Source organism: Nipponia nippon, unplaced genomic scaffold (assembly GCF_047370975.1).
Source record: "Nipponia nippon isolate SJK-2023a ecotype South Korea unplaced genomic scaffold, ASM4737097v1 scaffold_74, whole genome shotgun sequence".
NCBI classification, from domain to species: Eukaryota; Metazoa; Chordata; class Aves; order Pelecaniformes; family Threskiornithidae; genus Nipponia; species Nipponia nippon.
In genome coordinates, this window is record NW_028262396.1 from 161475 (window position 1) to 297061 (window position 135587).

Sequence of the window (135587 nt, forward strand, 5' to 3'; positions counted from 1 at the left end):
AGAAGATGGTGCAAATGACCAAGTCAAGTGGACCCCTGCTGAGGGGCGTATGCAGTATCTGAGGGAATTAGCTGGGAAGACAAACATCATAGCCCCAAACATACCACCTCCCCTGCCTTACTCCTTCTTTCCCCAGCTTTATTGCTGAGCACGATGTCATCTGGTACGGAATATCCCTTTGGTCTGTTGGGGTCAGCTGTCCTGGCTATGGCCCCTCGCAGCTTCTTGCCCACGCCCAGCCTACTCACCGGTGGGTCAGAGCGAGGAAGAGAGAAGCCCTTGATGCTGTGCAAGCACTGTTCAGCAACAGCTGAAACATCCGTGTTTTATCAGGACTGTTTTGGTCACAGAACCAAAACACAGCCCCATCTGGGCTGCCATGAAGAAGATGAACTCCATCCCAGCCCAAACGAGTGCAGTGAAGCATGTGCTACTCCTACCATGAGAGCGACACAAAGCAGAGAGTGTTCAGTAACACGGGAGGGGCTGTTTTATGCCACAGGCCTTCAATCCCATCTCTTGGAAACAGCCCGACTGCAGCCAACCCCAAACCCCGCCTGCCCGGACGGGCTCCCAGTAGCAGAGACATGTTGGTGCAGGGGGGCAGATGCAATTTTTGGCAGAGGACTTGGGAGAAAGGGGGTGCCTGTTTCTCAGGACAAGAGGGAAGATCTCTCGCCTCTCTCCCCTGTTGTGCCATCTCCCTGCTCATGTCATAATGGCCCTTCAGATGATGTGGGCTGATGTCACAGGGGGATGCACTGCATGACAGGGAGGTCTCCCCGGTGCCACGGCAGTGCCGGCACTTGCCAGCGAGGCCTGGGTGCTGCTGGGCACTGCTCAGGGTCTCCCCACCGCTGCCCTTGAGAGCTGCTCCACGGCTGGGAGCAGGGTCGGGAGGCAGCAGGGATGGGCTGGGGGACCCTCGCTGACAGACAGGAGAAGGAGCAGGTCAGAGAGGAGTTTTGGGTGAGGAGGCGGGAAGAGCGTCCCTTTTCCTGAGCCGAGGGCAAGCAGCAAGCGCGATGGAGGGCTGCTGCACCATGGCCGTCAGCTTGAAGCTGAGCTGCTTGTTCTGCAGCAGCTCTGCAGCAAGGGTGAGGGTTTGGGGAGCTCCTTCCTGAGGGGTCGCATCAGGGCTGTCAGCTGCCAAAAGCTGGAATTGCTGGGCTGTGGGGGTGGCTGGAGAGGGCTGGGGGCTGCCACGAGAGCCCTGCCTGAGGATCCCACCGGGCTCGGGGCACAATGTGGCTGCCAGGAGTGCAGGTCCTGGCAGTGGGGCTGCCCTGGGTATCAAAGCTCCTTTGGGCATGGCTCGGTCCCCTCAAAAGTGGGACCACTGAGGGCCAGCTTTCTCTGTGAGCTGGCATTCTGAAATAGGGGCACAGCCCAGCTCCACAGCCATGGCAGTGTTTTTCTGGGCTCTTTGTGTACACCAGCGTCTGTCATCGCCTGGGCAAGGAGCTTGCTGAGAGTCTATGAGCTGGCCAGCCCAGGACCTGAGACCTCTTTCCCTTGCTTTCCAGAGATCATGGCTATCTGGGGAGCTGTGTCTGATGGCATCCTGGGACAGCTGAAGCTGGACAAGGCAGGCTGGTGTCCTGGTCCCTCTCGCGCTGCAGGGGTTCAGTCCTGCTGAGAGCCTGGGCCCTGAGGAACGAACCCTTCCCGAGCATCATAGCAGCTCAACCAAGACCACCCCATGAGCCCAGAGCAGCTTCTTGACAAACCGGGAGAGAAATCAAGTCCAGATCCAGCCTGAGAAAGCAAGCAGCCCACCCTAGGGCTTCACTCTTCCCTGTGGTCAGAGTAGAGAGACGGAGCAGAAAGACAGGGGATGATGCTGAGTCTGTGCCACGGATAATCCCTGGGAATAAGTCCCAGTCCTGCTCCTTCTTGCCTCCTCCTCCTCTGCCTCCTGTGGCCTCCTCTTGCCTTCTCCTCCTCCTCTTCCTCTTTCTTCTCCTCCTCTGCCACCTCAGCCTCTTCCTCTTGATTCCTCTTGCCTCTTTTGGCCTCTGCCTCTGCCTCCTCCTTTCGCCTCCTTTTGGTGCATCATCCTCTTGCCTCCTCTTCCCTCCTCTTGCCTCTTCATCTTACTCCTCTTTACTCTCGTCGCCTCCTACTCATCAATCCTGCTCATATTCCCTCCTCTTGCCTAACTCTCACGCTTCCTCCTCCTCCTCCTCCTCTCTGTCCTCCTCTTGCTTCCTCCTGCTTCTTCTGGAATGCTCTTGCCTCCTCCTCCACCTCCTGCTCTTGCTTCCTCTCCCTCCTCCACTTCCCCCTGCTCTTGCCTCCTCCTCTTCTTCCTCCTCATGTTACCTCCTCTTGCCTCTGCGTGCAATCTCCTCTTCATACATTTGCTTGCTTTTCCTTGCCTGCTCTTGCGTCCTTCTCCTCTTCCCTCCGCTTTCCTCCTGGAGGAGAAGGGAAGAGGAGGAGGAGGAGGCAAGGGTCTAAAGGACGGAGTTAGAGGAGGTAAGAGGAGGCAAGAGGAAGAGGGGGAGGATGAGGAGTAGAGAGGAAGAGTGAGGAGAAAGCAGGCAAAGGAGGATGAGGAGGAGGAGGAGGAAGGCAGAGGAAAGAAGAGGAGGCTGAGGAAGTGGAGGCCAGAGGAGGCAAGAGGCGGGAAGAGTTGAGGAGAGGAGGCGTGTGAGGTGGAGAAGAAGAGCGTGAGAAGAGGAGGGAAGAGGAAGGCAGAGGGGTCTTAGGAGGCAGAGGTAGCAGGAGGCCAAGGGTGGCAAGAGGAGGAGGAGGAGGAGGCGCGAGGAGGGAAGAGGGCAGGGCAAAAGTAGAGGCGCGAGGAGGGCAGAGGAGGAGAGAGGAGGTAAAGGAGGAGGAGGCAAGAGGGAGCCAAAGAGGTAGAGGCAGGAAGGCGCCCTAGGAGGGAAGAGGAGGAGGAGTATGGAAGAGGAGGCAATGGGAGAAAGCAGGAGGAGGAAAAGGCAAGAGGAGCAAAGAGGAAGGAATAGGAGGCAGAGGAAGAGAAGGAGGCAAAGGAGAAGGCAAAAGGATGGGAGGTGAAGAAAAGAGGAGGAGGAGGAGAATGAGGCAAGAGGAGGCAAGGTGAGGCTGCAGGAGGAGGAAGAGGAGGAGGCAGCAGGATGGCCCAAGAGGCGCGAGGAGGCGCGAGGAGGAGGAGGCGCGAGGAGGAGGGCAAAAGGAGAGGCAAGAGGAGGCGAGAGCAGGAGGCAGAAGGTAAAGGAGGAGGAGGGAAGGAAAAGCGCAAAAGGAGGAGAGGCGAGGATGCGAGCTGAGGTAGCAGGAGGCAATAGGAGAAGGAGGAGGAGGCAATGGTGGAGAGCAGGAGGAGGGCAAAAGAGGAGGCAAGAGGAGGTCAGAGCAGGGCAGAAGGCAGAAGAAGGAGGAGGCAAGCAAAAGCGCCAAAGGAGGAGGCAAGAGGAGGGCAGAAGAGGTGCGAGGAGGAGGAGGCAAGAGGAGGCAATAGGAGGCAATGGGAGGCGCGAGGAGGAGGAGGAGGCGGGGGAGGAGGAGGAGAAGAGAGCAGGCTAAAAGAGGAGCAAAGAGGAGGAAGAGGAAAGGGAGGCTGAGTAGGAAAAGGCAAGAGGAAGAGGAGAAGTAGGCCGTAGGATGGAAGAGGAGGGAAGAGGAGGCTGCAGGAGGCTGTGGAGGAAGAGAAGGCAAAAGGCCGTTGAGGCAAGGAGAGGCAAGAGGAGGAGGAGGCGAGAGAGAGCAAGGCGGCGGTAGAAGAGGAGTAGGAGCTGAAGCAGAAGGAGACAAGAGGAGGCATCGGGAGGCAAGAGGCAGACGAAGAAGAGGAGGTGCGAGGAGGCGAGAGGCGGAGAGAGGAGGTGAAGGAGGAGGAGACAAGAAGAGGCAAGAAGAAAAGCAGGAGGAGGAGGCAAGCAGATGGCAGAGGAGGCAAGAGGAGGCGCGAGGAGTAGGCGCAAGAGGAGGCGCGAGGAGGAGAGAGCAGGATGGCGGAGGGAAAGGAGGCTGAGGCAAAAGGCAGAAGAAGAGAAGGAGGCTAGAGGACGCCGTAAGGCGCAAGAGGAGGCAAGAAGATGTAAGAGGAAGAGGAGCGGTAGGAGAAGGAGGGAGGAGGTGGTGGAGTCAACGGGAGCCCCGGGAAAGAAGCTGAGGAGGGAGGAGGCGAGTGCAGGCAAGAGCAGGCACCAGGAGGCAAAAGGCAACGGCGTCTTGCTCCTGGCGCCTCCTCTTGCCTTCGCTTGCTTTTCCTTGCCTGCTCTTGCCTCCTTCTCCTCTTCCCTCCGCTTTCCTCCTGGAGGAGAAGTGAAGAGGAGGAGGAGGAGGCAAGAGTCTAAAGGACGGAGTTAGAGGAGGTAAGAGGAGGCAAGAGGAAGAGGGGGAGGATGAGGAGTAGAGAGGAAGAGTGAGGAGAAAGCAGGCAAAGGAGGATGAGGATCAGGAAGAGGAAGGCAGAGGAAAGAAGAGGAGGCTGAGGAAGTGGAGGCCAGAGGAGGCAAGAGGCGGGAAGAGTTGAGGAGAGGAGGCGTGTGAGGTGGAGAAGAAGAGCGTGAGAAGAGGAGGGAAGAGGAAGGCAGAGGGGTCTTAGGAGGCAGAGGTAGCAGGAGGCCAAGGGTGGCAAGAGGAGGAGGAGGAGGAGGCGCGAGGAGGGAAGAGGGCAGGGCAAAAGTAGAGGCGCGAGGAGGGCAGAGGAGGAGAGAGGAGGTAAAGGAGGAGGAGGCAAGAGGGAGCCAAAGAGGTAGAGGCAGGAAGGCGCCCTAGGAGGGAAGAGGAGGAGGAGTATGGACGAGGAGGCAATGGGAGAAAGCAGGAGGAGGAAAAGGCAAGAGGAGCAAAGAGGAAGGAATAGGAGGCAGAGGAAGAGAAGGAGGCAAAGGAGCAGGCAAAAGGATGGGAGGTGAAGAAAAGAGGAGGAGGAGGAGAATGAGGCAAGAGGAGGCAAGGTGAGGCTGCAGGAGGAGGAAGAGGAGGAGGCAGCAGGATGGCCCAAGAGGCGCGAGGAGGCGCGAGGAGGAGGAGGCGCGAGGAGGAGGGCAAAAGGAGAGGCAAGAGGAGGCGAGAGCAGGAGGCAGAAGGTAAAGGAGGAGGAGGGAAGGAAAAGCGCAAAAGGAGGAGAGGCGAGGATGCGAGCTGAGGTAGCAGGAGGCAATAGGAGAAGGAGGAGGAGGCAATGGTGGAGAGCAGGAGGAGGGCAAAAGAGGAGGCAAGAGGAGGTCAGAGCAGGCCAGAAGGCAGAAGAAGGAGGAGGCAAGCAAAAGCGCCAAAGGAGGAGGCAAGAGGAGGGCAGAAGAGGCGCGAGGAGGAGGAGGCAAGAGGAGGCAATAGGAGGCAATGGGAGGCGCGAGGAGGAGGAGGAGGAGGTGGAGAAGAGAGCAGGCTAAAAGAGGAGCAAAGAGGAGGAAGAGGAAAGGGAGGCTGAGTAGGAAAAGGCAAGAGGAAGAGGAGAAGTAGGCCGTAGGAGGGAAGAGGAGGGAAGAGGAGGCTGCAGGAGGCTGTGGAGGAAGAGAAGGCAAAAGGCCGGTGAGGCAAGGAGAGGCAAGAGGAGGAGGAGGAGGCGAGAGAGAGCAAGGCGGCGGTAGAAGAGGAGTAGGAGCTGAAGCAGGAGAAGGAGACAAGAGGAGGCATCGGGAGGCAAGAGGCAGAGGAAGAAGAGGAGGTGCGAGGAGGCGAGAGGCGGCGAGAGGAGGTGAAGGAGGAGGAGACAAGGAGAGGCAAGAAGAAAAGCAGGAGGAGGAGGCAAGCAGATGGCAGAGGAGGCAAGAGGAGGCGCGAGGAGTAGGCGCAAGAGGAGGCGCGAGGAGGAGAGAGCAGGATCACAGCGGGAAAGGAGGCTGAGGCAAAAGGCAGAAGAAGAGAAGGAGGCTAGAGGACGCCGTAAGGCGCAAGAGGAGGCAAGAAGATGTAAGAGGAAGAGGAGCGGTAGGAGAAGGAGGGAGGAGGTGGTGGAGTCAACGGGAGCCCCGGGAAAGAAGGTGAGGAGGGAGGAGGCGAGTGCAGGCAAGAGCAGGCACCAGGAGGCAAAAGGCAACGGCGTCTTGCTCCTCGCGCCTTCGCTTGCTTTTCCTTGCCTGCTCTTGCCTCCTTCTCCTCTTCCCTCCGCTTTCCTCCTGGAGGAGAAGTGAAGAGGAGGAGGAGGAGGCAAGAGTCTAAAGGACGGAGTTAGAGGAGGTAAGAGGAGGCAAGAGGAAGAGGGGGAGGATGAGGAGTAGAGAGGAAGAGTGAGGAGAAAGCAGGCAAAGGAGGATGAGGATCAGGAAGAGGAAGGCAGAGGTAAGAAGAGGAGGCTGAGGAAGTGGAGGCCAGAGGAGGCAAGAGGCGGGAAGAGTTGAGGAGAGGAGGCGTGTGAGGTGGAGAAGAAGAGCGTGAGAAGAGGAGGGAAGAGGAAGGCAGAGGGGTCTTAGGAGGCAGAGGTAGCAGGAGGCCAAGGGTGGCAAGAGGAGGAGGAGGAGGAGGCGCGAGGAGGGAAGAGGGCAGGGCAAAAGTAGAGGCGCGAGGAGGGCAGAGGAGGAGAGAGGAGGTAAAGGAGGAGGAGGCAAGAGGGAGCCAAAGAGGTAGAGGCAGGAAGGCGCCCTAGGAGGGAAGAGGAGGAGGAGTATGGACGAGGAGGCAATGGGAGAAAGCAGGAGGAGGAAAAGGCAAGAGGAGCAACGAGGAAGGAATAGGAGGAAGAGGAAGAGAAGGAGGCAAAGGAGAAGGCAAAAGGATGGGAGGTGAAGAAAAGAGGAGGAGGAGGAGAATGAGGCAAGAGGAGGCAAGGTGAGGCTGCAGGAGGAGGAAGAGGAGGAGGCAGCAGGATGGCCCAAGAGGCGCGAGGAGGCGCGAGGAGGAGGGCAAAAGGAGAGGCAAGAGGAGGCGAGAGCAGGAGGCAGAAGGTAAAGGAGGAGGAGGGAAGGAAAAGCGCAAAAGGAAGAGAGGCGAGGATGCGAGCTGAGGTAGCAGGAGGCAATAGGAGAAGGAGGAGGAGGCAATGGTGGAGAGCAGGAGGAGGGCAAGAGGAGGCAAGAGGAGGTCAGAGCAGGGCAGAAGGCAAAAAAAAGGAGGAGGCAAGCAAAAGCGCAAAAGGAGGAGGGAAGAGGAGGGCAGAAGAGGCGCGAGGAGGAGGAGGCAAGAGGAGGCAATAGGAGGCAATGGGAGGCGCGAGGAGGAGGAGGAGGAGGAGGAGAAGAGAGCAGGCTAAAAGAGGAGCAAAGAGGAGGAAGAGGAAAGGGAGGCTGAGTAGGAAAAGGCAAGAGGAAGAGGAGAAGTAGGCCGTAGGAGGGAAGAGGAGGGAAGAGGAGGCTGCAGGAGGCTGTGGAGGAAGAGAAGGCAAAAGGCCGGTGAGGCAAGGAGAGGCAAGAGGAGGAGGAGGAGGCGAGAGAGAGCAAGGCGGCGGTAGAAGAGGAGTAGGAGCTGAAGCAGGAGAAGGAGACAAGAGGAGGCATCGGGAGGCAAGAGGCAGAGGAAGAAGAGGAGGTGCGAGGAGGCGAGAGGCGGCGAGAGGAGGTGAAGGAGGAGGAGACAAGAAGAGGCAAGAAGAAAAGCTGGAGGAGGAGGCAAGAGGATGCCCGAGGAGGCAAGAGGAGGCGCGAGGAGTAGGCGCAAGAGGAGGCGCGAGGAGGAGAGAGCAGGATCACAGCGGGAAAGGAGGCTGAGGCAAAAGGCAGAAGAAGAGAAGGAGGCTAGAGGACGCCGTAAGGCGCAAGAGGAGGCAAGAAGATGTAAGAGGAAGAGGAGCGGTAGGAGAAGGAGGGAGGAGGTGGTGGAGTCAACGGGAGCCCCGGGAAAGAAGGTGAGGAGGGAGGAGGCGAGTGCAGGCAAGAGCAGGCACCAGGAGGCAAAAGGCAACGGCGTCTTGCTCCTCGTGCCTCCTCTTGCCTTCGCTTGCTTTTCCTTGCCTGCTCTTGCCTCCTTCTCCTCTTCCCTCCGCTTTCCTCCTGGAGGAGAAGTGAAGAGGAGGAGGAGGAGGCAAGAGTCTAAAGGACGGAGTTAGAGGAGGTAAGAGGAGGCAAGAGGAAGAGGGGGAGGATGAGGAGTAGAGAGGAAGAGTGAGGAGAAAGCAGGCAAAGGAGGATGAGGAGGAGGAGGAGGAGGAAGGCAGAGGAAAGAAGAGGAGGCTGAGGAAGTGGAGGCCAGAGGAGGCAAGAGGCAGGAAGAGTTGAGGAGAGGAGGCGTGTGAGGTGGAGAAGAAGAGCGTGAGAAGAGGAGGGAAGAGGAAGGCAGAGGGGTCTTAGGAGGCAGAGGTAGCAGGAGGCCAAGGGTGGCAAGAGGAGGAGGAGGAGGAGGCGCGAGGAGGGAAGAGGGCAGGGCAAAAGTAGAGGCGCGAGGAGGGCAGAGGAGGAGAGAGGAGGTAAAGGAGGAGGAGGCAAGAGGGAGCCAAAGAGGTAGAGGCAGGAAGGCGCCCTAGGAGGGAAGAGGAGGAGGAGTATGGACGAGGAGGCAATGGGAGAAAGCAGGAGGAGGAAAAGGCAAGAGGAGCAACGAGGAAGGAATAGGAGGCAGAGGAAGAGAAGGAGGCAAAGGAGAAGGCAAAAGGATGGGAGGTGAAGAAAAGAGGAGGAGGAGGAGAATGAGGCAAGAGGAGGCAAGGTGAGGCTGCAGGAGGAGGAAGAGGAGGAGGCAGCAGGATGGCCCAAGAGGCGCGAGGAGGCGCGAGGAGGAGGGCAAAAGGAGAGGCAAGAGGAGGCGAGAGCAGGAGGCAGAAGGTAAAGGAGGAGGAGGGAAGGAAAAGCGCAAAAGGAAGAGAGGCGAGGATGCGAGCTGAGGAAGCAGGAGGCAATAGGAGAAGGAGGAGGAGGCAATGGTGGAGAGCAGGAGGAGGGCAAGAGGAGGCAAGAGGAGGTCAGAGCAGGGCAGAAGGCAAAAAAAAGGAGGAGGCAAGCAAAAGCGCAAAAGGAGGAGGGAAGAGGAGGCAAGAGGAGGCAATGGGAGGCGCGAGGAGGAGGAGGAGGCGGGGGAGGAGAAGAGAGCAGGCTAAAAGAGGAGCAAAGAGGAGGAAGAGGAAAGGGAGGCTGCGTAGGAAAAGGCAAGAGGAAGAGGAGAAGTAGGCCGTAGGAGGGAAGAGGAGGGAAGAGGAGGCTGCAGGAGGCTGTGGAGGAAGAGAAGGCAAAAGGCCGGTGAGGCAAGGAGAGGCAAGAGGAGGAGGAGGCGAGAGAGAGCAAGGCGGCGGTAGAAGAGGAGTAGGAGCTGAAGCAGAAGGAGACAAGAGGAGGCATCGGGAGGCAAGAGGCAGAGGAAGAAGAGGAGGTGCGAGGAGGCGAGAGGCGGCGAGAGGAGGTGAAGGAGGAGGAGACAAGGAGAGGCAAGAAGAAAAGCAGGAGGAGGAGGCAAGCAGATGGCAGAGGAGGCAAGAGGAGGCGCGAGGAGTAGGCGCAAGAGGAGGCGCGAGGAGGAGAGAGCAGGATCACAGCGGGAAAGGAGGCTGAGGCAAAAGGCAGAAGAAGAGAAGGAGGCTAGAGGACGCCGTAAGGCGCAAGAGGAGGCAAGAAGATGTAAGAGGAAGAGGAGCGGTAGGAGAAGGAGGGAGGAGGTGGTGGAGTCAACGGGAGCCCCGGGAAAGAAGGTGAGGAGGGAGGAGGCGAGTGCAGGCAAGAGCAGGCACCAGGAGGCAAAAGGCAACGGCGTCTTGCTCCTCGCGCCTTCGCTTGCTTTTCCTTGCCTGCTCTTGCCTCCTTCTCCTCTTCCCTCCGCTTTCCTCCTGGAGGAGAAGTGAAGAGGAGGAGGAGGAGGCAAGAGTCTAAAGGACGGAGTTAGAGGAGGTAAGAGGAGGCAAGAGGAAGAGGGGGAGGATGAGGAGTAGAGAGGAAGAGTGAGGAGAAAGCAGGCAAAGGAGGATGAGGATCAGGAAGAGGAAGGCAGAGGAAAGAAGAGGAGGCTGAGGAAGTGGAGGCCAGAGGAGGCAAGAGGCAGGAAGAGTTGAGGAGAGGAGGCGTGTGAGGTGGAGAAGAAGAGCGTGACAAGAGGAGGGAAGAGGAAGGCAGAGGGGTCTTAGGAGGCAGAGGTAGCAGGAGGCCAAGGGTGGCAAGAGGAGGAGGAGGAGGAGGCGCGAGGAGGGAAGAGGGCAGGGCAAAAGTAGAGGCGCGAGGAGGGCAGAGCAGGAGAGAGGAGGTAAAGGAGGAGGAGGCAAGAGGGAGGCAAAGAGGTAGAGGCAGGAAGGCGCCCTAGGAGGGAAGAGGAGGAGGAGTATGGACGAGGAGGCAATGGGAGAAAGCAGGAGGAGGAAAAGGCAAGAGGAGCAACGAGGAAGGAATAGGAGGAAGAGGAAGAGAAGGAGGCAAAGGAGAAGGCAAAAGGATGGGAGGTGAAGAAAAGAGGAGGAGGAGGAGAATGAGGCAAGAGGAGGCAAGGTGAGGCTGCAGGAGGAGGAAGAGGAGGAGGCAGCAGGATGGCCCAAGAGGCGCGAGGAGGCGCGAGGAGGAGGAGGCGCGAGGAGGAGGGCAAAAGGAGAGGCAAGAGGAGGCGAGAGCAGGAGGCAGAAGGTAAAGGAGGAGGAGGGAAGGAAAAGCGCAAAAGGAGGAGAGGCGAGGATGCGAGCTGAGGTAGCAGGAGGCAATAGGAGAAGGAGGAGGAGGCAACGGTCGAGAGCAGGAGGAGGGCAAAAGAGGAGGCAAGAGGAGGTCAGAGCAGGCCAGAAGGCAGAAGAAGGAGGAGGCAAGCAAAAGCGCCAAAGGAGGAGGCAAGAGGAGGGCAGAAGAGGCGCGAGGAGGAGGAGGCAAGAGGAGGCAATAGGAGGCCATGGGAGGCGTGAGGAGGAGGAGGAGGCAGCGGAGGAGGAGGAGAAGAGAGCAGGCTAAAAGAGGAGCAAAGAGGAGGAAGAGGAAAGGGAGGCTGAGTAGGAAAAGGCAAGAGGAAGAGGAGAAGTAGGCCGTAGGATGGAAGAGGAGGGAAGAGGAGGCTGCAGGAGGCTGTGGAGGAAGAGAAGGCAAAAGGCCGGTGAGGCAAGGAGAGGCAAGAGGAGGAGGAGGCGAGAGAGAGCAAGGCGGCGGTAGAAGAGGAGTAGGAGCTGAAGCAGGAGAAGGAGACAAGAGGAGGCATCGGGAGGCAAGAGGCAGAGGAAGAAGAGGAGGTGCGAGGAGGCGAGAGGCGGCGAGAGGAGGTGAAGGAGGAGGAGACAAGGAGAGGCAAGAAGAAAAGCAGGAGGAGGAGGCAAGCAGATGGCAGAGGAGGCAAGAGGAGGCGCGAGGAGTAGGCGCAAGAGGAGGCGCGAGGAGGAGAGAGCAGGATGGCGGAGGGAAAGGAGGCTGAGGCAAAAGGCAGAAGAAGAGAAGGAGGCTAGAGGACGCCGTAAGGCGCAAGAGGAGGCAAGAAGATGTAAGAGGAAGAGGAGCGGTAGGAGAAGGAGGGAGGAGGTGGTGGAGTCAACGGGAGCCCCGGGAAAGAAGGTGAGGAGGGAGGAGGCGAGTGCAGGCAAGAGCAGGCACCAGGAGGCAAAAGGCAACGGCGTCTTGCTCCTCGCGCCTCCTCTTGCCTTCGCTTGCTTTTCCTTGCCTGCTCTTGCCTCCTTCTCCTCTTCCCTCCGCTTTCCTCCTGGAGGAGAAGTGAAGAGGAGGAGGAGGAGGCAAGAGTCTAAAGGACGGAGTTAGAGGAGGTAAGAGGAGGCAAGAGGAAGAGGGGGAGGATGAGGAGTAGAGAGGAAGAGTGAGGAGAAAGCAGGCAAAGGAGGATGAGGATCAGGAAGAGGAAGGCAGAGGAAAGAAGAGGAGGCTGAGGAAGTGGAGGCCAGAGGAGGCAAGAGGCGGGAAGAGTTGAGGAGAGGAGGCGTGTGAGGTGGAGAAGAAGAGCGTGAGAAGAGGAGGGAAGAGGAAGGCAGAGGGGTCTTAGGAGGCAGAGGTAGCAGGAGGCCAAGGGTGGCAAGAGGAGGAGGAGGAGGAGGCGCGAGGAGGGAAGAGGGCAGGGCAAAAGTAGAGGCGCGAGGAGGGCAGAGGAGGAGAGAGGAGGTAAAGGAGGAGGAGGCAAGAGGGAGCCAAAGAGGTAGAGGCAGGAAGGCGCCCTAGGAGGGAAGAGGAGGAGGAGTATGGAAGAGGAGGCAATGGGAGAAAGCAGGAGGAGGAAAAGGCAAGAGGAGCAAAGAGGAAGGAATAGGAGGAAGAGGAAGAGAAGGAGGCAAAGGAGAAGGCAAAAGGATGGGAGGTGAAGAAAAGAGGAGGAGGAGGAGAATGAGGCAAGAGGAGGCAAGGTGAGGCTGCAGGAGGAGGAAGAGGAGGAGGCAGCAGGATGGCCCAAGAGGCGCGAGGAGGCGCGAGGAGGAGGAGGCGCGAGGAGGAGGGCAAAAGGAGAGGCAAGAGGAGGCGAGAGCAGGAGGCAGAAGGTAAAGGAGGAGGAGGGAAGGAAAAGCGCAAAAGGAGGAGAGGCGAGGATGCGAGCTGAGGTAGCAGGAGGCAATAGGAGAAGGAGGAGGAGGCAATGGTGGAGAGCAGGAGGAGGGCAAAAGAGGAGGCAAGAGGAGGTCAGAGCAGGCCAGAAGGCAGAAGAAGGAGGAGGCAAGCAAAAGCGCCAAAGGAGGAGGCAAGAGGAGGGCAGAAGAGGCGCGAGGAGGAGGAGGCAAGAGGAGGCAATAGGAGGCCATGGGAGGCGTGAGGAGGAGGAGGAGGCAGCGGAGGAGGAGGAGAAGAGAGCAGGCTAAAAGAGGAGCAAAGAGGAGGAAGAGGAAAGGGAGGCTGAGTAGGAAAAGGCAAGAGGAAGAGGAGAAGTAGGCCGTAGGATGGAAGAGGAGGGAAGAGGAGGCTGCAGGAGGCTGTGGAGGAAGAGAAGGCAAAAGGCCGGTGAGGCAAGGAGAGGCAAGAGGAGGAGGAGGCGAGAGAGAGCAAGGCGGCGGTAGAAGAGGAGTAGGAGCTGAAGCAGGAGAAGGAGACAAGAGGAGGCATCGGGAGGCAAGAGGCAGAGGAAGAAGAGGAGGTGCGAGGAGGCGAGAGGCGGCGAGAGGAGGTGAAGGAGGAGGAGACAAGAAGAGGCAAGAAGAAAAGCTGGAGGAGGAGGCAAGAGGATGCCCGAGGAGGCAAGAGCGAGGAGGCAAGAGGAGGCGCGAGGAGGAGAGAGCAGGATGGCGGAGGGAAAGGAGGCTGAGGCAAAAGGCAGAAGAAGAGAAGGAGGCTAGAGGACGCCGTAAGGCGCAAGAGGAGGCAAGAAGATGTAAGAGGAAGAGGAGCGGTAGGAGAAGGAGGGAGGAGGTGGTGGAGTCAACGGGAGCCCCGGGAAAGAAGGTGAGGAGGGAGGAGGCGAGTGCAGGCAAGAGCAGGCACCAGGAGGCAAAAGGCAACGGCGTCTTGCTCCTGGCGCCTCCTCTTGCCTTCGCTTGCTTTTCCTTGCCTGCTCTTGCCTCCTTCTCCTCTTCCCTCCGCTTTCCTCCTGGAGGAGAAGTGAAGAGGAGGAGGAGGAGGCAAGAGTCTAAAGGACGGAGTTAGAGGAGGTAAGAGGAGGCAAGAGGAAGAGGGGGAGGATGAGGAGTAGAGAGGAAGAGTGAGGAGAAAGCAGGCAAAGGAGGATGAGGATCAGGAAGAGGAAGGCAGAGGTAAGAAGAGGAGGCTGAGGAAGTGGAGGCCAGAGGAGGCAAGAGGCGGGAAGAGTTGAGGAGAGGAGGCGTGTGAGGTGGAGAAGAAGAGCGTGAGAAGAGGAGGGAAGAGGAAGGCAGAGGGGTCTTAGGAGGCAGAGGTAGCAGGAGGCCAAGGGTGGCAAGAGGAGGAGGAGGAGGAGGCGCGAGGAGGGAAGAGGGCAGGGCAAAAGTAGAGGCGCGAGGAGGGCAGAGGAGGAGAGAGGAGGTAAAGGAGGAGGAGGCAAGAGGGAGCCAAAGAGGTAGAGGCAGGAAGGCGCCCTAGGAGGGAAGAGGAGGAGGAGTATGGACGAGGAGGCAATGGGAGAAAGCAGGAGGAGGAAAAGGCAAGAGGAGCAACGAGGAAGGAATAGGAGGAAGAGGAAGAGAAGGAGGCAAAGGAGAAGGCAAAAGGATGGGAGGTGAAGAAAAGAGGAGGAGGAGGAGAATGAGGCAAGAGGAGGCAAGGTGAGGCTGCAGGAGGAGGAAGAGGAGGAGGCAGCAGGATGGCCCAAGAGGCGCGAGGAGGCGCGAGGAGGAGGAGGCGCGAGGAGGAGGGCAAAAGGAGAGGCAAGAGGAGGCGAGAGCAGGAGGCAGAAGGTAAAGGAGGAGGAGGGAAGGAAAAGCGCAAAAGGAAGAGAGGCGAGGATGCGAGCTGAGGAAGCAGGAGGCAATAGGAGAAGGAGGAGGAGGCAATGGTGGAGAGCAGGAGGAGGGCAAGAGGAGGCAAGAGGAGGTCAGAGCAGGGCAGAAGGCAAAAAAAAGGAGGAGGCAAGCAAAAGCGCAAAAGGAGGAGGAGGAGGGAAGAGGAGGCAAGAGGAGGCAATGGGAGGCGCGAGGAGGAGGAGGAGGCGGGGGAGGAGGAGGAGAAGAGAGCAGGCTAAAAGAGGAGCAAAGAGGAGGAAGAGGAAAGGGAGGCTGCGTAGGAAAAGGCAAGAGGAAGAGGAGAAGTAGGCCGTAGGAGGGAAGAGGAGGGAAGAGGAGGCTGCAGGAGGCTGTGGAGGAAGAGAAGGCAAAAGGCCGGTGAGGCAAGGAGAGGCAAGAGGAGGAGGAGGCGAGAGAGAGCAAGGCGGCGGTAGAAGAGGAGTAGGAGCTGAAGCAGGAGAAGGAGACAAGAGGAGGCATCGGGAGGCAAGAGGCAGACGAAGAAGAGGAGGTGCGAGGAGGCGAGAGGCGGCGAGAGGAGGTGAAGGAGGAGGAGACAAGGAGAGGCAAGAAGAAAAGCAGGAGGAGGAGGCAAGCAGATGGCAGAGGAGGCAAGAGGAGGCGCGAGGAGTAGGCGCAAGAGGAGGCGCGAGGAGGAGAGAGCAGGATCACAGCGGGAAAGGAGGCTGAGGCAAAAGGCAGAAGAAGAGAAGGAGGCTAGAGGACGCCGTAAGGCGCAAGAGGAGGCAAGAAGATGTAAGAGGAAGAGGAGCGGTAGGAGAAGGAGGGAGGAGGTGGTGGAGTCAACGGGAGCCCCGGGAAAGAAGGTGAGGAGGGAGGAGGCGAGTGCAGGCAAGAGCAGGCACCAGGAGGCAAAAGGCAACGGCGTCTTGCTCCTGGCGCCTCCTCTTGCCTTCGCTTGCTTTTCCTTGCCTGCTCTTGCCTCCTTCTCCTCTTCCCTCCGCTTTCCTCCTGGAGGAGAAGTGAAGAGGAGGAGGAGGAGGCAAGAGTCTAAAGGACGGAGTTAGAGGAGGTAAGAGGAGGCAAGAGGAAGAGGGGGAGGATGAGGAGTAGAGAGGAAGAGTGAGGAGAAAGCAGGCAAAGGAGGATGAGGAGGAGGAGGAGGAGAAGGCAGAGGAAAGAAGAGGAGGCTGAGGAAGTGGAGGCCAGAGGAGGCAAGAGGCGGGAAGAGTTGAGGAGAGGAGGCGTGTGAGGTGGAGAAGAAGAGCGTGAGAAGAGGAGGGAAGAGGAAGGCAGAGGGGTCTTAGGAGGCAGAGGTAGCAGGAGGCCAAGGGTGGCAAGAGGAGGAGGAGGAGGAGGCGCGAGGAGGGAAGAGGGCAGGGCAAAAGTAGAGGCGCGAGGAGGGCAGAGGAGGAGAGAGGAGGTAAAGGAGGAGGAGGCAAGAGGGAGCCAAAGAGGTAGAGGCAGGAAGGCGCCCTAGGAGGGAAGAGGAGGAGGAGTATGGACGAGGAGGCAATGGGAGAAAGCAGGAGGAGGAAAAGGCAAGAGGAGCAACGAGGAAGGAATAGGAGGAAGAGGAAGAGAAGGAGGCAAAGGAGAAGGCAAAAGGATGGGAGGTGAAGAAAAGAGGAGGAGGAGGAGAATGAGGCAAGAGGAGGCAAGGTGAGGCTGCAGGAGGAGGAAGAGGAGGAGGCAGCAGGATGGCCCAAGAGGCGCGAGGAGGCGCGAGGAGGAGGAGGCGCGAGGAGGAGGGCAAAAGGAGAGGCAAGAGGAGGCGAGAGCAGGAGGCAGAAGGTAAAGGAGGAGGAGGGAAGGAAAAGCGCAAAAGGAGGAGAGGCGAGGATGCGAGCTGAGGAAGCAGGAGGCAATAGGAGAAGGAGGAGGAGGCAATGGTGGAGAGCAGGAGGAGGGCAAAAGAGGAGGCAAGAGGAGGTCAGAGCAGGGCAGAAGGCAAAAAAAAGGAGGAGGCAAGCAAAAGCGCAAAAGGAGGAGGGAAGAGGAGGGCAGAAGAGGCGCGAGGAGGAGGAGGCAAGAGGAGGCAATAGGAGGCCATGGGAGGCGCGAGGAGAAGGAGGAGGAGGAGGAGAAGAGAGCAGGCTAAAAGAGGAGCAAAGAGGAGGAAGAGGAAAGGGAGGCTGCGTAGGAAAAGGCAAGAGGAAGAGGAGAAGTAGGCCGTAGGAGGGAAGAGGAGGGAAGAGGAGGCTGCAGGAGGCTGTGGAGGAAGAGAAGGCAAAAGGCCGGTGAGGCAAGGAGAGGCAAGAGGAGGAGGAGGCGAGAGAGAGCAAGGCGGCGGTAGAAGAGGAGTAGGAGCTGAAGCAGAAGGAGACAAGAGGAGGCATCGGGAGGCAAGAGGCAGACGAAGAAGAGGAGGTGCGAGGAGGCGAGAGGCGGCGAGAGGAGGTGAAGGAGGAGGAGACAAGGAGAGGCAAGAAGAAAGCAGGAGGAGGAGGCAAGCAGATGGCAGAGGAGGCAAGAGGAGGCGCGAGGAGTAGGCAAAAGAGGAGGCGCGAGGAGGAGAGAGCAGGATCGCGGCGGGAAAGGAGGCTGAGGCAAAAGGCAGAAGAAGAGAAGGAGGCTAGAGGACGCCGTAAGGCGCAAGAGGAGGCAAGAAGATGTAAGAGGAAGAGGAGCGGTAGGAGAAGGAGGGAGGAGGTGGTGGAGTCAACGGGAGCCCCGGGAAAGAAGGTGAGGAGGGAGGAGGCGAGTGCAGGCAAGAGCAGGCACCAGGAGGCAAAAGGCAACGGCGTCTTGCTCCTCGTGCCTCCTCTTGCCTTCGCTTGCTTTTCCTTGCCTGCTCTTGCCTCCTTCTCCTCTTCCCTCCGCTTTCCTCCTGGAGGAGAAGTGAAGAGGAGGAGGAGGAGGCAAGAGTCTAAAGGACGGAGTTAGAGGAGGTAAGAGGAGGCAAGAGGAAGAGGGGGAGGATGAGGAGTAGAGAGGAAGAGTGAGGAGAAAGCAGGCAAAGGAGGATCAGGAGGAGGAGGAGGGAGGCAGAGGAAAGAAGAGGAGGCTGAGGAAGTGGAGGCCAGAGGAGGCAAGAGGCGGGAAGAGTTGAGGAGAGGAGGCGTGTGAGGTGGAGAAGAAGAGCGTGACAAGAGGAGGGAAGAGGAAGGCAGAGGGGTCTTAGGAGGCAGAGGTAGCAGGAGGCCAAGGGTGGCAAGAGGAGGAGGAGGAGGAGGCGCGAGGAGGGAAGAGGGCAGGGCAAAAGTAGAGGCGCGAGGAGGGCAGAGGAGGAGAGAGGAGGTAAAGGAGGAGGAGGCAAGAGGGAGCCAAAGAGGTAGAGGCAGGAAGGCGCCCTAGGAGGGAAGAGGAGGAGGAGTATGGAAGAGGAGGCAATGGGAGAAAGCAGGAGGAGGAAAAGGCAAGAGGAGCAAAGAGGAAGGAATAGGAGGAAGAGGAAGAGAAGGAGGCAAAGGAGAAGGCAAAAGGATGGGAGGTGAAGAAAAGAGGAGGAGGAGGAGAATGAGGCAAGAGGAGGCAAGGTGAGGCTGCAGGAGGAGGAAGAGGAGGAGGCAGCAGGATGGCCCAAGAGGCGCGAGGAGGCGCGAGGAGGAGGAGGCAGGAGGAGGAGCAGGCGCGAGGAGGAGGGCAAAAGGAGAGGCAAGAGGAGGCGAGAGCAGGAGGCAGAAGGTAAAGGAGGAGGAGGGAAGGAAAAGCGCAAAAGGAGGAGAGGTGAGGATGCGAGCTGAGGTAGCAGGAGGCAATAGGAGAAGGAGGAGGAGGCAACGGTCGAGAGCAGGAGGAGGGCAAAAGAGGAGGCAAGAGGAGGTCAGAGCAGGCCAGAAGGCAGAAGAAGGAGGAGGCAAGCAAAAGCGCCAAAGGAGGAGGCAAGAGGAGGGCAGAAGAGGCGCGAGGAGGAGGAGGCAAGAGGAGGCAATAGGAGGCCATGGGAGGCGCGAGGAGGAGGAGGCGGAGGAGGAGGAGGAGAAGAGAGCAGGCTAAAAGAGGAGCAAAGAGGAGGAAGAGGAAAGGGAGGCTGAGTAGGAAAAGGCAAGAGGAAGAGGAGAAGTAGGCCGTAGGATGGAAGAGGAGGGAAGAGGAGGCTGCAGGAGGCTGTGGAGGAAGAGAAGGCAAAAGGCCGGTGAGGCAAGGAGAGGCAAGAGGAGGAGGAGGCGAGAGAGAGCAAGGCGGCTGCAGAAGAGGAGTAGGAGCTGAAGCAGGAGAAGGAGACAAGAGGAGGCATCGGGAAGCAAGAGGAAGAGGAAGAAGAGGAGGTGCGAGGAGGCGAGAGGCGGCGAGAGGAGGTGAAGGAGGAGGAGACAAGAAGAGGCAAGAAGAAAAGCTGGAGGAGGAGGCAAGAGGATGCCCGAGGAGGCGAGGAGGCAAGAGGAGGCGCGAGGAGGAGAGAGCAGGATGGCGGAGGGAAAGGAGGCTGAGGCAAAAGGCAGAAGAAGAGAAGGAGGCTAGAGGACGCCGTAAGGCGCAAGAGGAGGCAAGAAGATGTAAGAGGAAGAGGAGCGGTAGGAGAAGGAGGGAGGAGGTGGTGGAGTCAACGGGAGCCCCGGGAAAGAAGGTGAGGAGGGAGGAGGCGAGTGCAGGCAAGAGCAGGCACCAGGAGGCAAAAGGCAACGGCGTCTTGCTCCTGGCGCCTCCTCTTGCCTTCGCTTGCTTTTCCTTGCCTGCTCTTGCCTCCTTCTCCTCTTCCCTCCGCTTTCCTCCTGGAGGAGAAGTGAAGAGGAGGAGGAGGAGGCAAGAGTCTAAAGGACGGAGTTAGAGGAGGTAAGAGGAGGCAAGAGGAAGAGGGGGAGGATGAGGAGTAGAGAGGAAGAGTGAGGAGAAAGCAGGCAAAGGAGGATGAGGATCAGGAAGAGGAAGGCAGAGGAAAGAAGAGGAGGCTGAGGAAGTGGAGGCCAGAGGAGGCAAGAGGCAGGAAGAGTTGAGGAGAGGAGGCGTGTGAGGTGGAGAAGAAGAGCGTGACAAGAGGAGGGAAGAGGAAGGCAGAGGGGTCTTAGGAGGCAGAGGTAGCAGGAGGCCAAGGGTGGCAAGAGGAGGAGGAGGCGCGAGGAGGGAAGAGGGCAGGGCAAAAGTAGAGGCGCGAGGAGGGCAGAGCAGGAGAGAGGAGGTAAAGGAGGAGGAGGCAAGAGGGAGCCAAAGAGGTAGAGGCAGGAAGGCGCCCTAGGAGGGAAGAGGAGGAGGAGTATGGACGAGGAGGCAATGGGAGAAAGCAGGAGGAGGAAAAGGCAAGAGGAGCAACGAGGAAGGAATAGGAGGAAGAGGAAGAGAAGGAGGCAAAGGAGAAGGCAAAAGGATGGGAGGTGAAGAAAAGAGGAGGAGGAGGAGAATGAGGCAAGAGGAGGCAAGGTGAGGCTGCAGGAGGAGGAAGAGGAGGAGGCAGCAGGATGGCCCAAGAGGCGCGAGGAGGCGCGAGGAGGAGGAGGCGCGAGGAGGAGGGCAAAAGGAGAGGCAAGAGGAGGCGAGAGCAGGAGGCAGAAGGTAAAGGAGGAGGAGGGAAGGAAAAGCGCAAAAGGAGGAGAGGCGAGGATGCGAGCTGAGGTAGCAGGAGGCAATAGGAGAAGGAGGAGGAGGCAATGGTGGAGAGCAGGAGGAGGGCAAAACAGGAGGCAAGAGGAGGTCAGAGCAGGGCAGAAGGCAGAAGAAGGAGGAGGCAAGCAAAAGCGCCAAAGGAGGAGGCAAGAGGAGGGCAGAAGAGGCGCGAGGAGGAGGAGGCAAGAGGAGGCAATAGGAGGCAATGGGAGGCGCGAGGAGGCGGAGGAGGAGGAGGAGAAGAGAGCAGGCTAAAAGAGGAGCAAAGAGGAGGAAGAGGAAAGGGAGGCTGAGTAGGAAAAGGCAAGAGGAAGAGGAGAAGTAGGCCGTAGGATGGAAGAGGAGGGAAGAGGAGGCTGCAGGAGGCTGTGGAGGAAGAGAAGGCAAAAGGCCGGTGAGGCAAGGAGAGGCAAGAGGAGGAGAAGGAGGCGAGAGAGAGCATGGCAGCTGCAGAAGAGGAGTAGGAGCTGAAGCAGGAGAAGGAGACAAGAGGAGGCATCGGGAAGCAAGAGGAAGAGGAAGAAGAGGAGGTGCGAGGAGGCGAGAGGCGGCGAGAGGAGGTGAAGGAGGAGGAGACAAGAAGAGGCAAGAAGAAAAGCAGGAGGAGGAGGCAAGAGGATGCCCGAGGAGGCAAGAGGAGGCGCGAGGAGTATGCGCAAGAGGAGGCGCGAGGAGGAGAGAGCAGGATGGCGGAGGGAAAGGAGGCTGAGGCAAAAGGCAGAAGAAGAGAAGGAGGCTAGAGGACGCCGTAAGGCGCAAGAGGAGGCAAGAAGATGTAAGAGGAAGAGGAGCGGTAGGAGAAGGAGGGAGGAGGTGGTGGAGTCAACGGGAGCCCCGGGAAAGAAGGTGAGGAGGGAGGAGGCGAGTGCAGGCAAGAGCAGGCACCAGGAGGCAAAAGGCAACGGCGTCTTGCTCCTCGCGCCTTCGCTTGCTTTTCCTTGCCTGCTCTTGCCTCCTTCTCCTCTTCCCTCCGCTTTCCTCCTGGAGGAGAAGTGAAGAGGAGGAGGAGGAGGCAAGAGTCTAAAGGACGGAGATAGAGGAGGTAAGAGGAGGCAAGAGGAAGAGGGGGAGGATGAGGAGTAGAGAGGAAGAGTGAGGAGAAAGCAGGCAAAGGAGGAGGAGGAGGAGGAGGAGGAGGAAGGCAGAGGAAAGAAGAGGAGGCTGAGGAAGTGGAGGCCAGAGGAGGCAAGAGGCGGGAAGAGTTGAGGAGAGGAGGCGTGTGAGGTGGAGAAGAAGAGCGTGAGAAGAGGAGGGAAGAGGAAGGCAGAGGGGTCTTAGGAGGCAGAGGTAGCAGGAGGCCAAGGGTGGCAAGAGGAGGAGGAGGAGGAGGCGCGAGGAGGGAAGAGGGCAGGGCAAAAGTAGAGGCGCGAGGAGGGCAGAGGAGGAGAGAGGAGGTAAAGGAGGAGGAGGCAAGAGGGAGCCAAAGAGGTAGAGGCAGGAAGGCGCCCTAGGAGGGAAGAGGAGGAGGAGTATGGAAGAGGAGGCAATGGGAGAAAGCAGGAGGAGGAAAAGGCAAGAGGAGCAAAGAGGAAGGAATAGGAGGCAGAGGAAGAGAAGGAGGCAAAGGAGAAGGCAAAAGGATGGGAGGTGAAGAAAAGAGGAGGAGGAGGAGAATGAGGCAAGAGGAGGCAAGGTGAGGCTGCAGGAGGAGGAAGAGGAGGAGGCAGCAGGATGGCCCAAGAGGCGCGAGGAGGCGCGAGGAGGAGGAGGCGCGAGGAGGAGGGCAAAAGGAGAGGCAAGAGGAGGCGAGAGCAGGAGGCAGAAGGTAAAGGAGGAGGAGGGAAGGAAAAGCGCAAAAGGAGGAGAGGCGAGGATGCGAGCTGAGGTAGCAGGAGGCAATAGGAGAAGGAGGAGGAGGCAACGGTCGAGAGCAGGAGGAGGGCAAAAGAGGAGGCAAGAGGAGGTCAGAGCAGGCCAGAAGGCAGAAGAAGGAGGAGGCAAGCAAAAGCGCCAAAGGAGGAGGCAAGAGGAGGGCAGAAGAGGCGCGAGGAGGAGGAGGCAAGAGGAGGCAATAGGAGGCAATGGGAGGCGCGAGGAGGCGGAGGAGGAGGAGGAGAAGAGAGCAGGCTAAAAGAGGAGCAAAGAGGAGGAAGAGGAAAGGGAGGCTGAGTAGGAAAAGGCAAGAGGAAGAGGAGAAGTAGGCCGTAGGATGGAAGAGGAGGGAAGAGGAGGCTGCAGGAGGCTGTGGAGGAAGAGAAGGCAAAAGGCCAGTGAGGCAAGGAGAGGCAAGAGGAGGAGGAGGCGAGAGAGAGAGCAAGGCGGCTGCAGAAGAGGAGTAGGAGCTGAAGCAGGAGAAGGAGACAAGAGGAGGCATCGGGAGGCAAGAGGCAGAGGAAGAAGAGGAGGTGCGAGGAGGCGAGAGGTGGAGAGAGGAGGTGAAGGAGGAGGAGACAAGAAGAGGCAAGAAGAAAAGCAGGAGGAGGAGGCAAGAGGATGCCCGAGGAGGCAAGAGGAGGCGCGAGGAGTAGGCGCAAGAGGAGGCGCGAGGAGGAGAGAGCAGGATGGCGGAGGGAAAGGAGGCTGAGGCAAAAGGCAGAAGAAGAGAAGGAGGCTAGAGGACGCCGTAAGGCGCAAGAGGAGGGAAGAAGATGTAAGAGGAAGAGGAGCGGTAGGAGAAGGAGGGAGGAGGTGGTGGAGTCAACGGGAGCCCCGGGAAAGAAGCTGAGGAGGGAGGAGGGGAGTGCAGGCAAGAGCAGGCACCAGGAGGCAAAAGGCAACGGCGTCTTGCTCCTGGCGCCTCCTCTTGCCTTCGCTTGCTTTTCCTTGCCTGCTCTTGCCTCCTTCTCCTCTTCCCTCCGCTTTCCTCCTGGAGGAGAAGTGAAGAGGAGGAGGAGGAGGCAAGAGTCTAAAGGACGGAGTTAGAGGAGGCAAGAGGAGGCAAGAGGAAGAGGGGGAGGATGAGGAGTAGAGAGGAAGAGTGAGGAGAAAGCAGGCAAAGGAGGATCAGGAGGAGGAGGAGGAAGGCAGAGGAAAGAAGAGGAGGCTGAGGAAGTGGAGGCCAGAGGAGGCAAGAGGCGGGAAGAGTTGAGGAGAGGAGGCGTGTGAGGTGGAGAAGAAGAGCGTGAGAAGAGGAGGGAAGAGGAAGGCAGAGGGGTCTTAGGAGGCAGAGGTAGCAGGAGGCCAAGGGTGGCAAGAGGAGGAGGAGGAGGAGGCGCGAGGAGGGAAGAGGGCAGGGCAAAAGTAGAGGCGCGAGGAGGGCAGAGGAGGAGAGAGGAGGTAAAGGAGGAGGAGGCAAGAGGGAGCCAAAGAGGTAGAGGCAGGAAGGCGCCCTAGGAGGGAAGAGGAGGAGGAGTATGGAAGAGGAGGCAATGGGAGAAAGCAGGAGGAGGAAAAGGCAAGAGGAGCAAAGAGGAAGGAATAGGAGGCAGAGGAAGAGAAGGAGGCAAAGGAGAAGGCAAAAGGATGGGAGGTGAAGAAAAGAGGAGGAGGAGGAGAATGAGGCAAGAGGAGGCAAGGTGAGGCTGCAGGAGGAGGAAGAGGAGGAGGCAGCAGGATGGCCCAAGAGGCGCGAGGAGGCGCGAGGAGGAGGAGGCGCGAGGAGGAGGGCAAAAGGAGAGGCAAGAGGAGGCGAGAGCAGGAGGCAGAAGGTAAAGGAGGAGGAGGGAAGGAAAAGCGCAAAAGGAGGAGAGGCGAGGATGCGAGCTGAGGTAGCAGGAGGCAATAGGAGAAGGAGGAGGAGGCAACGGTCGAGAGCAGGAGGAGGGCAAAAGAGGAGGCAAGAGGAGGTCAGAGCAGGCCAGAAGGCAGAAGAAGGAGGAGGCAAGCAAAAGCGCCAAAGGAGGAGGCAAGAGGAGGGCAGAAGAGGCGCGAGGAGGAGGAGGCAAGAGGAGGCAATAGGAGGCAATGGGAGGCGCGAGGAGGCGGAGGAGGAGGAGGAGAAGAGAGCAGGCTAAAAGAGGAGCAAAGAGGAGGAAGAGGAAAGGGAGGCTGAGTAGGAAAAGGCAAGAGGAAGAGGAGAAGTAGGCCGTAGGATGGAAGAGGAGGGAAGAGGAGGCTGCAGGAGGCTGTGGAGGAAGAGAAGGCAAAAGGCCAGTGAGGCAAGGAGAGGCAAGAGGAGGAGGAGGCGAGAGAGAGAGCAAGGCGGCTGCAGAAGAGGAGTAGGAGCTGAAGCAGGAGAAGGAGACAAGAGGAGGCATCGGGAGGCAAGAGGCAGAGGAAGAAGAGGAGGTGCGAGGAGGCGAGAGGCGGCGAGAGGAGGTGAAGGAGGAGGAGACAAGAAGAGGCAAGAAGAAAAGCTGGAGGAGGAGGCAAGAGGATGCCCGAGGAGGCAAGAGGAGGCGCGAGGAGTAGGCGCAAGAGGAGGCGCGAGGAGGAGAGAGCAGGATGGCGGAGGGAAAGGAGGCTGAGGCAAAAGGCAGAAGAAGAGAAGGAGGCTAGAGGACGCCGTAAGGCGCAAGAGGAGGCAAGAAGATGTAAGAGGAAGAGGAGCGGTAGGAGAAGGAGGGAGGAGGTGGTGGAGTCAACGGGAGCCCCGGGAAAGAAGCTGAGGAGGGAGGAGGCGAGTGCAGGCAAGAGCAGGCACCAGGAGGCAAAAGGCAAGGGCGTCTTGCTCCTGGCGCCTCCTCTTGCCTTCGCTTGCTTTTCCTTGCCTGCTCTTGCCTCCTTCTCCTCTTCCCTCCGCTTTCCTCCTGGAGGAGAAGTGAAGAGGAGGAGGAGGAGGCAAGGGTCTAAAGGACGGAGTTAGAGGAGGCAAGAGGAGGCAAGAGGAAGAGGGGGAGGATGAGGAGTAGAGAGGAAGAGTGAGGAGAAAGCAGGCAAAGGAGGATGAGGAGGAGGAGGAGGAGGAGGAAAGCAGAGGAAAGAAGAGGAGGCTGAGGAAGTGGAGGCCAGAGGAGGCAAGAGGCGGGAAGAGTTGAGGAGAGGAGGCGTGTGAGGTGGAGAAGAAGAGCGTGAGAAGAGGAGGGAAGAGGAAGGCAGAGGGGTCTTAGGAGGCAGAGGTAGCAGGAGGCCAAGGGTGGCAAGAGGAGGAGGAGGAGGAGGCGCGAGGAGGGAAGAGGGCAGGGCAAAAGTAGAGGCGCGAGGAGGGCAGAGGAGGAGAGAGGAGGTAAAGGAGGAGGAGGCAAGAGGGAGCCAAAGAGGTAGAGGCAGGAAGGCGCCCTAGGAGGGAAGAGGAGGAGGAGTATGGAAGAGGAGGCAATGGGAGAAAGCAGGAGGAGGAAAAGGCAAGAGGAGCAAAGAGGAAGGAATAGGAGGCAGAGGAAGAGAAGGAGGCAAAGGAGAAGGCAAAAGGATGGGAGGTGAAGAAAAGAGGAGGAGGAGGAGAATGAGGCAAGAGGAGGCAAGGTGAGGCTGCAGGAGGAGGAAGAGGAGGAGGCAGCAGGATGGCCCAAGAGGCGCGAGGAGGCGCGAGGAGGAGGGCAAAAGGAGAGGCAAGAGGAGGCGAGAGCAGGAGGCAGAAGGTAAAGGAGGAGGAGGGAAGGAAAAGCGCAAAAGGAGGAGAGGCGAGGATGCGAGCTGAGGTAGCAGGAGGCAATAGGAGAAGGAGGAGGAGGCAACGGTCGAGAGCAGGAGGAGGGCAAAAGAGGAGGCAAGAGGAGGTCAGAGCAGGCCAGAAGGCAGAAGAAGGAGGAGGCAAGCAAAAGCGCCAAAGGAGGAGGCAAGAGGAGGGCAGAAGAGGCGCGAGGAGGAGGAGGCAAGAGGAGGCAATAGGAGGCAATGGGAGGCGCGAGGAGGCGGAGGAGGAGGAGGAGAAGAGAGCAGGCTAAAAGAGGAGCAAAGAGGAGGAAGAGGAAAGGGAGGCTGAGTAGGAAAAGGCAAGAGGAAGAGGAGAAGTAGGCCGTAGGATGGAAGAGGAGGGAAGAGGAGGCTGCAGGAGGCTGTGGAGGAAGAGAAGGCAAAAGGCCAGTGAGGCAAGGAGAGGCAAGAGGAGGAGGAGGCGAGAGAGAGAGCAAGGCGGCTGCAGAAGAGGAGTAGGAGCTGAAGCAGGAGAAGGAGACAAGAGGAGGCATCGGGAGGCAAGAGGAAGAGGAAGAAGAGGAGGTGCGAGGAGGCGAGAGGTGGAGAGAGGAGGTGAAGGAGGAGGAGACAAGAAGAGGCAAGAAGAAAAGCAGGAGGAGGAGGCAAGAGGATGCCCGAGGAGGCAAGAGGAGGCGCGAGGAGTAGGCGCAAGAGGAGGCGCGAGGAGGAGAGAGCAGGATGGCGGAGGGAAAGGAGGCTGAGGCAAAAGGCAGGAGAAGGAGGCTAGAGGACGCCGTAAGGCGCAAGAGGAGGCAAGAAGATGTAAGAGGAAGAGGAGCGGTAGGAGAAGGAGGGAGGAGGTGGTGGAGTCAACGGGAGCCCCGGGAAAGAAGCTGAGGAGGGAGGAGGCGAGTGCAGGCAAGAGCAGGCACCAGGAGGCAAAAGGCAAGGGCGTCTTGCTCCTGGCGCCTCCTCTTGCCTTCGCTTGCTTTTCCTTGCCTGCTCTTGCCTCCTTCTCCTCTTCCCTCCGCTTTCCTCCTGGAGGAGAAGTGAAGAGGAGGAGGAGGAGGCAAGGGTCTAAAGGACGGAGTTAGAGGAGGCAAGAGGAGGCAAGAGGAAGAGGGGGAGGATGAGGAGTAGAGAGGAAGAGTGAGGAGAAAGCAGGCAAAGGAGGATCAGGAGGAGGAGGAGGGAGGCAGAGGAAAGAAGAGGAGGCTGAGGAAGTGGAGGCCAGAGGAGGCAAGAGGCGGGAAGAGTTGAGGAGAGGAGGCGTGTGAGGTGGAGAAGAAGAGCGTGAGAAGAGGAGGGAAGAGGAAGGCAGAGGGGTCTTAGGAGGCAGAGGTAGCAGGAGGCCAAGGGTGGCAAGAGGAGGAGGAGGAGGAGGCGCGAGGAGGGAAGAGGGCAGGGCAAAAGTAGAGGCGCGAGGAGGGCAGAGGAGGAGAGAGGAGGTAAAGGAGGAGGAGGCAAGAGGGAGCCAAAGAGGTAGAGGCAGGAAGGCGCCCTAGGAGGGAAGAGGAGGAGGAGTATGGAAGAGGAGGCAATGGGAGAAAGCAGGAGGAGGAAAAGGCAAGAGGAGCAAAGAGGAAGGAATAGGAGGCAGAGGAAGAGAAGGAGGCAAAGGAGAAGGCAAAAGGATGGGAGGTGAAGAAAAGAGGAGGAGGAGGAGAATGAGGCAAGAGGAGGCAAGGTGAGGCTGCAGGAGGAGGAAGAGGAGGAGGCAGCAGGATGGCCCAAGAGGCGCGAGGAGGCGCGAGGAGGAGGAGGCGCGAGGAGGAGGGCAAAAGGAGAGGCAAGAGGAGGCGAGAGCAGGAGGCAGAAGGTAAAGGAGGGAAGGAAAAGCGCAAAAGGAGGAGAGGCGAGGATGCGAGCTGAGGTAGCAGGAGGCAATAGGAGAAGGAGGAGGAGGCAACGGTCGAGAGCAGGAGGAGGGCAAAAGAGGAGGCAAGAGGAGGTCAGAGCAGGCCAGAAGGCAGAAGAAGGAGGAGGCAAGCAAAAGCGCCAAAGGAGGAGGCAAGAGGAGGGCAGAAGAGGCGCGAGGAGGAGGAGGCAAGAGGAGGCAATAGGAGGCAATGGGAGGCGCGAGGAGGCGGAGGAGGAGGAGGAGAAGAGAGCAGGCTAAAAGAGGAGCAAAGAGGAGGAAGAGGAAAGGGAGGCTGAGTAGGAAAAGGCAAGAGGAAGAGGAGAAGTAGGCCGTAGGATGGAAGAGGAGGGAAGAGGAGGCTGCAGGAGGCTGTGGAGGAAGAGAAGGCAAAAGGCCAGTGAGGCAAGGAGAGGCAAGAGGAGGAGGAGGCGAGAGAGAGAGCAAGGCGGCTGCAGAAGAGGAGTAGGAGCTGAAGCAGGAGAAGGAGACAAGAGGAGGCATCGGGAGGCAAGAGGAAGAGGAAGAAGAGGAGGTGCGAGGAGGCGAGAGGTGGAGAGAGGAGGTGAAGGAGGAGGAGACAAGAAGAGGCAAGAAGAAAAGCAGGAGGAGGAGGCAAGAGGATGCCCGAGGAGGCAAGAGGAGGCGCGAGGAGTAGGCGCAAGAGGAGGCGCGAGGAGGAGAGAGCAGGATGGCGGAGGGAAAGGAGGCTGAGGCAAAAGGCAGGAGAAGGAGGCTAGAGGACGCCGTAAGGCGCAAGAGGAGGCAAGAAGATGTAAGAGGAAGAGGAGCGGTAGGAGAAGGAGGGAGGAGGTGGTGGAGTCAACGGGAGCCCCGGGAAAGAAGCTGAGGAGGGAGGAGGGGAGTGCAGGCAAGAGCAGGCACCAGGAGGCAAAAGGCAACGGCGTCTTGCTCCTGGCGCCTCCTCTTGCCTTCGCTTGCTTTTCCTTGCCTGCTCTTGCCTCCTTCTCCTCTTCCCTCCGCTTTCCTCCTGGAGGAGAAGTGAAGAGGAGGAGGAGGAGGCAAGGGTCTAAAGGACGGAGTTAGAGGAGGCAAGAGGAGGCAAGAGGAAGAGGGGGAGGATGAGGAGTAGAGAGGAAGAGTGAGGAGAAAGCAGGCAAAGGAGGATCAGGAGGAGGAGGAGGGAGGCAGAGGAAAGAAGAGGAGGCTGAGGAAGTGGAGGCCAGAGGAGGCAAGAGGCGGGAAGAGTTGAGGAGAGGAGGCGTGTGAGGTGGAGCAGAAGAGCGTGAGAAGAGGAGGGAAGAGGAAGGCAGAGGGGTCTTAGGAGGCAGAGGTAGCAGGAGGCCAAGGGTGGCAAGAGGAGGAGGAGGAGGAGGCGCGAGGAGGGAAGAGGGCAGGGCAAAAGTAGAGGCGCGAGGAGGGCAGAGGAGGAGAGAGGAGGTAAAGGAGGAGGAGGCAAGAGGGAGCCAAAGAGGTAGAGGCAGGAAGGCGCCCTAGGAGGGAAGAGGAGGAGGAGTATGGAAGAGGAGGCAATGGGAGAAAGCAGGAGGAGGAAAAGGCAAGAGGAGCAAAGAGGAAGGAATAGGAGGCAGAGGAAGAGAAGGAGGCAAAGGAGAAGGCAAAAGGATGGGAGGTGAAGAAAAGAGGAGGAGGAGGAGAATGAGGCAAGAGGAGGCAAGGTGAGGCTGCAGGAGGAGGAAGAGGAGGAGGCAGCAGGATGGCCCAAGAGGCGCGAGGAGGCGCGAGGAGGAGGAGGCGCGAGGAGGAGGGCAAAAGGAGAGGCAAGAGGAGGCGAGAGCAGGAGGCAGAAGGTAAAGGAGGGAAGGAAAAGCGCAAAAGGAGGAGAGGCGAGGATGCGAGCTGAGGTAGCAGGAGGCAATAGGAGAAGGAGGAGGAGGCAACGGTCGAGAGCAGGAGGAGGGCAAAAGAGGAGGCAAGAGGAGGTCAGAGCAGGCCAGAAGGCAGAAGAAGGAGGAGGCAAGCAAAAGCGCCAAAGGAGGAGGCAAGAGGAGGGCAGAAGAGGCGCGAGGAGGAGGAGGCAAGAGGAGGCAATAGGAGGCAATGGGAGGCGCGAGGAGGCGGAGGAGGAGGAGGAGAAGAGAGCAGGCTAAAAGAGGAGCAAAGAGGAGGAAGAGGAAAGGGAGGCTGAGTAGGAAAAGGCAAGAGGAAGAGGAGAAGTAGGCCGTAGGATGGAAGAGGAGGGAAGAGGAGGCTGCAGGAGGCTGTGGAGGAAGAGAAGGCAAAAGGCCAGTGAGGCAAGGAGAGGCAAGAGGAGGAGGAGGCGAGAGAGAGAGCAAGGCGGCTGCAGAAGAGGAGTAGGAGCTGAAGCAGGAGAAGGAGACAAGAGGAGGCATCGGGAGGCAAGAGGAAGAGGAAGAAGAGGAGGTGCGAGGAGGCGAGAGGTGGAGAGAGGAGGTGAAGGAGGAGGAGACAAGAAGAGGCAAGAAGAAAAGCAGGAGGAGGAGGCAAGAGGATGCCCGAGGAGGCAAGAGGAGGCGCGAGGAGTAGGCGCAAGAGGAGGCGCGAGGAGGAGAGAGCAGGATGGCGGAGGGAAAGGAGGCTGAGGCAAAAGGCAGGAGAAGGAGGCTAGAGGACGCCGTAAGGCGCAAGAGGAGGCAAGAAGATGTAAGAGGAAGAGGAGCGGTAGGAGAAGGAGGGAGGAGGTGGTGGAGTCAACGGGAGCCCCGGGAAAGAAGCTGAGGAGGGAGGAGGCGAGTGCAGGCAAGAGCAGGCACCAGGAGGCAAAAGGCAAGGGCGTCTTGCTCCTGGCGCCTCCTCTTGCCTTCGCTTGCTTTTCCTTGCCTGCTCTTGCCTCCTTCTCCTCTTCCCTCCGCTTTCCTCCTGGAGGAGAAGTGAAGAGGAGGAGGAGGAGGCAAGGGTCTAAAGGACGGAGTTAGAGGAGGCAAGAGGAGGCAAGAGGAAGAGGGGGAGGATGAGGAGTAGAGAGGAAGAGTGAGGAGAAAGCAGGCAAAGGAGGATCAGGAGGAGGAGGAGGGAGGCAGAGGAAAGAAGAGGAGGCTGAGGAAGTGGAGGCCAGAGGAGGCAAGAGGCGGGAAGAGTTGAGGAGAGGAGGCGTGTGAGGTGGAGAAGAAGAGCGTGAGAAGAGGAGGGAAGAGGAAGGCAGAGGGGTCTTAGGAGGCAGAGGTAGCAGGAGGCCAAGGGTGGCAAGAGGAGGAGGAGGAGGAGGCGCGAGGAGGGAAGAGGGCAGGGCAAAAGTAGAGGCGCGAGGAGGGCAGAGGAGGAGAGAGGAGGTAAAGGAGGAGGAGGCAAGAGGGAGCCAAAGAGGTAGAGGCAGGAAGGCGCCCTAGGAGGGAAGAGGAGGAGGAGTATGGAAGAGGAGGCAATGGGAGAAAGCAGGAGGAGGAAAAGGCAAGAGGAGCAAAGAGGAAGGAATAGGAGGCAGAGGAAGAGAAGGAGGCAAAGGAGAAGGCAAAAGGATGGGAGGTGAAGAAAAGAGGAGGAGGAGGAGAATGAGGCAAGAGGAGGCAAGGTGAGGCTGCAGGAGGAGGAAGAGGAGGAGGCAGCAGGATGGCCCAAGAGGCGCGAGGAGGCGCGAGGAGGAGGAGGCGCGAGGAGGAGGGCAAAAGGAGAGGCAAGAGGAGGCGAGAGCAGGAGGCAGAAGGTAAAGGAGGAGGAGGGAAGGAAAAGCGCAAAAGGAGGAGAGGCGAGGATGCGAGCTGAGGTAGCAGGAGGCAATAGGAGAAGGAGGAGGAGGCAACGGTCGAGAGCAGGAGGAGGGCAAAAGAGGAGGCAAGAGGAGGTCAGAGCAGGCCAGAAGGCAGAAGAAGGAGGAGGCAAGCAAAAGCGCCAAAGGAGGAGGCAAGAGGAGGGCAGAAGAGGCGCGAGGAGGAGGAGGCAAGAGGAGGCAATAGGAGGCAATGGGAGGCGCGAGGAGGCGGAGGAGGAGGAGGAGAAGAGAGCAGGCTAAAAGAGGAGCAAAGAGGAGGAAGAGGAAAGGGAGGCTGAGTAGGAAAAGGCAAGAGGAAGAGGAGAAGTAGGCCGTAGGATGGAAGAGGAGGGAAGAGGAGGCTGCAGGAGGCTGTGGAGGAAGAGAAGGCAAAAGGCCAGTGAGGCAAGGAGAGGCAAGAGGAGGAGGAGGCGAGAGAGAGAGCAAGGCGGCTGCAGAAGAGGAGTAGGAGCTGAAGCAGGAGAAGGAGACAAGAGGAGGCATCGGGAGGCAAGAGGAAGAGGAAGAAGAGGAGGTGCGAGGAGGCGAGAGGTGGAGAGAGGAGGTGAAGGAGGAGGAGACAAGAAGAGGCAAGAAGAAAAGCAGGAGGAGGAGGCAAGAGGATGCCCGAGGAGGCAAGAGGAGGCGCGAGGAGTAGGCGCAAGAGGAGGCGCGAGGAGGAGAGAGCAGGATGGCGGAGGGAAAGGAGGCTGAGGCAAAAGGCAGGAGAAGGAGGCTAGAGGACGCCGTAAGGCGCAAGAGGAGGCAAGAAGATGTAAGAGGAAGAGGAGCGGTAGGAGAAGGAGGGAGGAGGTGGTGGAGTCAACGGGAGCCCCGGGAAAGAAGCTGAGGAGGGAGGAGGCGAGTGCAGGCAAGAGCAGGCACCAGGAGGCAAAAGGCAAGGGCGTCTTGCTCCTGGCGCCTCCTCTTGCCTTCGCTTGCTTTTCCTTGCCTGCTCTTGCCTCCTTCTCCTCTTCCTCCGCTTTCCTCCTGGAGGAGAAGTGAAGAGGAGGAGGAGGAGGCAAGGGTCTAAAGGACGGAGTTAGAGGAGGCAAGAGGAGGCAAGAGGAAGAGGGGGAGGATGAGGAGTAGAGAGGAAGAGTGAGGAGAAAGCAGGCAAAGGAGGATCAGGAGGAGGAGGAGGGAGGCAGAGGAAAGAAGAGGAGGCTGAGGAAGTGGAGGCCAGAGGAGGCAAGAGGCGGGAAGAGTTGAGGAGAGGAGGCGTGTGAGGTGGAGAAGAAGAGCGTGAGAAGAGGAGGGAAGAGGAAGGCAGAGGGGTCTTAGGAGGCAGAGGTAGCAGGAGGCCAAGGGTGGCAAGAGGAGGAGGAGGAGGAGGCGCGAGGAGGGAAGAGGGCAGGGCAAAAGTAGAGGCGCGAGGAGGGCAGAGGAGGAGAGAGGAGGTAAAGGAGGAGGAGGCAAGAGGGAGCCAAAGAGGTAGAGGCAGGAAGGCGCCCTAGGAGGGAAGAGGAGGAGGAGTATGGAAGAGGAGGCAATGGGAGAAAGCAGGAGGAGGAAAAGGCAAGAGGAGCAAAGAGGAAGGAATAGGAGGCAGAGGAAGAGAAGGAGGCAAAGGAGAAGGCAAAAGGATGGGAGGTGAAGAAAAGAGGAGGAGGAGGAGAATGAGGCAAGAGGAGGCAAGGTGAGGCTGCAGGAGGAGGAAGAGGAGGAGGCAGCAGGATGGCCCAAGAGGCGCGAGGAGGCGCGAGGAGGAGGAGGCGCGAGGAGGAGGGCAAAAGGAGAGGCAAGAGGAGGCGAGAGCAGGAGGCAGAAGGTAAAGGAGGGAAGGAAAAGCGCAAAAGGAGGAGAGGCGAGGATGCGAGCTGAGGTAGCAGGAGGCAATAGGAGAAGGAGGAGGAGGCAACGGTCGAGAGCAGGAGGAGGGCAAAAGAGGAGGCAAGAGGAGGTCAGAGCAGGCCAGAAGGCAGAAGAAGGAGGAGGCAAGCAAAAGCGCCAAAGGAGGAGGCAAGAGGAGGGCAGAAGAGGCGCGAGGAGGAGGAGGCAAGAGGAGGCAATAGGAGGCAATGGGAGGCGCGAGGAGGCGGAGGAGGAGGAGGAGAAGAGAGCAGGCTAAAAGAGGAGCAAAGAGGAGGAAGAGGAAAGGGAGGCTGAGTAGGAAAAGGCAAGAGGAAGAGGAGAAGTAGGCCGTAGGATGGAAGAGGAGGGAAGAGGAGGCTGCAGGAGGCTGTGGAGGAAGAGAAGGCAAAAGGCCAGTGAGGCAAGGAGAGGCAAGAGGAGGAGGAGGCGAGAGAGAGAGCAAGGCGGCTGCAGAAGAGGAGTAGGAGCTGAAGCAGGAGAAGGAGACAAGAGGAGGCATCGGGAGGCAAGAGGAAGAGGAAGAAGAGGAGGTGCGAGGAGGCGAGAGGTGGAGAGAGGAGGTGAAGGAGGAGGAGACAAGAAGAGGCAAGAAGAAAAGCAGGAGGAGGAGGCAAGAGGATGCCCGAGGAGGCAAGAGGAGGCGCGAGGAGTAGGCGCAAGAGGAGGCGCGAGGAGGAGAGAGCAGGATGGCGGAGGGAAAGGAGGCTGAGGCAAAAGGCAGGAGAAGGAGGCTAGAGGACGCCGTAAGGCGCAAGAGGAGGCAAGAAGATGTAAGAGGAAGAGGAGCGGTAGGAGAAGGAGGGAGGAGGTGGTGGAGTCAACGGGAGCCCCGGGAAAGAAGCTGAGGAGGGAGGAGGGGAGTGCAGGCAAGAGCAGGCACCAGGAGGCAAAAGGCAACGGCGTCTTGCTCCTGGCGCCTCCTCTTGCCTTCGCTTGCTTTTCCTTGCCTGCTCTTGCCTCCTTCTCCTCTTCCCTCCGCTTTCCTCCTGGAGGAGAAGTGAAGAGGAGGAGGAGGAGGCAAGGGTCTAAAGGACGGAGTTAGAGGAGGCAAGAGGAGGCAAGAGGAAGAGGGGGAGGATGAGGAGTAGAGAGGAAGAGTGAGGAGAAAGCAGGCAAAGGAGGATCAGGAGGAGGAGGAGGGAGGCAGAGGAAAGAAGAGGAGGCTGAGGAAGTGGAGGCCAGAGGAGGCAAGAGGCGGGAAGAGTTGAGGAGAGGAGGCGTGTGAGGTGGAGAAGAAGAGCGTGAGAAGAGGAGGGAAGAGGAAGGCAGAGGGGTCTTAGGAGGCAGAGGTAGCAGGAGGCCAAGGGTGGCAAGAGGAGGAGGAGGAGGAGGCGCGAGGAGGGAAGAGGGCAGGGCAAAAGTAGAGGCGCGAGGAGGGCAGAGGAGGAGAGAGGAGGTAAAGGAGGAGGAGGCAAGAGGGAGCCAAAGAGGTAGAGGCAGGAAGGCGCCCTAGGAGGGAAGAGGAGGAGGAGTATGGAAGAGGAGGCAATGGGAGAAAGCAGGAGGAGGAAAAGGCAAGAGGAGCAAAGAGGAAGGAATAGGAGGCAGAGGAAGAGAAGGAGGCAAAGGAGAAGGCAAAAGGATGGGAGGTGAAGAAAAGAGGAGGAGGAGGAGAATGAGGCAAGAGGAGGCAAGGTGAGGCTGCAGGAGGAGGAAGAGGAGGAGGCAGCAGGATGGCCCAAGAGGCGCGAGGAGGCGCGAGGAGGAGGAGGCGCGAGGAGGAGGGCAAAAGGAGAGGCAAGAGGAGGCGAGAGCAGGAGGCAGAAGGTAAAGGAGGGAAGGAAAAGCGCAAAAGGAGGAGAGGCGAGGATGCGAGCTGAGGTAGCAGGAGGCAATAGGAGAAGGAGGAGGAGGCAACGGTCGAGAGCAGGAGGAGGGCAAAAGAGGAGGCAAGAGGAGGTCAGAGCAGGCCAGAAGGCAGAAGAAGGAGGAGGCAAGCAAAAGCGCCAAAGGAGGAGGCAAGAGGAGGGCAGAAGAGGCGCGAGGAGGAGGAGGCAAGAGGAGGCAATAGGAGGCAATGGGAGGCGCGAGGAGGAGGAGGCGGAGGAGGAGGAGGAGAAGAGAGCAGGCTAAAAGAGGAGCAAAGAGGAGGAAGAGGAAAGGGAGGCTGAGTAGGAAAAGGCAAGAGGAAGAGGAGAAGTAGGCCGTAGGATGGAAGAGGAGGGAAGAGGAGGCTGCAGGAGGCTGTGGAGGAAGAGAAGGCAAAAGGCCAGTGAGGCAAGGAGAGGCAAGAGGAGGAGGAGGCGAGAGAGAGAGCAAGGCGGCTGCAGAAGAGGAGTAGGAGCTGAAGCAGGAGAAGGAGACAAGAGGAGGCATCGGGAGGCAAGAGGAAGAGGAAGAAGAGGAGGTGCGAGGAGGCGAGAGGTGGAGAGAGGAGGTGAAGGAGGAGGAGACAAGAAGAGGCAAGAAGAAAAGCAGGAGGAGGAGGCAAGAGGATGCCCGAGGAGGCAAGAGGAGGCGCGAGGAGTAGGCGCAAGAGGAGGCGCGAGGAGGAGAGAGCAGGATGGCGGAGGGAAAGGAGGCTGAGGCAAAAGGCAGGAGAAGGAGGCTAGAGGACGCCGTAAGGCGCAAGAGGAGGCAAGAAGATGTAAGAGGAAGAGGAGCGGTAGGAGAAGGAGGGAGGAGGTGGTGGAGTCAACGGGAGCCCCGGGAAAGAAGCTGAGGAGGGAGGAGGGGAGTGCAGGCAAGAGCAGGCACCAGGAGGCAAAAGGCAACGGCGTCTTGCTCCTGGCGCCTCCTCTTGCCTTCGCTTGCTTTTCCTTGCCTGCTCTTGCCTCCTTCTCCTCTTCCCTCCGCTTTCCTCCTGGAGGAGAAGTGAAGAGGAGGAGGAGGAGGCAAGGGTCTAAAGGACGGAGTTAGAGGAGGCAAGAGGAGGCAAGAGGAAGAGGGGGAGGATGAGGAGTAGAGAGGAAGAGTGAGGAGAAAGCAGGCAAAGGAGGATCAGGAGGAGGAGGAGGGAGGCAGAGGAAAGAAGAGGAGGCTGAGGAAGTGGAGGCCAGAGGAGGCAAGAGGCGGGAAGAGTTGAGGAGAGGAGGCGTGTGAGGTGGAGAAGAAGAGCGTGAGAAGAGGAGGGAAGAGGAAGGCAGAGGGGTCTTAGGAGGCAGAGGTAGCAGGAGGCCAAGGGTGGCAAGAGGAGGAGGAGGAGGAGGCGCGAGGAGGGAAGAGGGCAGGGCAAAAGTAGAGGCGCGAGGAGGGCAGAGGAGGAGAGAGGAGGTAAAGGAGGAGGAGGCAAGAGGGAGCCAAAGAGGTAGAGGCAGGAAGGCGCCCTAGGAGGGAAGAGGAGGAGGAGTATGGAAGAGGAGGCAATGGGAGAAAGCAGGAGGAGGAAAAGGCAAGAGGAGCAAAGAGGAAGGAATAGGAGGCAGAGGAAGAGAAGGAGGCAAAGGAGAAGGCAAAAGGATGGGAGGTGAAGAAAAGAGGAGGAGGAGGAGAATGAGGCAAGAGGAGGCAAGGTGAGGCTGCAGGAGGAGGAAGAGGAGGAGGCAGCAGGATGGCCCAAGAGGCGCGAGGAGGCGCGAGGAGGAGGAGGCGCGAGGAGGAGGGCAAAAGGAGAGGCAAGAGGAGGCGAGAGCAGGAGGCAGAAGGTAAAGGAGGGAAGGAAAAGCGCAAAAGGAGGAGAGGCGAGGATGCGAGCTGAGGTAGCAGGAGGCAATAGGAGAAGGAGGAGGAGGCAACGGTCGAGAGCAGGAGGAGGGCAAAAGAGGAGGCAAGAGGAGGTCAGAGCAGGCCAGAAGGCAGAAGAAGGAGGAGGCAAGCAAAAGCGCCAAAGGAGGAGGCAAGAGGAGGGCAGAAGAGGCGCGAGGAGGAGGAGGCAAGAGGAGGCAATAGGAGGCAATGGGAGGCGCGAGGAGGCGGAGGAGGAGGAGGAGAAGAGAGCAGGCTAAAAGAGGAGCAAAGAGGAGGAAGAGGAAAGGGAGGCTGAGTAGGAAAAGGCAAGAGGAAGAGGAGAAGTAGGCCGTAGGATGGAAGAGGAGGGAAGAGGAGGCTGCAGGAGGCTGTGGAGGAAGAGAAGGCAAAAGGCCAGTGAGGCAAGGAGAGGCAAGAGGAGGAGGAGGCGAGAGAGAGAGCAAGGCGGCTGCAGAAGAGGAGTAGGAGCTGAAGCAGGAGAAGGAGACAAGAGGAGGCATCGGGAGGCAAGAGGAAGAGGAAGAAGAGGAGGTGCGAGGAGGCGAGAGGTGGAGAGAGGAGGTGAAGGAGGAGGAGACAAGAAGAGGCAAGAAGAAAAGCAGGAGGAGGAGGCAAGAGGATGCCCGAGGAGGCAAGAGGAGGCGCGAGGAGTAGGCGCAAGAGGAGGCGCGAGGAGGAGAGAGCAGGATGGCGGAGGGAAAGGAGGCTGAGGCAAAAGGCAGGAGAAGGAGGCTAGAGGACGCCGTAAGGCGCAAGAGGAGGGAAGAAGATGTAAGAGGAAGAGGAGCGGTAGGAGAAGGAGGGAGGAGGTGGTGGAGTCAACGGGAGCCCCGGGAAAGAAGCTGAGGAGGGAGGAGGGGAGTGCAGGCAAGAGCAGGCACCAGGAGGCAAAAGGCAACGGCGTCTTGCTCCTGGCGCCTCCTCTTGCCTTCGCTTGCTTTTCCTTGCCTGCTCTTGCCTCCTTCTCCTCTTCCCTCCGCTTTCCTCCTGGAGGAGAAGTGAAGAGGAGGAGGAGGAGGCAAGGGTCTAAAGGACGGAGTTAGAGGAGGCAAGAGGAGGCAAGAGGAAGAGGGGGAGGATGAGGAGTAGAGAGGAAGAGTGAGGAGAAAGCAGGCAAAGGAGGATCAGGAGGAGGAGGAGGGAGGCAGAGGAAAGAAGAGGAGGCTGAGGAAGTGGAGGCCAGAGGAGGCAAGAGGCGGGAAGAGTTGAGGAGAGGAGGCGTGTGAGGTGGAGCAGAAGAGCGTGAGAAGAGGAGGGAAGAGGAAGGCAGAGGGGTCTTAGGAGGCAGAGGTAGCAGGAGGCCAAGGGTGGCAAGAGGAGGAGGAGGAGGAGGCGCGAGGAGGGAAGAGGGCAGGGCAAAAGTAGAGGCGCGAGGAGGGCAGAGGAGGAGAGAGGAGGTAAAGGAGGAGGAGGCAAGAGGGAGCCAAAGAGGTAGAGGCAGGAAGGCGCCCTAGGAGGGAAGAGGAGGAGGAGTATGGAAGAGGAGGCAATGGGAGAAAGCAGGAGGAGGAAAAGGCAAGAGGAGCAAAGAGGAAGGAATAGGAGGCAGAGGAAGAGAAGGAGGCAAAGGAGCAGGCAAAAGGATGGGAGGTGAAGAAAAGAGGAGGAGGAGGAGAATGAGGCAAGAGGAGGCAAGGTGAGGCTGCAGGAGGAGGAAGAGGAGGAGGCAGCAGGATGGCCCAAGAGGCGCGAGGAGGCGCGAGGAGGAGGAGGCGCGAGGAGGAGGGCAAAAGGAGAGGCAAGAGGAGGCGAGAGCAGGAGGCAGAAGGTAAAGGAGGGAAGGCAAAGCGCAAAAGGAGGAGAGGCGAGGATGCGAGCTGAGGTAGCAGGAGGCAATAGGAGAAGGAGGAGGAGGCAACGGTCGAGAGCAGGAGGAGGGCAAAAGAGGAGGCAAGAGGAGGTCAGAGCAGGCCAGAAGGCAGAAGAAGGAGGAGGCAAGCAAAAGCGCCAAAGGAGGAGGCAAGAGGAGGGCAGAAGAGGCGCGAGGAGGAGGAGGCAAGAGGAGGCAATAGGAGGCAATGGGAGGCGCGAGGAGGCGGAGGAGGAGGAGGAGAAGAGAGCAGGCTAAAAGAGGAGCAAAGAGGAGGAAGAGGAAAGGGAGGCTGAGTAGGAAAAGGCAAGAGGAAGAGGAGAAGTAGGCCGTAGGATGGAAGAGGAGGGAAGAGGAGGCTGCAGGAGGCTGTGGAGGAAGAGAAGGCAAAAGGCCAGTGAGGCAAGGAGAGGCAAGAGGAGGAGGAGGCGAGAGAGAGAGCAAGGCGGCTGCAGAAGAGGAGTAGGAGCTGAAGCAGGAGAAGGAGACAAGAGGAGGCATCGGGAGGCAAGAGGAAGAGGAAGAAGAGGAGGTGCGAGGAGGCGAGAGGTGGAGAGAGGAGGTGAAGGAGGAGGAGACAAGAAGAGGCAAGAAGAAAAGCAGGAGGAGGAGGCAAGAGGATGCCCGAGGAGGCAAGAGGAGGCGCGAGGAGTAGGCGCAAGAGGAGGCGCGAGGAGGAGAGAGCAGGATGGCGGAGGGAAAGGAGGCTGAGGCAAAAGGCAGGAGAAGGAGGCTAGAGGACGCCGTAAGGCGCAAGAGGAGGCAAGAAGATGTAAGAGGAAGAGGAGCGGTAGGAGAAGGAGGGAGGAGGTGGTGGAGTCAACGGGAGCCCCGGGAAAGAAGCTGAGGAGGGAGGAGGGGAGTGCAGGCAAGAGCAGGCACCAGGAGGCAAAAGGCAACGGCGTCTTGCTCCTGGCGCCTCCTCTTGCCTTCGCTTGCTTTTCCTTGCCTGCTCTTGCCTCCTTCTCCTCTTCCCTCCGCTTTCCTCCTGGAGGAGAAGTGAAGAGGAGGAGGAGGAGGCAAGGGTCTAAAGGACGGAGTTAGAGGAGGCAAGAGGAGGCAAGAGGAAGAGGGGGAGGATGAGGAGTAGAGAGGAAGAGTGAGGAGAAAGCAGGCAAAGGAGGATCAGGAGGAGGAGGAGGGAGGCAGAGGAAAGAAGAGGAGGCTGAGGAAGTGGAGGCCAGAGGAGGCAAGAGGCGGGAAGAGTTGAGGAGAGGAGGCGTGTGAGGTGGAGAAGAAGAGCGTGAGAAGAGGAGGGAAGAGGAAGGCAGAGGGGTCTTAGGAGGCAGAGGTAGCAGGAGGCCAAGGGTGGCAAGAGGAGGAGGAGGAGGAGGCGCGAGGAGGGAAGAGGGCAGGGCAAAAGTAGAGGCGCGAGGAGGGCAGAGGAGGAGAGAGGAGGTAAAGGAGGAGGAGGCAAGAGGGAGCCAAAGAGGTAGAGGCAGGAAGGCGCCCTAGGAGGGAAGAGGAGGAGGAGTATGGAAGAGGAGGCAATGGGAGAAAGCAGGAGGAGGAAAAGGCAAGAGGAGCAAAGAGGAAGGAATAGGAGGCAGAGGAAGAGAAGGAGGCAAAGGAGAAGGCAAAAGGATGGGAGGTGAAGAAAAGAGGAGGAGGAGGAGAATGAGGCAAGAGGAGGCAAGGTGAGGCTGCAGGAGGAGGAAGAGGAGGAGGCAGCAGGATGGCCCAAGAGGCGCGAGGAGGCGCGAGGAGGAGGAGGCGCGAGGAGGAGGGCAAAAGGAGAGGCAAGAGGAGGCGAGAGCAGGAGGCAGAAGGTAAAGGAGGGAAGGAAAAGCGCAAAAGGAGGAGAGGCGAGGATGCGAGCTGAGGTAGCAGGAGGCAATAGGAGAAGGAGGAGGAGGCAACGGTCGAGAGCAGGAGGAGGGCAAAAGAGGAGGCAAGAGGAGGTCAGAGCAGGCCAGAAGGCAGAAGAAGGAGGAGGCAAGCAAAAGCGCCAAAGGAGGAGGCAAGAGGAGGGCAGAAGAGGCGCGAGGAGGAGGAGGCAAGAGGAGGCAATAGGAGGCAATGGGAGGCGCGAGGAGGAGGAGGAGGAGGAGGAGGAGAAGAGAGCAGGCTAAAAGAGGAGCAAAGAGGAGGAAGAGGAAAGGGAGGCTGAGTAGGAAAAGGCAAGAGGAAGAGGAGAAGTAGGCCGTAGGATGGAAGAGGAGGGAAGAGGAGGCTGCAGGAGGCTGTGGAGGAAGAGAAGGCAAAAGGCCAGTGAGGCAAGGAGAGGCAAGAGGAGGAGGAGGCGAGAGAGAGAGCAAGGCGGCTGCAGAAGAGGAGTAGGAGCTGAAGCAGGAGAAGGAGACAAGAGGAGGCATCGGGAGGCAAGAGGAAGAGGAAGAAGAGGAGGTGCGAGGAGGCGAGAGGTGGAGAGAGGAGGTGAAGGAGGAGGAGACAAGAAGAGGCAAGAAGAAAAGCAGGAGGAGGAGGCAAGAGGATGCCCGAGGAGGCAAGAGGAGGCGCGAGGAGTAGGCGCAAGAGGAGGCGCGAGGAGGAGAGAGCAGGATGGCGGAGGGAAAGGAGGCTGAGGCAAAAGGCAGGAGAAGGAGGCTAGAGGACGCCGTAAGGCGCAAGAGGAGGGAAGAAGATGTAAGAGGAAGAGGAGCGGTAGGAGAAGGAGGGAGGAGGTGGTGGAGTCAACGGGAGCCCCGGGAAAGAAGCTGAGGAGGGAGGAGGGGAGTGCAGGCAAGAGCAGGCACCAGGAGGCAAAAGGCAACGGCGTCTTGCTCCTGGCGCCTCCTCTTGCCTTCGCTTGCTTTTCCTTGCCTGCTCTTGCCTCCTTCTCCTCTTCCCTCCGCTTTCCTCCTGGAGGAGAAGTGAAGAGGAGGAGGAGGAGGCAAGGGTCTAAAGGACGGAGTTAGAGGAGGCAAGAGGAGGCAAGAGGAAGAGGGGGAGGATGAGGAGTAGAGAGGAAGAGTGAGGAGAAAGCAGGCAAAGGAGGATCAGGAGGAGGAGGAGGGAGGCAGAGGAAAGAAGAGGAGGCTGAGGAAGTGGAGGCCAGAGGAGGCAAGAGGCGGGAAGAGTTGAGGAGAGGAGGCGTGTGAGGTGGAGCAGAAGAGCGTGAGAAGAGGAGGGAAGAGGAAGGCAGAGGGGTCTTAGGAGGCAGAGGTAGCAGGAGGCCAAGGGTGGCAAGAGGAGGAGGAGGAGGAGGCGCGAGGAGGGAAGAGGGCAGGGCAAAAGTAGAGGCGCGAGGAGGGCAGAGGAGGAGAGAGGAGGTAAAGGAGGAGGAGGCAAGAGGGAGCCAAAGAGGTAGAGGCAGGAAGGCGCCCTAGGAGGGAAGAGGAGGAGGAGTATGGAAGAGGAGGCAATGGGAGAAAGCAGGAGGAGGAAAAGGCAAGAGGAGCAAAGAGGAAGGAATAGGAGGCAGAGGAAGAGAAGGAGGCAAAGGAGCAGGCAAAAGGATGGGAGGTGAAGAAAAGAGGAGGAGGAGGAGAATGAGGCAAGAGGAGGCAAGGTGAGGCTGCAGGAGGAGGAAGAGGAGGAGGCAGCAGGATGGCCCAAGAGGCGCGAGGAGGCGCGAGGAGGAGGAGGCGCGAGGAGGAGGGCAAAAGGAGAGGCAAGAGGAGGCGAGAGCAGGAGGCAGAAGGTAAAGGAGGGAAGGCAAAGCGCAAAAGGAGGAGAGGCGAGGATGCGAGCTGAGGTAGCAGGAGGCAATAGGAGAAGGAGGAGGAGGCAACGGTCGAGAGCAGGAGGAGGGCAAAAGAGGAGGCAAGAGGAGGTCAGAGCAGGCCAGAAGGCAGAAGAAGGAGGAGGCAAGCAAAAGCGCCAAAGGAGGAGGCAAGAGGAGGGCAGAAGAGGCGCGAGGAGGAGGAGGCAAGAGGAGGCAATAGGAGGCAATGGGAGGCGCGAGGAGGCGGAGGAGGAGGAGGAGAAGAGAGCAGGCTAAAAGAGGAGCAAAGAGGAGGAAGAGGAAAGGGAGGCTGAGTAGGAAAAGGCAAGAGGAAGAGGAGAAGTAGGCCGTAGGATGGAAGAGGAGGGAAGAGGAGGCTGCAGGAGGCTGTGGAGGAAGAGAAGGCAAAAGGCCAGTGAGGCAAGGAGAGGCAAGAGGAGGAGGAGGCGAGAGAGAGAGCAAGGCGGCTGCAGAAGAGGAGTAGGAGCTGAAGCAGGAGAAGGAGACAAGAGGAGGCATCGGGAGGCAAGAGGAAGAGGAAGAAGAGGAGGTGCGAGGAGGCGAGAGGTGGAGAGAGGAGGTGAAGGAGGAGGAGACAAGAAGAGGCAAGAAGAAAAGCAGGAGGAGGAGGCAAGAGGATGCCCGAGGAGGCAAGAGGAGGCGCGAGGAGTAGGCGCAAGAGGAGGCGCGAGGAGGAGAGAGCAGGATGGCGGAGGGAAAGGAGGCTGAGGCAAAAGGCAGGAGAAGGAGGCTAGAGGACGCCGTAAGGCGCAAGAGGAGGGAAGAAGATGTAAGAGGAAGAGGAGCGGTAGGAGAAGGAGGGAGGAGGTGGTGGAGTCAACGGGAGCCCCGGGAAAGAAGCTGAGGAGGGAGGAGGGGAGTGCAGGCAAGAGCAGGCACCAGGAGGCAAAAGGCAACGGCGTCTTGCTCCTGGCGCCTCCTCTTGCCTTCGCTTGCTTTTCCTTGCCTGCTCTTGCCTCCTTCTCCTCTTCCCTCCGCTTTCCTCCTGGAGGAGAAGTGAAGAGGAGGAGGAGGAGGCAAGGGTCTAAAGGACGGAGTTAGAGGAGGCAAGAGGAGGCAAGAGGAAGAGGGGGAGGATGAGGAGTAGAGAGGAAGAGTGAGGAGAAAGCAGGCAAAGGAGGATCAGGAGGAGGAGGAGGGAGGCAGAGGAAAGAAGAGGAGGCTGAGGAAGTGGAGGCCAGAGGAGGCAAGAGGCGGGAAGAGTTGAGGAGAGGAGGCGTGTGAGGTGGAGAAGAAGAGCGTGAGAAGAGGAGGGAAGAGGAAGGCAGAGGGGTCTTAGGAGGCAGAGGTAGCAGGAGGCCAAGGGTGGCAAGAGGAGGAGGAGGAGGAGGCGCGAGGAGGGAAGAGGGCAGGGCAAAAGTAGAGGCGCGAGGAGGGCAGAGGAGGAGAGAGGAGGTAAAGGAGGAGGAGGCAAGAGGGAGCCAAAGAGGTAGAGGCAGGAAGGCGCCCTAGGAGGGAAGAGGAGGAGGAGTATGGAAGAGGAGGCAATGGGAGAAAGCAGGAGGAGGAAAAGGCAAGAGGAGCAAAGAGGAAGGAATAGGAGGCAGAGGAAGAGAAGGAGGCAAAGGAGCAGGCAAAAGGATGGGAGGTGAAGAAAAGAGGAGGAGGAGGAGAATGAGGCAAGAGGAGGCAAGGTGAGGCTGCAGGAGGAGGAAGAGGAGGAGGCAGCAGGATGGCCCAAGAGGCGCGAGGAGGCGCGAGGAGGAGGAGGCGCGAGGAGGAGGGCAAAAGGAGAGGCAAGAGGAGGCGAGAGCAGGAGGCAGAAGGTAAAGGAGGGAAGGCAAAGCGCAAAAGGAGGAGAGGCGAGGATGCGAGCTGAGGTAGCAGGAGGCAATAGGAGAAGGAGGAGGAGGCAACGGTCGAGAGCAGGAGGAGGGCAAAAGAGGAGGCAAGAGGAGGTCAGAGCAGGCCAGAAGGCAGAAGAAGGAGGAGGCAAGCAAAAGCGCCAAAGGAGGAGGCAAGAGGAGGGCAGAAGAGGCGCGAGGAGGAGGAGGCAAGAGGAGGCAATAGGAGGCCATGGGAGGCGCGAGGAGGCGGAGGAGGAGGAGGAGAAGAGAGCAGGCTAAAAGAGGAGCAAAGAGGAGGAAGAGGAAAGGGAGGCTGAGTAGGAAAAGGCAAGAGGAAGAGGAGAAGTAGGCCGTAGGATGGAAGAGGAGGGAAGAGGAGGCTGCAGGAGGCTGTGGAGGAAGAGAAGGCAAAAGGCCAGTGAGGCAAGGAGAGGCAAGAGGAGGAGGAGGCGAGAGAGAGAGCAAGGCGGCTGCAGAAGAGGAGTAGGAGCTGAAGCAGGAGAAGGAGACAAGAGGAGGCATCGGGAGGCAAGAGGAAGAGGAAGAAGAGGAGGTGCGAGGAGGCGAGAGGTGGAGAGAGGAGGTGAAGGAGGAGGAGACAAGAAGAGGCAAGAAGAAAAGCAGGAGGAGGAGGCAAGAGGATGCCCGAGGAGGCAAGAGGAGGCGCGAGGAGTAGGCGCAAGAGGAGGCGCGAGGAGGAGAGAGCAGGATGGCGGAGGGAAAGGAGGCTGAGGCAAAAGGCAGGAGAAGGAGGCTAGAGGACGCCGTAAGGCGCAAGAGGAGGCAAGAAGATGTAAGAGGAAGAGGAGCGGTAGGAGAAGGAGGGAGGAGGTGGTGGAGTCAACGGGAGCCCCGGGAAAGAAGCTGAGGAGGGAGGAGGCGAGTGCAGGCAAGAGCAGGCACCAGGAGGCAAAAGGCAAGGGCGTCTTGCTCCTGGCGCCTCCTCTTGCCTTCGCTTGCTTTTCCTTGCCTGCTCTTGCCTCCTTCTCCTCTTCCCTCCGCTTTCCTCCTGGAGGAGAAGTGAAGAGGAGGAGGAGGAGGCAAGGGTCTAAAGGACGGAGTTAGAGGAGGCAAGAGGAGGCAAGAGGAAGAGGGGGAGGATGAGGAGTAGAGAGGAAGAGTGAGGAGAAAGCAGGCAAAGGAGGATCAGGAGGAGGAGGAGGGAGGCAGAGGAAAGAAGAGGAGGCTGAGGAAGTGGAGGCCAGAGGAGGCAAGAGGCGGGAAGAGTTGAGGAGAGGAGGCGTGTGAGGTGGAGAAGAAGAGCGTGAGAAGAGGAGGGAAGAGGAAGGCAGAGGGGTCTTAGGAGGCAGAGGTAGCAGGAGGCCAAGGGTGGCAAGAGGAGGAGGAGGAGGAGGCGCGAGGAGGGAAGAGGGCAGGGCAAAAGTAGAGGCGCGAGGAGGGCAGAGGAGGAGAGAGGAGGTAAAGGAGGAGGAGGCAAGAGGGAGCCAAAGAGGTAGAGGCAGGAAGGCGCCCTAGGAGGGAAGAGGAGGAGGAGTATGGAAGAGGAGGCAATGGGAGAAAGCAGGAGGAGGAAAAGGCAAGAGGAGCAAAGAGGAAGGAATAGGAGGCAGAGGAAGAGAAGGAGGCAAAGGAGAAGGCAAAAGGATGGGAGGTGAAGAAAAGAGGAGGAGGAGGAGAATGAGGCAAGAGGAGGCAAGGTGAGGCTGCAGGAGGAGGAAGAGGAGGAGGCAGCAGGATGGCCCAAGAGGCGCGAGGAGGCGCGAGGAGGAGGAGGCGCGAGGAGGAGGGCAAAAGGAGAGGCAAGAGGAGGCGAGAGCAGGAGGCAGAAGGTAAAGGAGGGAAGGAAAAGCGCAAAAGGAGGAGAGGCGAGGATGCGAGCTGAGGTAGCAGGAGGCAATAGGAGAAGGAGGAGGAGGCAACGGTCGAGAGCAGGAGGAGGGCAAAAGAGGAGGCAAGAGGAGGTCAGAGCAGGCCAGAAGGCAGAAGAAGGAGGAGGCAAGCAAAAGCGCCAAAGGAGGAGGCAAGAGGAGGGCAGAAGAGGCGCGAGGAGGAGGAGGCAAGAGGAGGCAATAGGAGGCCATGGGAGGCGCGAGGAGGCGGAGGAGGAGGAGGAGAAGAGAGCAGGCTAAAAGAGGAGCAAAGAGGAGGAAGAGGAAAGGGAGGCTGAGTAGGAAAAGGCAAGAGGAAGAGGAGAAGTAGGCCGTAGGATGGAAGAGGAGGGAAGAGGAGGCTGCAGGAGGCTGTGGAGGAAGAGAAGGCAAAAGGCCGGTGAGGCAAGGAGAGGCAAGAGGAGGAGGAGGAGGCGAGAGAGAGAGCAAGGCGGCTGCAGAAGAGGAGTAGGAGCTGAAGCAGGAGAAGGAGACAAGAGGAGGCATCGGGAGGCAAGAGGAAGAGGAAGAAGAGGAGGTGCGAGGAGGCGAGAGGTGGAGAGAGGAGGTGAAGGAGGAGGAGACAAGAAGAGGCAAGAAGAAAAGCAGGAGGAGGAGGCAAGAGGATGCCCGAGGAGGCAAGAGGAGGCGCGAGGAGTAGGCGCAAGAGGAGGCGCGAGGAGGAGAGAGCAGGATGGCGGAGGGAAAGGAGGCTGAGGCAAAAGGCAGGAGAAGGAGGCTAGAGGACGCCGTAAGGCGCAAGAGGAGGCAAGAAGATGTAAGAGGAAGAGGAGCGGTAGGAGAAGGAGGGAGGAGGTGGTGGAGTCAACGGGAGCCCCGGGAAAGAAGCTGAGGAGGGAGGAGGGGAGTGCAGGCAAGAGCAGGCACCAGGAGGCAAAAGGCAACGGCGTCTTGCTCCTGGCGCCTCCTCTTGCCTTCGCTTGCTTTTCCTTGCCTGCTCTTGCCTCCTTCTCCTCTTCCCTCCGCTTTCCTCCTGGAGGAGAAGTGAAGAGGAGGAGGAGGAGGCAAGGGTCTAAAGGACGGAGTTAGAGGAGGCAAGAGGAGGCAAGAGGAAGAGGGGGAGGATGAGGAGTAGAGAGGAAGAGTGAGGAGAAAGCAGGCAAAGGAGGATCAGGAGGAGGAGGAGGGAGGCAGAGGAAAGAAGAGGAGGCTGAGGAAGTGGAGGCCAGAGGAGGCAAGAGGCGGGAAGAGTTGAGGAGAGGAGGCGTGTGAGGTGGAGAAGAAGAGCGTGAGAAGAGGAGGGAAGAGGAAGGCAGAGGGGTCTTAGGAGGCAGAGGTAGCAGGAGGCCAAGGGTGGCAAGAGGAGGAGGAGGAGGAGGCGCGAGGAGGGAAGAGGGCAGGGCAAAAGTAGAGGCGCGAGGAGGGCAGAGGAGGAGAGAGGAGGTAAAGGAGGAGGAGGCAAGAGGGAGCCAAAGAGGTAGAGGCAGGAAGGCGCCCTAGGAGGGAAGAGGAGGAGGAGTATGGAAGAGGAGGCAATGGGAGAAAGCAGGAGGAGGAAAAGGCAAGAGGAGCAAAGAGGAAGGAATAGGAGGCAGAGGAAGAGAAGGAGGCAAAGGAGCAGGCAAAAGGATGGGAGGTGAAGAAAAGAGGAGGAGGAGGAGAATGAGGCAAGAGGAGGCAAGGTGAGGCTGCAGGAGGAGGAAGAGGAGGAGGCAGCAGGATGGCCCAAGAGGCGCGAGGAGGCGCGAGGAGGAGGAGGCGCGAGGAGGAGGGCAAAAGGAGAGGCAAGAGGAGGCGAGAGCAGGAGGCAGAAGGTAAAGGAGGGAAGGAAAAGCGCAAAAGGAGGAGAGGCGAGGATGCGAGCTGAGGTAGCAGGAGGCAATAGGAGAAGGAGGAGGAGGCAACGGTCGAGAGCAGGAGGAGGGCAAAAGAGGAGGCAAGAGGAGGTCAGAGCAGGCCAGAAGGCAGAAGAAGGAGGAGGCAAGCAAAAGCGCCAAAGGAGGAGGCAAGAGGAGGGCAGAAGAGGCGCGAGGAGGAGGAGGCAAGAGGAGGCAATAGGAGGCCATGGGAGGCGCGAGGAGGCGGAGGAGGAGGAGGAGAAGAGAGCAGGCTAAAAGAGGAGCAAAGAGGAGGAAGAGGAAAGGGAGGCTGAGTAGGAAAAGGCAAGAGGAAGAGGAGAAGTAGGCCGTAGGATGGAAGAGGAGGGAAGAGGAGGCTGCAGGAGGCTGTGGAGGAAGAGAAGGCAAAAGGCCAGTGAGGCAAGGAGAGGCAAGAGGAGGAGGAGGCGAGAGAGAGAGCAAGGCGGCTGCAGAAGAGGAGTAGGAGCTGAAGCAGGAGAAGGAGACAAGAGGAGGCATCGGGAGGCAAGAGGAAGAGGAAGAAGAGGAGGTGCGAGGAGGCGAGAGGTGGAGAGAGGAGGTGAAGGAGGAGGAGACAAGAAGAGGCAAGAAGAAAAGCAGGAGGAGGAGGCAAGAGGATGCCCGAGGAGGCAAGAGGAGGCGCGAGGAGTAGGCGCAAGAGGAGGCGCGAGGAGGAGAGAGCAGGATGGCGGAGGGAAAGGAGGCTGAGGCAAAAGGCAGGAGAAGGAGGCTAGAGGACGCCGTAAGGCGCAAGAGGAGGCAAGAAGATGTAAGAGGAAGAGGAGCGGTAGGAGAAGGAGGGAGGAGGTGGTGGAGTCAACGGGAGCCCCGGGAAAGAAGCTGAGGAGGGAGGAGGCGAGTGCAGGCAAGAGCAGGCACCAGGAGGCAAAAGGCAAGGGCGTCTTGCTCCTGGCGCCTCCTCTTGCCTTCGCTTGCTTTTCCTTGCCTGCTCTTGCCTCCTTCTCCTCTTCCCTCCGCTTTCCTCCTGGAGGAGAAGTGAAGAGGAGGAGGAGGAGGCAAGGGTCTAAAGGACGGAGTTAGAGGAGGCAAGAGGAGGCAAGAGGAAGAGGGGGAGGATGAGGAGTAGAGAGGAAGAGTGAGGAGAAAGCAGGCAAAGGAGGATCAGGAGGAGGAGGAGGGAGGCAGAGGAAAGAAGAGGAGGCTGAGGAAGTGGAGGCCAGAGGAGGCAAGAGGCGGGAAGAGTTGAGGAGAGGAGGCGTGTGAGGTGGAGAAGAAGAGCGTGAGAAGAGGAGGGAAGAGGAAGGCAGAGGGGTCTTAGGAGGCAGAGGTAGCAGGAGGCCAAGGGTGGCAAGAGGAGGAGGAGGAGGAGGCGCGAGGAGGGAAGAGGGCAGGGCAAAAGTAGAGGCGCGAGGAGGGCAGAGGAGGAGAGAGGAGGTAAAGGAGGAGGAGGCAAGAGGGAGCCAAAGAGGTAGAGGCAGGAAGGCGCCCTAGGAGGGAAGAGGAGGAGGAGTATGGAAGAGGAGGCAATGGGAGAAAGCAGGAGGAGGAAAAGGCAAGAGGAGCAAAGAGGAAGGAATAGGAGGCAGAGGAAGAGAAGGAGGCAAAGGAGAAGGCAAAAGGATGGGAGGTGAAGAAAAGAGGAGGAGGAGGAGAATGAGGCAAGAGGAGGCAAGGTGAGGCTGCAGGAGGAGGAAGAGGAGGAGGCAGCAGGATGGCCCAAGAGGCGCGAGGAGGCGCGAGGAGGAGGAGGCGCGAGGAGGAGGGCAAAAGGAGAGGCAAGAGGAGGCGAGAGCAGGAGGCAGAAGGTAAAGGAGGGAAGGAAAAGCGCAAAAGGAGGAGAGGCGAGGATGCGAGCTGAGGTAGCAGGAGGCAATAGGAGAAGGAGGAGGAGGCAACGGTCGAGAGCAGGAGGAGGGCAAAAGAGGAGGCAAGAGGAGGTCAGAGCAGGCCAGAAGGCAGAAGAAGGAGGAGGCAAGCAAAAGCGCCAAAGGAGGAGGCAAGAGGAGGGCAGAAGAGGCGCGAGGAGGAGGAGGCAAGAGGAGGCAATAGGAGGCCATGGGAGGCGCGAGGAGGCGGAGGAGGAGGAGGAGAAGAGAGCAGGCTAAAAGAGGAGCAAAGAGGAGGAAGAGGAAAGGGAGGCTGAGTAGGAAAAGGCAAGAGGAAGAGGAGAAGTAGGCCGTAGGATGGAAGAGGAGGGAAGAGGAGGCTGCAGGAGGCTGTGGAGGAAGAGAAGGCAAAAGGCCGGTGAGGCAAGGAGAGGCAAGAGGAGGAGGAGGCGAGAGAGAGAGCAAGGCGGCTGCAGAAGAGGAGTAGGAGCTGAAGCAGGAGAAGGAGACAAGAGGAGGCATCGGGAGGCAAGAGGAAGAGGAAGAAGAGGAGGTGCGAGGAGGCGAGAGGTGGAGAGAGGAGGTGAAGGAGGAGGAGACAAGAAGAGGCAAGAAGAAAAGCTGGAGGAGGAGGCAAGAGGATGCCTGAGGAGGCAAGAGGAGGCGCGAGGAGTAGGCGCAAGAGGAGGCGCGAGGAGGAGAGAGCAGGATGGCGGAGGGAAAGGAGGCTGAGGCAAAAGGCAGAAGAAGAGAAGGAGGCTAGAGGACGCCGTAAGGCGCAAGAGGAGGGAAGAAGATGTAAGAGGAAGAGGAGCGGTAGGAGAAGGAGGGAGGAGGTGGTGGAGTCAACGGGAGCCCCGGGAAAGAAGCTGAGGAGGGAGGAGGGGAGTGCAGGCAAGAGCAGGCACCAGGAGGCAAAAGGCAACGGCGTCTTGCTCCTGGCGCCTCCTCTTGCCTTCGCTTGCTTTTCCTTGCCTGCTCTTGCCTCCTTCTCCTCTTCCCTCCGCTTTCCTCCTGGAGGAGAAGTGAAGAGGAGGAGGAGGAGGCAAGGGTCTAAAGGACGGAGTTAGAGGAGGCAAGAGGAGGCAAGAGGAAGAGGGGGAGGATGAGGAGTAGAGAGGAAGAGTGAGGAGAAAGCAGGCAAAGGAGGATCAGGAGGAGGAGGAGGGAGGCAGAGGAAAGAAGAGGAGGCTGAGGAAGTGGAGGCCAGAGGAGGCAAGAGGCGGGAAGAGTTGAGGAGAGGAGGCGTGTGAGGTGGAGAAGAAGAGCGTGAGAAGAGGAGGGAAGAGGAAGGCAGAGGGGTCTTAGGAGGCAGAGGTAGCAGGAGGCCAAGGGTGGCAAGAGGAGGAGGAGGAGGAGGCGCGAGGAGGGAAGAGGGCAGGGCAAAAGTAGAGGCGCGAGGAGGGCAGAGGAGGAGAGAGGAGGTAAAGGAGGAGGAGGCAAGAGGGAGCCAAAGAGGTAGAGGCAGGAAGGCGCCCTAGGAGGGAAGAGGAGGAGGAGTATGGAAGAGGAGGCAATGGGAGAAAGCAGGAGGAGGAAAAGGCAAGAGGAGCAAAGAGGAAGGAATAGGAGGCAGAGGAAGAGAAGGAGGCAAAGGAGAAGGCAAAAGGATGGGAGGTGAAGAAAAGAGGAGGAGGAGGAGAATGAGGCAAGAGGAGGCAAGGTGAGGCTGCAGGAGGAGGAAGAGGAGGAGGCAGCAGGATGGCCCAAGAGGCGCGAGGAGGCGCGAGGAGGAGGAGGCGCGAGGAGGAGGGCAAAAGGAGAGGCAAGAGGAGGCGAGAGCAGGAGGCAGAAGGTAAAGGAGGAGGAGGGAAGGCAAAGCGCAAAAGGAGGAGAGGCGAGGATGCGAGCTGAGGTAGCAGGAGGCAATAGGAGAAGGAGGAGGAGGCAATGGTGGAGAGCAGGAGGAGGGCAAAAGAGGAGGCAAGAGGAGGTCAGAGCAGGGCAGAAGGCCAAAGAAGGAGGAGGCAGGCAAAAGCGCCAAAGGAGGAGGCAAGAGGAGGGCAGAAGAGGCGCGAGGAGGAGGAGGCAATAGGAGGCAATAGGAGGCAATGGGAGGCGCGAGGAGGAGGAGGAGGCGGCGGAGGAGGAGGAGAAGAGAGCAGGCTAAAAGAGGAGCACAGAGGAGGAAGAGGAAAGGGAGGCTGAGTAGGAAAAGGCAAGAGGAAGAGGAGAAGTAGCCCCTAGAAGGGAAGAGGAGGGAAGAGGAGGCTGCAGGAGGCTGTGGAGGAAGAGAAGGAAATCATCTTCATGAGGCAACGGGTACTAACAGGAGGAGGAATAGGAGGAGGCCATAGAGAGCAACAAGAAGGGAGACGAGGAGTAGGAGAGACAGAAGGAGAAGGAGGCAAGAGGAGGCAACGGGAGCAGAGATGAGTTTTGAGTAGGATACAAGGCAAAAGAAGGAGTAGGGAAGAGGAGGCAAGAAAAAGACAAAGGAGGAGGGAAGTGGTGGCAAGTGGAGTAAAGAAGATGCAAGTGGAGGACGAGGTGTTTCCTGGTTTCAGCTTGGATAGAGTTAAGTTTCTTCCTAGTAGCTGGTGCAGTGCTGTGTTTTGGGTTTAGGGTGAGAATTATGTTGATAGACTGATGTTTTGTTTCTTGCTAAGTAGTGCTATGCTGTTGCTAAATAGTTGCTCAGTAGTGCTCACACTGGTCAAGGAATTTTCAGCTTCCCATGCTCTGCCAGGTGTACAAGAAACTGGGAGGGAGCACAGCAAGGACAGCTGACCCAGCCTGACCCATGGGCTATTCCATTCCACATGACGTCCTGCTCAGTATAGAAACTGGGGGAAGAAGAAGGAAAGGGGGGTTGTTCGGCATGATGGCATTTGTCTTTCCAAGTAACTGTTTTGCTTGATGGAGCCCTGCTTTCCTGGGGATGCCTCTGAAGACCTGCCTGCTGATGGGAAGTAGTGAATGAATTCCTTTTTCTCCTTTGTCTGCGTGCGCAGCTTTTGCTTTACCTATTTAACAGTTCTATTTTATTCTTCTTCAATTATTAAACTGTTCTTATCTCAACGCACGAGTTTTCTCCCTTTTACCCTTCCGATTCTCTCCCCCATTCCACTGCGGGGGGAGTGAGCGAGCGGCTCTGTGGTCCTTAGTTGCTAGCAGGGGTGAAACCACGACAAGGCAATAGGAAGCAATAGGAGGCAAGAGGAGGAGGAGGAGGAGGAAAAGAGAGCAGGCTAAAAGAGGAGAAAAGAGGAGGAAGTATAGGGGTATGAGTAGGAGAAGGCAAGAGGATGGAAGAGGAGGGAGGAAGAGAAGGCTTCAGGAGGGTGTGGAGGAAGAGAAGGAGAAAGCATCATGAGGCAACGGGAGGCAACAGGAGCAGGAAGAGCAGGAGGCACCAGGAGGCAACAGGACGAAGAAGGAAGAGGTAAAAGGATACCGAAGAAGGAATAGTGAAAGCGAAAAGTAGCCACTAACGAGCACGAGACTGTAATATACAGGAAGGGAAGCAAGGCCTATTGCAAGGACAGGAGCCTGCCAAGCAATAGCTAAAACCAATAACACCTTCCGATTCAGTCTAGCACATTCAAAGCATGTCTGTCATTGTCTTGAACCCTTTGATCCCCTTGTTTAAGCACCACAAAGTACTGTCAGGTACCACACAGCTGCTTGCTCACTCGCTCCACCTCGAGACACTTGGAAGGGTAAAAGGGAGAAAACTCGTGGGTTGAGATAAGAACAGTTTAATAGGTGAGGGAAAAGAGAATAGAAGAGTAGTATTAGTAGTAATAATAACATAATAATAACAATACAATAATAATAAAGGAAGTGATACACTATACAATTGCTTACCACCCACCGACCGATGCCCTGAGCAGCGATTGTTGCCCCCCAGACAACTCCCTCCAGTTTCTAGACTGAGCATGACGTCACATGGTATGGAATAGCCCTTGGGCCAGTCTGGGTCAGCTGTCCTGGCTGTGCTCCCTCCCAGCTTCTTGTGCACCGGGCAGAGCATGGGAAGCTGAAAAGTCCTTGACTAGTGGAAGCACTACTTAGCAACAACTAAAACATCAGTGTGTTATCAACATTATTCCCATCCTAAATCCAAAACACAGCACTGTACCAGCTACTAGGAAGAAAATTAACGCTATCCCAGCTGAAACCAGGACATCCCTCAGGAGAGGGGAGCGAGCGAGCAGCTGGCTGGGAGCTTAGCGGCTACATTATGGACTTACTTCTGTTTTCACTAAAACCAGTAACAGTACCATGGTCTAAAATTTCTTTTCTCCTTGTTGATGATGATAAACTTAATTTCTTTACTTTTATTCCTCTCCTTCATTCTTACTTGACAAGACAGCTATAACTTAACAGAATTTAGCCCCTGGCATGAAGTTTTTAGAACAGTGGTTTTTCTGTCATTGCGAGCTCTTTGTTATCATTTCATGGTAACACCTCTTAGACAATATTGCCCCTAATTCATTTCTGCTCTCTTTCATCCTTATTTCAAGTGTGTGCGAGAGGAGTTTATTTTTTTATCAAAACAATGTCAAGGGACAGATCCCAAACTGGTGAAAAGCACAAAGCAGGCCAAAGATTTATGTGATGCACACTGATACAACACCGTTATCTTCCTTTTGGATCTCTGAAGACCTCATCCTTCAGCAGCATGCCTGGAAGGTCTGAAGTCCCTCCATCCCTGGATGTCAGCACTGAAGGTGAAATCACTGCAGTCAGAGGTGGTGTTTTGATTCTTTTCACAGCCTAAAGCATCACCTGGGTCAGGAGATATTCCAGGACACGTCAAGGAACATCATGCTCCTCTGGACCCCAAAGTGGAATCTCAGGTGTCATGGCATACCAATACTTGTGTTCAGGGACTTGGTCAAAGCACACTTCTCCTTTTCGCTTGAGTTTCCTCAAGTAACCCTTGAGTTGATTCCCATCCACTGCTGGTTGTCTTCCTCCACAGGAAGAGAACACGGGGGCATCCCCCATACTCATCCTCCTTGCCAGTCTCTCCAGCAGAGCCTGCATTCCTCCACTGCAGAACCCCATGTGAGCAAGCTGTCCCACCACATCTCATTTCATCCAAAACCGTCACAGTTGTGTGACAAGCCACGGGGCTCCAGCTCCTCCGGCCTCTGATCCACCTCCTCCTGGCTCTGATCCACCTCCTCCTCCACAGCTCAGCTGTGGCACCAGGGTGGAGTGCAGACTTGTAACAGGGAAACCTGAGCAGTGACCCTGACCAGAAGACCATTGGACAGCAAGCTGTGCTGTGCTGCACACACAGCCTGGCCTTCACGCCTGTGCCATGCAGAACGGAGCCTTTGGCCGCAGGACAACTTCAGCAACTCATTGTCACAGAGGAGCCTGCAGGCAGCTCCCACTCAGTACTGCCCTTACACCTCCTGCGTGGCCTTGCCTGTATCTAACAATACAGCAAGGAGTTCTCATGAGAACGTCGCTTCTGTTAGACTGTAGAGATGATTGAAAGAGTTCTTCTTTTGTAATAAATGCCTCCAGTAGCTTGAATGATCAAAACAGGGGAATGGCTTCTATGCGTGGGTCTGCATGGCATGCTGTGTGTGGGTCAGAGGCCTGTTCAATGCTACACCACCTGGGGTTCCCACCATCTAAAAGGGACCTGAGATTATCTGCATGATTCTCTCTTCATAGTGTTAGTGCTTATGAACAGCATGTTAAACGATACCTCGCAGAGTCTGACTGCCTTTCTTACTCAAATTACAATGAACCAGTGGTGAAAAACACTCTCTCAGCACCCTTGCATGCAGCCCCTCCAGTCCCATGGACTGGTAAGGGTGCAGTTTGCTCAAGGAACCCCTGTCTTGAACGCCATCCACTGCTGGTTGCCCTCCTCCAGCGTCCTGCCTCAAAGCACCGAGGCCTGGGAGACCTTGCTGGTGGTAGCAGAGGCAAAGAGAATGTAGAGTGTCTCAGATCTATCTACACCTACTCTTACTAAATTTAGCAGTGGTCTGACAGTATTTCTGACTCTTCCTTAGCTGTTCCTGAAGTAGCAACAGCTCATCTTAATGCCCTTGGATTCCCTTTGGAGTTTCAATTAAGTTTTGAGATAAACCCTGGCAGTGCTTGGATTATGCTGTCCTTGAAGACAAGATTTCTATTGCTTGGGCAGCCGGAGCATCCTGAGGGTTCTCTGGGCCAGGAGTCTTTTCTTGGGAGAGGGGCTGGCACACAGGGGCTTTCTGGCAGTGGACAATAAGGATGTCTTGGAGACAGGAGCAGCCACTGGCTTCCATCTCCTCATGCCATGGCTGGCCCTCAGCCCTGGGGCTGATGGGGAGGCTGAGACACCTCTCTGCCTCCCAGGAGCTACTGTGACCTTCAGAGGGACTGGGGCTGTGGGGTTGAGTGTGCAGAGCTCTGCAGTATCCATCAATAGGCACTGCCATGGGATCAGCCCAGAATGGGCTGCTTTTCTGGGCTGGACAGGGGTGAGATGGGTAGGGGGTGGGAAGTGATGGAGAGAGCCAGAGAGGGACTGGGCTGGGCTGGAAAGTGCTTAGGAGAGGAACGCACTGAAGTTAGCTGAGGTGTCTGACCTTGCAGGGTGAGGACTCGCACCAGGGGTTGGTGCTGCAGAGCCAGGGCTCGTGGAAGGGAGCTGAGACTTGCAGACACAGGAGAGAGGAGGCTGCTCTGTGCCTTTGGTGCCATGGAGAGTTGGGGCAGGTGCCCCAGGGCATTTGTTACCCCCCAGCCTTTCTCACTGGCCATTTCCAGCACTGGCAGCACACCCCAAGTTCATGGGTGAATTGTCCTCTTTGGCCATTTCCATCCTCCTGCTGGGCTCAGTGCTTGAATCCCTCTGCTTGAAGCAAAGGACCTCCAAGATGGTCAGGGACTGGAGCACCTTTCCCCTGAGGAGAGGCTGAGGGAGATGAGCTACTCCAGCCTGGAGAAATGAAGGCTGAGAGGACCTCACTGTGGCCTGCCAGTACCTACAAGGACTTGATGGAGAATAGAGAGACAGGCTTTTCACCATGCAGCATGGTGGGAGGACAAGAGACAGGGGGTGGAAGGTGAAAGAGGAGAGATTAAGCCGGCAGATAAGGAAAGTCTGTTTCAGTGTGAGCTGAGCCAAGCGTTGGAGCAGGTCACCCAGAGATGCTGTGCAGACTCCGTCCTTGGAGGTTTCCAAACTCAGACCGGATCAAGCCATGAACAACCTGGTCTGACCCTTTTCTTTCTGGCAGGTTGGACTGCAGAACTCCCAAGGTCCCCTCCAACTTGAACTGATCCTATGGTGTCAGGCCCCTTCTCTGATAACCACAGAGCAAATGTTTATGGGGCAAGAATCTTCCTGTGCTGTATGTGACCACCTAAACTAACATCTCAGCCAGCGAAAAGAGGTCGATACCCCAGTGTGACTCTCTCTCGGCAAAGACTGAGGGGTATCGCTGACAGTCCTGGGCAAGAACTGTCTTGGGGGTACGGGGCTCTGGGCAAGACACAAAATGACCTTTTTTTTAAATGCTGCTAGCTTGAAAAAAAAAAAAAAGTTTAGAAAACGTCAGTAAACATAAAGAATTAAACACAAAGCTGCAAAGCAAAGAAAATGTTTGAAAACACTTTTCAGCTTTTAAATTTTATTGTGGTTGGATGTAGGACCCAAATGCCTTCAGCTACAGGGACACAGACACCTCCTGCCAGTACAGACACCCTGGGAACCCCCTGCCCAGCCTCTGCCTGCAGATCCCGAGGGGCTCTGCTCTCCCACACGTCCTGCCTGATAGCTGCCAGCCCCAGGCAAACACCTCAGGTACACCGAGGCCTCTAAACGCCGCCCTGGATGTTTTATGGTCAGACAAACAAGGTCTGCCTGGAAGGTGAACAAATCTGCAACACTGAGAAAAAAATAGGAGCCCGTTTTCACCAGCTGAAACAATTGAGTACTTTTAATATAATGGCAGGGTTTCCCATCATGCCAGAATGGGAATTTGCAGGGAGTGCATTAATCATAGGAGAAAAAATATTGATCTCCTGTACTTGCATTATGGCTGCTCTATCTGTTATATTACGCTGCGTATTCAATCTCCCTTATCTTTCAGGTCTTCCTACCTCTCTTGATTAAATGACCATGTCTAAGGGCATCTTGTCAGCAGAGGTATCAGGACATTTGCCCTTCCCATTGCTCTCCAGACTCCCCTCTCCCCCTGCTTTTTGTTCATTCAGATGCCTCCCAATTATCTCGTTGATGCTTTGAGCTTCAGGAACTTAGAAACTCACCCCATCTTTCAGAAGTCAAATTAACTCTTTAATCAGCTCCTTCATTGCATTTATATCTATCCCTTCCAATCTGTCTGTCAAAAACAGTTCTTATGGCTATCATCGTTGGCCGTCTCCAGCCCAGGATGTCCTACGCTGTCCCACGCCTGTGCCTGTTTCCCTGCAGGCTGTAGACACACGATCCACTTCCCCACCTTGCTCTCATCCTCCCATGTCCCCACCTGTATCTCTCTCTGAAACAGAAAGCCACGGGCTGATCACAGACAAACACCGCCACCGCCAGTGACCGGTTGCACCATGCCACCACCCTTCAAGTGACATTTCATCTTCCTCATGCCCAGGCTCAGACTCCAAAGCTTTTCCTTCCTCATGCTGTTTCCTCTACAAAGGAAATCTTCATCCTCCCTGAAACCACCTTTCACGCGATTGCAGGCTACTACACCCCAGCTTGGCAGGCCAAATCCCCGAGTTTCTCAAGGTCCCCATGAACTGAATCTTAATTGTGTCGGCTGTTCATGTGTGCGTGTAGGTGGCTCACCCTGTCCTGTGGTGCCTCTAACAAGACGACAGCATGAGGAATTGAAGGCCATGATGGAGAATAAAAGGAGGTAGTAGTTCAACGGCCTTGCTGACCAAGGTAAGAATTCCCAATGCTGCCAGTCCAGAAACACCAAAGGAGGGCAACAGGCAAGCAAAGCCTGGGCCAGCGGGTAAAGGGAAATCAGGGGTGGGCTTCTTGAATGAGAGGGATTGAGGATGACCAAAGGGAAGAACCTGGGAGAAGGGAAACAAGGAATAAGAAAGCTGGAGGTGAAGCAAAGGGTACAACCAGGGCTGTTTGTGGGCACCTGTCAAGTAGCCCTCGGTCTCAGCAGGGAATCAGCATGGCTGGGCACACCTCTGATGGGCCTGCACCGGAATGCAGATGGCTTGGGGAGCAAACAGGAGGAATTAGGAGTCTGTGGGCAGTTCTTGAGCTGTAATCTCACTTGGGTATCAGGGACGTGGTCAGATAGCTCACACCACTGGAGCGTGGCCATGGATGGAAGCTGCCTCTTTAGGAAGGATGGGGCAGGTCAGTGAGGAGGGGAAGGTGCCCTGTCTGTGGGTGAGCAGAAGAAAGCATGGAGCTCTGCTAGTGACAGGTGAGGAGCCAGATGAGAGCCGATGGATCAGGATTAGTGGGCAGAGCAACGTGGGTAATGTTGTAGTTGGTGTCTGTTGTGGACCAACTGTATTAGGAAGAAGCAACAGATGAGGCCTTCTTCCGACAAGTAGAAGCAGCTTCTCATTTGCAGGCCCTGGTCCTCGTGGCAGACATTACCCAGCTGGACATCTGCTGGAGGGGCAGCACAGCAGGGCACAAGACACTCAGGAGGTTTCTGGAGGGCAACAAGAACCTCCTGAGCATTCAGAGAGGGTGTTAGGAAAGCCAAAGCCCATCTCAATCTCAATCTGGTGCTTCCATCTGAACGTGAAGGGCATCAAGAGAGGATTTAACAACGATGCCAGCAGCAAAAGGAAGGCTCAGGAAAATGTGGGCCTGCTGCTAGATGGGGTGGGACCCCGGTGACAGAGAACACAGAAGAGGCCAAGGTACTCCACGCCTTCTTCCTCTCTGCGTTTACTGGTAAGACCACCCTTCAGGAATCCCAGGCCCCCAAGACCAGAGGCAAGGAGCAAGGAAGACTTACCCTTGGTGCAGGAGTCTCAGCTTAGGGAACAGTTAAACAAACTGCACATGCATAAGTCCGTGGGACCTGAGGGGATGCACTCATGAGTGCTGAGGAAGATGGCTGATGTCCTTGCAAGGCCACTTGAAATCATGTTTGAAAGGTCAAGGGGATGTGGTGAGGTTCCTGACGACTGGAAGACAGCAAATGTCTCATCTTGGAGCGGGGCAAGAAGGAGGATGCAGGGACTTAGCAACAATTTAGCAACAGTACTTAGCAACAACTAAAACATCAGTCTGTTATCAACATTACTCTCATACTAAATCCAAAACGCAGCACTATACCAGCTACTAGGAAAAAATTTAACTCTTTCCTAGCTGAAACCAGGACAGCTGGTATTTTTGTCTCTGAGGCAATTTCCAGCCCAGGTCACCTCTGTTCTGATCTCTCCCTAGCCCTCCTCTCATCTACCTGGCAGTTCCTCACCCCCTCCCCACCTACCCCGCAGGGCCCCGAGCTGGTGATGCTGCTCTGCAGAGTGATTTGGCTGTGGTGCCTGGGGTCACAGGGCGACTCCACACTGGCCTTGCTGCTCTGGGTGTGGAGCAGCTCCAGCTGGATGGGGATGGCTGCTGCTCATCTCCCCACTGCACGGGGGAGATCCCGTTTTATTACAGAGAGGCTATGGGGCAGTCAGCTCCGCCCCAGTGTTAGACACACTCTTACCCAGGCTCCAGGTGAGACAGAGCAGGTTCATGCCTCTGGAGAAGCGAGACAAATCCAAACATTTCTCTAGGAACATTACAACCACAAATAAGAATAATGGCAAAGGTAATGATAAGGGTATTGGTAACAATAATGACAATACACCAAAGCACCACTTTTGGATGGGATATCCTGGGAGTCATTTGCGGGGAGAGAAGGAGAGTTGATCACTATTGCAGAAACTTTCATGTAATCCTAATTCCACCCTTGAGCTCCTGGTTCCTCATGCTGTAGGTGAGGGGGGGTCACTGCTGGAGGCACCACTGAGTACAGGGCTGCCATCACCAGACCCAGGGATGGGGAGGAGATGGAGGGGGGCTTCAGGTGCTGATAAAGAGGGAGACCACGGCCAGGGGAGGAGGCACGCGGATAAGGCTTTGTGCTGTCCCTGTTCCCAGGGGATCCTCAGCACAGTTGTGCACGTTTTCCCACGAGACCCAGGAGGGTCCCGCAGCGGTTTTTTGGAGAAGGGTTCTGCAGCCTGGAAGCACAGGGAGGCGGGAAAGTTCTCACGTCAGGCACAGACACTGAAGCTCTGACACCACAGTGACCCGTTCTCTGACAGCGGTTCAAAGGAAGATTTTTACCTCACCACGAGCCTTCCTTGTGCTCATTTGGGTCACGGCCCTGGAACACGCCAGGAGCACAGGCACCACCGCCACCAGAGGGCAGACATGCGCCATGCCCCGCCCACCAGCTGCCAGCAGAAGTCCCGCCCCTTCCCAGCAGCCTCAGGGGCCATTTGCCCCGGAAGGCACTCCCCTCTACTGATCACATGCTTGGTTGTGATTGGTTGGAAGGAGCAGCCACCCCTTCTGGTTGACCCGGAAGTACATCTGACCCAGAAGGCCCTTCCCCTGCATACACCGGGACTGCCATTTTGTTTTGGCCATCATTTTCTTTAGGCTGCCATTTGGGGGGTGGTGGTGCCATTTTATGACGTGGTGCCACCATTTGACAACAGTGAGCTGCCATGATCTTAAACATCACACTGCTCTGTGGTTGGCTGACAGTAATTGCTTGAGAGCATCGAACCCACGTCTTCTCAGGAAATCCTGTGATTGGCTGGCAAGAGGAGCCTCCCCTCCCTCTGCGCCCAGAAGCAGTCAGCAAGGGAAGCCCCCTGTCATTACGTACAGGGAGGCCGCCACTTGTGACGGCCTCATTCCCCAGAGGTTCTCATACGGTGCTGTGGTTGGCTGGCAGCCATTTCTTTGACACCGTCAGACCCATGTGTTCCCATGCAGCCCTTTGATTGGTGCCTGCCTCCTTTGGACAAGGAAGTGCTCGGATAGAAAAATATGCAGATTGATGTACAATAGAAACATTTTTAGAAAGATATCTAAAACTGAGTGTACAAATAAGTATAACTATATTTTTACTTATTTATGATTAGATACAATATTTTAAATACATATACTTCTATAAACATAGACGTGTATGCCTTTTTATATATATATATGTAACCATTTATAAAGGAAGAGAAATTGAATCTATATAGCCGTTGCAGCATAGGTATAAAATGGATAAAACCTTCTTTAATAAGAGCTACTGGAATGAATAATCAGAGTTTAAATGTGAATAGAAAGCAAAGGACAAGGGTGGGTCGAGGTCCCCACTTTACCAGGCTGCAGAAGAAGCCCAGACATGTGTGGGGTGGGGGCAACTTCAAGAGGGTGGGGAGGACACAGACAAGCTGGAACATGCCCGAGGGCTACGGCCCCCTCCCAGGAGGGGTGGCCCAAGAGGTCACCAAGGGGCCCTTGGCACAAATCCTGCCAGCATACAAAGAGCCCAATCCTGTGAACCAGCCTAGGAGGCTCCCGCGTCCCAGCCCAGCAGGATGGCCATTCAGGGTGAACTGGGGAAGACTCTCAGATTTTCTCTCTGCTGCAAGACACAGGCAACGCTGTCCGCGAACACGAAAAAAAAAACAGGACAAAATGCCAGCTTCAGAAGAATATGTGCATGGGGACCATATGGAAAAGATCCACAGAGGATCTGAGCAAAGACCATGTGAACGAGAGGAACTAGCCAATGAGCCCATGAACAGCAAACTGGATTTTGAGGTGCCAAAGAGAGGGGAAGGGTGCTGGTGGGGAACTCCCTTTCCCCAGGGTTGTGGGGGACTGACAGCTACCTGTAAGACCAGTGTGGGGTGTGGGCTGGTGATACATGTGATTCCTTGTCCTGAGGTTGATAACCTGGTTGAATGCTTCAAAATGCTCTGGCTGACTGAGTGAGGGGAGAAGTCAGAAGTGCACTGGGACTTGTCCAGGTCCACCTGAGCCACACCAGCCAAACCCAGTATGCTGTGTTTATGTCATGTCAAAGGATGGGGAAGGGAGTGGTGGTGGTGGATGGAAATGTATTGAATACTGTAGGACCTGAGCAGGATGCACACAGTATGGAATGAGGGGTGGAGATTGTACTGGGTCTGGCTGGGATGAAGTTAATTTTCTTCTTAGCAGCCCCTGTGGTGCTGTGCTTTGCCTTGGTGGCCAAAACAGCTTTGACAGCACGCCGACATTGTAACTATTGCTGAGCAGTGCTTGCACAGCATCAAGGCTTTCTCTGTCTCTCGCTCTGCCCTGGCAATGCGGAGAAAAGCCAGGATAGCTGACCCCAGCTGACCAAATCGATATTCCATGCCATATGATGTCATGGTCAGCAATAAAACTGGGGAGGAGGGTGTGTTCTCCAAAGTATCCTTTGCTCAGAGACAGGCCGGGCATCGATCTCCTGCTGTGAGATCCACTCCTCCACTTATTAAACTGTCTTTATCTTGACCCATGAGATTTGTTTTCTCACTTTTGCCCTTCTGGTTCCCTCCCATCCCGTTGATGGGGAGTGAGCAAGTGACGGCGTGGGAGCTGCCACATGGGGTCTCTCCAACACGTCAGCACATAGCAAATAGGTTGGTATGTGCTTGAGTAGATGATAGGCTGAGAGCTGGCACATGGCTTGTGTAAGTGGTTGTGAGATTACTGATGCCTGAGTAGCTGATAGGCCAAAAGCATGGATGTGGCTTGTGCCAGAGCTTGTGAGGTCACTTGTGAGGTCACTTGTGCCTTCATATCTCTTAGGCGAGTGGATAGCAAGTAGGTAGATATGTGGTGGTCAGGTCACTGGTGCCTGAGTAGCTGATAAGCAAGAGGGAGACACATGGTTTGGTTATGTACTTGTGATGTCACTCTTAGCTGAATAGCTGATAGGCCAGGACCACGTGCATGGCCCTTATAGGTGCTTGTGAGGTCGCCGGAGGCTGAGTACCTCAACAGCGAGTACATGGCAAATGGATGTAGATGTTCTTGTGAGGTCACGGGTGCCTGAGTAGCTGATAGGGCAGGAGCAGGCATCTGGCATTGTACTGGCTTTGGCTGAGGTAGAATTACCTTTCTATTTAGTGAAATAGTGAGCGACTGTGTGGGACTTAGCTGCTGGCTGGGGTTAAATGACAACAGGTATGTGTACGTTGTTTTGAGGTCACTGCTGCCTGAGTAGCTGATAGGGCAGGAGCAGGCCCACAGTTTCTGTAGGTGGTTCTGAGGTCATTGGTGCCTGAGTAGCCGATAGGCCAGGAGCAGGCCAACATCAGAGGTAGATGCTATGACATCATCTGTGGCTGAGTAGCAGATAGGCCAGGGACTGTGTATGAGCTTGCAATGTTGCTGGTGCCTGAGTAGCTGATAGGCCAGGAGCTGGCACGTAGCTCATGTAGGTGCTTCTGATGTCACCAAAATAATATTTAGACCACGCCCAAATATGACTTTTTGGAAGAATGATCATCAGCAGAAGTCCATCCACAGCACACACGTGTGACAGTGTAACTCATGCACACGCAGCGTTGGCAGTAGGAGGGTGTGAGGTCACCGTCAGTATAACCCATGAGCACACAGAGGTGGCAGTAGGAGGGTGGCAGTGGTCACATCACCAAGGGCACCCCATGGCTGTGGGGCTCGGTGCAGAGCGGCCGTGTGCTGTCCCAAGGGCATCATGGGGGATGGGAGCTGCCTGGCCCTGTGTCTGCCAGGCCGAAGGAGCAGCCCCTGCAGCCCTGGCTGGAGCAGTCGGGGTGGGGGTGGCTCTGGGGCACCGCCGGGATGTGCCTGGGCACAGTGCCAGGAGGAAACCACAGGAAACTTCCTGCCTGGGCGCTGCGGGGGGGAGCGCGGGGAGCGCTGCGAGGCCACGGGGGCTGTGGTTTGTGCACCTGCAGGCTGGAGCTCCTGATCCGCCTGCGGGGAATAACGGCCCCTTGGTGACAGGCTGAGAGTCAAGGACATGTCTGAGCCTCTGGGCTGTGGGTCTGCTGCCAGGGCAGGGACACGAGGGACCTTCCATGGGGCTCTCCAGGGAAGGATGGGTGAGCCAGCACCCCTGGGATGGGGCTCTGGCCTGGGCTAAGGCCTTTCCCCAGCTGCTGCTCCCAGCACAGCGGGGTCTGTAGCAGGGTCAGGGGCTCCTTCCTTCCCTTCCTGACACAGCCTCCGGTGCAGTCCCAGCCCTGTGGTTCCCATGGCACGGGGGCGGCTGGACACTCTCACCTTGGGCTCTTGGATGTGCCTGGCATAGGAGATGCTCAGTGCTCCTGGTCAACACAGCAGGGTTCAAGGGGTGAAAAACCCATTTCCCACCACCACCACCAGCCCTGTCCTGTGACAGCCCCCCACCACAGTGACGTGACACCTGCAGCAGAGCCGTCTCTCATATATGGTCATGAATGGCACTGGAGAAGTTCATTGGAGGGCTGGGCTGTGTCGGAGGGGAGATAGCTCCCGATAATGTCTAAAAAGGTCCTGCTGCTTTGATTGGCTCGTCCTGTAGCTGGGCTGGGATCTGCAGAGATATATTGCCCTCCTGTCATCACTGTCCCCATGAGTCCCCAGGAGCTGTGGCAGGGAGTGTGGCACGGCAGGGATGTGCTGGCAGGGCAGGAGGCTCTGGATGGGCACAGAGGGACTCCTGTCCCCTCAGATGCTGTGGCTGCTCCGGCTGCTCCTCTGGGTACAGCTGTGCAGAGGTAAGTGCCAGTTCCATTGTCCCACAGCCCAGGGCCAGCAGGTACCCGCATGGTCATCAGGATCTGTCTGGGAATGGGGTTGCTTTGCAGGTGCTACTGAGATGAGGGTCAGAAGGTGCTCAAGTCCATGGTCCCTGTGCCAGCCTGTCTGGGTGGGAGAGTACCTCCTTTTCCAGGGCTCCGGTGTTGAAGGCAGCCTGTGCCTGGCTGTATTCACAGACAGCCTGTCCTGGGGTACCCTTTTGGGACCCCCTGATGCCCAGCACTGTGCCTCTGGAGCCCATGGTGGCCTAGCTGGTGACGGCAGCATGCAGAGATCCCCAGGGCACTGCCAGCCTCTGGGGTACCCCGGAGGGTTTGTGTGCTGCTGACTGCCCCCTTGTTCCAGGGGAGCCCTGACCCCATGAGGACAGTTTGTGCCCCACAGAGAGAAGGGGACGGGGGCATCTGCGTAGAGAGACATCCTTCCTGGGAGGCTTGGCCCAGTGCAGAGGCTGGGCTGACACCAGGGGTGAGGAGGGGATGTGGGTGGGGGGATCATCGGAATCGTCTTGGTGGGAGCACAGAAAGCCCTGGGGGTGGGGGGGGGGGTATGGATGGTGCCAGGGCAGGCGATTTGCATGGGAAGCTGCAGGCCTGGGTACACGGGGCTGTCCAGGGGGTGCTGGGCTCAGGGAAAGAGGGTGCCCTGTGCAGGGGTGGGCACAGTGTGCAGGTGTGTGTGTGGGCGGGGGGGGCAGGTGGCCGTTGGGGTGGGAAAAGGTGCCTTGTGCGGTGGGATGGCAAATGACCCAGCAGGGCCAGAACTGCACACCTCCAGCCTTGCGCAGCCCATGGGGATAGAAGGGACCCCCTCACTACACTGGGGACAGCCTGGAGGGGAGAGAGCTCCCACCCTGGTACCTCTGACATGGCCTGAGCAGGGACTTCCCCCAGACCCACAGTGCTGGGGCTTGGTGCTGTGCCTGACTGGTCCCATGTTTGTGTTTGAAGGTGCTGTGGAGGTGAGGCTGGTGAACGGCAGCAGGCACTGTGCTGGGAGAGTGGAGGTGAAACATGGGGGCCAGTGGGGGACAGTGTGTGGTGACTACTGGAGCATGAACGACGCGGCAGTGGTTTGCAAGCAGCTGGACTGTGGGTCTGCTGTTGGAGCCCCTCAGTATGGACACTTTGGGCCAGGATCTGGCCCCATTTGGATGGATGATGTTGGCTGTAATGGCACCGAATCTGCCCTGTCTGACTGCCCGCACAGAGGATGGGGTAAACATGACTGTGATCATAGGTGGGACGCTGGAGCGATGTGTTCAGGTAAGGGGACAGCTTGTTCCTCCCCTTTGCCAATGTGATGGGGGAAGGGACCTTGGGTGTGCCCTCAGGGAGAAACAGGTAGGCAGTGGAGCACTGCCCAATGTGGCTGGTCACACTGCCAAGCTGGGACTGTCGTTGCTGGTGTTCCCAGTCCCTGGGAAAAGCCCAGAGGGAGCCTAACCTAAGGTGCCCATACTCTGCCTGGCCTCTGAGCTGGCTCAGATGAATCCCCCACCCTGCCCTGCATTGTCTGTTGATTCCCATCTTTCTCCTTGTATTCACCCAGGACCTGCCTGGCCGTGCCAAGGGCCAGGTCCCCCCATGCCAGAGGCACCAAGAGTGACTCACATGGCCACCCACAGCACCAGGGAAGGGCATGGGATGGTAGCTGCTTTGGGGTTGTGCTCCCTGGCAGGCACAAGTCCCTTGGCTGAAGCAAAGGGGTTGCTCGGAGAGGAGGAGCGCTTGGCCTGGTCTGTGGAGCAAGGTGTCATGTGGCACCTCATTCATCTCCCAGGGTCACCCCATGAGAGCCTGCCCGTGGGGACACGGTCCCATCCAGGAGCGCTGACCTGCTGCCCAGCCTCTTATGTCTGTCCCAGCCCCTGGCCGCCTTGCACTTCTGGATTTGCCAGCATTGACTGGCTCTCCTCTGTGCCTGCCCTTGCACTGGGAGCTTGTGTAAGCCCAGGGCTGCTCTTCTGTCCACTCTCCTGCCCTCTGCCCGGCTGTTGGCCAGGGACATGAGCATCCAGCAGTGCGCTCTGGCCAGGACTGAGGACCTTTTGCCTGGGCAGGTGCCGTAGCAGAGGGCTGCCACAGATGCCAACCACAGGTACAGCCTCACTATGCTTGTGCCCTGTGACATGTCCCATCTCCCAGCAGTGCCCCAACCGCCCAAGACCCCCTGGGAACAGGGCCTGTTTCTGGTGGCACCAAGAGGTTCCTCATGCCTGGCCCTGAGCTCAGTGGGGCAGAGAGAGCTGCAGCAGCCAAGAGTGTCTGGGCTCATTTCCCTGGACCCCAAGTGCTCTGGGTGCTGCAGTGCCCAGGGACCAGTGCCGGGCAGCCCAAGGTCTGTGGGGCAGCAGCAGATTGTCTGAGCAGTGCCTGTGGCAGTGGGTTTGGGACAGAAGCAAGCTCACATGTGCTGGGCTGATTTCTGAGGAGCGGCAGGCGGGTCCTGCTTTGTTTGTGCCATCAGCATCCCCTGAGAGCAGCTGGGGTGGTCGTGGGGCTTTTTGCCTTTGCCCACCTTGGAGATCAGGTGGGACATGGTCAGGGGACTGTCAGAGGGCTGTGGGAACTTTCAGGGGTCTTTGGTTGCTCTGTGATCTTGCTGGCTGGTCAGAGGGAATAGCCCCTGCTAAGGACGTATAGTGAGCTGTGACCGTGACCCTTGGAAAATTGCATGTGACTCACGCTTTGGTCCCAAAGGTGGCAATGTGGTTGTCAGGGTCTGCTGTGGGTCTGGGATAGACACATACCCTTGAGTGCTGTGATGGTGTAGAGAAGAGGTGCAGGGGGGGCTGGATGTGTTTGTGTCTCCAACACTCCCCCACCAGCTTCTCCTGGGATGTGCAATGGGCCATTTGGTCACAGCCTGCTTGGAGGTGATGTGGGAACTGCCAGAGAGCTCTCAGTTGTTTTCTTTTTTTTCCAGGATTTGTCCGGCTGGTGGAAGGGAAGAGCCACTGCTCAGGACGTGTGGAGATCCATGATGGGGACCAGTGGAAAACTGTCTGTGATTCCAACTTTGGTCCCAAAGCTGCTGACGTGGTCTGCAGGGAGTTGCAGTGCGGTGTGGCCCTGCCTGTGGCTGGGGCAGCTCACTTTGGAGAAGGGATGGGTCCCATGTGGGATGGAGAGCTGCAGTGTGTGGGGAATGAATCCCTCCTCACCTCCTGCCCCAGGGGGTCTGCGAGGGACCAGCCTTGCACCTATGCGAACAGCACTATTGTCACCTGCACACGTAAGGACTCAGGGTGGGGTGTTGAACACCTGAGCTGTGCCGGGGGTTGGGGAACAGAGCAAGGACCATGATGGGCTGGGTGTGAGGACAGGAGGGGTGATGGGTTGTCTGCAGCATGAAAATAGTGCAGAAGGAGAAGAAAGGCATGCTGTCCCCCTGGCCTCTGCGCCAGCTACTGAGGGTACAGGAGCACCAATCCACCCTCAGTCCTCCTTCTCTGTCCCCAGAGTACACAGGGTTCAGGCTGGTGAACGGCAGCACGGCGTGTGCAGGGAGGGTGGAGGCCCAGGTGCTGGGGACCTGGGGGACCCTCTGTGCCTCCCGCTGGGATCTCTCGGATGCCCACGTTCTCTGTCGTCAACTCAACTGCGGGTTTGCCGAGTCCATTCCTGGAGGAGAACATTTTGGGAGAGAGACTGGCCCTGTCTGGAGAGACTCATTCCACTGTGACGGGACTGAAGCCCACCTGGGACAGTGCCCAGTGATCACCCTGGGGGCCTCACCGTGCCCCCATGGGAACAACGCCGCTGTCATTTGCTCAGGTGAGTGCTGGGAAAGTGCTGCATTAAATCCATTTGCCCTTTGTGTGCGACATGGCCACCCAAAGCAGGGGTCCCATGGCAGTACCAGGCAGAATTTCTCCCTGGAGAAACCCTTGCTTCCCCAGGAGCCTTCTGAAGGGCTTTGCCTGCTCAGAGTGACTGCTCTGCTGTGGGAGAGCAGGGGACTGAATGGAGGCAGCCGTCTGCCCCCAGGGCAGCGGCTTAGGCCCTGGTGCCACTGGCAGGCCTGGGCTCCTGTGTTTTTCTGCTGTGGGATGAGCCCAGGACAGGGCTGCAGGGCTCTGCTCCATCCCTCTAGCTGCAGACAATCACATCCCATCCCCACAGAGAGCCCTGCAGAGCCTCCTCCCACCACCCAGGCAGGAGCTGCCTGGGTGCCCCCAGCAGCAGCAGACCTGGGTGTGAGCTGCAGAGCGGGCCTGGGCTCTGCCCTTGCTTCTTGTCAGCACAAGGCTCAATCTTGTCCTGTTTTTTTTGAAAACTCCCCCTTGCCGTCCTCCCTGAAGGGTGCCATGCTCCCTTGTGCCGCCAATGGCTGTGGCATCTCTGCTCTCCCCAGGCTCAGCTGGCTTTGCGTCCCTGCGGCTGGTGGGTGGAGGGAGCCGGTGCGACGGGCGAGTGGAGATCTTCCAGCGTGGGACGTGGGGCAGAGTCCTGGATGACCAGTGGGACATGCAGGAGGCCAACGTGGTGTGCCGGCAGCTGCAGTGCGGACAGGCAGAGAAAGCCTACAACCCCCCAAAACCTGAGCGAGGGACGGGCCCCGTAGGGCTGCGAGGGGTCCGGTGCGCAGGGCATGAGACCAACCTGACCCAATGCAACACCTCCCTGCCCAAGAGTGCACTGGCGGCAGGGGTTGCGGAGGACGTGGGAGTCATTTGCTGGGGTGAGCGGCACTGCACAGGCCCCCCAGATGATGAGGTGGGTGGGCAGCCAGCCCCTGACAGCAACTGGGGTTTCTCCCCACTGCAGGGAGCCGGCAGGTCCGGCTGGTGAATGGGTCTGGACGCTGCACCGGGAGAGTGGAGATCTACTACCAGGGCAGCTGGGGGACCGTCTGCGACGATGGCTGGGACCTGTCTGATGCTGCTGTCGTTTGCCACCAGCTGGGCTGTGGAGGGGCAGTGGAGGCGACTGGCTCCGCTCGGTTCGGGGAAGGCTCCGGACAGATCTGGCTGGATGGCATGAACTGCTCCGGGTATGAAGCTGCCCTCTGGGACTGCCCTGCCAGGCCCTGGGGGCAGCACGACTGCGGGCACAAAGAGGACGCAGGAATCATCTGCTCAGGTCTGTGGTGGGACCCTGGTTCGTGGGGAGGCCAGGACGCGGGGAGAGCCTGGCACGGCAAAGGCTGTCCCTGGCTGCCTCTGAACTCCTGCCTGAGCCCATGCTGCAGGCACCCGTGCACGGGCACCCTCAGTCCCACTGGGGGTCCCTGGGGAGCTCAGCAGTTCCCAAGTGTTATCAGGAAGGGCAGGGGTGTCAGTGCATCAGGGACTTTTCTCTGCTCCTGGGTGCAAGAGGGATGTGCTGGCCATGCCCCTGCCTGGCTGAGGGCCTGGCGAGTGCAGAGGCGTCCCCTCTCCCACAGCCCCAGACCAGCCTGTTCCCCCTTGGTGCCTTTCCTTCCAGAGTTCGTGGCCCTGAGGCTGGAGAACAGCGATGGCTGCTCCGGGCGCCTGCAGGTTTTCTACAACGGGACATGGGGGAGCATTTGCTCCAACTCGATGACTCTCGACACGGTGTCGCTGGCATGCAAGGAGCTAGGCTGCGGGGATGGAGGATCCCTGGAAACACAGCTGCCCTATGGCAGGCTGTCTGGCCCTGCGTGGCTGGATAACGTGCAGTGTGGGGAGAAAACCAGCTCCTTCTGGCAGTGTCCCTCCACTCCCTGGGATGCACAGTCATGTGAAGACCTGCAAGACGAGATCCACATCACTTGCAACGGTAACTCTGAGCCACTCGGGCACCAGTGTCACCCCAGCTCCTGCTCCCCGCTGGGCACAGCCAAAGGCAGAGAAAGAGCTTGGAGGGGCTTTTCCTTCCCGTGTCAGACCCTACTCTTGCCGGTGGCACAAATGTGACCACAGCCATACACGTCCAGCAGCAGTTGCCACCCAGGTTGCCACTAGCACCTGGAAGAGGCAGAGCCATGTCCAGGTGAGGTCTCAGAAGAGACCAGACAGGGTTCAGAAGAGTCTCCCCTCCATAGACACACTACCGCTGCTCTGTGAACCAGGGACCTTTAGGGGCTGAGCAGTCAGGGTCCCCCTAGACCTGCGCGTGTCCCCTGAATGACTGGGGTTCAGATGCTGCCATGACCAAGATGGTACAGGGAGGCACAAGTAGAGCTCAGCCTTGCTGTGTTCTGCACAATCCCCTGAACCAGCCCCTTCACTACAGGGTTTCTTTCTTCAGGGCGACGCCCAGAAATGTCCCTGGCCCCGTTGGCCCCATGCCCCAACTCCACGAGCTGCACAGGTATTGAGCTGCTCCTCTGTGTACCCTTCTTGTCTGGCAGGGCTCTGCTTGCTGTCTGGGTGCCACGGGAGGTCTTTGCCTTCTCCAGACAGGGAGAAGATTCGTGCCGTGGGAGGCGAGGACAGGTGCTCGGGCAGAGTGGAGGTCTGGCACCGTGGGTCCTGGGGGACGGTGTGCGACGACTCCTGGGACATCCAAGATGCTGAGGTGGTGTGCAGGCAGCTGGGCTGTGGCCCTGCGGTGTCTGCCCTGAATGAGGCTGCATTTGGGATGGGGCAAGGCCCCATCTGGCTGGAGCAGGTGGAGTGCCGGGGGACGGAGCTGTCCCTGCAGCACTGCTGGGCCCGGCCCGGGGATGGCGGTGCTTGCCGGCATAAGGAAGACGCTGCTGTGCGCTGCTCAGGTGAGCGGCAGGACTGGGACCTCTTGTTCAGGTGTTGGCAGGGAGCTAGAGAAGGCCGTTCACCCACTTGGTCCTGGCATGGCCCCTGACCTCCCAAGAGCAAGACGATTCCTGCAGAGTGCAGGAGCCTGGTGCCAGGTGGGGAGCAGCCTCAGTGGAGCTGCATGTCCTCAGGCCACCGCCTGTGGGGCCCTGCAGCCCCAGGGCCGTCCCCTGGGCTGCCTGTGCCATCCTGCCTGCCACCCAAAGCAGAGGCTGTGGGCCCTGTCCCGGCCTCCCTTTCTAGCGCTACTGGAGGGGCAGGTTGGGTGGGATGTGTCAGGGACATCTCCAGACACACACAGGGCGTGTTGGGAAGGAGGCTCCCCAGTACCCACACACCCGTCCTCTCAGCCCCGCTCTCCTTTTCTTCCTCTGCAGCTCCAGCCAGGACAGCAGCATCCCCACCCCGAGCAGGTAACTTGTCCTCCGGCCCGAGGCTGGGTATCCTCAGCAGCAGGCTGTGACCCTGTGGATGGAAGGGGCTCCTTGCTGGGGTGTGAAGCTCCCAGGAGGAGACACTGGGGTGGTGGTAGGAGAGTTGGGGAGGGCTGTAATTTCCTCAGCAGGGTGGAAGCTTCCCCATTACTCACCTCTGGGGTCCTCCACCCTCTGCTGCCTTGAGTGATGGGGGTCAGGACTGGTGCTGCCCTCAACTCTCCCAGGCCTGGTGTTGCCCCTTCTATGTTTTTGCCCATGCAGATCCTACCCGGGGTCGTTTGACCAGCAGCGGGAGAGTCTCAGTGCCCGTCATCATCTGCATCATCCTGGGGGCCCTTCTCTGCCTGCTCCTGGCCCTCCTGGCTGGACAAGTGCTAAGCGCCAGGGCTGGGCGCAGAGGTGGGTCCTTCCATAGCAGTCCCAGGGACCATGCCTCCTGGAAGGGCTGTGGGGTGCTGTGGGGTGTCATTGAGGGGTACAGGCAGAGCTGGGGGGATGAGACTGCTGCCACCTGTCCTATGCACCACCCCATTGACTGCCTGGCCATGGGTCACCAGCAGCAAGGGATGGAGAGAGCCCAGAGGCGGGGGGAGCTAGTGATGGGGCGAGGAGAGAAATGGCAGAGTGGAGATGGCCAAGGCTGGCAGTGCTCTGGGTAGGGCTGGAGGGGGCTCTGGGGCAAGGGAAATGACCGGAGGAGCATGGGGCAGTAGAGTCCATCTCCATGCTGTCAGACCCCCAAGCTGTCCTTCTGCCCAGCCCTGCCCATCCTCACCCATCCCCCAGCAGGGAAGGGGCCCTGCTATAGACCCATGGGGCAGATAAGGGGCATCTCCAGGTGGCGAAGAAACATGGGAGCTGCTCCAAGGTCAGACAAGGGGCGAATGACCCAGGGGCCAGAGGGGCATGAGTGCTGTCTCCGAAAGGATGATGCGAGGGTGACGCTGCCCCAGATAATCTCCACAGCAATGTTGCCCTCACTGGGGATGTGGCAGCCGTGCCTGGACAGTGCAGTGGGGCTGTGCTGTCGGACCAGTCCTGGGCTGGCCAAAGGAACAGGTTTGGGGGAGCACAGTGGGATCCCATTGCCTCTCTCTCTGCCTATCCCTGTGCCAGCCCTGCCTCTGTCCCCAGGCTCCAGGAGGGCTCAGGAGCTCTTCCCCGAGGCTGTGTATGAGGAGATTGGTTACAGCCCAGTGTGGGAGAAGCAGGCAAGGTTTGGTCGCTCAGGTGGGTGTGGGTCCTCCCTGCAGGCCCATCTGCGGGACCCTTTCCCCTGGCCCCAACACAGGGCTGATCCCCTGAAGCCTCCCAGCCCATGGTCCCTGCAGTGCTGGGGCCGTGTGGTCTGTGGGGAGGGCATCCAGGTCCTGGGCCCGGGAGAGGAGCTTCCTCCCAACCAGCTTTGCCCATCCCAGCTGGACAGCCCCTCTCTTCCTGCCCCTGCACCCCATGTGACACCCGAGGAGTGAGGGAAGGGGCTGCGCTAGGGCAGCTCTGGGAGCACCTTTGAGATGGTGTTTGTCCTGGGGGAGCAGGGTAAATTCCCAGCCCTCCTCCCCATGCAGCCCCAGCTCTGTGGGTCCCCCTTCCCCAGCAGTGCTGACTATGAGACAAGTCCATGGGGCTCGCTCCATAACACCCACTGTGCATCTCACCAGGGTCCTATTCAGAGGAGTCCCTGACCCAGCTGCAGCCCTACCCTGGGGACAGCGAGGAGGAGGATGGTCTGGGATCAGCACCAGGTAACAGAGGCGGGAAGACATTGATCTCCCTGCAGCCATGTGATGGACAGAGGTGTCACCATCAGAGGTGGGAAGGACATGGGGGCCTCCTGCGGTGCTGCCAACACCAGTGTCTCAGCCCTCTGTCCCTGTGCATCCTCTGCTCTGGAGGGTGTATCTCCTCGCTGTCACCAGCTGCCCTCTCCTTTCAGATGTTCTTGTCCTGCCTGGAGGTGACCCAGTGGATGGCTATGATGATGCCAGGGAGGTTTCTGACCCTGAGGATGATGCTTCCCCCAGGCAGGGAGTTTGGGAAATGCCCAGGGCACCAGCGGAGGGAGCGGGGCCCAGGGATGCACCTGGAGGTGAGAGGGAAAGATAGTGCTGCCGGTTCCTGGGGTACCATCCCTGGTGCCACGCAAGTCACTACCGTACTGACACCCAAAGCTCCTGGGAAAGGGGAACCTGACCCAGGAGTTGTCCTTGGAGGGACTGGGGGTGGGAGAAGGAGCTGAATGTGGTAAGGAGTGGGGAGGAAGGTGATGTCCAGACCCCATGGGGTGTACTGCAATGTCCTGCCTTGCTGCTTCCAGGGGGCAGGCTGCTCTCCCGGAGAAGTGCTGGGGTCCCTGGAGCTGAAGGAGACACCTCGTCCGTGTCCCTGGGGAGCATGGGCTATGATGATGCTGAAGAGGTGTCTCTGGCACATCCCCATGAGGACACAAAGGCTGTGACAGCAGAGCTTGGTTCACAACAGTCCCTGAGTCCCAGGCCAGGAGAGCCCATCCCTGCTGTGCAGCTGGGTGCAGGCAGGAGGGAGGAGAGGTCTGTGCAGCTGGGAGAGCTGTGAGCACCAGAGAACCGTCTCCCTTTACCACGGGCAGCAGAAATGGCCGGGAGTTTCCTCTATTTTTATTCCCATTTTTACACTGTGCATCCATATTGGCTCTTATTAAAAGTCTCTGAGGGCTTTGACCCGGAGCTGCTGCTTGCCTGCCCAGGTGTCAGGTCATCTCCCTGAGGCTGATCAGGGGAGCAGAGAACAAAGACACAGTGGTAGGGAAGGGGCGCGTCTCAGGGACAGCAAGCTCGGGGTCAGGCTGTGGGGCTGCGAGAGCCCCTGGTGCCTGGGGACTAATCCTGCTGACAGAACCTTTTCCATCCTGCTGGCCACAGGCAGTTTCTACTCAAAATGGCTCTCTGATAGTTGCCGTGATGCACCCCAGCAGGAGCACCCATTTCTTCACCCTGGGGGTTCCAGCTGCTCTTTCCCCCAGACCCTGCCTGGGCCATGCTGGTCCCACAGTGCAGAGGCCATGACAGAGCTGCCATGTCAGGGTAAGCCCTGGGCTGTGGCCCGACAGAAGTGAGCCCTAAGGTGGCCGCAGTGCCCTGAACACCCCAGCCAGCCCCTGCGGGGATCATGGCCCCTGGATTACCTCCCACAATGGTTAGGAGGCAGCTCTGCTCACACTGCCCCAGTACAGGGTGCAGAGCCACTTTCTGGGACACACGGGGCTGGAATTCCCTCTCCTCATGCTCTGCCAGGACCCGTCTCCATGGGCTGTTCCTGGAGCCTTGGGCCCTCACAGACCCCCGAGCACTCTTGTCACAGCCACAGAGCTGCCTTCTTCCTGAGCAGGGGCTGTAAGGCCCCACAGCAGCCCTGGGACCCCCTCCTCCTGCTCCCCTCCAGCCCCCACCCCTGCCCTCCTGCTGCCTCGCCAGGGGTGTCAGTTTGGGTTTGTGTCGGGGCAGTACTTGTGTGCAGGTACAGGGGGGATGGGGGCACCTTTCCCTCAGCTCTGTTGGAGGGCTGGGGATGGAGAAGGGATCCCCATGAGACGTGTGCTGCAGCCAAAAGCTGTGGCCTAGCCCCTGGTCTGGAGAAGGGCCCATCCAGGAGGATGCTCATGTGGGCACGTTTCCATGGCAGAGGAGATTTTGTGTCCCTCCCCTAAAACAGGTGCTGCTGGGAGCGGAGCCTCAGTCCCTCTCCCTTGGCTGGGGCTTTCGCCAGCCCCAGTGCCCATGGGCAGAAAAACCCACAGGAGCCAGGTGGGGAGAAGAGTTTGGCACTTGTCAGGACCTGGAGCCCAAACTGCCCTCCCTGCTCCCACTGGTGGGTGTCCACACCCCTCCAGCTCTTCCCTGAAAGGCTCCTCTGCTGCAGGCTGGAAGGTGTGTTGGCTCCCTGTGGGGAGTTGCTGCAGCTCAGTACTGCTGCCAACAGCAGGATCTCGCCCTAGAGGAGAAGAGGACAGGAGGCAGCTCTCGCCAACATCCTCTCCCACTTCCACATTGACCCATTCCCTGCTGGGAGCTCCTCCACCCCTGGGGGGACTCTGGGGGATCTGGAGGAAGCCCAGGCTCACACATCCTTCTGCTCCATACCCTGGAGCCTTCCTGCTGGCAGCCCCCACGGGAGAGCAGTGTTCCCAGGGTGAGACTCCCACGGTGATGGGTGATATAATATGGGCATTGCAAACACAGCCTCCATCCCCTGGAAGACTCTCACTGGGATAAGCTCCAGCCCTGCATCTCAGAGAAATAAGGTATAAAAGTGAAGTAAAGAAGAAGAGGGGAGTGTTATTTTTTGAACACAGGATGGTGGGTCCTGTGGGCAGTATGGACACTAACCTGCAGACTCAAGGTTCCCCAAGTGGGCACCAGCGAGAGAGCCCAGTGCCTGTCCCATGCCACCTCCCCACCTGCTCTGCCCTCCCGCATGTATTATGTTTCTCCCTTACTCTGGCATCTGGCAGAGGTTTGCCTCCTCTTCCTCAGGGAGGTACGCTACAGGCCTGGTGTGCTTGAGGGAGCAGCAGGCCTGAGCAGGAAGAGCCCATTTCATGGCATTTTTGGGACCTGAACAGTCTGGCCCTGTGGGCTGGGTGTGGTCTCTGCAGCAAAGCAGGATTGTCACTGTGCCCCAGGTCTGTGCTTGCTCCTGCAGCTCCCGAGGACCTACCTGAGGGGGGTCACAGTGAGACCCCCAACTCTCAGCACTGCTGCCCCACGCTGGGCAGAGCATGGCTGTGGAAAGCCCCTGGGAGAGCAGCCTTATTTCTCTTAGTTTGGGCTCACTGTTCCCGGGGGCTGGGCACCCTGCAGTGAAAGGCCGTGTCACACTCTTGGTTGCGGGTGTTTTAGCTGGGGGACCAGCCAAGGCATCATCTGGCCCTTCCCGCCTGTGCATGGCTGTGCACAGGCCTGTGCCTCCCTGATCCCACCAGCGCAGCATCGACAGAGACACCAAACACCCCAGGAACAAGAGGTTGGCACCGGCCCCACCAGCCCCACCTCTGCAGGGCTGTGCCTGACCTCAGCAGTTGCAGGTGCCCTGAGCTGAGGCTCTGCTTAAGCCAGTGGTGATGGTGGAAGGAGAAGAACCTGGAGACAGGGTCAGGATAAGAAGTGTCATTCCTCCAGCTGGGAGTCCCACAGCCCTGCCCAGGCTCATCCAACTCAGACAGCCCTACCTGCAGGCACAGAGGAGTGCTTCCCATGTGGTATGGGATTTCCACCTGGAGAGAGGACAATCACATACCCTCATCCCTGGAAAGCCACCAAGGCAGTGTGGCCCTGGTCCCAAAGGGCGCCTGGGCTGAACCAGCATCCCCACACCACATCTCTCAGTGCAGCCAGAAATGATTCCTAGTGTGCTGCTGACACCTCTCCCCTCCCTGAGGTCTCCCTACACTCTGCTGCCGAGCATTGTCCCTGGGTGGTGGGTGGGTCTGTGGTGCAGGGCAGTGACCTGAGCCCACGTCCAGCACAGCTGCCTGCTTCTCCTCCAAGAGGGGGCTCAGCAGAGGCAGCACACACAGCCCTCCTCACCTCACAGGCAAGCCCTGGGTGGGCAGGGCAGGCCCACAGGGCCTGGAGAGGGCCAGTGCCCGAGCTCCAGCCCGCGCCTGCCTGAGGCTGGGGAGTCAGAGCAAAAGTAGCCCTGGAGATGCTGGGGATTGAACCCAGGACCTCCCACCTGCAAAGCAGGTGCTCTGCCACTGAGCTACATCCCCTTAATGGTAGGAGAGGCACTCTCCTCCTGTGATGTGCCTATGACAAGTTCTGTATTCCCCTGGGTGCCCACGAACCCTCTGCACTAAATGGCACTTGAATCATTCTGACACAGGGGGAGTTGAGGCCTGACCCTGGCACAGGGCTGCACTGCAGAGCGCTGCCCCTTCAAGGTCTCTGCAGGGCAATGGGGCAGAAGGAGGCTCTGGCTGCAGGTGCTGCTCCCACACTCTGGCCCACTCTGGGATGGGTCAACGGAGAGGAGAAAATCCCTTCCCCGAGCCTCCTCTGCCACCCAGGGCAACAGCCGACTGTGCCACATCTGTCCCCAACTCTGCAGCAGCAGCAGTGCAACAGGGTGAGGGAAATGCCCTCCCTGGACTGATGTGCCCCCAGGCTCCGATGGCATCCCAGGGCATGCCATGGAGGGCACATGGAGGCAGAAATCTTATACCCCCTCCTCCAGGCACCGGCCCTCCCCCTGCACCCCTCTGTTCCCCAGCAGCCCTGCAGGCGAGGTGAACAGCAGGCTTCCATCTCCATGGGGCTGGGGCTGGGGGTTGGGCTCAGGGACGTTCCCATTCCTTCAGCACTGAGGACTGTCCTGACAGCAAAGCCGTGCCCGGGGACAGCCCTGGCTGGGGTCCCTGTGGCAGGGTGGGTGAGTGTGTTCAGTTGTTAACCGAAAGGTTGATGGTTTGATCACACGCAGGGGTGGTGTCCTCAGGGTGGTACAGCTGGGGCAATTGTGTTGCCCAGTGCCATAGATTTTTCCCTGCTGAGCCCCTGCCTAGCAGAGAGGGTTTAGGGGAATCAAAACCAGAGCACAGTCACTGTGACCTTCTGGAGTGCTTGAGTGGAGTTAAGGGGATGGGCTGCTCATCTATTCTGCTTTGCACACACGGCCCCAAAGTCCATCCTCAGCAATGACTCTCCCGTTCTTGCTCAAGAAAGACCTGGAAGGACTGCTCTTTTGGAGCCGTGATAATCCCGCAGGCACTACCCCTGCAGCCAAGCAGTTTCAAGCTCGCACTCAAAGCTGACAAGACAGTAACAGTGCTTGGACAGACAGTCTCTGCCAGGTGGCACGGGCACTGCTGATTGCCCACTCCAGAGTGGCAGAGGCTGGATCCCCTTCTCAGGACAGACTTCTTGCCAGGATGCCACAGCCATGGGGGTGCCTCACCTCGTTCTTACTGGCACTTCACTCAGCATCTGTTTTGGTGGATTTTTCTTTCTTTATTGTGTCTACTCTTTCCACATACAGGAATGACAGAAAAACAAACATTTCGTAAAAGCTTGTCAGAAAGCCCTTGTTATAGACAGGAAGCCCGTCAAATCTGGAGGGAGCCAGGAACATTGCCATAAGCACCAAGAAGATCCAAGAAGCTCAAGGCCTCTTCTGAAGTGCATCAAATTCTTGCAACCATGATTTGAGCCTGGAAGTGGGAAGGGATTTACGTCTGTGGGTGGAGAAGGAATAAGTGTGTTGTGGGAGTATGTCAGGGCTGAAGGCCCTTGCACAAATCAGGGATGATGGAGACATTTCCATCTTGTGAACATGCCTCAGCCTAGGTAATGGGGAAAGCCCGCTGCTGGGGGTGGGTGTTCTCAGTCATGCCCCATGAGCATGCCCTCGCTCTCTTTTGCAAGAAAGAAGAAAACAGAAGGACTCCATTTGCAATATCTAAGTCAGCCAGTGGGAAACAAGTAAGTAATTACATTGGGAGAGGGGGGCTGGAGGGGGGTCAGATTAGGAGAAGGAAAGAAGTGGGAAGTAATGATTTCTGTGTTAAAAGTTTGGGAAGCTGAGACCCAGCTTGTGTGTACCTTTCTTCTGAAGAAGGATCTACTTTTTTTTTTTTTTTTTTTTCCAGCGGAGTTGGCCCTATCAGACTAGATGTCCTGGTTTCAGCTGGGATAGAGTTAATTTTCATCATGGTAGCCAGTATGGGCCTGTGTTTTGGGTTTAGGATGAGAACAATGTGGATGATGCACTGATGCTTTGGCTCTTGCTAAGTAGTGCTAAGCTGTTGCTAAAGAGGTGCTAAGTGGTGCTCACACTGGTCAAAGACTTTTCAGCTTCCCCTGCTCTGCCAGGGGCACAAGAAGCTGGGAGGGGGCACAGTCGGGGGGGGGGTGTGCTGACCCAGACTGGCCCAAGGGCTATTCCATACCATATGATGTCATGCTCAGTATATAAGCTGGGGGAGGAAGAAGGAAGGGGGGGACATTGGGTATGATGGCGTTTGTCTTCGCAAGTAACCGTTACGCGTGATGGAGCCCTGCTTTCCTGGGGATGGCTGAACACCTGCCTGCCGATGGGAAGTAGTGAATGAATTCTTTGTTTTGCTTTGTTTGCGTGCACGGTTTTTGCTTTGCTTATTTAACTGTTCTGTTTTATTGTACTTCAATTATTAAACTGTTCTTATCTCAACCCACGAGTTTTCTCCGTTTTACCCTTCTGATTCTCTCCCCCGTCCCACTGGTGGGGAGTGAGCGAGCGGCTGCGTGGTGCTTAGTTGCTGGCTGGGGTTAAACCACGACACTAGCTTTCACAGTTCTCCTCTGCTAGAGAGCCCAGAGAACAGGAGGGATGGGATTCATCTACTCAGATTTAGACATGTCCAGTGGAAGGGCTTGATTCACCTTCCCCTTCTCACCGTCAATATGAAGATGTCCTGAGGAATCCCAGACACGCAGGACCCCCACCCCTCAGCTTGGCTGGGTAACGGAAGAGAAAACAACATGTTTAGAGTAAGTTTTCTGCCACTCCTGGGCAGGTGTGGCATTTCAACAGCTCCCACTTGCAGGATCACAATTGTGGTTACTTTAAAGCAAGAAGAAAGCCAGGGAAGTTTTTTACACTCTTCAGGACCAGACCTGTATTTCCTTAAGACACAAATTCTCTTTTCCCACTTCTCATTCCCCAAACAGTCCCAAGATTCTGCACTTCTAAAGATATACCTGGTACACAAAATATGCACTTCTGAGTTGTCCACACTTGACACAACCACAACCTGTTTATTCCTGGTGGGTCACAACTAGTAGGAGCTCTCGATGCAGGCCACAGTTTTTCTGAGGGCATTTCCAAGAGCCCCCTTGACTTGCCTGTTCTGCAGGCTGTAGACGAGTGGATTGGCCATGGGCGTGGTGTAGAAAAAGGACAGCACTGTACTGAGCTGCCTCAGTGAGGCTATTCTGGGTATCATATAGACAACGATGAGGGTACCATAGAAAACAGTGACCACGCTGAGGTGAGAGGAGCAGGTGGAGAAGGCCTTCTGCCTCCCCGTGGTGGCTGGGATCCTCAGGATCGCAGCTATGATGCAGATATAGGATACCAAGGTGAACATAAATGGGAAGACCACATCCAGAAAGCAGATGATGAAAGTAACCAGTCTAAGCACCATGATGTCACTGCAGGCGAGCTCCAGCAATGGGGCAAAATCTCAGAAGAAGTGATCAATTGCATTGGGACCACAGAAGTGTAAGTTGGAAAGTAGCCCAGTGACTATGGTAGACATTAGTAATCCAGCTAGCCAAGACCCAGCCGCCAGCTGGAGACAGAGCTTCTGCTTCATGAGGCTGGCATAGAGCAGGGGGTGACATATGGCCAAGTACCGATCCTAGGACATGGTGGCCAGCAGATGACTCTCGGTACCTGCACAACAGGCAAAGAAAAAGAATTGTGTCACGCAGCCTTGAGCAGAAACAGTTCTGTCCCTGGTTAGGAAGCTGGCCAGCAGCCTGGGCAGGGTAGTGGAGGTAGAGCAGATTTCCACATTGGAGGAATTAAGCATCTGATCTGAGGTCCACGAAAGAAGGACAAGGAAACCTAAGAAAAGGGAAAGGAAGGTTGACAAAGGTAACAAGAGGAATTTCACCAAGCACGATATTGATTACCCTTGCCACACCTTCAACTGACCGGGTACCAACATGGATCCTCACAACCATACCAGAGCAAGAATATTTTTCCTGAAGGCCTATTCAGTCCTTTATGAGTTGAACGCCCTCCTTTTCACACTGCTGCTGGTGATTTCTCTGCTTGCTGTCATGGGGAATGCAGTCACCATTGCCATCCTTTGGCTCCACCACTAGTGCCACACCTGCAGGCATCCCTTCCACAGAACCTTGTCCTTCTTGGATATTTGGTTCACTCTGGTCATTCCCCCTAACATGTTTGTCAGTCTCATGCTGGAGATTAAGATATCTCTGTGGCTGCTTACAAGTCCCTTCTTCTCCGTCAGCACAGCTGAGTTTAACCTATGTGTTGAGATGTGTTTCGATTGCTGCAGGGCCATTTGCAGCCCCTCACACGACTCTGTCCTTACCAACTCCTGGCTGTGCTCCATGCTCATCTTTAGCTGCTGGGGAACGGCATCTCTCTCCATGCTCAGCCCCACCATCCTGTATGCCATTAGATCCTCTGTGCCCACTGTAGAGACTGCTTCTTCTGCGGCATCATCCCTTTGCTGAGAGCCCCCCGCATGGGCACCAGCTACTATGAAACATGAGCGTTGCGCTCTTCTCCGCTGTGTTGCTGAGCTCCTTCACACTGACTGCTGCGGTTTATGCCTACATTATATGCAATGTCCTGAGGATAACCTCTGTGCAAAGCTGCACTAAGGCCTTCTTCACCTGGATATCCTTCACCTGCATACTCTATATTTCTTCAGTCTCTCTGGCATATGCTGGCTGCATGCTTGACGATGCGGGGCCTGAAGAGAGGCTGCTTTGTTGTAAGCTGTCTGAAAATTTGCAGGTTCCCCTAAGAGAGTACATTCAGAGAAGAACAATTTTAGAGAATTGAGGTGTCACCCAAGAGAGTAAGAAGACTGTCGTGGTTTAACCCCAGCCAGCAACTAAGCACCATGCAGCCGCTCGCTCACTCCCCACCAGTGGGATGGGGGAGAGAATCAGAAGGGAAAAAGGGAGAAAACTCGTGGGTTGAGATAAGAACAGTTTAATAATTGAAGTAAAATAAATTAGAACAGTTAAATAGGCAAAGCAAAAACCGTGCACGCAAACAAAGCCAAACAAGGAATTCATTCACTACTTCCCATGGGCAGGCAGGTGTTCAGCCATCTCCAGGAAAGCAGGGCTCCATCACGTGTAACGGTTACTTGCGAAGACAAACGCCATCACACCCAATGTCCCCCCCCTTCCTTCTTCCTCCCCCAGCTTATATACTGAGCATGACATCATATGGTATGGAATAGCCCTTGGGCCAGTTTGGGTCAGCCCCCCTGGCTGTGCCCCCTCCCAGCTTCTTGTGCCCCTGGCAGAGCAGGGGAAGCTGAAAAATCCTTGACCAGTGTGAGCGCCACTTAGCACCTCTTTAGCAACAGCTTAGCACTACTTAGCAAGAGCCAAAGCATCTGTGTATCATCCACAATGTTCTCATCCTAAACCCAAAACACAGCCCCATACCAGCTACCAAGACGAAAATTAACTCTATCCCAGCTGAAACCAGGACAAAGACAGAACCCCTTTGAGTGTTTGAACTGACCCAGAAAATGGATGCTGGGACTGTCCCCTCGGATTCACTGATTCACTGCACTCATACTGCTGTAGGTGACTGAGCTTGAGCTTTTGCTCAAGTACAGCCAGTGGTTTAATCTCAGAAAATTTCCCAAAGGAACCCAGTGCAGAGCTTCCCCTATGCCAGACTAGAGGCCAAGAACAAGCCGGACATTTGGGATCTAAGACTAGCCTGAGTCCCAAGCTAAAATGTCAGTGCAAACATGGAGCACTGCCCTGTACTGATCTTCCCATTTTACTCCTTGTGGAAGTGCTACCCATTCTGCCCTGGGACAGAGCCTAAGAGGACAACACAGCCTGTGGAGAAGATCTCTTTCACTGCTTCAAACCCACCATCTCCTCCCCTCCCTCTCCTCCCCTTGCACTTGGAATCATCCTACTTTTGGAGTCATCTTCTCTGTTCCTTTCCTTGTCTAAAAACAAATATAAAGATGAAGGGAAAAACATCAGTCTTCATTGCATATATTTTTCTTGTGCTTCCTTCTCTTAGATGTCTATTTTGATATTAAAAAAAACCAACCAACCAAACAAAAAACCTTAATAAATCAGTGATTTGAGACTTGAATAGTGAGTTTCATCTACTTGGCTGCAGGTGCCTGTGAGAACTGGTTTTCCCCAGGCTCCCTCTAGAGTCAATGGAAACAAGAGAAAACGCTAGAGGCTGGTTCCTCCCAACCTATAACTGGCATGCAAAAGAAAGGTTACAAATCTCTTCCAGACACTCTTCTCTTGCTCTGTGTTTAGGTCAGGACATTTGGTGGCAATAGCAATGAGCAACTCTTTGGAAACAACCGTGCTTCAGTGCAGACGGAGGTCAGATGAGATTGTGTGACAGACTGTGTGGAGTCATCATCCATTTCAGTCATTATTTAGAGTATGAAAGAAGATGAGTTATACTTGGTCCCTATTCCACCCCCTCTACCTGTCCTGAAGAAACAGAGAGCAAGGAGCTGTGGAAGGAAGCAGGGGATTACAAAAGAGATGCTGGATATTACTTATTTTGAAAAGAAGAGACTCTCAGGGATTCCTAGTGCAAAAAGGCAAGTACCTCTGAAAAGTAGAAAGAATAGCTTTCAACATACACATTTGATTTGGTTTGATTTCATTTCATTTGATGGTTTAGCATTTGTGCAATAGAAGAGATGAGTTTGGCACATAGGTGTGACAGATGTTTGCAATAGGTCTGAGCGAATGTGGAATTTGCCAGGAATGGGGTGAAATAGCTTGCAGCCTCTTTAAAATCTTCTGTTCTGGAGAAAGAATCCTTTGCAAGTGTTAGACAAAGGTAGAAAGACGACAACAAATTCTCTGAGGACTCAAACTGAAATGTAAACCAGAAAAATCAGGGGGTGAGAAAGGCTTGAAGGACTCTCTCTCTCTCTGTGCTCTCTAGGAGGGAGACTGCAAGAAAGGAAAGAAGCAGAGAAGGCAGGATTCCTGTCATCCAGAGTGTGAAATAATCACACTCGGTTTTGGTCATGTTTCTGTCACAGCAGGATGAACTGAAATTCAGCATGGGAGCAGAAAATGAAACTGCAGTTACTGAGTTCATCCTAGAGGATTTCTCAGGGCTTGATCAAAGACTACAGCTATTTCTCTCTCTGCTCCTTCTGCTCATATACCTGACAACAGTGATGGGGAAGGCAACCATCATTTTCCTCCTGGGTGTAGATCACCGCCTGCAAACCCCCATGTACTTTTTCATCAGCAATCTGGCCTTCCTGGAAATCTGGTTCACATCCTCCACAAGCATCAAATTGTTTGTGATCCTGAGTTCTGGTAGGAGGACAATCTCACTAAGCAGCTGCTTTGCCCAGTCCTGTTTCTATTTTGCCCTGGGCTGTACAGAGTTGGTTTTACTTGCTGTCATGTCCTTTGACCACTACGTTGCCATCTGCCATCCTTTGCGTTATGCTGCCATCATGAAGCCTCAGCTCTGCATCCACCTGGTTGTTGCTGCTTGGGTCATAGGCATCACAGCCTTCAGTTACTGTCTGGTCCTCCTCTACAAGCTGACTTTCTGTGGCTCAAACAAGATCCACTCCCCCTTAATCAAATTGTCCTGCTCTGACCCCAGCCTGCTTTGGAAAACAGACTCTATTTTATTATCGTTTATCATACTGGGTTCCTTATGTTTAATTCTGGCATTTTACATGGGCATCCTTTTCTGTATTCTGCACCTGCCAGCAGCTGCTGGGAGGAAAAAAGCTTTTACTACATGTTCTTCCCACCTCACCACCTTGGCCATTGCATATGGGAGCTGCATTGCTCTCTATGTGCATCCTTCCAGAGATGTTTCCTTGGAGACAAACAGAACTGTGGCTTTGCTGAACACTGTCCTGTACCCACTCTTAAATCCATTCATCTACAGTCTTAGAAACAAGACTGTGCTACTGGCCCTGAACGAAGCCATTGCCCGTGCAACAACACAGCTTTTCCCCTAATCCTGATGCGTTTCTGGACAGCAATTCCAATGAGCTGCTATGTTAAATATGCTAAATAATACCAGTGCATAGGTATGTAACCTGCAAATACAGATGCCTCAGGAGATGCATGTTCTTGTTGGGTTGCGTTAGGTTAAGTGAGAAGAAGCTCATCTGCACACACAAAGACGGCACTATCGATGGCAGGAGGAGTAACTCAGTTAACACCCTGCCCCAGCTGCTCCCAGAGCCATCACAGGAGAGCCAGCAGCTCATCAAGAGCCCATCTCCACAAAGCGAGAAGAGCACAGAGGCACCGTGGCAGTTGGGAACCCAGATGACAGGCTCCTGAGGAAGGAACATCTTGTCCCAGCTCATTCCAGGGTTGCCCTGGGAGAGCTGTCAGCCCCATTGTCCAGGTGTGAAACCCACCAAGAGGAGTCACTGCGAGCAGCTCTCTGGATCACCATTTGGACTAAGGGAATTGTTGCCTAGGGGCGTAGGACACATTATGGGATGCAGGGGAGGAGCATTTTTGGATTGCACAGCACTTGTTACGGGAAGTTTAGGGGAGGACCCTGACCAGTGCAGTCTGTCTCTCTTCTGCGTCACCATGTGAGCACGGGGGATGAGTGCAGCAACTGGAGAAGGACCAGGGGGTCAGACAGCCCATATGTCATTAGTGCCAGCAACTGAGAGACCGGAGTGGCTGGACTTAAGAGTTTGTGTGTGTGTGTGTGTGTGTGTGACTGGGGTGGTCTGTAGCAGCATCTGGAATGGGGTTGCAGCCTCAGGGGCTCATATGTCCAGGAGTATGCAACTGGGGAGGCTGGTATCCAGGGCAGCTACTGAGGAGACTGAGCGTCTGAGCCCAGCTGCTGGAGGGATCCACCCTGTAAAAGGTATATATATAGAACAGAACAGAACAGAGGAGAACAGAATAGAATAGAATCGAACAGAATAGAACAGAATAGTTCAGTTGGAAGGGACCTACAATGATCATCTTGTCCAAATACCTGGCCACTTCAGGTCTGACCAAAAGATAAATCATGTTATAAAGGGCATTGTCCAAATGCCTCTTAAACACTGACACGCATGGGGCATCGACCACCTCTCTAGGAAGCCAGTTCCAGTGTTTCACCACCCTCTTGATAAAGAAATGCTTCCTAATGTCCAGTCTAAACCTCCCCTGGTGCAGCTTTGAACCATTTCCCCGCTTCCTGTCGCTGGATCCAAGAGAGAAGAGTTCAACACCTCCCTCTCCACTTCCCCTCCTCAGGAAGCTGTAGAGGGCAATGAGGTCATCCCTCTGCCTCCTTTTGTCCAAACTCGACAAGCCCAGTTTCCTCAGCTGCTCCTCAGACGACATTTCTTCCAGCCCTTTCACCAGCTTTGTTGCCCTCCTCTGGACACATTCAAGTACCTTACACCCTTCTTCAATTGTGGGGCCCAGAACTGCAGACAGTACTCCAAGTGAGTCTGCACCAGTGCTAAATACAGCGGGATAATCCCCTGTCCTGGTTTACAGCTGGGATAGAATTAATTTTCTTCCTAGTACTTGGTAGAGTGCTGTGGTTTGGAATTAGGATGACAATAATGTTGATAACAGACTGATGTTTTAGTTGTTGCTGAGTGGTGGTTATACTAGTCAAGGACTTTTCAGCTTCCCATGCTCTGCCAGGTGCACAAGAAGCTGGGAGGGAGCACATCCAGGACAGCTGACCCAGACTGGCCAAAGGGCTATTCCATACCATATGAAGTCATGCCCAGTATATAAGATGGAGGAAGTCGGCTGGGGGACAGTGACTGCTGCTTGGGGACACTCTGGGCATCGGTCAGCAGGTGGTGATTGTGCATCACTTGTTTGGTATATTCTATTATTATTATTATTATTATTATTATTATTATTATTATTATTATTATTATTATTTATTTATTATTTCTCCTTCCTCTGCAGTCATCTTTAAACTGTCTTTACCTCAACCCAGAGGTTTTACTTTTTTTTTCTGATTGTCTCCCCCATCCCACTGTGGGGGGAGGGTGAGCGAGTGGCTGTGTGGTGCTTAGTTGCTGACTGGGGTTAAACCACAACATCCCCTCTTTTGAGCCCCTCATTATACTGCACCCCAGGGTGCGGTTTGCACTCTTGGCTGCCAGGGCACACTGCTGACTCCTGTTGATCCCCCTGCCAGCCAGCACCCCCAGATCCCTCTCTGCAGGGCTGCTCTCCAGCCACTCCTCTCCCGGTCTTTCCTTGTGCCCGGCATTATTTCATCCTAGGTGCAGAATCCAGCATTTGTTCTTGCTAAACATGGTGAGAGTTGCCTCTTCTGGGTCATGGATACAGCCTTTCGATTGCACAGGGCCCAGGAACGTTCCCTGTGCTGCCCCAGTATGTCCCACTGGCCTTTAGGTAGGGTATGACCCCTTCACCACTGCTCTCTCAGCCTGATCATCCAACTGGTGTTTCACCCATCTGTTTGTCTACCCTTCCAGAATGTAATGTCCTAACTTGGCTACAAGAATAGTGAGGGAGAACACGTCACAAATCTTGCTGAAGTTGAGGTGACCAACATCCACTATTGTCCCCTCATGCACAAATGCAGTTACTTCATCATGAAGGCAGTCAGCTTGGTGAGGCATGCTTTACCCTTTGAAAGCCCATGCTGACTGCTTTTGGACACATTCTTCTCTTTAAAGATCCCAGAAATACCACCCAAGAGATATTGATGGCTTACTCCTCACCAAAGTGAGCTTGTACAGCCTGTGGTTCCCTGGGTTGCTCCTTAGCCTTCTTTCAGTGATGGGCGCAACATTGCTTTGTCCTCACTCACAAGAGACCTCTACCAATCGCATGACCTTTCAAAAGGGATATTCCACAGAAATATCCATCTTCCCCTGTAACTTCATTACCACTATTCTGCCTGTTATATTGCTGTATTTAATTTCTCTAATCGTTCATGTATTTTCACCTGTCCTGATACAATAACCATTTCTAAAGTCATCTTACCAGTAGACTGTGTAGACAAAGGGCCTTTCCATTATCCTCCAGTTTTCTCCTGCCCTTACTCTTTGTTCATTCAGATACTTCTCACCCATGCTGCTGCTTTGAGCTTCAGGGACTAAAAGCTTGCCTGTCCTTCAGTAGGACAAGTGTCTGTTTAGCCAATTCTTTAATTATGTTTATCTCTACCTTTCTGTAGCTATGTATCTAAAACATTTCTCATAAGATTATCCCTTGTAGAAAGGCAACCTCATTACAGGTAGCTTGTAAGTAGCATATGCTCGAGGAGCGTATTTTATTGTTTATGAAACTTTATCATGCTTCATTTTCTTTGCTTGCCAACAGGAAAAATCCTTCTGTGCCTGTGTGCAGCCAGTTGTCTAAGGAGATGAGGTGGGAGATGGTGCAATGGAGCTGTAACATTCATCTCCCAGAGGTCAGGGAAGTCTGATGTCAGGAAACTGATGTAAATCCCAGGTGGCCAATGAGAGAAATGGTGAGGTTGAGGAAGGGAGGAAGCAAGGGGCAAGGTTGTCACTACAGTGCCAGACCTCAAGGGACTGCTTTTCCTAGCTGTCCAGACTGCCTGAGGACACCCTCGGCATCAATACCAATTGGAGAATGCTGCTATCATCTCTGCTCTCAACTGAAATGAATAAAATATAACCTTTAAGAAAAGGATTTTTATTAGGTGCACTTGGAAATCTTCCTCCTTAACTACACTATGAAATGACTCTACAATTAGCTGAACAAGTTTGGAAGAGTTGAAGAAAATCACAGGAAGAGAAATACCTCGTTAGGCCTTTCTGTATTTTAATGAGCCCCATGCTGTAGTTGGCCCTGTGCCCGTGAACCTCAGATCCTGAGAGGAGACTGAACAAACCTCTCAAGAAGTCAAAGGCAGAAGCAAAACCTTGAAGCATTGATTGGCCCCACTGAGGGCTGTTCCGGATAAAGGCTAGGAATTAGGGTGAGTAATAGGATGAGAGTAAGCACTTATGGTTTGGGGCTTTGGTTTAGGGGTAAGGTTTGAGGTTAGGGATTAGTGTAGTGGATTCCTGTCAGGGCGAAGGGTGCCATTTAGGGGTAGGGTTAGGGCTTAAGCTTACTGGTTAGAAATAGGGTAGATGCCGAACATGAATGTTTTCTTAGTATCACGGTGGCATCAAAATTACCCAAACACATCTTTCCTCTTTAAAATCTTTTGTCTCTGTTGGCCAAACCTCTCTTCCCTCCACCAAATCTTGTCCCAGCTGCCCCTGACCTCCCCACATCTTTCACCTTGTTGGGGGGAGCATTGTGATGGCTTTGAAGACCTCAGAGTATCTCTCTCCCCACAGCTGCCTGGTCAGAAATGACCTCACAGCCAGCATCCAAGGGGACACAGTGTGCTGCTATGCTGGACAGGCCTCTTCATAGCCTACCCAGCAGCCTTGAAGGCAGGTGATGTCTTCCACTACCCCGAGATACCCAGCCTGCCTACCAGCTCATGCTGCAGAAGGTCTCCCATATGTCCTGTGACACGTTTCTGTAGACAACCGGTACCAAATGTGGTTTTGTCTCGACATTGCCGCTGTAGCGCCATCCAGCGTCGTGCTTCGAGAAAACCCTCTTCTCCACAGTTTTGAGAAAAACAACCTCGTGCGCCTGCACAGGGACTAAAGGCGCAAAAAGAGCCAAGGCAAGGACTAAAGGTGCGAAAAGAGGAGAAGCGGGGGCAGCACGTCCGTGGCAAACCGCACGTACACATTTGTGATCCGCGCATGCATGAGAGCCCCTATATAAGGAGCACACGTGACCCTCGGTGGGGGCGTCGGCAGCGCACGAGACCATTCCTTCCGTTCCTGCACCCTCAAGGACCACACCTCCCCCCACTTCAGTCCCCGACGAAGCCTGAGGCCACCGAAGACCCAGCGGAAGATGATCGGACTCGAAGTGGTGGCGATAAACTCCTCCTTCTCTTTCTTTCTCTTTCTCTCTCCCCTATTCTTTTCCCCTCCTCCCTTGCCCTCCCTCCTCCCTCCGTTCTCTTCTCCCCTCAAATAAAAGTAAAAGGTTGTATGACATCTGACCGATTCCAGCGTCTTAATCTCGTCCTTGGGATCATATCAAAACTCCCCCGACATTGGATTGGGACATTTAATTGGCATCACGGACAGGATCCCTTGAGATGAGAGTGTCATACAACCTTATTTGTGTGCTGCGCGATTGTGTGTGAACGAGACGTACAAACCAGTACGAAGCGAGTGCGGAGTTCCGATCCGCGGTTCTGCTCTCCTGAGAGGGAAGCAGCCGGAGATGAACGAAGCACAAGGAAGGAGTGGGCGTTGAGACTTTGCACTGAAACGCGTGTACTAGTTTGTGATTTGAGCTCCTGAGGGAGTATAAGGGAATCTTGAATTTTATGGTGTGACCCCCTCAGGATGATATCCCCTTTGTAGGCTCTCCTCTGTCCTGTAGTAGTTTGTGATTTGAGCTCCTGAGGGACTATAGGGGAAACTTGAATTTTAGGGTGTGACCCCCTCAGGATGATATCCCCTTTGTAGGCTTGTCTTTGTCTTGTAGTAGTGTGCGGATTGGTCCCCTGAGGGAGTATAGGGGAAGCTTGAATTTTACGGTGTGATCCCCTCAGGACGGTATCCCCTTTGTAGGCTCTTCTCTGTCTAGTAGTAGTGTACGGTTCGGCCTCCTGGGAGCATATAGGGGGAACTTGGATACTGAAGCATGACCCTCTCGGGATGACACCCCCCCCCTTTGTAGGAACTTTTTGGCATTAGTTTGTGTTTTGGCCTCCTGGGAGTGCATAGGGGAAACTTGTTTTTTCTAAGGTTTGACACTCCCGGGACGAACTCCCCTTTGTAGGACATGGCCGCCCAAAAGGCAGGCGATTCTTGTGAAGAGATGGAGAAATTATATGAGTTTTTAGAAACATACCGCTCTCGCCCCTCACCCCCGGGACGAGATTGGGCACGGGACCACTGGTTCCAACTGCAAAGTGTTATGGAGCGAATAGCGGTCTTGCATAAAGAAGCTAGAGTGAAGAAGGGGAAAGGGAAAGCCATTGTTTGTGCTGTGTTAGGAGCGTGTCTGGCGGCGGTGGAGGACAAGAAACAAGCGCCCTGCCCATCGGAGGCTGTGGCTGCTTCGTTACAAGCGGCGATAGCACCGCTGCGAGAGCAATTACTAGAGACCAAATGGGCACTAGATGAGGAGAAGTGCCAAAATATGATTTTGAAGGAGGAGCTGAGGGTTCAGCTCCTGAGGGAGGCAGACACCCCTGCTGAGGCAGAGGTAATGCTGGAGGAGAAAGGGGTACGCCAAATCTATCCCCAGAAAGATTTAAAGCGATTAAGAGATACTGTGGATACCCCCCCCATATGTGCCCACTGGTAAGACAGAGTACATATACGAGGACGATAGCGACAACTGTCCCCAAGTTGTAACCAAAGAAATCCCTTTCACCGCCACCAAACTGATAAACTCCGAAAGGATTTTGCTACAACAGCAAGGGAGTCCGAAACCGAATACGTGTGGAGGGTATCCCTGTCGGGGGGGGACGGGATCATGCTATCAGAAAAGGAAGCAGAGGGGTATTGGGGCCCAGGCATCTTCCTCACAACGGGCGATCGCCGAGCCCCATGGTCTCTGACCCAGGGGGCCGCATATTGGGCGGGGGGGCTGAACCCATTAGAGAGGGGGGATCCCCGAGCTATAACTGGTTCGGTCGATCAACTATTTGAAAACGTACAGAAGGCGGCATGCCTGCAAATGATATATGACCGGGACCTTAAACCAAATCTAAGCTCTCCAATGTTGCTACCGGTAGACCCTGAGTGGCTGATGCCGCTAATAAGAGGACTCCCCGACTCGTTAAAACCTATCGGGATCCAATTACAGGGGAGAATTCAAAATGTGCCTCGCGAGGAGTGAATCGCAGCTGCCCTGGAGGGAATGGTAACCCCCGAACAGCGGCAGTGGGGGAGCAAGGTGTGGACCTGGGGCGAGATAGCTCAGGAACTAATAAACACGGGAGGAAATATGGGCCAGTAGGCAGAACTCACCAAAAGTTAGAAACCAGGGCCATGTGGGCAAGCAAAGCCAGCAAATAAATCGCTGGCTTTTTCAGGGGGAAGCCCCGACCTAACAAAACGGGAGAAACACTCGATCCGACAAGGACTGTGGCAAATGGGACTGCAAAAAGGTGTGCCCCGAGACCTAATGGATGGGCTCCCCACCAAAAAGTTAAAGCTCCTGGTGCGGAGGTGGTCCGGGCAAGGACCCCTCCCAAACTGAACCCGCCTTCTGTGCCAGCATTGGACAGGGAGGAAGGGTTTAAGAAGGATGAAAAGAGTGGCGGGAAACTAAAACCTCCGCCCCCTCAGGGTGAGGAGGGAGGCGGAGGGTGGGTGTTTATCAGACAACTCACCTGCAATAATAAAGGAGACCTACTAAACCCCACCAACCGGGATGGGCTGAGCGGGTGGGGGAGGCAGTGGCCAATGTCAGTAATCGCTGGGGTACAAACGGGTGCCTGAAAACTCTAGCATTTTGTCCACAAGCCTCAACCATGGTACCCGTCTCTCAAGACTCTAATTCCCCCAGTGCATCATCTTACTCCCCCGGCCAGCCGGTTCTGGTCAAGCTTCCCACCGTGGGAGCTGTGCCTCTCATGTTAGATACCCCCCTAAACAAATATACATGGAAAGCGAAAGATACCTGTGGGAGAAGCCACAAAATCCATACCAAATGGATTATTCCCTCCTTCTAACCCCAGGAGCGAGTTTTGTTCCTATTTCTGTTTTTTAAGGGCGGCGATGTGACCATGATGCACCTGCTACTTTGGATCATTTTAACTCAGGGGCACCAACCCATTAGAATATTCCACTGTGTATATCAGTTTTTATAATTGGTGGTACGTATGTGTGCATACATGTTTGTACTTCATTGCAGCTCTATGAATAATTCAAGATTTAATATTTATGGCAAACAGGCTAAATATTAGATGTTTCAATGCACTACAGTCTTTATGCAATAGTACAAAGACATCCAATTGTCTGGTGCATGTTTAAGCATATATATGTGTGTGTGCTTATTTAAGAAAAAATGCCCAATAACTTTCCAATGATACCTGTTTATGTTAGACATTTCAAGGATTTCAACCTATGATTTACTATGTATGTCATTCTTACTTTTTTGATCTTCCTCTATTTTCATCACTAAATACTCCTGTATATGGGAAAACTTAATAGCCAAGTAACATGAAATGTACTTGCTTAGAAAATGCAATTGTTTAGTTTTCTTTGCAAAAAGTAAATATTGAATGTTCACTACTCATGGGGCTTGGTATTGTACCGGCCGAATAAGGGATGGGACAACCACCTTTTTCAGCCCTCTGGGTGACAAAGACACAACTTATTTTCAGTTTCCACCGGGGAAAGATGGGCCATTTGCTCAAGGAAATAAAGCCAAAAAGGGGCATTATTGAATCTGTGGGAATATGGCATATAAATTCTTACCCGTGGGGTGGTCGGGAGTTTGTTATATAGGGGTCATAAGGGCCCTATATTTCCTCTTGCCGGAAACTGGTGGACCCCAACTAGGCGTAAAGGTGTATGGTAACCTCGGGGACAGAAGTATTGCCCGTAAGACGCGATCTACCAAGGTAAATTTAGGTGGGACACAAAAACGAGGAAATGACAAATGGCTCCCCGAGCAAATAATTGAACATTATGGGCCAGCAACCTGGAATCCTAACGAGCCCATTGCAGGGGCAAGAGAACCAATCTATAATCTAAATCGAATAATCAGACTACAAGCAGCCCTAGAAATTATCACCAACAAAACCACTGACGCCATAGACCTATTAACTCGACGGTCTCAACGGGTGCGTGCGGTAATCCTTCAGCACTGTATGGTTTTAGATTGTTGGCAGAGGAAGGAGAGGTGTATGGAAAATTAAATATCGCTAACTGCTGTCTAGAAATGATGACGTGGGAGAAGTAGTTCTCCAATTGATCCAAAATAGCCCAAGTCAAAACTGGAGCGGTTGGAACGGCGATTTGTGGTCCTGGTTACCAGGGGCACCATGGGTCAAACAACTAATATTGTATTTGCTATGTGCAACTGCCACCTTACTGTTCCTACCCTGTATAATTCCCTGTTTTATTCAATTAATTCAACACGTTGTGTCAAATATGCAATTTGTTCCTAACGTTCCACCTGATGGTCTAACAAAAATCTGTACCATCCATCAGCCACAACCAACCTCATCATTTAAACCTGTCCCCAATTCCTTCTAAAGGAAGAAATTGCATATTACCAGTTATTGTTAACCCCATTTCCAATGTTTACCCTTCACAGTTGAAGAATTGTTAAAGTTGTTCGAGAACGAGCTTGCATTGAGCAATACCTCAGTTCATCTGTGTTAAGACATTCCTTCACCCGGAACAATGTTATTCCCTTTTTCCTTCCCACAATTTTCCTCCACCCTTATCCCCAACTCTCTCGACTCTGCGTTTTCTTTCTTTCTCCCTTGTTTTCTCTTTCTCCCTCTCCCTTATGCCACCAAGCTGCAATGTCGAGTCACGGGGTGGTGTAGAAAACCAGTACCAAATGCAGTTTTGTCTCGACATTGCCGCTGTAGCGCCATCCAGCGTCGCACTTCGAGAAAACCCTCTTCTCCACAGTTTTGAGAAAAACAACCTCGTGCACCTGCGCAGGGACTAAAGGCACGAAAAGAGCCGAGGCAGGGACTAAAGGCGCGAAAAGAGCAGAGGCGGGGGCAGCACGTCTGTGGCAAACCGCACGTACGCATTTGTGATCCGCGCATGCGTGAGAGCCCTTATATAAGGAGCACACGTGACCCTCGGTGGGGGCAGCAGCAGCGCACGAGACCATTCCTTCTGTTCCTGCACCCTCAAGGACCACACCTCCCCCCGCTTCAGTCCCCGATAAAGCCTGAGGCCACCGAAGACCCAGCGGAAGATCATCGGACTCGAAGTGGTGGTGATAAACTCCTCCTTCTCTTTCTCTCTCCCCTATTCTTTTCCTCTCCTCCCTTGCCCTCCACTCCTCCCTCCATTCTCTTCTCCCCTCAAATAAAAGTAAAAGGTTGTATGACATCTGACTGATTCCAGAGTCTTAATCTCGTCCTTGGGATCGTATTGGAACCTGCCCCGACATTGGATCGGGACAATGGGGTTGTTGTGACCCAAGTGCAGGACCAGGCCCTGAGCCTTGTTCAGTCTCATACAGTTGGCCTTGGCCCATCGATCCAGCCTGTCCAGGTCCCTCTGTAGGGCCTTCCTGCCCTCCAGGAGATCAACACTTCTACCCAAGTTGGTGTCATCTGCAATTGTCATAGGACAATTCAGGGTGGAATGGTCTTGTACTCAGGAGGTCTCTAGTTCTACCTTTGGCTCCAAGCAGGGCCAGCTCTGAGGTCTGGGCAGGTTGCTCTATAAATGTCAGCACCCCTGTACAAAGTCTGCCACCATTACGGAAATGGAGACGAGGCATTTGACCAGCTCCTAGAACCCAGGAATGGGTATGCCATGCCTCCTGAGATTCCCAGGGACACCTAAGCTTTGTGTGCAGAGAGGCGTGAGTCCTCCTTTGGTGTCCTGGCCAGTTTCCTGGCAAATGCGGTGCTTTAGGCTGTGGAGAGAATCAAAAGAATAGTTTTGACCAGGTTAGGTTCATTTTTCATGCTGAAATGCAGGGCAGATGAAGGGAGCTCAGAGCTTCCAGGCTCTCTGCTGCCCAGTTAGGACTTCAGAGACCAGAAATACAGGTAACGGTGTTGTGTCAGTGTCCAGCACGTGAAAATGTTGGCTTCCTTTGTGCCTTTGCGCTAACCTGGCATCTGTCCCTTGGCTGCCTTTGGCTAAAAAAGAAGCCGCTGCCCTCTTCCACCCTCTCCTCCACAAAACAGGGAGAAAAGATAGGAAGCAGGGGTAATTTAAGGGCAATACTGTCTAAGAAGTGTAATATTTAAATGTAATATTTAAGTGATAACGAAGAGCTAGCAGTGAGAGAAAAAGCACTGTTCTAAGAACTTCATGCCAGAAGCTAACTACTGAGCACTTATGGCTATTTTCTCAAGTAAAAATGAATGTTGGGAATGAAATTAAAGTGCTTCAATTAATCATAATGATGAATAAGAAGGAACTCCCTGACAGCACTGTGCTGTACCTGTTATTATAGTGAGAGTACCACTCATTCCTTAGACAGCCTTGAGAGCTGCTTTATTTTTCTCATTTCCAAAGCTCAACCTACTCAGATCGTCAAAGGACTACCTCAAATCTCTGCGACCCAAATGTCTCCAACCTTCTCTCATCAAAGGTCTTTTACCCCAGGACGCTTCTCACGATCACTTCAATACACTGCCCGGTCTCTATTTTTCATCTGGGTGAAGTCAGGGTATTCCTTTGCAAAGCCTTCCCCACAAAAGCCTTTTCTACGTGCTAATCCCCCTTGGTGTCACCTCCTGCTGGCTACAGCTGCATCCTCTTTCTGCAGAGCTCCATGGGATGGGCAGTTTTCCTGTTTCTTCTGCCCATTCACCTTCACAACCTTTTTGGATTGTCTGCGTATCAAATACTGTCTCAGGAAACACATTTATCCCCCACAGTTTCAGCTCTTCCCAATTGTGCTCATGATTTTAAAAAGCTGCATGAAGAAAAGGAACAGGGGGATGTTTGGAGCGATGGCGTTTGTCTTCCCAAGTCACCGTTATGCGTGATGGAGCCCTGCTTTCCTGGAGATGGCTGAACACCTGCCTGCCGATGGGAAGGAGGGAATGAATTCCTTGCTTTGCTTTGCTTGCACACATGGTTTTTGCTTTACCTATTAAACTGCCTTTATCTCAACCTATGATTTTCTCTACTTTTACCCTTCTGATTCTCTCTCCCATCCCACCGGGGGGTAGTGAGCGAGCGACTGTGTGGTGCTTAGTTGCTGGCTGGGGTTAAACCACGACAAACAGAAACTCCAGAGGTCTCTGGGCCCCTGTTCCAGTGCTGGACTGGCCCCCTGGTGATTTTTTTTTTCTTTTTGTTCTTTATGTCAAGTTAGTCAAGCATTACACAACTCACTGCAAGACATCATAGCAGGGGAAGATGACCTTCATGTCTTTTAACTTTTTGAAGCTGATCCCACACGGGGACACTGTAGATAGTCCGTGGCATCTAGCAAGTGATTTCTCAAGCCTGAGGGTAGTCATCTCTTCATCGGTTGTGTCACCCTCTGGGCCCTGCTGACTACTGACCATGCTTGGACTCTTTCCCTTGAACGTTACGTTGGTCAGACACAGCTTGAAGTAGCTATTGGCATCACGCTCTTGAGGGGCACTGAAGGTGCTCTAGAGTACAAAGATATCATGGTGGGGCATGGCGTAACAGGAATGCCTCAGGAGACCTCTCCCCTTCTTGAGGAGGATGAAAGCCAGGCTGGAGGCATGGTTTTGTCTGAGCAAATATGGGATGCTTTGTTCAGGCAACCACATAACCCAGCGGGACTTTTGGTACTGCTTGGGACTATTTTACATCCTCGGTAGCATCACTTTGTCCATAGGAGTCTCCTCAAGGCAATTCTCACTTCCTTATTCCTCAGGCTATAGATGACAGGGTTAAACATGGGGGTCACAACTGTGTAAAACAGGGCAAGGTATTTGTCGGTGTCTACCGAATCCCTTGACCGTTGCTTTAAGTAGACAACTGTGGCCGAGCCATAGAAGAGCGTCACCACCCCAAGGTGTGATGAGCAGGTGGAATAGGCTTTGTGTCTGCCCAGACCTGAAGGCATTTTCAGAATTGCCCTAATAATCTGAACGTAAGAAGTAACTATTAAGGAGAAGGGAAGGATTGCGAAGAGCAGGATGATGGTGTACAGCATCACTTGGTTCCAGAACGTGTCTGCACAGGCCAGTTCCAGCAGAGGGGGGACATCGCAGAAAAAGTGATGGAGGTCATGGGATGCACAGAAGGGCAAAGTGAACACCTGGTAGGTCTGTCCTACTTGCACTGGTACGACAGCCACCCACGACCCCACCACCAGCCTGATGCAGAGACCCCTGCTCATGACGAGGGTGTAGTGCAGGGGGTCACATATGGCTATGCAGCGGTCATAGGCCATGGCAGCCAGAAGAAGGCATTCAATGCTGCCCAGCAAAACCAGGCAATACAGCTGGGCAGCACAGCCCAGGAAGGAGATCCTGCCATCTGCCCTCAGGAAACCCACCAGCATTTTTGGCAGAGTGACTGATGTGTAGCAGATCTCCAGGATGGACAAGTTCCTCAGGAAGAAATACATGGGGCTGTGAAGGCTTGAGTCCACCACCGTGATGAGTGCAATCAGGCTGTTCCCTGTGAGGATCATGAGGTATATGACCAGGAATATTGTGAAGCATAGGCCCTGCAGGCCGGAGGGGTCAGAAAATCCCAGAAGAACGAATCCGGATCCAACGGTGTGATTCTCCAAGCCTTTTCTTTGGGGCATTTTCCCTAGACAGAGCAATCCAAACAACAGGCTCTTAGAGGATGCTAATGGCCTGTCCACCATCCCACACACTTCAAGCCTAGAGAAAGACTAGGAACATCAGCATACACGTGATTGCAGGATTAGATGAGCTGGACCAAGATCTGCCTGAATGTTTGGAAATCTAACATGGTTTGCTTGTTGCAAGGGGAGGGTTAAAAATAGGAAAGAACAGAGTCCTTGAGCCTGAATGACTGGGTTTTTCAATATGGGCAAAAGAAACTTGACTTTCTTTTTTAGAGCTGAATTTCTTAAACAGAATACCTGGTGAGAAATGAGAAAAAAAGGAAGAAAAAGGATAAATACTCACCCCTTTCAGAACAGTCTGGCTTACGTCCCTTGTCCAGATCTTGTAAGAGCTGCGTTGAATCTAAGAACATGAAGAAGAAATAGGGCGAAAAGGAGGAAAGGGATGAAAAGGGGAAGACAAAGCAAGGCAAGACCAGGCAAGGAGAGGCAATCAAAAGAAAGTGAGGCAAGGCCTGCCTTGATTCTTAGATCTCGACGAGAGAGATTCATCCCAGCTCTCCTCACATGTAAGAGCTCATCCCCTGATGCGGTGTCCGCCCACAAACATCTGGGAGACTATTTTAGACCTGAATCATTACTTTTTACATGGTGAAGCGTGAATCCCATCAGAAGTACAACAGGCTTCTATCTGCCAATGACTCTTGTGACACTGATGCATCCAGGGGACATTTGAACAAGACGGATAAGCCGCAGTTTATGCATAAATCTCAAGTTTTCAGGGTGCTAAAAGACATTTTTATGCAAGCAATCAAACTGCTTGATGCACTTTTCAGTTATACAGAGAAGAAAATGATTAAAATTCAGTGACCTCCTTGCGATACCCAATTTTCCGGAGCAGGTCAGGCTTTTATAACTTCTGAATGAGTCCTGAATAATTCAGCATTCCTAAACTTGCTGCTCTGTTGCTTGGATTTCTGACAGCTTACAAATCCAGCCGAGGGCCCATTCGCTCTGACCCCAACCCTGCAATGCTTCCCACTCCCCTGCAAGCCCTCGCAGAAGCAGAGCGATGCTCTTGCTGCCTGGGGAACTGAGCCTTCCCTTTGCATTTCCCACCTTCCCAGAGCATAAAGCTGAGCACACTTGAGAGATGGGAGCTACAAGCAAGCAGCGCTGCAAAAGCAGGTTGCTTCTTCTGCAGAAGAGACTCAGCTGAACAATGTTTTATAATCTCAGTTTGACATGGGAAAAGAATACCCTCTTCCAGGCAGAGGACTGAGGATGCTGGCCATGTCTCTCCAGCTATCGCTGCCTCCCTTTGTGGAGTCTTCTTCAACTCAGATGTACTAAAGATGAGAACAGCCGGTCAGAAAACATGTGATAAAAACATTCAGACTAGCCAAGTGAAAAACACAGGGCGGTTTTCTCAAGAGAAAAATCCGAATTCACAAAAACACATGGTCCTGACAGTGTGATCCTTTTCCCAAGGTATTCCTGCCTTTTTCCTGTGAGTTTTTTTCCATCTCAGAGAGGTGCCATTCAAAATTCCCAAGATAAAATTAGGGTTTGCATGAGTGAAAAGTCACCATGATTGTTTTTCCAATCTACCTACTTTTTTATACAAATGTACAGAAAAATAAAATACTTCTCTGAAAAAACCTGCAAGATACCCACATTTATTTTAAATTAAGGCTTTCACTCAAAGCAACCATTTACATGCAGATTACCCACATACCAGCATCTCCTGCTTGTTTCAAAATGTCCTCAAACATACAGCCTGTTCTTTTTAACTCTCCGATGTCTCAGTGCTTCCCAAGATCATGGGTGCAGCACGGTTCAGGCTAGCTTTGCTCATGGGAAACTGACAGAGTACTTCTTAGATGGTGACTATCTCATGGGCGGCACTTTTCAAAGCTGAAAAAGCCCATCCCAGTGAGCCCAGCCAAGCTGGACAGATGCCTGCAGCTGCTTCTGGCGGTGTCTGTGCTGCCACACTATCTCAGCATTTCAGGGCATGCCAAAAGGGATTTACCGTTGCCAGGAGCCAAGGGGCAGGAACACCCTCCTCAGTCCACGGTGCTGCAGGAGGCAGTGGTGACCTCTTTTTCTCTCCGTCATTCCCCTCAAAACCACCTGGCTATGGCTCTCCGGACACATCTCTGTCACTCTCACCTGGTTATAAGACAGTTAGTAAGCAGCCTCAGGAGAGAAGGTGGGGATGCTGGTGCTGCCACTGCTCCTCCCTGGACACCCACAGCACCAGGAACTGCTTTAGAAAGACTGTCAGAATCACAGGCGCCAGCCTGACAAGCAACTTCCAGCATAACTATCGGTCTTTAGAAAAACTGAGACATGAGGTTTAGCTGCTCAAAGGACAAGTGCCAAACTTCTGGAAGGAAAAACAAACCAAACAAAAAAGGCAAGCAGGGAAGCAGAACATAAGCCTTTTCGGTCTGTGCTTAACTTCACTGTGCAGCAGCAGAAAAGGCTTCTCTGTACCTCCACCTCTCTGGGTCCCAACCCGTGCCTGTGGCCCATGTTATCCTCAAGACGGAGGTGGCCCTGAGAGGTTGAACTCTGACTGCTTGTGGTGTCTGGATGCTGGTTCACATCCAGAAAGAGGTTGGAGAGGAAGCTTGGGTTTGGGACATCTGCATGGGAAGGAAAAAAGGACTCTGTCATGGCACTACACTGCAGATCTCTGTATCTGTACAGAATAATTTGGCCCCAATGCCTCAAGAATGGTTGACTGAATCTGACCTAGGTAGACGTGGTGGCTTTATAGCCAATAGCACAAATAATCCCACCAGAGGAAAGGATCTCCCGCCATTGTGTGAGGTAAATGTAGTCCCTGATTCCTTGCTCTGAAACCCGACATGGGACTCAACAGCCTCCAGTCTGTCCTTTCAGGTTACCCAACAAAGTCAGGATGAAGACAAGAGGATCATCTCCCACCAGGACTAAAGGACACAATGGTCAGGAAGGCTATGAAGTGCTGTGGCTTGGACAAATCCAGGCACTGCAGGGTGCTTTCCTCCTGTCAGAGCTGTAGGATTGTAAATCTGGAGAGAGACTGGGGTCAGCAGAGCTACTCCAGGAGGTCATTGCACAAGAAATATCCCACCCAAAGCCTGGTTCTCTACGTAACTAAGCTCTGATTAGAGCTCAACAGAGAAACAATGGACATGGTATATGAGAAATACAAAATGGTTCATCTGACCTGAGTCTGATTTGGGTGACACACAGTGGTGCCTACAGCCATGGTGCCTACAGCCTCCAGTTCATGAGGAAGCAGAGGGCAGCTGCTGCATGCTGCCAGGCCTTGAACCAGCACTGACAGGATGATACCAGGATGCTCGTCTGTCCATCCCATCTACCCAAATTATCTTTTTTTTCTAATGCTGATACCATAGTAATCATTGCCTGAGACAGTATTACAGATGTCATTACACAGGTGCTGTTGGCTTTGCAAGATGCTTTAGGATACCTGTTAGGTTAGTCAGGGGTTGGGTTCAGGTTTGAGTTAGAATTAGAGTTAGGGTTAGGGTAAGAGTTATGGTTACACCTGGTTTAGAGTTAGACTTCAGACTGTGGCTGATGTTCGTTTAGGGTTAGGTAGGGGTTAGAGTTAGAGTTGAGGTTTATGATTGGAGTAGTGGTAGGGCTAGTTTCGGGTAATGGTTAGGGTAAGGTTTAAGGTAAAAGGGCTAGTTCAGGGTTAGGTTACGAAGCATTTGTCTTCCCAAGTTACCATGAATGTTCCCCCTTCCTCCTTCCTTCCCCCAGCTTTTTTTTTGCTGAACATGACATCACATGGTATGGGATATCCCTTTGGTCAGTTGGGGTCAGCTGTCCCAGCTCTGTCCCCTCCCAACTTCTTGTGCACCCCCAGCCTACTCGCTGGTGGGGTGGGGTGAGAAGCAGAAAAGGCCTTGACAATGTGCAGGCACTGTTCAGCAACAGCTAAAACATCCCTGTGTGATCAACATTGTTTTGGTCACAAATCCAAAGCATGGCCCCATACGGCTGCTATGAAGAATCATAGAATCCTAGAATGCTTTGGGATGTAAGGGACCTTTAAAGGCCATCTAGTCCATCCCCCCTGCAATTGGCAGGGACATCTACAACTAGATCAGGTTGCTCAGAGCCCCATCGAGCCCGGTCTTGAATGTTTCCAAGGATGGCACATCTACCACCTCTCTGGGCAACCTTTCCAGTTTCACCACCCTCATTGTAAAAAAGGTCTTCCTTAGATCTAGTCTGAATCTACCCTCTTTTAGTTTAAAACCATCACCACTTGTCCTATCGCTATTAGCCCTGCTAAAAAGTCTGTCCCCACCTTTCTTATAAGCCCCCTTTAAGTACTGAAAGGCCGCAATAAGGTCTCCCCGCAGCCTTCTCTTCTCCAGGCTGAATAACCCCAACTCTTTCAGCCTTTCCTCATAGCAGAGGTGTTCCAGCCCTCTGATCATTTTTGTAGCCCTCCTCTGGACCCGCTCCAACAGGTCCATGTCCTTCCTGTGCTGAGGACCCCAGAGCTGAACGCAGTACTCCGGTGGGGTCTTCCCAGAGCAGAGTAGAGGGGCAGAATCACCTCCCTCACCCTGCTCACCACGCTTCTTTTGATGCAGCCCAGGAGACGGTTGGCTTTCTGGGCTGTGAGAGCACATTGCCGGCTCACGTCCAGCTTTTTGTGTATCGGTACCCCCAAGTCCTTCTCGGCAGGGCTGGTCTCAATCCCTTCATCCCCCAGCCTGTGCTGATACCAGGGATTGCCCCGACGCAGGTGCAGAACCTTGCACTTGTCCTTGTTGAACCTCATGAAGTTCACACAGGCCCACTTCTCAAGCTTGTCCAGGTCCCTCTGGATGGAGTCCTGTCCCTCAGGCGTGTCGACTGCACTGCTCAGCTTGGTGTCATCTGCAAACTTGCTGAGGGTGCACTAGATCTTGCTGTCTATGTCATTGATAAAGATATTGAACAGCACTGGCCCCAGAACGGACCCCTGCAGGACACCACTCATCACTGTTCTCCATCTGGACATCGAGCCATTGACCACTACCATCTGGAGGTGACAATCCAGCCAATTCCTTATTCACCGAACAGTCCACCCATCAAATCCATAGCCTTCCAATTTAGAGAGAAGGATATTGTTGGGGCACATGTCAAAGGTCTTACAGAAGGCCAGACAGATGACATCCGTAGCATTTCTCTTGTCCACTGATGTAATTACTCCATCCATTAAGTCCACATTACCTCCTCTGAAGGCCTCTTTTGGCAGTGGATGGCCTTAGGTCAACAGAAAACACATTTTTGTGTCAAGCACAGATCCTAAAAACCCCCCAAAGCATTCCTTGCCCTGCACTTTGTTTGTCTATATTTGCTCGCAGTGAGCCACACACTGAAGTCCCAGGCCCCATCGATTCACAGAGGGAAGCAAAGAGACAAAGTGAATGAAAAGCTCTCTTTTGAATAGTCAAATCTGCTCTAACTGAAACATATCTGGGTCACAGGAGCATCTTCAAGTAGACTCTGCAGCATCTAGACCCACTCATTTCTCATTCTCCTCCAGCGCTGGACAGCTTGCATGCAATTCTCCAGGCTTCCCTTTCTACTCAAGGAAGAGAAATCCGTTGTCTCACTGAGATGCTCTGGCCCACCCTGCCTGACCACCAGCTCCTGCTCCAGAAAGGCTCCCGTCAACTCTGGGTCACATTGCCCAGTCCCAGGTGGGGGCCTCAGCTACCCCCGGGGATCTTGGAGGCTGTGGACGCCTCTGTGTGGGCAACTGCATCAACCCCTGGAGGGAGATGTTAGGCAGAAGTTGAAACATATGCAGGAAAGACCTCGGTGTACTGAGTGTGTAAGAAGTCTTCATTTTCATAACTTGGACGCTGGTCTGTAAATTCTCATTCTTGTTTCATGGGCCATGGACATGGACCAGCAAGCTGGTGACGCTTTCTCTCCCTCTGTGTGAATACAGGTTTATACATCCAGTCTCTTTTCATGGGTAACATTTGAGTTTGCTCCAGTAGCCCCTGATTTGATTCCTCTCCACTCTTGGCTGTTTTCCTCTAGAGTCCTGCTTTGAGGCACAAAGGCCTGGGAGAGCTTGCTGGTGATAATGGAGACAAAGAGCACACAAAATATCTCAGATCTGTCTCTACCTACTCTTTAGCAGTGGTCCCATATTAGCTTTGCTCCTTCTTTAGCTGTCCCTGAAGTAGTAACAGCTTATTACGATGGTCTTGAATTGACTTTCAAGTTTCAAGTGTGTTAGCAGCTGTGCTAAGAAGTTCTCCCAAGACACTCCAGAAACTGCCTGGGCTGTTTGCATGCTGCTGTGTTCCTCTTCCAGGAAATGCCAACGTCATTAAAGACCCCAGTGAGACCCAGGCTTCTACATCCAGAGACTTCCTTGCGGTGCCTATCAGTCTATTCTCCCAAGTAGCAAGCGATAGGACAAGAAGAAGTGGCCTCAAGTTGCACCAGGGGAGATTTAGATCGCATATTAGGTAAAATTTCTACACCAAAAGAGTCATCAGGCATTGGAACAGGCTGTCCAGGGAAGCTGCTGAGTCCTAATCCATGGAGATATTTAAAAGACATGCAGTGCTTAGGGACATGGTTTACTGGTGGACTTGGCAGTGTTAGGTTTATGGTAAGACTCGATGATCTTACAGGCTTTTTCCAATCTAAATGTTTCTATGATTCTATGAGTCTATGACTACGCCCACTTTCTCACCCTGACTGAGGGTTCCTTGTCTCCCACCACGATGTCACAACTTCACTGGCGCCTCCTCTGACCCTCACTCACCAGGGCTCAGCCAGCTTTTCACTTGCCCCAGTAAGGAGCTCCAGACATCCAAGCAGCTTCTTCACTTTGAGGAAACCCAACTCCTGATCCTTCCAGGCTGTCTGTCCTGAAAAGTCTGTACCCATCCATCGCAGCACCCCAAGCTGCGTGACTTGTCCCACCATGCCTTGGCAGTTAGTCCATCGATGTCAAAAAGCACAGGCTCCAGCTCGTCCTGCCTATGCCCCTGGCTGAGGCAACGGTGCCCGTTTGGGCTGCAGCACTCAGCTGTAGCACCAGGCCAAGCTCTGACTTGTCTTAGGGAAACCTGGCACCAAGTGTCCAGGACCCCATGTGGGCAAAGGCTTGGCTTCAGAGCAGAGACATGCCAGAGGGGTTGGCAGATGGAAACATAAAGCTGAAATTGAATGCTAAGAGAGTGAGCAGACTGCAAGGACAGAGAGAACCAGGGCTGGGAAGGGCAGCCCTGGCAGGAAGCGGGTTATTTGTCAGTGGTGTCTGTGCTGCCCCTTAGGACCTTTGGCGGAGGTGAAGCTGGTCTCCAGGAATGACAAGGTGCTACTGACAGGCCAGCTGTGAAAATGGTTTGTCTGTTCCTTGACTGTGTTTTCCTGGGGGGTGAGTAAAGGTTGATGGAGAGTAAAAAAAGAAGTTTGAAAGGGTAGGCACATGCATGGAGACCCTCAAAGTGATGTTTCTCCTAACCATGGACTGCCCAACATCCACTGGATAGAGAAGGGACAGGCCTTGCCCCACTGCAGAGCTTGCAATCAGTTCCTTGCACCAAGGCACCGAATCTGCCTGCAATGCTGCCGGGTGTCTGACACACGCTCACTCTGAATGGGGATGGCTTTCCTGTACAGGACCATCGCTGTCCCTGCCAAATGCCTGTGGCTGCGTGTCAGAGCCTTGGCACCTCACATGACATTACGGGCCTGGAATTGGCATTACACAGAATAACTGCCCTGAATTTGATCAGGCAATGTGAGAATGTTCTTGACGCCACCACCATTAGAGTCAATGGAGATCTAGTAAACGTGGCTGATGAAAAGACAGTGGGAAACTTAGCTCTGCCTATGGTACATGATGCCATTTCAGCAGATGAATCCCTTCATAGGCTGCCCAGAAGGTAACAAATAGAGACAGGTTCTATCATCCTAAAAGGGGGCATCTGATGTCATTTCATTTGGCCAAAGATTCCCCACCAGCCTCCAAGAAGATGTCCCCAGATGCTGCCCTGTCTCTCAGCATTGCTCCACGAGGGCTTGCAGCTGGCTCCATGTACCTTGGAGCACCTCTGGAACTTCAGGGGTCACCAGGTCTTTGCATCTGAACACCTCAGTCCTGGCCTCCATCTCCATTCATGAGCAGGGGAGCTGAGCCAAGGAGCTCACATGCAGGTGCCTACTGTGTGCACACCTGAACTGAGGCAAGAGGAATCCCACCTCCTGTGGGTTTCTGCTGTGCATGGGGGAAACTGAGGAGTACAGACATGAATGGGGGCTGAATCCCTTCCCTCAGCAATGGTAAATGAGGTCATTCCCTGTCCTTGCCTGGGCGTCCTGCCTAAAGATGGGACAATGATAAGGTGATTCTTGGACCTAACTCTTCTTCAGATGGGAGAAATGACACTGGTGGAAAGCAGCGTCACTCCCCAGCTGAGGGAGGGAACATGAGTGATGCCTTCAGCCGGTTTCCCAGCAGGTTCCCCTGGAGCCCCAGGGACACCTGGAGAGAGCCCAGAGGGTCAGAGAAAGTGCTGCCTTGGGCTGGGCCTCTGCTGCTGAGCTGGGCTGGGCTCCTGGCATGGAGGGAGCTGCTGGCAAGTGGGCAGCACTGCAGAGAGACAGCTCTGCCCAGGAGCAGCTCCTCTGCAAAGGGCAGCAGGGCTGAGGGCATTGCCTGCAGGCAGTGAGAGGAGATCTGTGAGGCTGAGAGAGCTTAAAGGCAGTTGGGAGTGGGAGGAGAGCTCACTGGGGGAGAAATCTTCACAGCCCTCTATGTGGTAAGTCTCTGGGTGTAGGGCAATGCAGCTTCAGTTCCTGGGGAGATCATCAAAAGCTGGCACATCCCACAGCCTATGGGATCTGTCAGTATTACTCTCTTAGTTTCTCTAATGTAGAGGAGAAGGATGTGCTGCAGAGCACAGCTTCCCTGCTGCACCATCAGAGGGACAGAACATGACGGCTGCCTTCTCCCAGGGATGGTTGTGGAGGTGTGCATATGGGTGTTCAGCCAGGGGTGCCCAGGGCCGTCCTTCAGAGCAGGGTCCCAGCACCCCAGGGGCTGTGTGCTGGGGCAGGGACTCTGCCGCCTGCCAGGGTCAGCACTCAGCCTGCCCGGGGATCTCCCAACGGTGCTGCAGGGAGAAGCTGTGGGTGGAAGGAGTGACCCCTGGCAGGGCAGGGTCCTGCTCTCGAGTGGGTGCTGCGTAGGTCAGGGCTGCTCACAGCAGCAGATCACTACAGGGCATTCCCAGGAGAAGACTTTCCAAGAAGCAGAGCAAGGCAGGGGCTACCCAAAAGGGAAGGATCCTGTTCTTTCAGTCTTCTACTCTGGGTTGTCTGGGTGGGCAATGGGACACAGAAATTCATCTCTCAGTTCTGGAGGAGGCACTGAAATTGCAACTCTTTTACTCTTCAAAGTGAATAAACCAGGCAGTATCAGAAGTCAACATACCGTGGCTTACAGACAGCATCAGTATCACTTTTCCAAGCCTCATCAGGTTTGATCTGAGGTTCCCATCAGAGCCTGCACACACAGAGAGGCCCCTGGGCAGTGCCCTGCTGCTGGGAGGTGTCTGCAGGGCAGAGCTGAGCACACAGCAGGTGGGATGGGCTCTGTGAGCACTGACAGGGAGGAGGCTTGGGGCCAGAGAAACAGCTCCTGGCAGGGACAGCTCCAGGCAGCAGAGACAGGGGCAAGGGGTGGGGGGAAACTGCAAACAAGCAGTGGGGGAAGGTGCTCTCCGGCAGCTCTCTTGTTGTCTTTCACTGTAGATGTCTTCTGGGCATTGTCTGCTGGGTGGTGCTCGGGCTCTCTCTTCAGAACATGTCATCTTTGGGATCCCTGACTCTCTGCTTTGCCTGTCCTGCTGGGCTTGCGAGCTGCCCCCAGAAAGGCACAGCTCCCCTGCAGGATCCTAGGGAGTGCTGAGCCTTTCCTTGGGGCTTGGCACTCTCCTCTCAGAATCCTTTGCTCCTCTCTGTGAGGGTTCCTGTCCTGCTCTCTTCATCGCATCTCCATCTCTGGGCTGGGACAGAGATTACAGATCTGCCCATTGAACCAGTGCTCCCCTGCTGCCATACAAGTTCAGTTGTTTGGGGTTTTTAAAGAGAAATCTGTGTGTGAAGTCATCTTCAAGGCAGCACAAGTGAAAGGGCAGCACAGATGGGAAAAAAGACTGGTGGGCAGAGAGAGCTCAGAGCTCAGAGAGATTTGGCTGGCACTCAGGAATAAAAGGAGAGTTATGATCTGTGGAAGAAGGGGCAGGCAACTCAGGAGGACTACAAGGATGTTGTGAGGTTATGCAGGGAGAAAATTAGAAGGGCCAAAGCCCAACTAGAACTTAATCTGGCTACTGCCGTAAAAGGCAGTAAAAAAATGTTCCTATAAATACATTAGCAACAAAAAGGGGGCTAAGGAGAATCTCCATCCTTTATTGGATAGTGACAAAGGATGAGGAAAAGACTGAGGTACTCAATGCCTTCTTTTCCTCAGTCTTTAATAGTCAGACCAGTTGTTCTCGGGGTACCCAGCCCCTTGAGCTGGAAGACAGGGACGGGGAGCAGAATGAAGCCTCCATAATGGAAGGGGAAATGGTCAGCGGCCTGCTACACCATGTAGACACACACAAAGTCTATGGGGCCAGATGGGATCCACGCAAGGGTACGGAGGGAGCTGGCAGAAGTGCTCACAAAGCCACTTCCAATCATTTATGAGCAGTCCTGGCTAAGTGGGGAGGTGCCAGTCGACTGGAGGTTAGCAAATATGATGCCCATCTACAAGAAGGGCTAGAAGGAGGATGTGGGGAACTACAGGCCTGTCAGTCTGACTGCGGGGCCAGGGAAGGTTATGGACCAGATCATCCTGAGTGCCATCACATGGCACGTACAGGACAACCAGGGGATCGGGCCCAGTCAGCATGGGTTTATGAAAGGCAGGTCCTGCTTGACCAACCTGATCTCCTTCTATGACAAGATGACCTGCTTAGTGGATGAGGGAAAGGCTGTGGATGTTGTCTACTTGGACTTCAGTAAAGCCTTTGACACTTTTTCCCACAGCATTCTCCTGGAGGAACTAGCGGCTCATGGCTTGGGCCCATGTACTCTTTGCTGTGTAAAAAACTGGCTGGATGATGAGGTCCAAGAGCGGTGGTGAATGGAGTTCAATCCAGTTGGTGGCCGGTCACAAGCGGTGTTCCCCAGGGCTCAGTATTGGTCCTAGTTCTGCTTAGTATCTTTATCAATAATCTGGATGAGGGGATCGAGTGCACCCTCAGTAAGTTTGCAGATGACACCAAGTTGGGCAGGAGTGTCAATCTGCTAGAGGGCAGGAAGGCCCTACAGAGGGATTTGGCCAGGCTGGATCGATGGGCCGAGGCCAACTGTAGGAGGTTCAACAAGGCTCAGTGCTGGGTCCTGCACTTGGGTCACAACAACCCCATGCAACGCTACAGGCTGGGGGAAGAGTGGCTGGAGAGCTGCCTGGCAGAAAAGGACCTGGGGGTGTTGGTAGACAGCCGGCTGAATATGAGCTGGCAGTGTGCCCAGGTGGCCAAGAGGGCCAATGGCATCTTGGCTTGTATCAGGAATAGTGTGGCCAGCAGGACTAGGGAAATGATGGTTCCCCTGTACTGGGCACTGGTGAGGCCACACCTCAAATCCTGTGTTCAGTGTTGGGTCCCTCACTCCAAGAAGGACATCGAGGTGCTGGAGCGTGGCCAGAGAAGGGCAACAAAGCTGGTGAAGGGTCTGGAGCACAAGGCTGGTGAGGAGCGGCTGAGGGAGCTGGGGTTGTTTAGCCTGGAGAAAAGGAGGCTGAGGGGAGACCTTATTGCTCTCTACAACTACCTGAAAGGAGGCTGTACTGAGGTGGGAGTTGGTCTCTTCTCCCAGGTAACAAGCCATTGGAAAGAGGAAATGGTTTAGATTGGCTATTAGGAAAGATTTCTTCAGCAAAAGGGTTGTCAAGCAGTGGAACAGGCTGCCCAGGGAAGTGGTTGAATCCCCATCCCTGGAAGTATTTAAACGACACGTGGACGTGGTGCTTAGGAACATGGTTTAGTGGTGGACTTGGCAGTGCTACATTAACGATTGGACTCGATGATCTTAAAGATCTTTTGCACCTTAAATGATTCTATGATTCCATGATTCTGTAACACTGGAGCTCTCCTGACTCTGCACTAAGCTACAAATATCTGAGCCCTTTTGTATGTCCTGTCTCAAGACTCTTACATTTTCAGTCATAAAAATGAGGATTTCTATCCCTAAATAGGATACCCACTGGTTGTGATGGTGGAAAATAAAAACCTCAAACAAAATTATTATAAAGACTTGCTAAGCCTCTTTTCTGCAGCCCACACTCTTCAGAGTCATGAGTGCAGATATTGAACTTTTCCGTTAAAGGCGGATTACGTCTGACATCCCTTGAGAGCAATGGAGCTGTCACAAACCAGCTCCCATGCAGCCACTGCAGCAGAGCAAAGCTGACTCCTCAGCAGCACATGAGCAGAGGTCCTGCTCGGTACACCACACTCAGCCAGCGCAGACCAGAGAAAGGAAATGCACTTCACTTGGAGGGTATTGCGATGAAAACTGGAGTGGTTTTGCTCAGAGGAGTCTGTCTTGATTTTAACCTGTCCTTTCATTTTTTGAGCAGTGCCCCCATGTCAAGAAACAGCAAATGTCCAACAGCAGCTCTGTCACCCAGTTCCTCCTCCTGGCATTCGCAGACACACGGGAGCTGCAGCTCTTGCACTTCTGGCTCTTCCTGGCCATCTACCTGGCTGCCCTCCTGGGCAACGGCCTCATCATCACTGCTGTAGCCTGTGACCACCACATCCACACCCCCATGTACTTCTTCCTCCTCAGCCTCTCTGTTCTTGACCTGGGCTGCATCTCCACCACTGTCCCCAAAGCCATGGCCAATTCCCTCTGAGACACCAGGGACATCTCATGCTTGGGATGTGCTGCCCAGCTCTTTCTGCTTTTCTTCTTCCTTGGAGCAGAGTGTGCCCTTCTCACTGTCATGGCCTATGACCGTTTTGCTGCCATCTGCAAACCCCTGCACTACGGGACCCTCCTGGGCAGCAGAGCTTGTGTCCACATGGCAGCAGCTGCCGGGGGCAGTGCTTTTCTCAGTGCTCTCCTTCACACTGTCAATACATTTTCCATACCCCTCTGCCAAGGCAATGCTGTGGATCAGTTCTTCTGTGAACCTCCGCAGATCCTCAAGCTCTCCTGCTCAGACGCCTACCTCAGGGAAGCCGGGCTCCTTATTTTAAGTTCTTTGTTAGCATTTGGGATGTTTTGTTTTCATCGTGCTGTCCTATGTGCAGATCTTGAGGGCCGTGCTGAGGATCCCCTCACAGCAGGGACGCCACAAAACCTTTTCCACGTGCCTCCCTCACCTGGCCGTGGTCTCCCTGTTTGTCAGCACTGCCATGTTTGCCTACCTGAAGCCCCCCTCCATCTCCTCCCCATCCCTGGATCTGGTGGTGGCAGTGCTGTACTCGGTGGTGCCTCCAGCAGTGAACCCCCTCGTCTACAGCATGAGGAACAAGGAAATGAAGGATGCAGTGTGGAAAGTATTTGATTACAAGCTACTTCATATTAAGAAGGTGCCCATTGTCCCACTCGGGCTCCCACAGTATCACAGGAATAGCCTGGACTAACTTTTCTTCATACGTGTCTTTACTTTTCCTTTGTGGGATATTAGGGGGGTTGGTTTGTTGTTCATACCTGTGATAATATTATTCTTGGCCTCCTACCTGCCTTTTCTTGACCCAAAGTCCTCATGTACATATGGATCCAATCTCCCCATTTAGATGAAGTCAATAAAGAAACAAGTAGAAAATCATTTGTCTCAGCTCCCATCTCTTCACATCTCCTCTGGAGCTGGGGGAACAGCCCCAGCCTGCAGGAGGGGTTCAGGAGGCAAATGCCCAGCTACCTCACGGAGGAGCAGCCCTGGTGGGCACTATCCCTCTGCCGCCTGCACGTTGGGGCTGCTGCTTTCCTGGAGCCATGGCCAAGGACAGCAGCAGGGCGTGGCTTTTTCAGTGCTGGTCTCTCCTCAATTCCACACTGTTCTGCTGTGCCCTTTTATTTGTGCTGCCCCTAAGGTCTCGTGCAACTTGTGACAGTCCTGTTATCTGTATGGTGGCATCCCTGTGGCTGAGGGCAGGAGCAGGCCACATGAACCACTCTATCAGAGCTGGTCTCCATGCAAGCACCCTCATAACCAAAGGGGCTCTTCAGGACAGGGCCAGAAGGCTGGGTGCCTCTTCCAAAGCTGGTGTCAGGAATACACCCAATAGGGTTCTCCCTCAGAAGGACTTTTGCTCTTCTGGGGTTCTTGATGGATTCAGGGTGACAATCTGAGAGTGCCACGGTGATGTGTTAGGGACCAAGGCATGGATGAAGACCTCCCTTCTTGGTTGCATATGTCTACTGAAAGAGCAACCGGTCTTTGACTTATCTGCCTGGTGCTGTCCCACCTGCAGTGGGGCTGATGGCAGATGCCATCCTGAAGAGGAACTGAGAGCTGCCAGGAGAGCTCAGGGGATCTCCAGGGACAGTGTGTGAGTCTGGGTGGGCAGTGAGTGGCATCTCATAAAATGAGTGACCATCCAAGGAGGAGTGTCCCAGAGGAAAAGGTGAATGTGAGGAGCCCACAGGCTAACAAGGGCCCTGCAATGCCAGGAGAGGCTGTGAGGAGACAGCAGGCAAAGGGCCATAAGACTGGAGAGTGTTTCAGGGCAACCTCTTGGAAACCCCATGGGCTGGATCCAGTGCAGCCATCCCCTGCCCTGTGTGCCATTAGAGACAACCCGTGGTCCTGCCCAGCCCTGTCCTTGGCTCCTGAGCAATCAGCGATGATGGAAAAGGCCTCAGCAGCAGTGCTCCTGCTCCAGCTGGGTCTGCTTCTGACCCTGACCAGCATGGCCAGTGCAGGGTCACCCCATGGCCCCAGGGCACCACAGCCCCCTCCCTCTGCAGAACAGCAATGCCAGCGTGGGGCCTTGCAGGAACCAGGAATGTCTGGCCAGGCCGGCACAGACATGCTGATGTGGGGAAAGCCTCTCTGGAGAGCAGGGATGACTGTGGAGAAGAGCAAGGGAGCATTTCTGTGGCTGCAGGGAGGAATCCATGAGAAAGAGAAACCTCTTTCTGCAGGCATCCACTTGGGGCAGGCTGCTCTGTCCCCTGGCCAGGACTCCTGTGCTGGTGTGGGGACAGGGGCTGACAATGATGGAACAGAGTCAGTCTGCGGTGGGCGTCTCCTGGACCAGAGACCATGCTTCCTGCAGTTTCCCTAACCTCCATTTCCTCATGCCATGGTGAGCCTCCAGCCCTGGGGCTGATGGGGAGGCTGAGACAGGAGCTGCTGTGCCCTTCAGAGGGGCTGGGGCTGTGGGGTGAGTGCCCAGAGCTCTGCAGCACCCTGTGGCGGTGTCGAGGTTTAACCCCAGCCAGCAACTAAGCACCACGCAGCCGCTCACTCACTCCCCCCCGGTGGGATGGGGGAGAGAATCAGAAGAGTAAAAGTGAGAAAACTTGTGGCTTGAGAAAAAGACAGTTTAATAGGTAAAGCCAAAGCCGCGCACACAAGCAAAGCAAAGCAAGGAATTCATTCACTACCTCCCATCATCAGGCAGGTGTTCAGCCATTCCCAGGAAACCAGGACTCCATCATGCATAACGGTTACTTGGGAAACCAAAACAGTCCGGTCAAGGGGTTGAGCGCATCTGTCACATGCTGCCCCACTGTCAGCCCACAGGCACCACCTCAGTCCCTCTGCGCTGGGTGTTGGGTGTCTCCACGGGCCCTCCCCTGAGCCCATGCAGGGAGATAAGATACAGTTTAATAATTGAAGTACAATAAAACAGAACAGTTTAATAGGTAAAGCAAAAGCCGCACGCAGAAGCAGAGCAAAGCAAGGAATTCATTGACTCCTTCCCATCGGCAAGCAGGTGTTCAGCCATTCCCAGGAAAGCAGGGCTCCATCACGTGTAATGGATACTTGGGAAGACAAATGCCATCACGCCGAACATCCCCCCCTTCCTTCTTCTTCCCCCAGCTTAAATACTGAGCATGATGTCATGGGGTATGGAACAGCCCTTTGGCCAGTCTGGGTCAGCTGTCCTGGCTGTGCCCCCTCCCAGCTTCTTACGCATCCGGCAGAGCATGGGAAGCTGAAAAGCCCTTGACCAGTGTGAGCACTACTTAGCAACGACTTAGCACTACTTAGCAGGAACCAAAACATCAGTGTGTTCTCAACATTGTTCTCACCCTAAACCCAAAACACAGCACTATACCAGCTACTAAGAAGAAAATTAACTCTATCCCAGCTGAAACCAGGACAACATCGCTTGTGCCCTGTACCCCTTCTGTTCCTCCTAATTGAGACAGCCTCCTCCAGGTCCTGGAACCTACCCAGCCCTATCCGCACCCCATGTAGGGTTTCATAGACACCCCTGACCCAGGGTCTGCCAGGGTCTGGACAAGGAGAGAGGTCGAGCAGGGCTGGCCATTCCCCCAGGGCAGGCCCGGAGTCCATCAGGAGGAGGCAAAAATGGCCATGCAGAAAAACTCAGCCATAAACCTGTGAAGAGTGGCCAAATAGGGAGGCCACCAGTGAAAGCTCCCTCCAGTCCCATTCCCAAACACATTACCCTGAGCCCTACTGCCCTCAGCCCATGGAGAACACCAGCACAGCAGCACGGCCTTGTGGGGGCAATCCCTTCAGCCTGTTCCTGACCTCAGCTTTGGAAAAAGAGCCCAACCTCCAGACACCGGCACTGGGGAAACCCCCTTTTATTACAGAGATGTGACATGGGAGGCCACTGTACCATTGAGCCAGGCACATGTGCAAAGACCTTTGGGTCAGACAGACTGGGTTCATGCCTCTGGAGAAGTGGACTGCATGCAGACATTCCTGGAGAAAGAGAATTATCACAGATAAAAAGCCCAAAGCACAGGAGGTTCCCCAGATACATTGGAAATCACTGGTGAAGAGACATGGGCAGCTTATTGCTGCTGAAAGACTACGGATTGAATGAGCTTCTTCAGTGCCTCCTTGAGCTCCTGGTTCCTCATGCTGTAGATGAGGGGGTTCACTGCTGGAGGCATCACCGAATACAGAACTGCCACCACCAGATTCAGGGATGGAGAGGAGATGGAGGGGGGCTTCAGGTGGGCAAACATGGCAGTGCTGACAAACAGGGAGACCACGGCCAGGTGAGGGAGGCATGTGGAAAAGGCTTTGTGGCGTCCCTGCTCGGAGGGGATCCTCAGCACGGCCCTGAAGATCTGCACATAAGACAGCACAATGAAAACAAAGCACACAAAGCCCACAAAGACGCTAACAACAAGAAGCCCAGCCTCCCTGAGGTAGGAGTGTGAGCAGGAGAGCTTGAGGATCTGGGGGATTTCACAGAAGAACTGGCCCACAGCATTGCCTTGGCAGAGAGGTAGTGAAAATGTATTGGCTGTGTGCAGGAGAGAATTGAAAAAAGCACTGCCCCAGGCAGCTGCTGCCATGTGGACACAAGCTCTGCTGCCCAGGAGGGTCCCATAGTGCAGGGGTTTGCAGATGGCAACATAGCGGTCATAGGCCATGATGGTGAGAAGACAGTACTCTGCTCCTACCAAGAAGGCAAAGAGAAAAAGCTGGACAGCACATCCTGTGTAGGAGATGTCCCTGGTGTTCCAGAGGGAATTGGCCACGGCTTTGGGGACAGTGGTGGAGATGGAACCCAGGTCGATGAGGGAGAGGTTTAGGAGGAAGAAGTACATGGGGGTGTGGAGGCGGTGGTCGCAGGCTATGGCAGTGATGATGAGGGTGTTGCCCAGGAGGGCAGCCAGGTAGATGCCCAGGAAGAGCCAGAAGTGCAAGACCTGCAGCTCTCGTGTGTCTGTGAATTGCAGGAGGAAGAACTGGGTGATGGAGCTTGTGTTGGATGGTTGCTGCCTCTGGGCATGGGGTCCTGTTCCTACAGGAAGGGTTAATGATGAGGAAATGTCTCTGAGCAAAATCAAAGCTTGCTTTTAGACCCTCACTCTGACACACTCTGCCCCATCCCCCACCCCCCCACTTCTTTTCCAGGAGACCTTCCTTCAGCTCTGTGGCTGCAGCTCTGGCTGAGTGCGCTGTGAGGAGCAGGGCCTCTGCCCGCTGGCTGCTGAGGACTCAGCCCTGCTCTGCAGCAGTGGGTTCATGGGAACGGTGGGGCAGGGGCCAGTCCTGGTGTTCGACTTTCTCAGATGAAACTGCTCCTAGTGCAGAAGGGCCTGTCAGCATCTGCACTCCAAGTGCTAAGGAAAGGGGATAACAGAAGGCACTTCGGGAGGTTTGGGGATTTTAATGCTCCACCCCCATCTCACCTGGGCAGTTTTCTTGGATTTCAGAAACCCTCAGCATTTCTTCTGCACTCAGGGAGAACAGAGCGAGTCCTGATATCAAAAGGATTGCCTGGGGCTTAGTGTAGAAGGAGGGGAGCTGGTCTGTCTCTCTGTCTTGTTCTCAGTTGCCGTGGGCTTGTTCTTCATGAGACGGAGGGTGATCCCACTGTTTTGCTACCCTGAAAAACAACCAGACTTTGCTGAGAACAGAAGTATCCCCCACAGACCACTAAATGTCTCACCCTTTCTCAGGGTCTCAGCACCCCACTTCTAGCCCAGGACACACAGGGCTCATTTCACCACCCCAACAGCATTTCCTCCATTGTAGCATCTCTACACTTCTGCATGGGGCTTTCAGATAACAAAAGGGTGCTAGGGGACAGGTTTGCATTCTCAGTGGACATCTCAGCTTGAAAGGACAAAGCTTCTCAAGCAGAGCTTCTCAAGGACACAGCCAAGTGTCCTAACGATACCATCTGATTAAGGCAAAACCAGCTTATTCTCCAGCCCCATAGACCTCATCACCCACAGCCCCACAGGTGAGATGAAAGCTGGAACACTTGTTCCCATGGACACATCTTCATGAGAAGACCCACAAGATCAGTGTGTGACTCTGCAGCTAAAAATTCCCATCCCCGGAGAGTCTGGCAGCAAGAAGATAACAATAGCAATAACACAGACCAGTGGAGAAACAAGGCAAAACACAGTGAGGGTGTGGCTGAGAGAGGCCAGGGCAGAGGCATTGGGGCACTCAGACAGCGTTCCTCTTCCCCAGCTGTGCACGCCACCTCCCAGACACCACCATTGCTGGGCAGCTGTTCTCAGCCCCTGCGCTCTGCAGAGGGAACTGGGCCCGTGGCTGCAGAGCTGCACCACGGCTCTGCTGCAGCTCTGGCTGCAGAGGAGCTGGTTCACGCCTTGGAGCCCCCAGCCCTGAGGGCAGAGGCTTTGGTGGGTGGGAGAGGAGGCAAGGGGGCTTGCTCAGAGGAAGGCATCTGCATTGGAGGGGATCATATGGAGATTTCTGAATTCTCCCTCCCACAACATTTCTGGTTTTACTTTCCTCTCATTCCCAGATCACATCCCTGCTGCCTGGAGATTTTCCTGCTGGGAGGTGTTTCCCTGTCCCATGGCTTTTCCCTGTTCAGCAATCACAGACCCCATCCCAACCTCTGTGCACTTGCCTTGGACCGACAGAAACCTGCCTGTTTGCAGGGCAGTGGCTGGGCGCATGTTCCTGTTTGCAGGTGGAAAAGGGCAGGTCAGAAGAACCCTGATGGGCCCAGCAGAGGTGGTGCTGGTGCTGTCCATAGGCAGAGCAGTGGCTGAGGGTAATTTAGGAGGCTGCTATCAGGAGTTACTGATCACTCAGTCAGGAGTCTCTGTGACTTTTTTAAAGTTGACAGGTCCTTTTCCATTTATCCCTTTTCCACTATCCTCCTCACTCCATGTAGGAAATTGAAAACAAATTGAGGAAATCTTCATTATCTTTATGGCAATCCCTGCCAGGACCTTCTCCTTGAAACCTCCCTGAGGAAATATTCTGGGGGGAAACTGGAGCTGTGAGCAGCCCTGACCCATGCAGCACCCTCTCGAGAGCAGAAGGACCCTGCCCTACCAGGGGTCCCTTCTTCCACCCACAGATTCTCCCCACAGCGCCGCTGGGAGCTCCCCGGGCAGGCTGAGCACTGACCCTGGCACACAGACCGCTGGGGCACAGGGACCCTGCTCTGAAGGACAGCCCTGGGCATCCGTGGCTGTGCACCCGGCTTAACAGCCTTGCAGTCATCCGCAGAGGAAGGCAGCCATCATGCCCTGTCCCTCTGATAGTGCAGCAGGGAAAACCTGCTCTGGAACATGTCTTCCTACTCTACATTTGAGAAGCCATAAGATTCATCCTTAAAGATCCCACAGGCTATGGGATGTAGCAGCTTTTGGAGATCCCTCCCGCAACTGCAGCTTCACTGCCCTGCTTCCAGGGGCTTACCGTATCAAGGGCTTTTTAGATTTTCCCACAATGGGCTCTCAGTGTCCTCGCACCACAGACTGCCTTCAACCTCTCTCTGCCTTGCTACTCTCCCCTCTGTGCCTGCAGGCAGTGCCCTCAGCCCTGCTGCCCTTTGCAGAGGAGCTGCTCCTGGGCAGAGCTGTCTCTCTGCAGTGCTGCCTGCTTGCCAGCAGCTCCCTCCATGCCAGGAGCCCAGCCCAGCTCAGCAGCAGAGGCCCAGCCCAAGGCACCACTTTCTCTGCCCCTCTGGGCTCCCTCCAGGTGTCCCTGGGGCTCCAGGGGAACCTGCTGTGAAACAGGCTGAAGAAAACACTTCTTTTCCATCCCTCAGCTGGGGAGACACAATTATTCCCAGCAGTGTCATTTCTCCTATCAGGAAAACATTTGGGCATGAGAATCACCTTTCCTTGTCCCATCATGAGACAGGACAAGCAGACAGTGACAAGGAGGGATCTGCGTTACCCCTGCTGAGGGAAGGGATGCAGATGAGTCAATAGACGCTTCTCATTTGTGGTTTTGCAGTCCTGGGGCTAGAAGGGGACTTAGCTCCCTCCCATGCACAACAGAAACCAACAGGAGGTGAGATTCCTCTTGCATCAGGTGTGCAGGTGGCCACAGAATAGGCACCCGCATGTGAGCTCCTTGTCACAGTTCCCATGCCTGTTAATGGGGATGGAGGGCAGGACTGGGCAGTTCAGACACAAAGCCTGGTGATATTGAAGGTGTCAGGAGTGGTCAAAGACCTGTGGAGGTAACTGCAAGCTCTAATGGAGCCATTCGTAGAGACAGGCCAACATCTGGGGGAATCCTCTTAGAGGCTGCTGGGCATTTTCTTTGGCCAACTGAAATGACAGCTGATGCTCCAATGAGGGCACCTGAACCTGCCCCCACTCATTATGTTCAGGACAGCCTTGAGAGTTATTCATCTGAGCCACTGGAGCCATGTGCCACAGGGAGAGCTCAGGCTCTCTCTTTCTCTTCTCTATCGGCTGTATTTACTAGGTCTCCACTCACTCTACTGGCAGTTGCCTCATGTTCATCCCCACATTGCCTTACAGAGATCCGGGTGTCTACTCAATTTAATTTTTATATCCAGGCCCACAGAGCTCCATGAGATGCCAAGGCTTGCAGAGACAGCCCAGGACCAGTGACGAGTGGCATTCCTCAGGGGTCAGTCTTGGGACTGGGCTGTTTAACACCTTTGTTGGTGACTTGGACAGTGGGATTGGGTGCACCCTCAGCAAGTTTGCCGAAGACACCAAGCTGTGGGGTCCAGTCGACACGGTGGTGGGAAGGGATGCCATCCAGAGGGACCTTGACAGGCTGGAGAGTTGGGCCCATGCGAACCTCATGAAGTTCAACAAGGCCAAGTGCAAGGTCCTGTACGTGGGTCGGGGCAATGCCAAGCACAAATACAGGCTGTGCAGAGAATGGATTGAGAGCAGCCCTGAGGAGAAGGACTTGCGGGTGTTGGTTAATCAGAAACTCAACATGACCTGGCAATGTGTGCTTGCAGCCCAGAAGGACAGCCGTATCCTGGGCTGCATCAAAAGAAGCATGACCAGCAGGTCGAGGGAGGTGATTCTGCCCCTCTACTTCACTCTCATGAGACCCCACCCGGAGTGCGGCGTTCAGGTCTGGAGCTCCCAATAGAAGACGGACATGGACCTGTTGGAGTGAGTCCAGAGGAGGGCCATGAAGGTGATCAGAGGGCTGGAGAAGCTCTCCTATGAAGACAGGCTGAGAGAGTTGGGGTTGTCCAGCTTGGAGAAGAGAAGGCCGCACGGAGACTTTCCAGTACCTGAAGGGGGCCTGGAAGAAAGCTGGAGAGGGACTTTTTATAAGGGTATGTAGTGATAGGACAAGGGGTAATGGCTTTAAACTGAAAGAGGGTAGGTTTAGATTAGATACAACGAAGAAATTCTTCTCTATGAGGGTGCTGAGGCACTGGAAGAGGTTGCCCAGGGAAGCTGTGGATGCCCCCTCCCTGGAAGTGTTTAAGGCCAGCTTGGATGGGGCTTTGAGCAACCTGGTCTAGTGGAAGGGGTCCCTGCCCATGGCAGTGGGGTTGGAACCAGATCATCTTTAAGTGATTTCCAACTCAAACCATTCTTGTATTCTATGATGGTTCTATTTACTAACAGGAAAGCAATTCCCATTCAGGGTGGGTGTGTGACAGACACCCCAGAAGGCATTGCAAGCAGTGCGATTTGGTACCTGTGTGCCATCAGTCAGAGGCATCAGTCATCAGATGCCATCAGAGAGGCAAGGTCCCTTCTCTTCCCAAGGGCTGCAGGCATTGCCGGAACACAAAGCACATCACACTGGGGTCTTTACTCACTCCCTTGATGATACAGCCAAGGAACAGACGAACCATTTTAACTATGTGCCTGGAGACATCTTGTCTTCAAAGAAAGTATCCCCCAAGCACAGCAATGGGTCCTACCAAAACTCAACTGAAACTGAAAAGGGCATGGAAGGGCACCCAGATGAGATGTTTCTACTTCAGGAACAGCTACAGAAGAATCAGAAATACTGTGGGAACACTGCTAAAGGTAGTAAGAGTAGGTGTAGGTAGACTGAGATACTCTACGTCCTCTTTGCCTCAGTTGCCACCAGCAAGGTCTCCCAGACCTTTGTGCTCTGAGGCAGAACTCTGGAGAAGAGCAACCAGCAGTGGATGAGGATCAAGGCAGGGGTTCCTTGAGCAAACTACACCCTTACCAGTCTATGGGACCGGAGGGGCTGCACCCAAGGGTGCTGAGAGAGTGTTTTTCACCAGGAGGCACTGGTGAAATTCCATTCTAATTCCAGTAAGAAAGGCACTCGGACGCTGTGAGGGATCTTGTAAAATGCTGTTCATTAGCATTAACGCTGTAAGGAGAGTGTACAGTGCCCCTGTATTCAGCACTGGTGAGGCCGCACCTCGAGTACCGTGCTCAGCTTTGGGCCCCTCACTACAAGAAGGACATCGAGCTGCTGGAGTGTGTCCAAAGAAAGGCAACGAAGCTGGTGAAGGGTCTGGAGCACAAGTCTTATGAGGAGCGGCTGAGGGAGCTAGGGTTGTTTAGTTTGGAGAAGAGGAGACTGAGAGGAGGCCTTATTGCTCTCTACAACTACCTGAAAGGAGGTTGTAGCGAGGTGGGGGTCAGTCTCTTCTCCCAGGTAACAAGTGATAGGATGAGAAAAAATGGCCTCAAGCTGTGGCAGGGGAAGTTTAGGTTGGATATTAGGAAAAACTTCTTCACTGAAAGAGTAGTCAGGCACTGGAACAGGCTGCCCAGGGAAGTGGTTCAGTCTCCATCCCTGGAGGTACTTAAATGATGGGTAGACGTGGTGCTTGAGGACATGGTTTAGTGGTTGACTTGGCAGTCATAGGTTAATGGTTGGATTCAATGACCTTAAGGGTCTTTTCCAACTTCAACGATTCTATGATTCTGTGAGAGAATCATGCAGATCATCTTAGGTGCCTTTAGATGGTGGGAACCCCAAGTGGTGTAGCATTGAAGAGGCCTCTGACCCCCACACAGCATGCCATGCAGACCCCGCCCATAGAAGACAGTCTCCTGGTTTGGTCATCCAAGCTCCTCGTAGATTTTCTTACATGAAACCACCTCTTTTCCTCATCTCTACAGTCAAAGAGAAAGGATGTTCTCATGAGAACTCCTTGCTGCACTGTTAGGTACAGGCAAGGCCACGCAGGAAGCGTAAGTGCTGGTACTGAGTGGGAGCTGCCTGCAGGCCCCTTGGGACAATGAGCTGCTGAGGTTGTCCTGCGGCCAAGGGATCTGTGCAGCACAGCACAGGCGTGAAGGCCAGGCTGTACGTGCAGCGCAGCCCAGCTGGCTGTACCGTGGTCTTCTGGTCAGGATCACTGCTCAGGTTTCCCTGGGAGAAGTCTGCGCTCCACCCTGGTGCCACAGCTGAGCAGCTGCGGCCAAACCGTGCACAGCCAGGAGGAGGTGGGTCGCAGGCAGGAGGAGCTGGACCCCCGTGGCTTGTCACACAGCTGTGACGGTTTGGGATGAAATGAGATGTGGTGGGACAGCTTGCTCACATGGGGTTCTGCAATGGAAAAAAACAGGCTCTGCTGGAGAGACTGGCAGAGAGGATGAGTCTGGGGGATGCTCCCTGTGTTAAGGGGATGTCCCCTGTGTTGAGGGGATGCCCCTGGTGTTCTCCTCCTGTGGAGGACAACAACCAGCAGTGGATGGGGAGTGACTCAAGGACTCCTTGAGCAAACTCAAGCACCATTACAGAAATGGAGAGGGGTCATTTGAGCAGATCCCTGAACACAAGTATTGGTATGCCCTGACCCCTGAGATTCCACTTTTTGGTCCAGAGGAATATGATGCCCCTTGAGAAATCCTGGAATATCTCCTGACCCATGTGGTGGTTTAGCCTCTGAGGAGAATCCAAACAGCACCTGTGACTGGAGTAATTTCACCTTCAATGCTGATGTACAGGGAAGATGGAGGGACGTCAGACCTTCCAGGCACTCTGTGGAAGGGTTAGGTCTTCAGAGATGCAAAATGGAGGTAATGGTGTTGTGTCAGTGTCCATCACATAAAAATGTGGCCCGCCTTGTGCTTTTTACCAGTTTAGGATCTGTCCCGTGACAATTTTTTGTAAAACAATGAACTCCTCGCACAGACACACACACACACTTGAAATAAGAATGAAAGGTAGATAGCAGAAATGAATTAGGGGCAACATTGTCTGAGAGATGGTACTGTGAAATGGTAAGAAAGGGTTAGCAATGAGAGGAAAAGCACAGTTCTAAAAACTTCATGCCAAAATCTAAATACTCTTATGTTACAACTGTCTTGTCAATTAAGAAGGAATGAGAGGAATAAATTTAAAGAAATTAAATATATAATCAAGAAGAAGAAGAAATTTTAGAGCAAGGTACTGTTACTGCTTTTAATTTAAAGAGAAATAAGTCCATAACATGGCTGCTAAGACTCTACCCAGGCGCTCGCTCACTCTCCTCTCCTGAGGGGTGGGGAGAGAATCAGAATGGCAAAGTGAGGAACTCATGGGTCAAGAAGAGGACACCTGAATAGGTAAAACCAAAGCAAAATCAGGAATACGTTCGCTGCTTCCCATTGGCAGGCAGGTGTTTAGTCCTTTCCAGCCAAGCAGGGCTCCATCATGAGTAAGGATTACTTGGGAAGAGGAATGCCATAGTCCCAAATGTCTTCCTCCTTCCTCCCCCAGCTTTTATTGCTGAGCATGATGTTGTATGAGATATCCCTTTGGTCAGTTGGGGTCAGCTGTCCCGGCTGATTCCCCTCCCAGCTTCTTGCCCACACTCAGCCTGCTCGTTGGTTGGGCAGCAGGAGAAACAGCAAAAGCCTTCACACTGTGCAGCTGCTGTTCAGCAACAGCTAAAACATCAGTGTTTTATCAACACTGGTTTGGTCACAACCCGAAAACATAGCACCGTAGGGGCTGCTATGGAGAAAATTAACTCCACTCCAGCCCCACCCAGGACACCAAGTGTCCCCTCCCACGGCAATCCTGACACCAGTTCTGTTCCATTCCTGGTCCGTTGCAGACCAGCCATCTGCAATACAAATGTGGGCACCAGATACACTCCTCCCGAGGCCTTGCACAAGCATTTAGACCTCAGAGAGTACAGGGAGGCCTCAGGGAGGCCCTCCTCTCACACATCTTGGTGTGCTTCCTCAACGGATGTCTGAAGGATCCATGAATGGTGACTGGAGAAACATGGCCATCCCCAGAGAACGAGATGGAAAGCCTTGAGAGCTTCTTAACTTTCCAGTTGGCAATTAGGCAGTGACTGGCAGTGTGTAGGGATGGGAGGGAGGGTGGAGGGATGTCAGTGAGAAGCAAGGTGATGGTTCAGGGCTTTAGCAAATCCTTCCAACCATGTCTGAGCCCAGAAATCGAAAGCCATTGATGTCTGCGGGTGGAAGAGGAGTGGATGTGCCCTGGAAGTGTGACTGAAGGTCCCTGCACAAAGCAGGGCTTATATGAGGACTTTCCATCATGGGAGCATGCCTCAACCTGGCAGATGGGGAGTGCTCGTTGCTAGGGGTAGATGAACACTGCTCATCATGCCCCACGAGCCGACTTTTCTGTCTTCCTCTCCTTCACTACCCAAACTTGCCTGGAATTCAGGAAACATCCATGAGCCTGGAGAATGCATGAACCTCCTGGAGTGAGGTCCCATTACTGCAGGGGAGGTGGGAAGCCTTTGTGAGAGAAATGGGACTGGAGGGAGAGAGTGGTGTGTGCGTAGAAGAAAGTGTGTTATGGGCCAGAAGAAGAGCTGAAAGAGCAAGGGGAAGTCATGCTAATGCGGAATCATTCAGTGTTTGATTTGAGGCTAGGAGAATAAGGAGGTTGTGCAGTACAGTGCTGGGATTGAGGAGGCAAGCAAGTCTGGGACAGGGACAGCTTAGGTGATTGAGGGCCATTAGCAGGCCTATGAAGCCAGATGGTTTTTGTGGAATTCACATGCGTTGGCACATCCCCAGAAAACCACACCTTTGTCATTAAAGGAACAGAATCTAACACCAATCTAACACCAACCTGCCTCCTGCCTCCTGCCCCAGACACACCCCCCCACTCACACTGACCCTAGGCAGAGTCCTGAGCAAGGCATGAAGGACCTCCTTTACCAGGTCCTGGGGCGCAGGGCTTGGCCACTCTGATGATAAACACCAAGGGCTTACATGGCATCAGAACCACCAGCACACGGCCTTTGCCACCTGCAACCAGTGGCTCCCAGTTTTTGCTTGATGAGCCCCCAGGGACCGACACGTTGACTGCTCATTGCCTTCATGGCCTTGTCAGCGTTGGCCCTCAGTGGGGCCCCCAACACCCTCAGAAACTTGGTGTTTGCTTGTGCCTTGCACTTCTTTAGAGGCTTGTTCATTCTTTCAGTCTTTGCAGTTCAGGAACTTGGCACCAGAGAGCTCATTAACATGCAAAACACCCTAACAAGCCATGTCTCTCTGCATCATTTTCCCGAATTCTTCAGGTCTTCTGTGGCTACTTTGAAAACTTTCAGGAGAGTAGCCAAGGAGAGAAGATTTAAATAAGAAGGAACAATAAATCAGTTTTTCTTCTTTTTTCCTGTTTTCTTTATTTTTCTGTTTACAGAACAAGTGAGACCAGCCTTCTCCAATTCAGATTGACCCAGAGCATCTCCTGATGAAGCCTGCAGATGTAGGAAAGTTAAGATCATTTCTGTCAGACACTGTACAGCCCATCTTTGTCCTGTGTCCCATCGTCATCCTTGGTCCCCCTGCCCCCTCCCCCACCGGTCATTTCTCTCAGTGGCCACCTGGGACTTGCATCAGGGTTTCTCACCTCTAAGCTCTTCCCACTAAAGACTGTAGCTCAATGCTTCAGCTCATTTGCACACATTCTCACCTGCTTTCTTTGGAGAATCAGCTGTACACAGTCACAGAAGAATGTTTCTTACCTCCCAATTTAAAAAAAAAAAAAAAGAAAAAAAAAAAAGAAAAAGAAAAGAATAGCTCAGTAAAAAATAATAGATGTAGTCCAAGTTTCCTCCACTGAAGTCCACTTCCCACTGTCGGTAACCTTAGCAGAACACTTTCAGTGAGATACATGGGAAAACAGGTAGAAACACAAGTGAGGACATGGCTCAAGGGACCATCAGGCAGCCTGCTGAAAGACAAGGCAAGCTTCAAACTGCCTGAAGCTCAGGGCAGCTCCTGGGGAGCTGAGAGGTGTGGGAATGGGTAGAGAGCAATGGGAGGAGGAAAGCTGGATGGACACTGGGAAATGCGTACGCCCAGGCAGCCTGCTGAAAAGATGCCTTGAGAAGTGGTCAGTTCAAGCAGGGCGTGTGGAAAGATGTGAAAGAGTGCTGAGAGTCAATACACAGTGCACTGGGCAGAGCAGGGTCAGGGGTGTAACAGGGGAGATGAGTGTTCCTTCTCCCAGGCATAGTTGTGGTTTAACCCCAGCCAGCAACTATGAACCACACAGCCGCTCACTCACTCCCCCCGAGTGGGGTGGGGGAGAGAATTGGAAGGGTGAAAGTCAGACAACTCCTGGTTGAGATAAGAACAGTTTAATAACTGAAGTAAAGTAAAATAGAATTATAGTAGTAGTAGTAATAATAATAATAATATAATACAATAATAATGTACAAAGCAAGTGATACACGACACAATTGCTCACCACCCCCTGACTGATGCCCAGCCTGTTCCCGAGCAGCAATCCCTTCCCCCCCGGCCAACTTGCCCCAGTTATATACTGAGCATGACGTCATACGGTGTGGAATAGCCCTGTGGCCAGTCTGGGTCAGCCCCCCTGGCTGTGCCCCCTCGCAGCTTCTTGTGCGCCAGGCAGAGCATGGGAAGCTGAAAAGTCCTTGACTGGTGTAAGCACTACTTAGCAACAACTAAAGTATCAGTGTATCAACATTATTCTCATACTAAATCCAAAACACAGCACTATACCAGCTACTAAGAAGAAAATTAACTCTATCCCAGCTGAAACCAGGACAGTGGGCTGGAAACGTCCATGTTGGCATCACGGGAAAGCATTGTCTATGGGTGAAAACTGTTCAAGGCATTTCAGCTGAAGCAAAATGTGCTCATAGTTTCTTCAAATGTTGATGATCATTCCTCATCTGTCTAGGCAGTGGTGCTCAGAGGGTGCTCTGCAATAGAAATATCGGCACCAAAGGAGCTCCACCTTGAGCCTTGCACAAGCCTATGGACCTCAAGGACAGATGTGCCTCAGGGAGGTCTTCCTCTCAACAAAATGCGCTTTCCCAACTGGTAGGTAGGGGTCCATGAATGTTGGAGGGACATGGTCATTTCTGGAAGGGGAAATGGAAAGCCCTGCTGAGAAACCTGGCTGCTGTGTGGTGCAGGTCCAGAGAATCAGCTGCCAGGGAAGATGTCCGAACCGCGTACCTTACCCCCAGAGCATGGGGTAGCTGTCACCCAGACCCAGCCTTCCTTTTGGCTCTTTCCAGCAAGCTCTTGATTCAAAACTTTGGCTTTCCTCACTGCTCTCCAATACTGTTTAATTTTCTTCATTGACAGCACCAGCCAGCCCTCCAGATGCTTCATTTAGGTGGCCTTACTCATCCTGTGTCGTGTGGATCTATGACATCCATAGCAGCATGCAGGTGCCTCAGTCTACTTATGTTGATTTGAGGGTTTGCACTCCTTAGTTAATAATCTTCATAAGTAAAATTCACCTCTGCTCCACAGATGTCTGTAGGACAGCTGTTTATGTTGGATGATGCTTTTCTAGACTCCCTCTTCCTTAAAAGGAGAGGCACGTGGTATCTGAACACTTTCAAAAAATCCTGCTTGGTAGCAACATTAACCTGAACTAAACCTTTGATAGTAGGACAAAATTCAGCTCTGTGTGTGGACTGCATATCCGTAATGAACCCTCTCCTTTCTTCGTTTCTCCCCATCACTTGCTCAGGTCTTGGGAGGAGAAGAAATGAATAAAGACTTTCCTGGCTGCCAGTGATGGAATTCTGCTCCCATGAGTGCCTGATGTCGAGACCCTCACCTTCAGCTGAATCTCTTCTCTTTGGGAACACTGCAAGGCAGTGGCTCCGATGTCATGCTATGTGTGCAGATGCCCGACACTCTGACAAGATAACACTGTGAGCAATTGCAGGACACTACAGGTAATCTAAGGGGTGTCCTGTTTCATGGATTTCCTGCCCCAGGTAGAAAGTGGCACAGCAACCATCTCAGAAACACCACCGGAGGATGTAAAAGGAGACAAGCATGGCCAATGTGGAAAGGATTAACAAGTGTGGTGGGTTGACCCCAGCAGGTAACTAATCAGCCACCCAGTCACTTGCTCACTCCCCCAACAGCAGCCTGGGGAAGAGAATTGGAAAGGTAAAAGTGAGAAAAGCTCTTGGGTTGGAATTAAGAATGATTCATAAGTGAAGCAAAGCTGCATTCACAAGCAAAGTGAAAACGAATTCTTTCCCTCCATGCCATTGGCAGGGAAATGTTCATCCATTTCCAGGCAAGCTTCCAGGCCTTCATCACGACTAACAGTGACTTGGGAAGGCAATAGTCATAACCACAAATGTCCCCCGTTCCTGTTCCTTTTCCTGGGCATTTATTCCTGAGCGTGATACCCTCTGGAATGGAATATCCCTTTGGTCATTTGGGGTCAGCTGTCCTGGCTGCATCCCCTCCCAACTTCTTGCCCAACACCAGGCCACTCATGGGAAGGGCAGTGTGAGAGACAGAGAAGGCTTTCCTGTTGTTTAAGCACTCTTCAGCAATAGCTAAAAGAGTTTTGGTCACAAATCCGAAACATGGAACCCTACGGGCTGCTCTGAAGACAATGCACTCCACCCCAGCCAGCCAGGGCAGGCTGGCCTTTTTGGAAGGTGTGAGAATGAGAACAGTGAAGAATTTGAGAGGGGGAAAAGGGAAGCAGTAAATTAAAGATGAGGCCAGGGATGGCATGGGGACTGTTTGGGGTGCCTGTGCTGCTGCCTTCTACCTGATGTGAATTATTTCCACAGTCAGAGGGAACCTGAGGGCTTTCCCTCATGTTGAGGACACGGAGAGGTGAGGAATGAGAGTGTCATTCAGGCTGGAAGGGACCTGGCTAGATATCTGTAGAAAACATCCTGCTCAAAGCAGGATCACACCAGGTTGCTCATGGTTTTATCCAGATGAGTGTGAGAAACTTCCAGGGATGGAGGCAGCGCACACGCTCTGGGAAATGGCTTCCCATGTCTGGCTGTCCTCACCTTGCAAAAGTTTCTCCCTGTCTTGAGCCTGACCCCCTCGTGTTCCAGCTCATTGCCTCCTGTGCTCCTGCCTTGCACCACAGTGTCTTCTTGGGAACCTCACCGTAGGCAATGCAAGTCTCTTCCATCCTCCCCGCAAAGCCCTCCAATCTCCAGGGTGAACAAGCCCAGCTCCCTCAGCCTCTCCTAACAGGACCAGTGCTCCAACCTTGGCCATCTCTGTGGCCCTCCACTGAAATTTGCGGACCTCCAGCTTGCCAATGTCTCTCTGGCATTGCGGGGAACCAAAACCTGGGCAAGTATTCTGGATGTGGTGTCACAAGTGCTGAGCAGAGGGAGAGAATCACTTGCGCTGGCTGTGCTCCTGCTCACACAGCCCAGGCTGTTGTTGGCCATCTTTGCTGGTGGCTCCTCTTTTGCCTAATGGAACCCAAAGACCAGCAGACCCTTTCCTGTGGAGCTGCTACCCGCCTAGGCAGTCCCTGTCCTAGGACATTTCAGAGCCATCATCCACTTTAAGAGCAGGACTTTGGTGGAATCTTTACTGGATATCATGAGGTTTCTATGTCCTTTGGGATGGCAGCCCTGCCCTCCAGCCCTGCCCTGCTCTCCCCAATGGGATATCTTCTACAAATGTATATGAAAAATTACTGTCTCCTATCCTCCAGGTCATTGAAAAGATGTGAAACAGGGCAGGTTGCAAGCTAGACCCCTGCAGGACCCTACTAGCTAGATGCCTCCCGACAGAGCACCACGCATGTACGACACTCCTCCAAGCCCAACTGCTTTCCAGCAGGTTTTTTACTCAACGACTTATCCACCCGTGCAGCCCATAATGTCCTAATATGGACACAAGAAATTTCTGGAGGGATGATGCTGAAAGCCTTGATGACTTCCAGGTAAAAGACCATCTCTGCTCTCCCTGCATCCAGCAATCCTGTCCTTTCATCACAGAAAGCAAAGAAGATGGCCAGGAACAAGCTCCCCTGGGTAAACCTAGTTGCCTTCTCTTTCAGACACCCAGAAATGGGGTTCAAGTGGACACGCTCTGGGGCACAGCCTTTCATTCCCCTGCTCATCATTGGGGCATTCTGGAAAGATGTATGCATTGTAGAGGTGCTGCCAGTGATCAGCTAGTCCCCAGAGTCTCCGTGACGTTTGAAAGATGATGGAGAGTGGCCTTGCTGTGCCATTGGCCTGCTCACTCAGCTCCCTGGGATGCTGCCCCTCCTGTCCCAGAGACTGGTAAAAGATGGTTTGCTCAAGTGATCCCTGACTTGGTCCCCATCCACCGCTGGCTTTTTACCTCCAGAGTCCTACCTTGAGGCACAAAGGCCTGGGAGACCTTGCTGGGGAAGACTGAGGCAAAGAGGACACACACAATCTCTCATCTATCTACACCTGCTCTTACTTCAACAGTGGCCACACAGGATCTTTGTTTCTTCTTTAACTGTTCCTGAAGCAGTAAACCATCCTTATGGTGCCCTTCAACTGCCTTTCAAGTTTAGACTGAGTTTCCATCAAGTTTCCCCCTTGCGGAGCTTGGAGGATGCTGTCCTTGAAGAGCAGCTGTCCTGAGCTCTGCCACCATGGCACAGCTCTGTCTGCTCAGGAACAGCTCCAGCTCCTCCTGCCTGTGCCCCTGGCTGAGGGCACTGCTGCACATTTGGGCTGAAGCACTGGAGCTGTGCAACCAAGCAAGCTCTGACTTGCTGTAAGGTACCCTGGTACCAAGTGTCCAAGACCCCGTGGGTGCAAAAGCAGAGACATAGTATGGGCAAAAGGGAGCTACATGTCTTCCTAGGCCCAGGTCTAAAGACCCAGCATGAAATGCCTGTTTCATTGAACTGAGGATAAGTCCCCATCTTGAAGAAATTAGATCTTTCCTTGTCACCTTCCTGGGTGTCCTGCCTAATGATGGGACAAAAAAAGGGGATTCTCATGCCCAAGTCCTTTCCTGATAGGAGAAATGACTCTGATGGAAGTAAGTGTCTCTCTGCAGCTGAGGGAGGGAACATCAGAGATGCCTTCAACTTGTTTCCCAGCAGGTTCCCCTGCAGCCCCAGGGACACCTGGAGGGAGCCCAGAGGGGCAGAGAAAGTGCTGCCTTGGGCTGGGCCTCTGCTGCTGAGCTGGGCTGGGCTCCTGGGATGGAGGGAGCTGCTGGCAAGTGGGCAGCGCTGCAGAGAGACAGCTCTGCCCAGGAGCAGCTCCTCTGCAAAGGGCAGCAGGGCTGAGGGCACTGCCTGCAAGTGCTGGGAGGAGAGGAGTGAGGCAGAGAGACTGTAAAGGCAGTGTGGAGTGGGAGGATGCTGAGAGCTCACTGCATGGGACAGATCTTCACAGCCCTCCACATGGTAAGTCCCTGGTTGCAGGACAATGTAACTGGTGTTCCTGGAGGGATATACAAAAGCTGCTACATCCCACAGCCTATGGGATTTTCAGGAGGACTTTCACAGTTTCTGTAATGTAGAGTAGGAGGATGTGCTGCAGAGGAGGACTTCCCTGCTGCACGTTCAGAAGGAAAAGGCAATACAGCTGCCACCTTCTGGGGTTTTGAAGATCGGTGTGCACCTGTGTGTGCCCAGGGCTGTCCTTCAGAGCTGGGTCACTGCACCTCAGTGGGCTGTGCACCAGGGCATGGAGTTTGCCGTCTGCCTGGGTCAGCACTCAGCCTGCCTAGGGAGCACCCTTCAAAGCTGTGGGGAGAACCTGTGGGTGGACGCAGGGCAGGATCCCTCTGCTGTCCAGAGGGTGCAGCGTGGGTCAGGGCTGCTCAGACTTCTACATCACTCAGAGGACATTTGCAGAGGGTCGTTTTAAAGATAGATGTCAAGGTAGGGGATTACCTGAAAACACAGAGATCTGTGCTTTGAGTTTTTCCACTCTTGGTTGGCTGAGTGGGCAGTGGGAGATGGGAATTTATTTCTCTGCTCTGGAGTAGGCAATGAGACCCCAGTTCTCATCAGGACTTGCCTGAGCTGCTCCTTAGCCCCTGCACACCCAGAGATGTCCCTGGGCAGTGTCCTGCTGCCAGGAGGTGCCTGCAGGGCAGAGCTGAGCACGCAGCAGGTGGGATGGGCTCTGTGAGCATGGAGAGGGCAGAGATGTGGGGATCAGGCATCTTCCTGCCATCCCCTGCAGGGCAGATACTTTCCCTAGAGCAACCCCTGGTCTCCTCACTCACACAGCAGAGTCTCAGCCCTTAATGGCATGGAGACTTGGCCATGAGTTGCCTTCCCAAGCACCCTGACCACCAAAGAGAGTTAAAACTCAAGGGTCTCTCACTGTCTCCCTCTCCTGCCTCCCTTGGCAGGGCTTCTTTAGCGTGTTCTCCTCTTCTCCCTACTGCCCTTCTTCTCACTGTTACACTCACTGTTATGGGGGGTGAGGATTTAAGTACAGCTCAGACACCAATGCTGCGTGTGCTGTCACGCACATATGGCCATGGAGGAAAAGCATCCAGCTCGCACCCTGTTCACCTGTGGGGCTCTGGGTACTGCAGTGTGTGCAGCTCGCAGGGATCTCACCCTCCCTTCAGGACGTAACAAATTCAGGAGAGTTTTCTCTGTCCTTGGGAGGTCCTGCTGGGCTGCAGGCTGCCATCCCATAGGGCACAGCTCTCCCAGGGCATCTCTGTGTTTTGCAGGAGCCCCATGGAGAAGACACCTCGGTGCTAAGGCCATTGAAAAGCTGCTGGGTGGCTGCATGTGGGCAGCTGTCATGAGCCCTCTGTGTCCCTGGCTGGGAGGGCAGAGCTGAGATCCTCCTCAGGTACGATGAGATGGGGTGAGGGGTTTGGAGATCTGCACTGGGAAACTGGATTCCTCTGCTCCCAGCACTGGCCTCTTTCTTTTGGGGGGAACACCCGAGTGCGATAGTCCTCCAGGTGGAAGAGCTGCCAGCACAGGGCAGCTGAGAGCAGGGCTGATGGACAGAGCGGCTGTCCTTACTCTGCACTAAGGGACAGTCCCTGTGCCCAAGCTCAGCACCCACAAGGTTTCCCTTGCAGTGCAGCAGAAATGCCAGGCATTGCTGCATTCCAGCCACTCCTCAGCTGTGCTGGGGCAACTAGAACAGAAGGCACAACCCAAACTGCCCACAGCTCTGCTCTGCAGTCAGGTGAATTGGGAGTGACAATGCTGAAAAGCTCTTTGATATCAGGACTGGATTTAATCTGAGATCACCCCGAGTTCCTAAGTACCTACATGTGTAGGGCAGGACAGAGTCCTGCAGAGCCCCCAGCAGAGCCTGCTGCTCCCTGGGGCACCCTCAGCCAGCACCAACCAGAGCTCACCAAAGCTCTTCCCGAAATGTGAAAGGCAGTTTGGAGGGGCTTCATATAAGAATGTGAATAGATTTTTCTCAAAGCAGTCAGCCCTAACTTCTCCCTTCCTTTACCTCCTTGAACAGATCCCTATTCTCAGAGGGACACAATGTCCAACAGCAGCTCCATCACCCACTTCTTCCTCCTGGCCTTTGCAGACACACGGGAGCTGCAGCTCTTGCACTTCTGGCTCTTCCTGGGCATCTACCTGGCTGCCCTCCTGGGCAACGGCCTCATCATTACCGCTGTAGCCTGCGACTACCGCCTCCACATTCCCATGTACTTCTTCCTCCTCAACCTCTCCCTACTCGACCTGGGATCCGTCTCCACCACTCTCCCCAAATCCATGGACAATTCCCTCCGGGACACCAGGGACATCTCCTACATGGGATGTGCTGTCCAGATCTTTCTGTTTGTCTTTTTCATTTCAGCAGAGTATTGGCTTCTCACCATCATGGCCTATGACCGCTACGTTGCCATCTGCAAACCCCTGCACTACAGGACCCTCCTGGGCAGCAGAGCTTGTGTCCACATGGCAGCAGCTGCCTGGGGCACTGGGTTCCTCTATGCTCTCCTGCACACTGCCAATACATTTTCACTCCCCCTCTGCGAAGGCAATGCTGTGGACCAGTTCTTCTGTGAAATCCCCCACATCCTCAAGCTCTCCTGTTCACAGTACTACCTCAGGGAGGTTGGGCTTATTGTGGTTGGTGTCTTTGCGGACTCAGGGTGTTTTCTTTTCATTGTGGTGTCCTATGTGCAGATCTTCAGGGCTGTGCTGAGGATCCCCTCACAGCAGGGACGCCACAAAGCCTTTTCCACGTGCCTCCCTCACCTGGCCGTGGTCTCCCTTTTTCTCAGCACTGCCATGTTTGCCTACCTAAAGCCCCCCTCCATCTCCTCCCCATCCCTGGACCTGGTGGTGGCAATGCTGTACTCGTTGGTGCCTCCAGCAGTGAACCCCCTCATCTACAGCATGAGGAACCAGGACATCAAGGATGCCTTGTGGAAAGTGATCCAATGGGTGCTGTTTCACTGAGAATAACCCTCCTCCCCTCCTCTGCATGTTTCCCAGAGTTTATCTTATGCCACAAGTCTGCTTTTTTCTCTCGTGATAATTCTACTTAGAGATAATTTGCTGGGTTTATATTCCTGCTGTGGGGGTTTGATCCTGTTGTGTCTGCCCCTTGCACAACACTGTGTTACATGTGTCCCATCACATTTTAGCTCTTCAATAAAAGGGGGGCTCCTGGCTTCAGTGCCTGAAGGCAAGGCTCTTCTTCCAAAGTTGCTTCCAAGAAAATGTCCAAGGAACTGGTCTTCTGAAGTTTCCGGTCTCCTTGTGTTCTGAGTGGTTTTGGGGTTAAGTGCATGGTAACCTTTGGTTCCACTG

At 54.9% G+C, this 135587-nt stretch overlaps 4 protein-coding genes, 1 non-coding gene and 2 pseudogenes across 7 annotated transcripts; 3 read left to right on the forward strand and 4 right to left on the reverse strand.

The window, feature by feature from the left end:
- Positions 1-64099: 64099 nt before the first annotated feature.
- LOC148050684 (antigen WC1.1-like) lies at positions 64100-74128 on the forward strand. Of its 3 annotated transcripts, XM_087741097.1 has the most exons (15): positions 64100-64222; positions 65216-65530; positions 67194-67502; positions 67730-68044; positions 68625-68951; positions 69038-69352; positions 69698-70012; positions 70484-70546; positions 70635-70949; positions 71370-71405; positions 71691-71828; positions 72546-72659; positions 73091-73174; positions 73366-73518; positions 73747-74128. In XM_087741097.1, the coding sequence occupies exons 1-15, from the start codon at positions 64120-64122 to the stop codon at positions 74001-74003; spliced, it is 3159 nt and encodes a 1052-aa protein (XP_087597223.1). In that variant the 5' UTR covers positions 64100-64119; the 3' UTR covers positions 74004-74128. The 3 variants fall into 3 exon arrangements, with proteins under 3 accessions (XP_087597223.1, XP_087597221.1, XP_087597222.1); XM_087741095.1 differs by having other exon boundaries at positions 69038-70012; positions 70469-70546; XM_087741096.1 differs by having other exon boundaries at positions 69038-70012; positions 70469-70546; positions 72564-72659.
- A 2978-nt stretch (positions 74129-77106) lies between these two features.
- Positions 77107-77178, reverse strand: TRNAA-UGC (transfer RNA alanine (anticodon UGC)). Its single transcript has one exon. It is a non-coding gene; the product is annotated as a tRNA-Ala (tRNA).
- Positions 77179-80220: 3042 nt separating this feature from the next.
- LOC148050686 (olfactory receptor 6B3-like) lies at positions 80221-81585 on the reverse strand (annotated as a pseudogene).
- A 2613-nt stretch (positions 81586-84198) lies between these two features.
- On the forward strand, positions 84199-85164 carry LOC148050687 (olfactory receptor 5F1-like). Its single transcript, XM_087741103.1, has one exon. The coding sequence runs from the start codon at positions 84199-84201 to the stop codon at positions 85162-85164; it is 966 nt and encodes a 321-aa protein (XP_087597229.1).
- A 12541-nt stretch (positions 85165-97705) lies between these two features.
- Positions 97706-98644, reverse strand: LOC148050688 (olfactory receptor 10AG1-like). The gene has a single exon (XM_087741101.1). It carries the CDS (start codon positions 98642-98644, stop codon positions 97706-97708), a length of 939 nt encoding a protein of 312 aa, XP_087597227.1.
- A 17054-nt stretch (positions 98645-115698) lies between these two features.
- Positions 115699-116314, reverse strand: LOC148050689 (olfactory receptor 14J1-like; annotated as a pseudogene).
- Positions 116315-134303: 17989 nt separating this feature from the next.
- Positions 134304-135233, forward strand: LOC148050690 (olfactory receptor 14C36-like). The gene has a single exon (XM_087741100.1). It carries the CDS (start codon positions 134304-134306, stop codon positions 135231-135233), a length of 930 nt encoding a protein of 309 aa, XP_087597226.1.
- The last annotated feature ends 354 nt before the right edge of the window (positions 135234-135587 follow it).

What these genes read in the sequence shown, in the direction of transcription:
- LOC148050690 (XM_087741100.1), top strand. Translation starts at nt 134,304, where the DNA reads ATGTCCAACAGCAGCTCCATCACCCACTTCTTCCTCCTGGCCTTTGCA.
- LOC148050684 (XM_087741095.1), top strand. Translation starts at nt 64,120, where the DNA reads ATGTGCTGGCAGGGCAGGAGGCTCTGGATGGGCACAGAGGGACTCCTG. An exon ending in CGTGGGAGTCATTTGCTGGG is followed by an intron (nt 68,952 to 69,037) that starts GTGAGCGGCACT and finishes TCCCCACTGCAG; the next exon opens with GGAGCCGGCAGGTCCGGCTG. An exon ending in CGCTGCTGTGCGCTGCTCAG is followed by an intron (nt 70,950 to 71,369) that starts GTGAGCGGCAGG and finishes CTTCCTCTGCAG; the next exon opens with CTCCAGCCAGGACAGCAGCA.
- LOC148050687 (XM_087741103.1), top strand. Translation starts at nt 84,199, where the DNA reads ATGTTTCTGTCACAGCAGGATGAACTGAAATTCAGCATGGGAGCAGAA.
- LOC148050688 (XM_087741101.1), bottom strand. Translation starts at nt 98,644, where the DNA reads ATGCCCCAAAGAAAAGGCTTGGAGAATCACACCGTTGGATCCGGATTC.